Source organism: Tachysurus fulvidraco, chromosome 4, assembly GCF_022655615.1.
Source record: "Tachysurus fulvidraco isolate hzauxx_2018 chromosome 4, HZAU_PFXX_2.0, whole genome shotgun sequence".
Classification (NCBI taxonomy): domain Eukaryota; kingdom Metazoa; phylum Chordata; class Actinopteri; order Siluriformes; family Bagridae; genus Tachysurus; species Tachysurus fulvidraco.
The window spans coordinates 21,205,507-21,341,208 of NC_062521.1; the positions used below are offsets into that span (position 1 = coordinate 21,205,507).

Genomic DNA, 135,702 nt, shown 5'->3' on the forward strand with positions numbered 1-135,702 from the left:
ATACCCCACATGTGCTAGTGTTTTGTTTTTATTTTACTAAGCTGAGGGGCAGTTTTCCCAGGCTTAGTGTCCCAGGCTTTTTTTCCCCCAACATTTAGGATTCTCTGTAACAAGCTTCCTTTGTTCCTGCTTTAAGGGCTCTGGCTCAGAAGGTCATTCTCTGGCTACATCACACACACACTCATTGGGAACCAGATACAGGAATTTCAGTGTATATAAAAAGTAATTATGTTAATATTCTCAATTCACCATTTTTGTGTGAACTATTTAAAAGCAGTGTAAATCTTGATGAAGCAGATTTTATATACAGATCCCTAACGAGCAAGCTGCAGGTGACAAAAGAGGAGAGGGACCAGACATGGTCGTCTTCTGGGAACATTGTTAATGTAAATTCTTACAGTATAGAAGAGGAAATACAGACAGCAGTAAGTGTCAACACTGTTGTGGTTTGTCAACAATGAGAAACCTGCCTGGAGATCTTATGCCAGGAGAACAACCTTTTCCTGAACCTCCAGCAAATTAAAAAACTCGATGGTGGTCCTCAGCACAAAGCCTGAGAGAAACTACCATCCTTTTAAGATCAACAGGACCCCAGTGGAGACAGTGAACAGTTTCAGGTACCTGGGTGTTCACATCATGCTGGACCTGTTGTGGTCCTGTCACATTAACGTAAAATATTTGTAATGTCCGCAACACTTTTTAAACTCCTATCTTTATTAATTAATTAAAAAGCAACGTTTCGACCCTGTTGGGTGGAAAGACCCAACAGGGTCGAAACTTTGCTTTTTAATTAATTAATAAAGATGGGAGTTTAAAAAGTGTTGCGGACATTACACATTTTTTACTTTAACACTTTCTTTTGTCCTGCACCTGCCAGAAGGTGGGATGTGCACACAATTACTGATTTAACAGACCTGTCACATTAACACCATGGTGAGAAGACTTTAAACTTCCCTGCTAAGATGCATTTATACCTACAAAACTTATGGGAAGCATAATATGGGAACAGGACCAAGCAGGATAGGCGAGTTCACACCATCCACACTGGGTTTAATGCATTGTATTTGATCTATAGCAAGTAATACTGGACCAAGACCAGGAAGATTGTAGCCATCTGAACAATGGACTGCAGAAGCACTTCTACTCCTTGAATCCCAACACAGAGGGAATGAGGAAATTCGAACCTGGACTTCTTCTGGACTCACCTACTCAGCAGACACCACTGCTACTGGACTTTTTTGCACTCCATATATTGCACACACTGCACACGCCTGCACTTTACTCTCAATCATCCTTCTGTTCTACCTCTGATATAAACATTGTTATAATTTCCAATATACTTTCTTCCCTTTTCCACCGCTACCTTTAATTCTTGATTAAGCTTATACTTGGTTAAGCTTATGATTGTACCAGCTCCCTTTTGAGTCTGGTTCCTCTCAAGGTTTCTTCCTCTTCAGTCTAAGGGAGTTTTTCCTTTCCTCAGTCGCCCCAGTCACCTCACGATTGCTCATAGGGAATAAATACATATATAAATATAAGTCTAATAAAATTTTTGAAATTTTGTATAATGTAGAGCTGCTTCGATCCAATGTCCATTGTTAAAAGCGATATACAAATAAAATTTAATTAAATTTAGTTCTATATTTTTTATTATTTACTAAAATTTTATTTTTAGATATTTTTTTATATTAGATATTTATGACTCTCAGTTGCCAAAGCATTTTACTACTTACTGTACTGTGTATGGTCCTGTATGTGAAAAATAAAGGTTGAATTGGAAGGTGTTGAAAGGATGGTACAGTATGAGCTGTCCTGGGATGATCACATGGTTATGCTCCTGGTTATGATACAGCAGCAGTTATTAAGAACACATCTATTCCATACAAGAGATAATCTACTGAAGGAACAGTAAGACTTGGTCAGGAACATTAAATCTGTGTATGTACATTTTTGTACTTGTTTTTAATTGTAATAGATTTTGTAAAAAATCAGAACGTATTGTAAAAAATTATACATTTTTGTTTGAACATTGTCAGTAGTTCATACTCATATTCCTTAATACGCTTTTAAAATAAATCAATGGGCTACTGATCAGAAGGTCATGGGTTTGAACCCCATGTCCACCAAGCTGCCACTGCTGGTCCCCTGAGCAAGGCCCTTAACGCTCAGTTGTAAGTCACTCTGGATAAGAGTGTCTGCTAAATGTAATGTAAAGTTTTTTATTTACCTCATATTATTTCAGGTGTTAATAGAATTTAAATTATTTGATGTCAACGTTTCTCTTGCAAGAGCCTTAACCTATAAAGAGTAAACAATTAGCATTACATTATAGCAATCGAAACACAATACAAACCTCCTCTCAGAAACATACCAGTCATGTGACCAGCTCTTACTATAATTAGCCAAGGCTTCTGAATACACCGAAGTGACAGTCTTGTGTACTTTAGCATGTTCCCGCTAATTAATGTTTGATCCTGTTTGTCAGTTAGTAAGAGAATAACAATTATTTCATGCTTTTATCAACTGAGGAATAAAAGTAAAGAACGTTAAATCTTTAGCTCTCGCTTTAGTGATCCTTCACCAAGTCTCTGGTTCATATTAGTTGAGTGTCTTTAATATCTCAGTTGTTTTTCTCTGCTTCGCCACAATCTTACAGTAAGTGCTGTGAGCTGAGGTACTTGATCTGTCCCATACTGTAGCTTCCTGATATTCAGTACTTGAAGATGACTGAGATTTAATTGGTCCTAATGAGTCATAATTTATTCTGAAGGAAAAAAAAAATGTTAACAACAGAAGATAGAAGATAATAATATGAAGATACATAAGAACATGTTTTGTTGGACCTTTTGCTAGTTATTTATTTATTATTTTTATCCTTTTTTTGTATTTGTGATAGAAATACAGAGAGATATTTCTTATACATTTTGAGTGATCTAGATTTCAGTTCTTTCTGTTTGCACTAGGTTGCACGTTACACGTTATATAGCTAGGACGTAAGTCTTTAGCTATGTGTTGTTTCATGTTGCTTTGTGTCATTTTTTTGTAGCACAATAGTTCTGGAGAAACCTTTCATATCAATGTGTACAGCTATATATGGTTGAAATGACAATAAAAGCTGCTTGGCTTGAGTTGACTTGAAATCTTCAGTACACAGAAATGTGTCAAGATTCTGCTCTATGGTAATCATGTATGTGATATAGAAACATTGGATAGAGATTAGTTTGCAAATCACTGGCATAATTCTTTTAAGTCTTGGAGGTTAAAAGTGGTTTATAATAGTATTTTTTTAAGAAATAATCATTGTTGTAAAGTGTGTTTGCTGCAGTTCATAAGACAGTTTTGTACATTTAAAAGACACTGAAAACACTGCAGGGTGTGGACAACACTCCAGATACTTCTGAGAAGCCTTTTATGAGAGTCACCTGACTCTTCCATGGCAGATTTATCTCTCTTCAATTCGTCTCATGGTTGAGATTTTCATAGTGCTTCTCATTACTGAAGGATGACATTTTCTGTATGTCACATAGGTGCATTATGGAGGTAAATTTTCTCATGTCTATATTAGATGCCTGTAAGGACCTCTGAGGTCTAAATCCATGCGGCTGATGCGCACATCCATGCAGGAGCCAGTATCAGCTTACATTCTGCCATTGTCCTGACAAATGCAGCGTTCTATATATAGCCATTGGCATTTGTCCAGTTTGTTTGAACAGGGCGTGGTAGAGGCTGAGAGACACAGACGCTCGATGCTTCATCGATGCCCAATCTGCAGAGTCAGAGTGGAAATAGCAGAGACTAATGCAATAGGATTAAAAGGGTAGTAAAATGTCAAAATGTGCAAACATACATTTAATAGAAATAACCACAGAATAATCCTCCAATCATTTAATAGGTATATAATCAAAAGCAGCAATGTCATAAATGCCAGGCTTGAATCTCAACAGAATGTATACATCATACTGTAGATGTAGCCTCATATACAAGTCATTTACATATATCCACATTTAATTTCTCTATGTAAACGTATACAACCAATAAAGAAATGTTTTAAAATAACGGTCTTTAGATTTAGCTGCTACTGGTCTATTTATAGCTCAGCGCATCCTCTTTTCCTCGGTTGTGCTCTTCATCATGCTCTTCATAGAGTTCATCTAATTACAGCAGTGTAGAACAAAAATCTTTACAAAAAAAAATTTTTTTGTATTATTTCTTGCAATTATGTCTTACAAAGTGCTTTTGTTTTATTCAATGTAAACGGTTCAGAGCTCTAGATTAGTCTGGGGGAAATTTCCAGTTTAGGCCATCCTTTTAAGGTTTTTATTTGACTTATCCTCATGCTTGCAGTGATGAAGTTATAATTTAAACCTTTGAAAATTCTTAAGAATGAAAATAAACTTTATTTATAGAGAACTTTTCATACACATGGGAGCACAAAGTGATGTAAAATCAAGTAGAAAAAATGTTCTTTCAGCCGCTCCCTGTTCAGGGTCACCACAGTGTAGGAAATATGGAGAAGAAAAACATGGAGAAAAATGTTCAGTAATACAGTAATAATTTATTATACAAGATGTAAAGGTGAAATAATATAAATAATTACATTTTAAAATGATAACCAATTGAAATAGAATTTTAAAGAAAATATTTCATTCATTTTCTACCGCTTATCCGAACTTCTAGGGTCACTATCTCCTGGATGGAGTACCAACCCATCGCAGGGCACGCACACACACACACACACACACTCTCATTCCCTCACGCAATCACACACTACGGACAATTTTCCAGAGATGCCAATCAACCTACCATGCATGTCTTTGGACCGGGGGAGGAAACCGGAGTACCCGGAGGAAACCCCCGAGGCACGGGGAGAACATGCAAACTCCCACACCCACGGCGAAGGCGGGAATCGAACCCCCAACCCTGGAGATGTGAGGCGAACATGCTAACCACTAAGCCGCCATGCCCCCCTAAAGAAAATATTGAAAATAATAAAATTAAATGATAAATTGAAATAAAAACATTTAAAACTACGTTATTTTTCTGCTTCTTAAAGCATTTATATATTTTAGGATCATATCAATATGTTCAGTTCTGGTCAATCTGTTAAAGGACCCAGTAATGGGATTCACAACAGAAAGAACAAAAACTCGACTTAATATTAAATGGTGAAAGGCAAAATTAATTTACTGTTTATTTTTTATACTTGTGAATGACTATTGCATGGCTGTTGTTCATTACAAGCATCTGCTGGAACAATATATTTGATTCTTTTCTAATTAGTTTTGTTTTAATTGCTCTTTCACCCACTTTTTTGCCTCCTTTTTGCTCCCTCGCTTTCCCTTGCCATCACTCCCCCCTCCCTCCCTCTCTCTCTCTCTCTCTCTCTCTCTCTCTCTCTCTCTCTCTCTCTCTCTCTCTCTCTCTCTCTCTCTCTCTGGCTCTCTCTCTCCACTCCACTCCACTCCACTCCACTGCCCTCCTTGTTAAGGGTGTCTCAATCTGTCTGAGCTCTCAGTGCCAAGCCTTCTTTCAAAAGAGACACTCTCTTACACAATCTTCCAGGACCAAACAAGCAGTTCAACACACACACACACAGCGTCAGTGAGCAGCTATAAGACACTGTCCACGGCAGCTGACGGTCACTCACAGATTTCCACAGCTATCAGGATGGACGCTCTGAAGAAGGGATTTTCCATTGCCAAGGAGGGAGTGGTAGCAGCAGCAGAGAAGACCAAAGCAGGGGTGGAGGAGGCCGCTGCCAAAACCATGGAGGGGGTCATGTACGTCGGTACGTCCAGAATAAAGTTGCTTTTGTCTTTTCTTTTTTTTTTTTGTATAGCAGTTATAGATTTAAAGCTGAAATGTCTAGGTTTAACATTTATTACAAAGCATTTTAGGTTGTATCATGATGTGGTCAGTTTTCTAACATTTCTATCAAGCGAATTCAATATTAAAGCAGTCAGTTTGCATTATCAATAGTACTCGGTACAACTTGCATGCCAAAGTATGAATCTGTGATATCAGGAGGCCAGTTTTTTATACAGAATAAACAGATGATGAGAACTGAAAAGCTCAGTTCAAACCTCTTCATTTGTGTAAACATTATCAAGCTCTAGTGCTCTATAAATCGGGAGGTTTTTCAGATGCAGTCCTTGATGTCGTTATTAAAGCTGATGTGCGTCATGATGTGAGCAGAGCTGTAAAGCCTGTGGATTTACCAGCATCTCCCACCTGCCTGTCACACTGATCACCTGCTCATCTATCAAACCTAGTAATCAGCACCCCCTACTCACACACACACACACACACACACACACACACACACACACACACACACACACACACACACACGGAATTAAAAAGCCCTGCTGTGGTCCCTGAGTCATGTTCAGTGCGCTGGCTCTGTACTTTCACTGACCGCAGTGGGTGGGAACCAGAGGGAGATGCGATCAATTCATGCCGGATTGATCAGGGTGCAGCAAATTAATGGATTTGCAAAGTCCAGAAGCTTCGACTGAGCACGTACTATACTTAGGACAGAAATCTAATTTTTTAAGCAGCATTATAAAATATTTTAAATAAGTTTAACACATACATAATTGTGGTTATAAACTATTACAGTGTGACTTTTATGTAATTCATGTAATAGTATAGATAAAAATACTTAATATTGACTTCTAAGGGCTGTGTTCTTGATCTAAAACAATTAAAACATAATATACAAAGCATCCTAAAGCTGGAAAGACTCCAGTGTTTTATATTTGACATTAGGATGCTTCATGTATCATTTTCAAAGCATTTAGTTCATTAATAAATGAGCAGAAATGAGAAATCACCCACTTCCACTTCAATGGCATACAAAAGTCAGAATAGTTGTAAAAGTTTATAACCACAGTTTTGCATTTTACAGTATATGTTTTTGTTGCCATGGATACAGCCCCTACTTTTTTTTCTATCTGTAGTAACTTATTCTTAGGTCATGAATTTGATATTAAAATATGAATCAAATTGTTCCCATCATATTTTAATGAACTTAACTTATTTTATCCACTATATGACCGGCGTTTGGCGTTTACTGTATCCCGTCAGCTCTTGCACACGTTCTTCGGTTCCTTTTGCTGTTCAGTGCAGAAAAGTATTTCTTTAGAAGAATAATCAGAAATGGTCTATACAGATCCCTTTTCATGGAGATTATTTTCAAGAGAGAACGGTAACAGGACACTGACAGTGTTGCCTGCTTCGAGTATGCTCTTTGAGATTTGTGTAGGCTGTCTGCTTGTGTGCATGTGGTTTCTCAGACTAAAGACAAAGCTGTGTGAGGAGAGGGGAAAAAAGATAGATTGGGTGAAAGGAGCGGTGGTGGAGTGAGTGCATTAGGCCTTTTGAGGTAAAAGCTTTAGATACTGGTTGCATCTGGGTTCAGACAACTCTGAACATATAGTACATGCATACTGTATGCAATATAATTTCATAGAGGAAATGCATTTCAAATTCATGTTTGATTACAAAATAGATTTTAAACACTAGATTATTATAGGATACATATTCTATATAACACCAAATCATGTATTTTGGCCATTTGATTTTGAATACATACAAAATATAGATTTACATTTGGGGTGTATTTTGTTATCCACAGGGCCATTTACTGCTACACACACACACACCCACAGACACACACACAAGCAGGATATTACCCATAGATCATCCTGAACTACATTACACATAGAATTATTCACACAAATTGTTTATTATATTATACACAAGCCCTGTCACTAACAGAGAAGTAGCCAGGAGAGAGCAAGGGAGCTAAATAATCTGTGATCTCTAGAGAGGATAGATGTCTCTCCATTATAGTGACACTAGCCAATTCTGTCTGACTGTGAGATCAGGCATGAGGAAGGGGGCAGATAGCGCTTTCCTCCGAGGGTGTTACAGTGCCGTGTGATGCAGCATGAGCAGCAGTTTGTTTAGCTTAAAGCAGGTGGTTGTTTTCACTCTGTTAGAGGACCCACATGTTAGGCTTCACTCTCTGTAGATTGTAGGATGCTAGGAAAGGGCTACATGGATGGAGGGAAGTAGCGGGTGAGCAAATTAGAAGTAAAAAATTGGGGTCAATGGAAAAAAAAGAAGCCATGCCTCACTAGACAATTTAATGTTCTTTTTTCTTAATTACATTATATAATAGTGGAGTTTTGTCTAAATAAATAAGACTGCACCAGAAAATGAACGAAAGTCTGTCAAGAATGAATGGCTCTGAGCCTTCTGTGATCTGTGGACAAACTGCACAATTTATGCATGTTACCTTTCCCACTCACCCTGTTATGCCATCTGATATCGTGCCAGTCATTTTCAAATGTCTCTTTCTAGTGATCACTGCAGTATTCTTATAAAGACTTATAAAGCCCGGGCCTTTGTGTTTGTCCCCTAGCGATAGTCAGGACAGTGCTGGAATGTGCATGTCTTGGTGCTAAATCAGTCCGTTGTGCTGGAGAACAAGAACAAAGCGTTATTTGACATGTGTGTTTGCGTGAGTGTGTTTGTAATTTTCGTGATATGGGGAAGAATGTGGCCTGCATTGCCCTGGGATTTCAGTTTCAGAAGAAGAAATGGAGGGCATTTCACAGGCTTGCATGCGTGTTGTCTTGAATTAGACGTTATCAGGGGACATGTTCAGATTTCATCTTGCATGTTGGGTGAAATGGAGGAAGTGTGTAATTGATATTTACTTTGCTTTTATAGGCTAGGCAGAACTTCCACACTTTAATGAGAACGGAGGCTTCAGTGAGCTTTAGAAAAGTCCAGAAAGAACAACCCCTGCATTGCATTACTTACTGTACTGTATATAATAAAAACCAGGGCTTCACTTCATATTATAAACAGTACACTGGAGTGGCATCTGGACATGTACAAGGAAAATTAGCTGCATTGATTTTTTTTACTTTAAGTAATGTGAATTTGCAAATTTTGTATTTAATATTCATTCGTCTGTTCTCCTTTCAGGTACGAAGACAAAGGAAGGTGTGGTTTCTGGCGTGAACACAGGTTAGATGGACATAAATTTACGGCATTTAGCAGATACTTTTATTCAGAGAGATGTACATTTACCTCATTTATACAGCTGAACAATTAATAGTTAAGGGCCTTGCTCAAGGACCCAGGAGTGGCAGCTTGGTGGCCCTGGGATTTGAACTCACAACCTTCCAAGCAGCGGTCCAAATCCTTAAATATTGTGCAACCACTCCCCACTCCCCACATAAAAACACACACTCCATCACTTACTTTAACTCGTTTTACCCAATATTTTTTCTCTGAATTTCTTAGTCATGTTACATTCCACATTGGTGTGTATTTTGACTTTGGCTAGAAATTTATTTTTAGAAATTTCAAGTATTTCTGTTTTTAACTAGTCTAACGGAGGCAAGATATTCATTGAAAGGTTAGTTAGTATTAAAAAAAAAAGGTTAGTTTATTCACCAATGTTTATAGCTTCAAAGTAAATGGTGATATTAAACCCATTTCCTTCCCTGAGATAAGTATCTTAATTTAAAGTTGTTATCTTCAACCACTAAAAGTCTGTGTAAGTTTAAAGTATCTCAACAGACGTAAAAACACTGGACGCCACCAGGTCCTGACTCATTTTATATCAGACTTGCAGCCAGATAATAATTCTTTTGTTTGTACTGGTTAGCAAAGACTCATACATCGATTTCTATTCTGCCGGCGTAATGGGATAAAATTCCTGTTCAGCACAAATCTATTTGACCTAAGTATCTATTTATTTATCTGTACGAGCAGCACTGACACTAGTGTTAGCTACAACGGATATAATAGTTTATATTATATGATATTATTAGTCTATTCCTTCTAGTCTATTATAATTTCTCTAGAAATCATTTACACTGGGAAGAAAGGAAACATTTGTTTAGCAGTTTTGGAGATTTCCAGTCCCTAGTGTCAGTTCTTTGTAAGAGTCGGAGGTAAAAGTAGAAAATATCCAGGGTTGGATATGTTTAGGGATTCTCTGGAACAGGACAATCTACATTTTTGCCTCGTAAGATGGAAAAAAACAAAGCGATGCTAGTAGGGAAATATATATATATTTTTGCTGATAGAGCATAAGTTATGATAGAAACAAACTTGCCTGATAATATATGAACTATAAATGAATAAGTTGTAATAAAGTTCAGGAATGTACTGTTATTATATTATATTATATTATATTATATTATATTATATTATATTATATTATATTATATTATATTATATTATAGGAAAATAACTTTTGGGTGGTAATGGCATTATAATGTACTATTGTTGATTATTTTTAAGCTTTACTTCTCATAGTTATTGTATGTTAACGATTCATTAATAATGAATTTTAAATTTGACTTCATTGATTCTTATCTGATTTATTGTACTTCATACTAACTGTGATGTGATTAACAGTGTTCGGTGGAATGATAGAAATAATATGATTTGATACTCAAAACTTTAGAAATATATTTTCGAATTAAAACAGACAAATGTGTATAATTACTAAAAGGTATTAGATTCTCACATTATATATATATATATATATATATATATATATATATATATATATATATATATATATATATATATATATATATATATATATAAACTAAGGTTAAAGTTTTATTTGTTATGTTTTAATTTAAAATAGCTCACTGAGAAATTTAATTGATACCAGGAATATATATATATTTGTTGCGTTCAGAAAACCAAAGTTTAATAAAATTATATATACATATTTTGGTGTTTCTTCTATTCAAATAGAGAAATTCCACTTTTCTGAGCAATACTGTAAAGGAAGTAAAATATTTAGATTATTTCTTATTATGAATTGCTTGATGTGTGTGATTTTTTATGATTTGGTTTTATTCACACTTCCTGTAAAACTCTTGGAACGTTATGAACTTTTAGATGAAAGTATATTAATCGGATTATTATTGATAGCACGAGTAGTAACATTGTGAGTGAAGGTATTGTCTCATGTTTACAGTTGCTCAGAAGACGACTGATCAGGCGAATCTCGTGGGCGAAGCCGCGGTAGCTGGAGCCAATGAGGTGTCAGGCAAGGCAGTAGAAGGTCTGGAGACTGTAGTGGCTTCTACTGGACTGGTCAACCCGGTAAACACACCTAGAATAAGATTTGTGTAAAACTTCTCACTGTAATAATTCAGCAAGTTTGTTGTATTTTCTTTTGTAAGGACTTCTTTTGTTAATAATGTTCTTATATTTATTTGTTTCCCTTCTGTGTGGCTGTGGCCAGGATGAACAGCTGATCACAGAGGTGCTCACATGGGCTCAGACAATCAGCATGATCTCATGTTCCTGCTCCTAAGCTTTCAACATGAAACCATTTCATACCCTCAACAGTAGATATTTCAAGAATTTAAAGGATGTCTAAGCTTTAGATGAGGATGATAGATTTATTTAGTAAAATTAGATGATGAAACTCATGAAGCACAAAATCATTTCCTCTCCTGCCTCTGAAGCCAGACAGTCAGACACACAGGAACAAAGCTGACCCCTGGCAGAATAACGAGACAGACATTCAGTCAATGATGAAACTGCATTTCAGTGTCCATCTGGCTTTCTGGTATGTCCAGTTTGGTAGCTTAGCTCTGGTTTAAATAAAAAGTAAACACTAAGGTCTTTGGGGCATTAATGCCATAGCAAAGTTTAGAACATTCTGGATTTGTTTTGACAACCAGGAGTTATTTTGTATAATGTAGCTGTCTAATAAGATGCTTTCATAAAAATGACTTTATACCAGACAGGTCCCAGAAGGGTGGACATTTTTTGATTGAGAAATATAGCTCATATACGTAAATATGCAGATCGTTAACCCAACACAAAGCCACACTCCTGTTTATCCAGTGTGACAAGACTATAAAATCATTCCAGAATGTAATGAGGACATTCTTTAGTACTATAACGATGCCTAGTTCCTAAAAGAATGTCAACGGCACCAGGTTTTGCACACCAGTGACCAGTTTGCAGTCATTCCCAAAAGGGATTTCATCATAAAAATATATTTAAGAAAGAGAAACAGAAAGAGATTAAAATTATTCCATTGATTGAATTATATTGTAGACTAACTCTGTTTTTCTTATAGCGATTATTTGATTTTCACCATTGCTATTTTCTTCCACAGATTGTTCCATTGTAATCATGCATGGGTTTTGATATAGAATTGTTTTTGCATTTCTCCTTACTTCTAAACTCATATATTAATTTATATCACTCATTTCATCTAACCAGGACATGCTCTCAAACACAGCAGACATCAACGTTGATGGTTTTATTTTATAGCACAGCCAGGTGTGTGTGTGTGTGTGTGTGTGTGTGTGAGAGAGAGAGAGAGAGAGAGAGAGAGAGAGAGAGAGAGAGAGAGAGAGAGAGAGAGAGAGAGAGAGAGAGAGAGAGAGTAATATTAGTTAAAATGATTAAACTCTCGGGGGTACGGTGGCTTAGTGGTTAGCACGTTTGCCTCACACCTCCAGGGTCGGGGGTTCGATTCCCACCTCCACCTTGTGTGTGTGGAGTTTACATGTTCTCCCCGCGCCTCGGGGGTTTCCTCCGGGTACTCCGGTTTCCTCCTCCGGTCCAAAGACATGCATGGTAGGTTGATTGGCATCTCTGGAAAATTGTCCGTAGTGTGAGTGAATGAGAGTGTGTGTGTGCCCTGTGATGGGTTGGCACTCCGTCCAGGGTGTATCCTGCCTCGATGCCCGATGACGCCTGAGATAGGCACAGGCTCCCCGTGACCCGAGAAGTTCGGATAAGCGGTAGAAAATTGATGGATGGATGGATGGATTAAACTCTCTAAGCAAATAACTGTAGAACAGTTCTCAAGATCAGATAATATATCTAATCCCTTGTTCTCCATCTCTTTTTCAGGCTGAACCATCCCAAACTGAAGAAGCAGCAGCTCCTGCTTCAGATGCAGGACAGTAGGTAAGCAAGTGGGACAGAGGAGGAAACATGCTGGTGAAAGTGAGAGGGTGAATCTGTTGGAAGTCTACATAGGAGAAGAACCTGTCCATCATATACTACATGTCACAGCTGTAGACTCTACAGTTTTTATCAAACTCTGTTTCAGCTCATTACATGCTTGCTGGACTAGAGAGACATACTGTAGGATTGCAGCCATGCACTGATTCCAGCGTGAAAGAATTCCTAGTGAAGTCTTTCTACATATAATACAAGTTATATGATTTATTTATGAGACTTTATATTCCAGAACTTTCTCGAAAGTTCTCGAATCTGGTCCATTTAGTGTTTCTTTAACGTACATAACAGCATAACGTTCCAACAGTGTGGTTTGCAGAGTAAATCACAGGTTTATACTCATATGCTCACATAATAAGACGTCGTTTCTATCGTAACATGACGTGCTGCAAATTTTCGTCTCATTAACTGCAAAAGCGATACAAAAGCTGGTGAGAAAATGACTAAGTAAATTGTCAGTATAGTAATAAAGCACACAGGATGCACAGCTATAAGAAAGTGAAGAAAGAGAGTGTTAATGTATCATACCGCACTACTAGGGTTAAACTGTAATGCCTTATCAAGACCTTACACTGCTTCTGACGTTGTCTGATTTTTGCTGATGTTCTCATTTCCTTGCTGAAAGTATTTCCTTGTTTGTTTTGCAGAGTTGTTATCTCTAATCCAGTGGCTTCTTGACATGGTCTGTTGGGTGTTCAAGAGGATAATAAGAGGAGAGTTCATGTTAACTGCAGTCAGTTCCCAACTGTTACTTGTGTTTTGATCCTTCCAACAGCAAAGCTTTTTAGTGTGACTTGAAAAGCACTTCCCAAATATTGATAGCATTGATCTATAAATGGCTGGAGTTGGGATGAAATACTGGTAGTATTACTGTATAATACCTGAATGCCTTTCATCTGATGAAAATCAAGACACAAATCTCCCTCAAGAGCTATTTAGTATTTCAGTCATTTGTACACTCCACTTAGTGTCTCCTCCCAGTTCCATTAGTCACTTAGAAGATGGTTTCTAGAAACTAAAAACTCCAAATCAATTCGGTCGACTCCACCTGCCTTTATCATTTGTCTCTCTTTGTCTTTCATGAAGGTGTGTTCTTGGACTTCGTGTAAAACAACTACGTGTTATTGTCCTCCGTCACTAAGCACACACAGATCTACACTGTTCTCTGTCCTCAATCGGCCTCATCAATACCTGCTTATGCACAGGGTTCTATCACATACACACACACATATAAATATAATCTAGAAATATATATATATATATATATATATATATATATATATATATATATATATATATATATATATATATATATTTATACAGCACACACTTCGCTCTTGAGTCAGCTTGCACACCCAGTGTTATAAACTTGCTGTACTTTGCTGTATCATCTTAAAGGCTTCCTGAACCCACGTGTCTTACTAAACCTATGTACTAGTGCCTAATACCTCAGAGCAGTCAAGCTTTCGGTTTTCAGAAAGGAAGTTCTAAACATCTCTGCCTTCTTTGGAATGTAAAACAAATGTCCTCACAGATTGAAGAGAGTTTCTGAATTGAAACAAGACTGGATGAATATAATAAGAGAAAGCTCAAGCTCGGTTCACTGTCTGAGAACAAGTAACGCTAGTGAGCTGAGGATACAACAATCACAACTGTCTTCAAGTACTAATCTGCCTGCTCTGGCAACCCTTTCTTAATTATCCTAGCACTTGTTCTGTAAAGCTGCTTTGTGACACTGTACATTGTTAAAAGTGTTACACAAATAAGTCGAAATTGAAATATTAAAAATGGAAACATTCTTCAGAAGCTATGCATGTTGCCTTAAACACAACTTACTGACTATAGCTATGGTGCACTATCCGCAAATTATTTTCCAGTCTATTTTTTTTCCTTTTCTAAACAAAAATAGCCCCTGAAATAAATGTTTGGTTAAAAACTAAAATGCCTACTAGTATTGTATTTTATTTTAAACAATAAAGCTTATCAAACATATATCATCAAGATTTTATATACAGTAATACATTTAAAACCTACATAAACCCTTTATGACAACTGATAAATATAATGCTGTGCAAAATATAAAGTCCTTATTTAAAGATTTGGTTACATCTAATATTTATCAATGTTAGATAACATTACAAGATTGCAAAGTTATTTAAAGAGACAAAACATTTCAAGCATGAAATAATCATAGTAAGATTATTTAGTAAGGCCATAAGTATGAATTCCAAAAAAAAAAAAAAAAAAAAAAAAAAAAAAAAAATAAACCATTTCAAGCTTAAAATTAGTTCCAAATACCAAGAAATATTTTCTTAATAATTATGTAGTTGATACAGCACAATATCATAGTGATATTAGATCAGGATTATGTTTAAGATATTTTACACTTGATATTGAAATTTTTTGTGATGTATCAATATAATATTTACATTTACAGCATTTTTTAGACAGCCTTATAAAGAGCAACTTACATTTATTTCATTTATACATCTGACCAGTTTAGGGATAAAGGCTTTGTTTGAAGAGCTTAGCAGGGGCAATTTGTAAGCAGTGGGATTTGAGTTCATGATCTTCTGATCAGTAATCCACTGTCTTAATCATTACCACTTCCTGAGAGAAATATTGTTATGACACGTTCCAGCCTGATTTACATTAAACTAGCAAACGGTCTTAAAGTTAATTGTACCAATAAACAAAACATACTCTGAATTCAAACAGCAATTTACTTTGTGGCTGTTCTTTAAAATTTATTTAAAAAAATTGTGTTTTAGTTTACTATTTCTATTAATTTTATAAGGACTTATGAAAGTGAAATGGTTGTGTAGGGCTTGAAACGTCACATCATCATCATGTGACTCTGACATACCAGACACACTAACCTACAAACAAGCGTACATCAGCATGGAAACCTAACATCAACACAAATCTGATTCAAGATTGAACAAAGCAGCTCTAAAGCAGGATTTAGATTTGATTCCTGCCTGCTTGGAGTTCCCTCTGGATTTCGTCTTCCGCTCCAAAGACATGGTTTGTCTGTAGAGGCTACATGCTCCACATGGCACTGTGCAGGATAAGCAGTACAGAAGATGTACGGATGGATCGATGGATCCCTTTAAATAAAATGCTCCCAAATGGCATTTCTATGAATCTACAGACACATAAACCACATTTTCATTTAGACTGTAACAGAAATTGGCCTGGCCTGTAAAAATCAATAAATAGATGTTCTCTCCAAAACAATAAAGGGACAGGTCTCATGCTTACACCCAAACCAACTGTCGTCACTTCTCGTTCTCAACATGATGTGAAGGCATGATGTGAATGTACTGTACAGAGATCTAGAGCAGATCGACGCCCTGCCCTGAGGACACCTTTCAACTTTCATTGTCACCATCGTAATCATCATCACAACAAACACATCGTAATGCACAGGACCACGTGAGATGATAGGATCTTTTTTTTAACATACATGTATACAATTTAGTTACTCAGCAAGAGAAGCTCAGTATAATCACAGATAAGAATAATAGAGGAAAATATATTTGCTGAAAAGCTTCTCTATGAGATTTATTAAGGATTTTTATTCATGTTTCAGTCAGATATGTTTCTACTTATATTCCAGTATAATGTCTCATATCACATTTTTCTGAGATATAATGATGCAAAACAGAGAGGAAGTTCATGCTTAAAATCAACTGGATTTAAAGTTGACAAGACAACACTATGCCACCTTGGAACCTGTTAACTGATGTGTGTATGTGTGTATGTATATGTGATATGTATAAGTGTACATTATACTACTGAAAGAGGGCACTACCATTAGGTAATGCTGTTGCCATGAAAGGGTGTACTTGGTCTGCGACAATGTTTAGGCATGTGGTATGTGTCCAAAATAACATCCACGTGAATCCCAGGATCCAAGATTTCACTGCAGAACAGCTCTGCCCACAGCCTCATTGTGCCACTGCTCATATACAGCGGAGTGCACTGACTCCTTTCTATCATAACCAGCATTAACTTTTTCTGCAAGTTCTTCTACACTAGCTTTTCTGTGTGATCGGACCAGACATGAAAGCCTTCGTTCATCATGCGCATGAGTGACACATGTCCCTGATGCCACTTTGTTTATCTCCTTATGCTAGCAGGTACTAACCAGTGGATATTGGGAACACCTCGTAAGATCTGCTGTTAAGTAACACTCCACCCCAGTCACCTAGACCTTGTTTGCCCCTTTTTAATTAATCCGGATCAAATTTTCACTTGCCCATTATGCCTGCTTCTAACACATCAACTTCAAGAACTGATTGTTCAGCTTAACTAAACTGTAAAAAGATAATGTCACCTGTCAGTGGTATTAATCTTATGACTAGTTTTGCTGTTGATCTGCACAGTTTATTTAAATCAATATGATGTATGAATAAAATGGAAAAATAGGTAGTCAGAAGTATTTAGAGCACTCAATGAAACTCAATAAATCAATTAATTAATGAATAATTTTTCAACATTAAAATAATAGTTCAAATATAGCCCCATGTGGACTATCAACTACTGTGGCTTATGTGGAATAGGATTACTGTGCATAATACCACATGGAGACCATGGTGATCACTTTAAACTGCTGTTGCCCTGCTCAGGTCTCCATCATTCTTCTCTCAAGATTTCTTCGTTGTCATCTCAGAGAGTTTTTCCTTGACACAATTGCCTCTGGCTTGCTCATTAAGGATACAAATATTTCTGAGAAGCTGAATATTCTGTTAAAATGTCAACTGTTAAGAGCATTATACAAGTAAAATTGAATTGACTTTTTGCCAACCAGTTTACGTCTAGCTATCATAATGCTATCGAATCATGAACTGTAATTTCTAGTAATCTTGCCTTACATTTAAAGAAATATAACTTATTATTTATTTGGACAAGACTACAGAAACACATCTCTATTGAAACTATGAGATATGAGATTTATGGAGAGTCTAGCAGACGTCTTTATTTCATCTCCATTTGATCTTTTTGCTGTTTAGGAGAAACCGTGAACATCATAGAGGATCCTTTTGAATTTTCGTGTGGGTTAGCCCCTAGGATTCTTGGTGTGGAAGTGCTTTTGGATAGGAAAATATTGTAAGTGATCAGACTTGTTTGAAGCAGCAGATGATCTGAATCTATCTTTAGGCAGTCCACAGCAAAGAGGATTGCCTTAGTCACAGTTTAGTCTGACTGAATCTGCTTTGTAAAACCATTTGAATGTGAATAGGAGAATCTTAACATTCCAGCTGAGTGAGAAATTCTCCACCCAGAATGAGCACATGCAGCCAAACCCATATCCACCAAAACAAAAACATACCTGTAGACTAGCAACGACCTGGACAAGCAAAAATCAATTTGCATTGAATTCCTCCAGCATGAACAAATTGTTGTTTTTAATGTTTTCATTAAATTCAATTTAAAATCAACCCTTTTTAAGTCTAATTGCCCTTGAGTGTCCTCGAGATTCTAATACAGTAATGTGTCATATTACCTGCTCACCTGTCTCCCTCTGTCACACTAAAGCCTCCAATTACAATTAAACTTATTTAAAAATGAACTAATGTTAGCTAGCCAGTACACTTGGCCACTGATTTCATTTGGATCAATGTTAGGCTAGTGCTAGTGAACTGTGCTATTTTTGTAGTAAGATACTTTGCTAGTGCTAGTGTGCTAGTTTTGTAATAAGAAACTTTGCTAGTGCTAGTGAACTGTGCTAGTTTTGTAGTAAGATACTTTGCTAGTGCTAGTGAACTGTGCTAGTTTTGTAGTAAGATACTTTGCTAGTGCTAGTGAACTGTGCTAGTTTTGTAGTAAGATACTTTGCTAGTGCTAGTGAACTGTGCTAGTTTTGTAGTAAGATACTTTGCTAGTGCTAGTGAACTGTGCTAGTTTTGTAGTAAGATACTTTGCTAGTGCTAGTGAACTGTGCTAGTTTTGTAGTAAGATACTTTGCTAGTGCTAGTGAACTGTGCTAGTTTTGTAGTAAGATACTTTGCTAGTGCTAGTGAACTGTGCTAGTTTTGTAGTAAGATACTTTGCTAGTGCTAGTGAACTGTGCTAGTTTTGTAGTAAGATTTTTTTTCCACCAACATACAAAACTCTCATTAGGGAAGAGGATATACATGTGTATATACAATACAAATGTTGTCACTGTACAAGAAGGATTTCTTGATAAAACAATAAAGAATAATAAAAACAAAAACAAAAAGGGGGAGACGCTTTCCCCCTTTTTGTTTTTGTTTTGTTTTTATTATTCTTTATTGTTTTATCAAGAAATCCTTCTTGTATGCAAGTCAAAAAAGGCTAAAGAAAGTAAAAAACAAATATTTAGAACAGTACATAAGGAGAGACTCATCAAAATAGTAGTTTCCTAGATATGTCACTATACATTTTTCAGAGTTTTGTAGTAAGATACTTTACTAGTGCTAGTGAACTTGGCTAGTAGATTTAATGTAAGAGTTTGCTAGTGAACTTTGCTAGTGTTATAGTAGTATACTATTTTTAAACTGTCAAAACATTAATCTCCTCTCTAGCTGTGTCCTCGTCGTTTGATAGATCAGTTTACAGGTGTAAAGACTTTATGGAGTAAAGAGTCTCACGGCAGATCGTGACATAATCACGAAATGTTATCTTGTGTTCGTAGACGCGAATTTCCCGTTTTTTCGTGTCACTCAGTCAGCACGGACTTTCGATCTAATGTATTTCAATAGGAAGCATCTTTCGTGTCTGCACCATGTTTTTCTTTCTGCCACTCGGAAGCATTTTTGCTCATATGTTGTTCATTTTTAACCTTTAAGCACTACATTACATACTCAACATTTAACCAGAAGATTTTATCCTTGTTTTTATTGCTTTGTGCTACTTTTACTGTGTTGAAGACATCAGCTAAAAACTACCTGATGACCCACCGCCGATTCTCTTTTAATGATCTCCTCATCTTTCTTTCAACACATAGACACGAAAGTGTGCTTGATCATTCAACAATACGATGTCATGACCATCCGTTTTATTTGATTCTCCTTCTATTGTGAGATTTGTTGTGGTTATTAATTAAATGAAAATAAAAATTAAATGAAATTAATTAGTGGAGGCCCGCATTACCCGTGAGCCTCATCGGAGACAGCTGCTATGGAGACGGAGCCAGCCCGCTTTGTGATTGGTTGATTTCTGCAGGCCGCGAATTCTCCTTCATTGCGCTCAAACCACTTCCCAGGTAAGCCACGAGACTTGGATGTAATAAGCAAATTTGTTTAAATGTTATAATTGATGCTTTTCTTTGCTATTAGACTCACATGGGTTACATGTTTGAGCAACGAATAAAAGGCCGACCAACGATTTCCATATTAACAGTAAAAAAAGAAGAGAAAAAAAACCGAGGCGTCTTTTGTGCAGTCATACAGAAAATGGGAAAAACGTGAATTTTATTGATATATTAAGTAATTTAAGGAAAATTTGTCACATTTTAAACCTTTTTTCAACATATCTAGCCCTGCAGATCCTGTCAAACTTCACCATCACCCTATAGAATCACCTGATTTCCAAAAACCAAAGGGATATTTAAGAGCCAAGATCTATCTATCTATCTATCTATCTATCTATCTATCTATCTATCTATCTATCTATCTATCTATCTATCGATCGATCTATCGATCTATCGATCTATCTATCACAACCTCTCTGTCCATCTATATTTCTATCCATCTCTTCAATCTCTATCTGTTATCTATCTCAATTTCTCAATCGTTCCTCTCTTTCTGTCTTTGTCTACTTGTCTGTCTTATCTGTCTCTGTCTGTCAGTCTGTCTGTCTGTATCTGTCTGTGTTGCAATGGCCACCAGATATGTCTTTGACCGACAAAATCCCCATTACCAAGAGGGGAGACGCATGATTGTTGAAATAGAACTTGACCGCCTTACAGCTGAATGCAAGGTCAGAGTTTTTATATACCTCAATCATGTTACAGTATACTTGAACATACAGATGGGGGGCAAATTGAAGTAAAAACATAATGAATGTGGAAGGATGAGTGTATTAGATTTCAGACAGGTATATTGCATGATGAGTTAAGCCATTAACATCCTATCATACTCTCTGGCATATGTAAATTAGGGAATATATTTTGGAAGAATGGAGCTCCATCCCCTGAGTTAGAGACTTTTATGCCAAGGCTCATTCAAGCCATTAACACCTTGCTAACACACTATGTTGTGTTTTCTTTTCCCTAGTTAAATTTCTTTTGGTTCCAGTACATTTAACATTTCAGTCTTACAAGAAATATTCACTCCAACACACAGAGAGCAGCTTTGGAGAGGAAACATGCAGGCTCTATAGAAGAACCTCCACGGACCTCTAAAAGGGTCTTTAGAGGTGTAGGTCGTGGCAAGCCAAGGGGAAGACGAGGAGGGCGACGCAAAGCCTCAGCTACAGGTTATATGTGAATTATTTGACGTTTGTTGGAATTTACTATGTAAATATTGGACCACTGTGATTGATTGTTGAGAATGTAAAATACTCCAATATCCAAAAAGACATTAAAAAGTTCTTAAACCTTTTTGTGGCACTATTATAGTATATAGACTTGGTTATAGACATTACCAAGTACTTAACAGAAATATGTCTGATTTCAAAAATTGTTCAGTATATACAGTAGGTTGAAAAAAAAAGAACATGAATGTAGTTATAGCCTAACCTGTTGTTATTCTTCTGTGTTTTACAGTCACATACCCTCCAGTTGAGTGTTCCCTGTCATCCAGTGTGGAGGTTCCCTCAGAAATACTAAATCCTCAAGAGGAATTTGGTAAATAACAGTGATGAATTTACGTTTAAATCTAAAATTAAAATTTTAGAAAGATGCTTCCTATTGAAACACGGTACATTGGATCGAAAGTCATGCTGAGTGACACAAAAAAAAAACACGAATCAACACAAACACGAATCAACGAATCAATAGACTATGTCACGAACTGCCGTGAGACTGGGTAGCATATTACCTGCTCACCTGGCCTCCCTCTGTCACACTAAAGCCTCCAATTACAAACTATGATGTTAAACTGATGTAAGGTCGCTTCCTAATAAACCTACAATCAAATTTAAACTTATTTAAAAATGAACTAGTGTTAGCTAGCCAGTAAACCTGGCCACTGATTTCATTTGGCTCAATGTTAGCTTGCTTGTTGTGGCCCCTATGAACTGGTTTTAATGTTGCTAATGAGCTTGATTTTTACTGTAATGTAGTTTGCTAGTGCTAGTGAACCCGGCTAGTAGCTTTAATGTAAGATAGTTTGCTAGTGCTAGTGAACTTTGCTAGTGTTATAGTAAGATACTTTGCTAGTGCTAGTTAACTATGCTAGTTTTATTGTAAGATACTTTGCTAGTGCTGGTGAACTTGGCTAGTAGATTTAATGTAAGATAGTTTGCTAGTGAACTTTGCTAGTGTTATAGTAAGATACTTTGCTAGTGAACTTTGCTAATGTGGTAAGATACTATTTTTAAACTGTTAAAACATTAAATAATCTCCTCTCTAGCTGTGTCCTCCTCGTTCAGTAGATCAGTTTACAGGTGTAAAGACTTTATGGGGTAAAAGAAGTCCTCATGTCCACCAATGTTTTAGAAAGTTCAGAATCAGAGTGACCGATTTGTTTCACTCAAGTCTTCAATCTTGTATTTAAACAAAGCATGTAAAATGTTTTGTGGGTGAGACAGCAGGAAACCAGTGAAACCAGTCCAGCCAGATCAGGTATTCCGTCCTGTTTCCATTCCACACTCAGCAAACCAGCCAATGGCCTTCAGTTTCAGGGTGTAGAGTGTAAAAGAATGTAAGCGCACCCCTTCATAAGCATCCACCTTCACGTGATATCTCACACACACTGATACACACACTGGGAAACACAAGCATTCTGCTGTGAGGACTTCATTACTTGTAACATGTCTCTAAATAGCTTTGTTGATGTTGCAGTTGATAAAGCAGGTGAGTGGATTTTTTAATACTGTCTCTTGTTGAAACCACGACCACATTGCTGTTCTTTTTCTAATTACAGCCATACTCTGGCAGTTTTTGCTTTTCTAAACCTTCACTAATGAAGCCAGTATACTGTAAACTCATCAGATTTCACCAGCATTTCTTCTTCTTTCTGTTCAGTTTCATTACTCTGACTTGTAATTTAATAATTTAATAATCATGAGATTTGTATTCCCACCCCAGCAAAAGCTGCCAAAGTAAAGGTGAAGTCCATGCTGGGTGGAGGTGGAGCAAACACTAACCAACCAAGCAAGTCAGGAGGCATGGGGGGCATAGGAGGCCTTTTTCCCTCGGCAGGAGCTTCAGGTAACGATGGCAAAGAGAAGAAAGGAGGGCTGTTTGGAGGCCTTCTCTCAACACCACAGGGCGAGACAAACCCGGGAGCAGCAGGAGGTGTACCAGGAGGTGTACCAGGAGGTGTACCAGGAGGTGTACCAGGAGGTGCAGAAAGTAAGCTATCTTGATTCCTTTCAATTAAAAATATATACATTATTTTGAATCAGCAGCACAGACTACAGTCTAGACTATGCAGAGTTAAATATTTACTTACTGTGTGAAGTAAATATATAGGGGAAACAGTCTAGATAAGTGCTTATGATGAGCTACACAATAATAATGTATTTAAACATAATATTTTGCTTTCTAGCCAAGGATTTCAACTCAGCTGTGGATGAGCTTGCTGATTTCTAAGATGAAGGTCTTCAGAGATGCTGCAATTATTAAATATCTGCTTTTCTTCTGATCGGAGCTGGACAGAACAAACGCAACAGGAAATGCTTAATGTCTGTAAAGGCACGGCAAATGAAGAAGTGAGAATTCAGCCTATTACAATTATTATATCTATTAACAACTGTACACTAGCTCTACATGTTCACATGTGATTCAGTGTTTGGCGGAATTATATAAATAATGTGTTCTTATACATATTTTCCAAATTAAAATGGGCAAATATGTATGATTACAAAAATGTATAAGATGCACATTAGATATATGCAAAGCTTTGTTTGGTAAAATTGTAAATTTGTTGTATTTATATATTTTTGTTTTAAGTTTTAGCCTTCTGTTGCAAAGCCCCTCTCAGAGCAATTTTCATAAACCTACTTTTTTCTATTTGAATGTGTAAGTTCTACATGGTTGTACACTACGTTGTACTCATTTGAATAAAGAAAGCTATTAATGGATGAGTGACAGTTCAATGCTGTATGCAATTCATTTCACTTTTATTTGCATTGCGCTTTTAACAATGGACATTTTACGCAAAGCAGCTTTACAGGAATATAAAAATTCAGAAAATCTAAATTTATATTTATCATTAATGAGCAAGCCAGATGAAACTGTGGTGAGAAACTCCCTGAGATGAAACGAAGAACCTTTGAGAGGAACCCGGATTCAAAGGGAACACGTCCTCATCTGTGTGACATGGATTAAAGATTGTAATTAAATAATTTAGCTTCTTTAACTGTACACTGTAAGTGTGGTTGTGAGCTTTTGAGTCTATAATGAGAAACACGCTTGGTTCTAGATGATTGGCTTTTAATAACACAGTGTGTTATTGTGTACACATTATTGTGTATTATGTAATAATACAGTGTATATATTTAGGCTTAACAGACTGTATATAAGTAACAAGATGAAGACTTTTCTGGCTATTCTATCCAAGACTGTAGTGTGATTGTATAGTGAACATTGTGTAATGAAATGGCTGTGTTTCAGTCTTTTTACTCCAACAAAAGTTACTGGAACAAAATAATCCAAAACTACGACACCACCGTCTATACATTTTATTATATTTTATCTAAACGAAGCTTTAAAAACTCCTCCCAAAAAGATTCAAAGTCACTTTGTGTCATATTCAATGCTCATATTTTTAAGAAAATAAACCATTTGTTCCCAAACACAATCCCTTACCTTTATACATACTATACTATAAAGGTACAGTATACATTCTGCATGTTTACCATTAAGACACGAATCATACCTTTCACCATGGAAGCATTTGGCGTAAAGTAACAGTTGAATATTAGGCAAAAAAAAAGGAGCACCATATATATTTTTTAATAATAAAAGCCTAAACCAAGTGCAATAACAGATAAATACACATCTGTGCGATTTGATAATATATAAAAGCCTGAGATCATTTTCCGTGCATTGCCTTCATTATTGACCTTTGCAAGCCATTGGTAGGTTTAAAGAGAAAATTTCCCTTAAAAAAATTGCTGTACAATGTGCAATATTAAGGCTGGACGGATTTTTGCATATGACGTGTTGAAGAGCTGGAGTTAAAACTTCCCTGAAAAGAACACAGCGGTGATTAAGAGAAAATGTGCATTATACAGTATAAATAACATCCTCTTTGGCATTTTTCGGGCAAGATATTACTCTCAGAGTAGACATACATGACTAGGTGTTGAAAGAATAACAGAGCTTTTGTGCTATGGAGTGAATAAAAGCTGTGAGGGAAGGAAACTTAAAGCCATAGGATACATATGGCATATTGATACAAACATTTTATATACGAATGTTAAATGTAAACTGAAAAATATTGGATGGGGAAAAGGCAGTGAAGATGCAGAGTGTCTGTAGAGATGGACGGACAGACATGCAGACAGATCCGGTTGGGTGTTTAAGTGAAAGTGAGGCCAGCCTCATGGTACACTTTAAAGACTTTCTCGATGGCGTTGACGTAGGCCGCGGTCCGCAGGTCCAGCCCCAGGTTGTACTTGTTGGCTGTGCGCATAATTTGCTGGAAAGAAAGAACAAAATAGAATATTACAGATTCATATTTTAAAAAAGTGGAAAAAAAAAACATTAAAAACATCTCAGGCTTTTACAGCAGGCCATGTGCCTGTTTATGCACTCCAGATGAATTTACAAGCCATAAATTGTCCTGCCAACTGTAATTGAATTGAGTGCTTTGAAAAATATCAAGTCTGTTTTTCCACTGGAGGGCAAACAATAGCTGTAAAGTCTGAAACATTCAGTTCAGTTCTGTTCTGTTTGTATAACACTTAACAATGGTCACAAAATACAGGACGTTTTTTCACTGATATACAGAAAATTTTAAATGTATCCCTAATGTGCAAGCCACTGGTGATGGCAAGAGAAAAACTCTAAAATGAGAAAGAAACCTCAAATTCGACCTTTTATTCCTCACATATACAACCATATAGAGTACTGCATGCAGTGAAATGCCTTTTTTCAAGTCAAAAAATAGAGTAAACACAAATAATAAGCACACTGCTGCATTTTGTACTGTGTATGATTGTGTACGTTATTGTCCTTCATCTGCTCCCTGTTCAGATTTCGCCAAAGCAGATCATCCGATCCACATTTTTGATTATTTTAATTATTCTTTCCTTCCTGACTCAACTCTCCCAGTTTATCTGGACTTGGGCCTGCACTGAGAGATAAACCGCCAGCGGCTGGGTTATGTTCAATTTGATTTATTTGTATAGGGCTTTTAACAATTGACGTTGTCTCAAAGCAACTTTACAGAAGTATAGAAACAGAAAAAAAACTAAATAAATTTAAAGTTTAAAATGAAGTCACTATACATTTCCAATATCCCTAATGAGCAAGCCAGAGGTGATGGTGGTGAGGAAAAACTCCCTGAGATGATATGAGGAAGAATCCTTTAGAGGAACCAGACTCTGAAGAGAACCTCATCCTCATTTGGATGACACCGGACTGAAAATAATGCAAATGTAAATTTCTACAACAATTTATAACGGTGCAAACGAGAGTTCCTTAGGAACTAATGGGTCAGCGCAAACTCTGAGTTCACCACAGACACAACACTAATTCCAAAATCCCAAAAATGAATTTTAGGGTTTTATAGCAATGGGGATGAATACTTATGCAACCGATTTCCGAGAACTTACTGCATTGAGCCCATTTCAGCAGCACTTTTGATGTGTTATTGGTCTACTAAACAGATTCAGTATCCGCTTTACAATTGTTCTCATCAGAAACTGTGCTATTCCAAACATTTACTCCTCTTTTGTTTCAAACCTTTTCGTTCCAAACTGAATTTGGAATGGAATGAACATGTTTTAAAACCAGGTACACAGACAGGAGTGAATATCGTTCGAAAGTCAAATGTTAGCATACAGAATGCAGAATTAATAATGTACTAACCCTGGCAGAGCGCTCCATGGTGTAGGCCAGTCCAGAGTGCACGATGTCCTTCTCAGACGCTCCCTGCAACCAGACAACAGTGATGGAAAAACCATTAAAAGTCTAAAAATCTAAATAATCAGGTTTGATTGAGAAGATCACAGGCTTTTATTATAAAGACATGTAGAATAATCCTCAATGTGTATGCAGGCTTATTCCTACAAATGCTTTTATGTCACTGGGTATTTAATATTCATATAGATATAAACTATACATATAAACATTTTTTTCCTACTGAGTCGCAGGGAACCTGAAGCCTATCGCAGGAGACTGGAGGCACAAGGCAGTGGACACCCTGGAAAGGATGCCAGTCTATTACATGCTCACATTCACACACTACTACACAATCATGTCTTTGGACTGGGGAGAAAAGTGGACACACACAGTGTAGAGGTGGGAAACAAATCCCCAACACTGGACGTGTGAGGCCAAGGAGAACTATGTTTTTTCTTTTCCTACATACCCAATTTCAAACTCAATTTCATACTCATACATATTTATTACATATTTATTAATTCAATTAAAAATCTTTTGTATTGCACTTTTAACAATGGACGTTGTCATTACAGAACATAAGAAACATAATATAAAAATTCATTTTAGACATACAGTATATAAACATGTTTGTATTTATCCCCAATGACCAAGCCTGAGGTGACTAATGATGCTAATGATTAGCATTCAGTCACCTCAATCATTATTAATAATCATTCAAGCAATCTGGCATGATCTAAAGTCCCTGATGAGGAATAACTGTCCCTATACACAATATTAGCTGTGTTTGGTTTATATACACTGAGAAACTCTTAGGTGTTTTTGTAGTGTTGTGTCCAACTGTTGAGAAATGTCGGATTTAAATCAAACCCCAAGCAACATTGCAAGAAAATGTCATGCTTAAAGATGCTCATTGGTCAGTGAAAAGTTTAGTTTTTAATATAGTTCTCTAATATAGTTATCTATGGTTAATTTTCCTTTGTGTAAAGTATTAGCATGTTCCTACCAAATATTAGGTGTAATTCTTACTAATTTTGACGACTCAGTGATCTTGGCTCATACTGTTTACTTGTTTATGCACTGCATAAGCAGACCACATGTACTGTAGGCTCAGTGAAGTCTTTGAAAACTTTTATTAAGGACAGTTTTTTTTATTTAAATATAGGTTTCTTCCCGTACACTTCTAAGAAAGGTAAAGTTTTCAAAAATGATCAATTTAAAAAAAAAAATCAAGACATCTGCATGTTTGATAGTGGAAATAATGACTTTGACGACTTAGCAGGATAGAATTTCTTGAATATAGTGAAAATGATCTAGTATTTCCTATTAAAAGTAACTCAGAACCAAACCGGAGATCATTTCTACCCATTTTTTAGACATATCTTACTATTTTTTAAGCTTTAAAATTAAAGCTATTTGCAGATTCCAAAATTTCCTAATAAGAATCAAAACTGTCCATCAACACTTTACAAACAGTAAAATATGCCTAGAAATAGTCTTAATAATCTCAGATTTGGTTTACTGTAATCTTACAATAAAAAACAATAGATACGTTTGACCTGAATCAGTGTATTATCACTTGGAAAGATGTATTTTTTGCAGTAAACACCCAAAACAGTAAAACTCTCAATGTTGAGCTGGTTTGGATTCCAGCCTATAAAGTTGTTGAACTCTGCATGTTGTGTGTTAGAGCAGGTTATAATTTTCCTGTATCAGACACTGACTGGATACTGAACACTTTAATGTGTAACTATGTGCATATTCACAGAAGAGAGTGTGTTTGTATACTCACAGAAATCCTGGCCTGAAATTCAGAGGTTGGGACCACAGGGATTGCGCCACCATGCTTTCCAAACTTCCTCTCCAGACTCTCCTGCACAGACACTGCGGAAGAGGAACGTGTTCAAACATCACTGCGGTTCATTCGCCGACTCAGACCCGGGAACAAACATAAATAAACGACTAGTTTAATAAACCTTTCAATGGGACATTTTTAAGCTTAATTACAAATACAAATCAGATTTATGTTACTGTCCTGATAAACTCAATGAGAAGAGAGTGAACAAATGTGTTTATAGCTTTCATAATGTGTTTATAGCTTTTCATAAAATTCCAGGAACCTGTTGGCACATGTGTTGTAAGAGGAATAAAACATTTGGATTTGCGCTGTTATCGAAACAAAAGAATTCAACCTTACTAACATATTTGCATCAGGCCACTTTTTCCCCTATCACATTGTTTATTATTATTTATCTATAGCTACATGACCAGATGTGTTTTATTCCTTACACAACATTCTAGTAACAATTACGGTAAGAATGAGATTCAAAGAGGGTTTTTTTCTACATATTAAGGAGAGTGGCTGAGTGATCAGCTCAAAAACACTTAGCAATTTCCCAGAGCCTGATATTTGAAAGATAAAAAACAGACTGAGCTTTTAAAACTCAACAGCTTGCTCCCAGCACCATCCGTAAGAGCACTTCAGGCTGTCTGGAGCAGGTAAACGACTGTACTGGGAACAAACTGCGGAAACTTTCTATTATATTGCAACCCAGAAGTAAAGCAAGCTCCTATCTGTCTACACTTCCTGGAAGAGCACTGGCATTTGACCACTGCTAAATTGAAGAAAAGTCCGCCGGCTCATCTAAAAATTTAGGACAGAGCTTTAATGCAAGTTTATGTTTCTTTGTAGGTAATGCACTGTGGGCTTGTGTGCACATCGTAGACTACAACAAATATTCATCCGTTTTCTGTACAGCTTATTCTACACCGGGAGCCTGGAGCTCATCTCTGGGTACTTGGGTGTCAAGGTAGGTGACACCGTGGATGGGGAGCTAACCCATCACAGGGTGGGCGGGCCCTCACTCACGCACGCACGCACGCACGCTCTCACTCACGCACCCACTCAATCACTCACTCATGTACTCATTCACGCACTCCCTCACTCACGCACGCACGCCCGCATGCACTCGCTGACGCTTGCACACACAAATGCACTTACAGGGCGGAGTCAGTAGTCGAACCAAGCCATAAGGCCTACTAACAAATATTTCAGTGGTGCATTAGGATTAAGGATTACAAATGATCCTTATTCTATAAGAAGGAGTAACAAATATCAAACAGTGCTGCACTTACTGAGGAGATGGTAGTTGGAGTCTCGCTCATATTTGAAGGTCAGTCTGCCGTAGCTGACATGGTTCAGATTCTTCAGCCACTCGAAGTAAGAAACGGTCACACCACCAGCGTTCAGGTACATGTCCTATTCAAAAAAACAACGATAGCTGACCAGAACTGAACTGTACCGAACACACACACACACACACACACACACACACACACACACACACACACACACACACACACACACAAACACACACACACCTGTGTGAACTGCACTGATCTGTACCTAACTCAAAAACACACTCAAACACTCATTCTATATACATCCATGTTTCCATTCTGGTTTTGCACATTCTGTCTAGAACCCTTTTGTTCAGAGTCCTATATTTTTGAACATTGTACTGTATAATATACAATATGCACACTGGTCAGTGCTATTTTCGTGTATTTGTTCCTGTAGTGTTTATCATTGTCTGTTTGCTCTGTCTTTTGTCTCGCACTGTTTGCACACGATACACTTTATGTGTCTAGGACAACTTACTTAAAGTAATTAGCTCCGTGTTATTCTGTGTAGCACCAGGATCCTTGAGAAACTTTGTTTTATTTCACTATGTACTGCGTCAGCTATATATGGTCGAAATGACAATAAAAGCTTCTTGACTTTCCTGCTAACTGATGTGAGCACAAAACTAATAGGTTTCTTTTACTCTCCTACAAATTTAGCTTGCTCACGTGCAAATCTGTTCTTCCTAAAATCCTGAAATTCATCCTGCTTATCATTAAACCTTCTCTCAGACGTTCTGTGAATAAAAGAAAAGAAAAAATCCCAAGTGTTTAACTGATGAAAATTCAGTAAATGGAATCAGAATCGTTTGTGTTGAATAAACTATGGTACTTTCAACTGGGAAGGAAATGAATAAAGTGACTCTAAACTAAATAATCACATAGATGGATGTCCAGCCCTGCTCCTGAGATTTGGGTATATCTACACACTATAAACACTCTATATATACACTCCTAAATACTTAATCCAGTAAACGTACAGTAGATGTCCATGAGCAGCAGATGCTCCAGGAGCAATGTTGGGCAAAATGCAATCAAAACAGAATGAATCCATTTTACTTTCTTATAATATAAACACTGGTTATTAATTGAAGAACTTACAGGAATCACCATAATATTCCTTTCAAGGAATATCTTATCGGCTTCAGGGGTGGTGGGGCCGTTGGCTCCCTCAGCAACGATCTAGAACAACGACGACAACAGCGGCCACTTTATTTCTCTACATTACACTATTCATACAGTTCAAAACACTGTCTTGAATTAATTGTAAGGCTACAAACACTTAAATACTGTCTACTGGCAAAAATGGGAATATAAATCTATCTATCCTGGAAAAAAATAACTATTTGTTGGCAAATTAAGAATTTGTTCCCACGACTTATTAACACGTGAGCAAATAAATTATTAATTTCTATTCCAATGTTTTACTAAACCATGCTGGCAATTTCATAAATTTCATACTATGCAGCGATAAAAGACATCTCTATGGACAGGGACAATTGGCCTGAGTTTTATTTTGAGTTGGGAATTAGTTATACAGGTTTATATACAGAAGTTTTGCATTGTAGGGAATCTTTTGAAGAAAGATTTGTAAAATGTGACCAAATATTAATAGGTTGTGGGAATTAACTCTTAATCTGTAAAAAAATTTTTTTACATTTAAAGCATTGGTTAGATGCTTTATATTCAATATAATGAAATAATAATTTAATGGGCCGATTTTATATTTATTCCCTTTATAGAACTGAGCAGTTGTGAGTGTTGTCCTCTGACCTTAGCCTTGACCTTTCTGGCGTTCATCTTGGTAAGTTGCTTCTCACTAGCAGCAGGAATCAAAATGTCACATTCAGCCTCCAAGATGCTGCCTTCGTAGGGAGAAGCCTTGGGAAAGCCGACAATGGTACCATTTGCCTGAAGACCGACAGGAAATACATTCACATTAGTAAGAGTGTACAGTAACGCTCATACTGCGGAACTTATACTGGACATCTGTACAGTAGAGGACTGGGTGATGTGCTGTACCTGCAGGAAGTAACAGCCTCTGGAATCATGCCATATTGATTATTTGTATTTCAATACAGAATACTGTAACTCCTTACTGCACAAGTCCATGCCCTCAACAAATTGATGAAAATGATTCAGTTCAGACTCACCAGCTTGTAGTCTTCCAGCTCCTTGGGGTCGATGCCGGCAGGGTTCCAGATGCTTCCGTCCCACTCCCCTACTCCTACACACTTCGCCCCAAAGCGGTGCATGTAGCGCATGGAGTGCAGGCCCACATTACCAAAGCCCTAAAGCAGAAACACAATCAGTACGATCATGACAGACAGAGAGATCGTTTTGACACCGAACCAGTCTGAATTTGAGTGTGTTTGTTCCTGGCCGTGTTCCGGTCCTGTTTCAGACTCACTTAAGTCTACTGAACCCCAGTTTATTTGTGTTCATCTGAAGTTATCACAAAAATTATGGTGATTAATGTTGTTTCCTTCATGTGTGTTTGGTATTTAATTATTTATTTATTATCTTGGTGCTCGGAGGTTTCCTCGGGGTACTCCGGTTTCCTCCCCCGGTCCAAAGACATGCATGGTAGGTTGATTGGCATCTCTGGAAAAATTGTCCGTAGTGTGTGCACTCCGTCCTGTGTGTATCCTGCCTCGATGCCCGATGATACCTGAGATAGGCACAGGCTCTCCATGACCCGAGAAGTTCGGATAAGCAGTAGAAAATGAATGAATATCTTAGTGCTATTATGTGCAATATGGCACCTCAGCTCTTGTGTGTCCCACAAAGTTTCCCTGAGCATCTTGCTATACATGTGTGTGGAACACAAGTATGTGCTGTACAAAAATGAGATAAAATGTAAGTCGCTCTGGATAAGCGCATCTGTCAAGTGCTGTAAATGTAAAATAACGATGTTGTCAGCAGCTACTTTACAACCCGAGTATGAGTTGTGTTCAAAATCTTGAGTACCACGATGCACTTCTAAGTCTATATGACAGCTTACACATTACCAATTTTTCATGTGAACTCTACTCTGTTCTAAACTAAACTGCCAGTGTGAAATCCACCTTAACTAAATGGTTCTTTTGCATGCCATGCAGCCTCAAACCTGAATAACGAAGGTCTTGTCTTTAACGCCTGGAGTCAAACCAATCTGACTCATGAAGGCAGCTTCGTTGGCGAAGTTCTCGATACCGTGGAAAACTCCTCGTCCGGTGGCTGAGATGCGCCCATGGATGCCGCCCTGGCTAATGGGCTTCCCTGTCACACATGCATGGGCGTTGATGTCCTGAATAATAAAAAAAAAGATGAAAAGAACAGTGACAGAAAAGGCAGAATACAAAGCTTTGCTGTGCTGGTAAGACATTTGCAAAACACATGGAACAGTAAATCAGATAAGAGTCCAAAGAGAGTCAGAGTCAAATGAGAGTCACTATTCCTTTTTATTACTTTTTATGTAGTTTTGGGTTCGATACTTATCACACCATTCTTCCTGTGCAATGTGACATGGCCAACAGCAAATACAGACAGACTTAACCCCCAGAGATGAATCCTTTCATCTCATCTCCTCTCTCTCACTCACTCTCTTATCAACCTGCCTCCTGAGTCTTCATTCCCTATCCATCCTACAGGGTGTTAGAATGCATAAACACCCATTACAGATTCTCACTGCTGTCTCATAAAAACAGCCCCTGGTGAACAAGGAATGATTTATCTTATGTCGTGGACACTCAGTATTGCTAAGCTGCCGAGCCATGATGAAGATGGTCGGATTTGACTTTGACATATTTACATGATGCTACAGAATGGTTTTCTTTTTGGGAATTGCTGCACTGCAGAAGTTAAAAAAATTCATTTAATAACGCAGTACATTTATCGATACTTTGATAGTAGAGGTTAGAAAGTGGAATAAGTATATACAGAGTTTTATCATAACCACCGGGTGCTTGTGAGGAAAAGAGCTAGTCCCTAGAACATTGGCATGCGCATGTTCTTCCAATTCTAGACAAAAGATGATGTTTACAGAACATATAGAGAGGTAATAGCAAATGCATACAGTATGCTTGTAAACATCGGACGCTGATGAGCATGTGAAGGGATGTGGATAGGATAGTGATTAAGATGTTGGACTATGATCGGAAGGTCGTGAGTTCAAATACCAGGTCCACCAAGCTGCAGGGCCCCTGGGCAAAGCCATTAATCTCCTGAGCATATCCCCTGAGCAAAGCCATTATACAACTGAGCAATTAATTAATTGCTCAGTTGTATAAAAAAAAAGGAATTGAAAAAAAAAGGCAGGTCTCTCTAGATAAGAGTGTCTTCCAAATGCACTAAAGTGCTTGGCGTTTACAGTAAAACCCTGTATATTCTTCAGTTCCTACCCTGACATACATGACTACAATGTTTTAAGGTGCCTTTGCTGACTGCTACAGTAAAGCAAACCGTGTTTTAATCGCTTCCTAATTACCAATAATCTCCTTCACTCACAAAGGTGCTGTTTTAGCCATTCTTTGGTGACATCCCAAGTAAATATGGCAGCATATGGAAAATAAACTTAAGTCATACTTACACTAGAGATTTTTATTTAATGCTAATAAACTCAAAAGATTTGCCAAAAAGCAAGTTAGACAAGTGAGTCGAGAGGAGTGTGTTTTGGAGTAGGTGGGTCAGATCATATCAGAGCATTTCAACTGTCAATCATTCGTGATTCATACACTGTTTGGCTCATTGCCTTTTTTTTTAGGAGATAAAGGACACTGCTCTTTTGGGGAACATGTTCCTTCATGCCTAAAGGAAACAACTAGTGCATTTTTGTTCATCCACTTTCTACAGCAATCCTATTTCCAAAATACTCTCTAAAACCATCTCTAAAATTTAAAAACAGACTGACTACACTTGGAATTCAAGGTTTCCACACAGTCTAGCCAAAAAGTGTGGGAGAAAAAGAAGTGTAGTTTTTCCTGTACTTTCTCCACAACAATAATATGAGAATGAAAGAGCTCAGGGCGCAAAAATGTTTGGCTACTGATAAGAAGGTCATGAGTTCGAATCCCAGAGCCACCAAGCTGCCACTGCAGTAGAAAAAGGTTCACATTGGACACGGTGGACAAAATAAATAAGTGTAAGTGAAGGAACATTTATCGTTTATACACTCATGATAACCCGTGACTCTTGGCGTATAGGCAGCTGATATGAGACGTGTTATCGGCAAACTGAACAGAATAAACCTCTTTCCTTATCTTACAATATATTTAGCAGGACTGTTTACTCACATGGTGACCCATGGTGTTGGCGTACGTGTCAGCAATCCAAGACATTTCCCTCTCACCGGTGCTCATGTCAGGAGCAGGAACATCAATACCTGGCCCTGAGACATAAACAGAACAGGTTCTATTCAAAACTGGCACCAAAGCTTGATGTTTAAGCTGGTAAGGGTCAGGAAACACCTGAGATGTCTGTGCTGCACATACTCCCAACTCAAACAGCTCAAGACAAGAAGTGAGCCTAATGTACAGTCTTATAAATAAAATAAACACCATACAAGTTTATTTCCCTTTATACCCAACTGGCTATAAAGAGAAGAGCACAAATATGACAGGACCTATTACTAGAAACCTGACATGGAAATATGTGTGGTCAAATAAAATAAATAAATGCAACTTATTAGCCTAGAAGTAATGACTGATTTTATATGTATTTTCAGAGGGGGTTAGTAGAAAGTTTTGGCTTTTTGCCTACAGAATGTGCTCATATAGAGGTTTCCATCTGCACTGTATGAATTTAACATTTAATTTGCACTGCTGTTTCTGCTGTTGCCCTGGATGCATGCATGACACACACTCTGCTACCCCTAATGTCCGCTTCAGTCTAGGAATAAGGAAAGATTGTTTATAGTTCAAACCTAATGAAAAGATTTGGACCTTAGAATCTTCTCTTTTTCACAAGCTGTAGTTGCAGTTATGAAGCTAAAGTATGGAGTTATTTTAAGACCATCCTTCTGACTGTTGAGGTAATGGAGAAACAAATGAGACATGGCCATAGCCCAATGTGGGCGAGTCCAGAGGGAGAGAGCGAGAGACTGAGACTGAGAGGGAGGGAGAATAGAGGGAGAAATCAAGAAACACAGAGAGTGATACAGAGAGAGGGAGAGAAAAATTGAAAGACTAAGTGAGAGAGAAAAGAAGAGGAACCCATGGAGAGAGAGAGAGAGAGAGAGAGAGAGAGAGAGAGAGAATAGAGGGAGAAAGCAAGAAACACAGAGAGTGATACAGAGAAAGGGAGAGAGAGATGAGTCTAAGAGGAAGGGAGAAAGAGAAAGACAGAGCATCAGAGAGAGAAAAAAAATTGAAAGACTAAGTGAGAGAGAAAAGAAGAGGAACCCATGGAGAGAGAGAGAGACAGAGAGAGAGAGAGACAGAAAAATTCTCATGATCAAATCCTCACCAATAAATCCTTTCTTAGCCAGCTCAATGGTGAAACGTCTTGTAATTTTCTCCAGCTCATTGTCCTGTAAAGAAAAAATGATGTGTTCATCAGTAAGTTAAAATAATGAATTCATTAAAAAAATAATTAAAAGCAATAAAAACAAAAACATAGCTTTGACGTATTATATTATTTGAAGCTTTGAAGTATTATAAATTCAGTTAGGGTGTCAGCCTCAGTATTATTGCACAGCACTCATTCATTCTCGAGCTGATTGAGCTGAAGCTGCTGATTCATTTTCTATAACAGCAGATCTGAGAACAGTGCCAGACACAAGACTAATCACAGGTCCATACAATATGGTCGCTTTAATACACCAATGTTTCTATAGTAAGAATTTACATAGGGACTTGTACAAAAGATGATAATAAGCATAATGATAAAATGTGTGCTGTTATCTAGGAAAAACGTGTAATCAACAATATGATGAAGATTTCTGCTGAGAGATGAATGGCTAAAGTCTCCAGTGTCAGCACGTTGTAACGGTCAGGTCCATTTCACCACTCGTGAGTCTTTAGAGAAGAGTAGAGTTTGGAATTTCTTGTTTCACTTTAAATGTAAACCCTGCATTTCTCTCTTAACCTGAAGAGAATAAAAAAAGACTAAATATTTTACTTTGAAGCAAGTTTAATCTGCTTATGTCACGTAACACCACCCGCATTTATTTCCCATAACACCACAGCTCATTGTGTTCCAGCCATATCAGCAAAAACAAAGTTGAGCTTTGAGGAAATGAGCTTTGCTTTAAACAAGTGACAAGGAACAAAAAACAAGGCCATAAAATATTTCAACACATTCCAAGGCAAGAAGACCTCCAAACACTAGTTATAAAAGTAAACAGTGTCAATTACATGTCTACATGCTGGTAAATAAACGCCGAACAAACTGACAAAAGACTTGAACTTGCACTATTTGTTAAATAAAACCTGCATACTAGATCATCATTAACAATCATTTTATGAGGATTTTTATATATTTCTCATATCAAGTCAAGTCAAGAAGCTTTAATAGTCATTTCAGACATATATAGCTGACACGGTACGTAGTGAAATGAGACAAGGTTTCACAGGTCCACGGCGCTACATAGAACAAAGCTACATAGAACAAAGCTACATAAAGTGCATCCGTGTAACCTGGTGCAAGACAGTAAGAGACAAAAGACAGTGCAAACATACAATATAAAACACTACAAGACAATAACACAAAAGACAGTACACATAAGCAGCACCGACCAGAGTACATACACACATGTGCAAAAATACTGGAACGAACACTTATTATAATAGCAAGGTATTGTAATGAATTGTGCAAAACAACAATTGACTGAAATGCGCAAGACGGCATGTCCGAATCTTATCTTATCATATCTAATAACAACTATTTTTAAATACTTAAAAAATTATTGATTTAATAGTATTTGATAAATATTGTTTATTCGTTTTTTTTCCCCGACCCAGAAATGAACTCCGTCTCCATTTGGAAATTTATGCCTTTCATCTTAAAAGGCATTATACAAGACTTGTATTTTCCACTTTGAGAAAAGAAAAGGAAAAAAAGCAGGCAGCAAGAGGCTCTAAAATTACAAACAGCTCCTTTAACCGTTGATGGATGAATTAGTATTATAACCACTTACGGAATAATTCTTGGTATTGATCTTCACCCCAGCTTTCGCTCCACCAAAAGGTACATCTGTGGACAGGATAGTTTATTAGAATTAGTTATATTTCCTGATCGGTTTTATACAGATATACAGAAAAAAAAAAGACGAACACTCACCGACGACAGCGCATTTGTACGTCATCAACGAAGCTAAAGCTTTAACTTCATCGACGCACACATCTGTGCTATAACGGATGCCTGCGAGCAAATGCAAAATCAGATGGAAAAACTGTGAAAGTGTGTCTTGTTAGCACGTTACATACTTTTTCTCTAAATAAAGGACTTAAAAAAGCAACGTGTGCAAATATCCATTGACTGAAAATACATCAGCATACTTGCATTACAGTATGTACAAATCTACATACTATATCTTTCTAGTGATGTTTTAACTTCTTAAGACTTTGTATTATTTGTAGTAGTGTGAGAGGTTTTTGATGGAGAAGTACCAACAGACTCAAAAATACTTGCTTTATTTACCAGCAAGACATAAACCAGCGAGCTCATTTTTAAACAAGCAAAAAAGAAACGCTCATCCTGGAAAGAAAGGGCGATGTCTTGTAATTCCAGTGCAATCCTTACACGCTACCCCTGCGGTTAAATTATTAGTCATACAGAACAATGAGACTGACTTTTCAACTAACGTCAAAACACAATTCTGCTTCATATACAGATCTTTTGGCATAAGCAGATCACTAAAACAACCAAAAAGAAAAAAAAGGGGTTAAAAAGTATTTTAGGCATTTTGTTCTTAAAAAAAAGAAGAAAAAACCCGTTTTAAAAAGAACTACAGAGAATGTGGGATAATGTTTGGCAAGGCCGGCAGAGAACCAGTCGAGGTGATGACTCACTCCCTCCGTCCTTCAGAAAGAGAAAAATATCAGGGAAGGTCTAAACTCGGGTGTGGCTCAAAGAAAAATAAACTTCCCTTCAGCTAAAAATGTGTTGTTTTTTTACTGTCCTGAAATACAGACTGTACGTTTGTGCTTTCGTTTTATTTTTACGATCTTTGTTGCTGATTAATAAGTTAGAAAAACATGGAATTACATACAGTAATAATGTGACTGACAATTAATAATTCATGCTCATCATTTCACAGCAGTAATTAAAGCCTGGCTGAAGTTAACTGGTGAGAAAAAAGGCACAGATTTGAGATTATGTCACAACCAGACAAAGCAGACAGCAGACAACATACAAATGCCCATCAGCAACTAAACAGGAACTCATCAATACCATCAACACTGCTTTAATTACATGGCAGATGGTCAGCATTTTCTGTTCTCCTGCTTCTGCCCTGGCATTTTTGCTGAATCTCTGCTTTATCTTTTGCTGTAAGAGCAATCACTGGCATTAACATTATAAACATCATCACTAAAAATGAGACATTTTTCCTCCTTATAAGTCAGTAAGGCTAAAAAAAAAAAACAGTAAAAAAAAAATCAGACTTTGATGTTCTGCAAATCTGACGTGTTGTGCTGGTTCATGTGACCATTAATGGTAAGTTTAATGGAGCCTTTGTCCCGAAATGTAACCACGTGGAAATACTGCACAGTGTATTTTTCAGCAGCATAACATGTTTTTGCTTAGCAGGAAAAAACAGTGCAGGTCAGACATAATGTGAAACTGAATGTCATTCTGAACACAGCCACATCTCCATTTTTAAAAGGGTGTGCAAACATATGGCACCAAGTTATTGTAACTCGATTCATTTCTCATGTCCCCTAAAAATGTTTCCAATGATTTTCACCTGATTTTTAAACATGGCCATTTAAAACTGATAATGGAAAAGGTGTTTATGCAGGTATATATATATATATATATATATATAAGGCAGGAAGTGTCATCTAGGCCTAGCCACTAAACAGATATATCACAATGCAAATGAGGCAGAATTCCTGAAGGACCAGTTTACAACTTCGCACCCTTTTCTGTGAGACTTTTTTCCAAGTCAAAACTACACAATGCTGCATATTAAAGAATAAAGTCTCTGAGAAATCTGTTCTGAAGATGAGCGTAAAAAAAATTCAATTCCTCTGCCAAGACAAAGGACAAAGCCACATGAAAAATAATTGTAAAAGAATAATAATCCTGCTGTGAAGCCTAAAGATGTCCTCTAACCTGTCCGCTGTCAAAGAGCGTCATCATTATGTATAATGATTTATATCAGAATCAGAAAGATCTTAATTGCCATGTGTTTTCACATACGAGGAATTTGTTTTAGTACAGAAGCTCCACAGTGTAACAGAATGACATTGACAAGACACGAACACATATGTTACAATCATAATCAATTCTGATCTTTTACTGATTCTATGGTAACTTAGTGCAGCAGGTGAAGTCACTGCATGAATTAATCTCACCAGATGTCACATAGAGCTGAATTTGCTATGTGCCACCTAAACCTTATGTCATGTACAAATGTTCATAATGAAACTTTCTCTGATGGTGTTCTCACACCCAACATCCTGTTTTTCTGAATAAGCTTTGTACTAGGACCCTGTAATTTATGTCAAGATGCATATCAATATCTTATCAGAAAAAGACAGACTGATTTTTCTTATGGATGCAAACTCAGACGGACCGATGTAAAAATGGGATAGAGTTGCGTAAGCAATAAAGGAGGGCATCATTTGCTTCTTTGCAAATTAAGTTCTAAGGAAATCAGATAAATCTGCATGAATGGTGACAGTATATGGAATATCCTTGGAAAAAAAAGACTAATAATCATTTTTAAACATTAATGAATTATCTTGCAAAATATCCACACTTTGTGTAGGGCTTCAACTAACTTCTGCGTTATCATCCTTTTTAAATTTCTGTCCATTTTAGTACAATCTCATTCATTTTTCAGAAAAGGCCTACAGCACACTCTGCAATTCAGATTCAAATCATAAATCCCAATAAAGATCAATTTAAAAATCCCACTTGTGACATTTGCACAAGAATAGTCTTTAAAATGTAAAACTTTTTACTGCTATATTTCACTTTTATTCTTAGAATAAAACGTTAAAGCAAGAAACTGACACTTTTAAGTCCACTGTACAACATTAAACTGTATAAGGTTAAACTGTATAACGTTAAACTTTACAACGTTAAACTTTACAACGGCAAACTGTGTAACGGCAAACTGTGTAACGGCAAACTGTGTAACGTTAAACTGTATAACGTTAAACTGTATAACTGTGTAAAATTAAACTGTGTAATGTTAAACTGTATGAGGTTAAACTGTGTAATGTTAAACTGTATAATGTTAAACTGTACAACATAAACTGTATAACGTTAAAATTTACAACGTCAAACTGTGTAACGTTAAACTGTGTAACGTTAAACTGTATAACGTTAAACTGTATAACGTTAAACTGTATAACTGTGTAAAATTAAACTGTGTAATGTTAAACTGTATAAGGTTAAACTGTGTGACGTTAAACTGTATAACGTTAAACTGTATAACTGTATAACGTTAAACTGTATAACTGTGTAACATTAAACTGAATAAGGTTAAACTGTATAACTGTGTAACATTAAACTGTGTAACGTTAAACTGTGCAACGTTAAACTGTGCAACGTTAAACTGTGCAACGTTAAACTGTATAATTGTGTAACATTAAACTGTATAACATTAAATTGTGTAACGTTAAACTGTGTAACGTTAAACTGTATAATTGTGTAACATTAAACTGTATAACATTAAACTGTGTAACGTTAAACTGTATAATTGTGTAACATTAAACTGTGTAACGTTAAACTGTGTAACGTTAAACTATATAATTGTGTAACATTAAACTGTATAACATTAAAATGTGTAACGTTAAACTGTGTAACTTTAAACTGTATAATTGTGTAACATTAAACTGTGTAACGTTAAACTGTGTAACGTTAAACTGAATAATTACGTAACATTAAACTGTATAATTGTGTAACATTAAACTGTATAACTTAGCATAAACTGTGTAACGTTAAACTGTGTAACGTTTAACTGTGTAACGTTAAACTGTGTAACGTTAAACTGTGTAACGTTAAACTGTGTAACGTTCCTACACATTGTACATATCATATTGGTTAACTAAAAGAAGCCTTATTTATATTTTTAATACTTTTCTTTTTCACCCCATCCCTTTATCTCCTGCACTTATTTTGACATCTGTTCCATTTCCTAATGTTGCATTGTTTAAAAAAACCAAAACAATTAAATAAATAAAAAACCGTGAGACAGAAAGCGAGTAACTTTATCTTTAGTTAGTCTCAGCGCATAAAACACACCATTCAGATGCGTTTTCTTCACAAGCAACCTGACTTTTACCGGGACTCTCAGTCCAGAGCCTGAACATTAACGTTAGCTAACATGCTAATCCTGTTAGCCACCTAGCCAGCTAACTTCTCCGCCTTGCATTGTGTTAGTTAGTTAGTTAGTTAATTAGCCGACATGGAGCACTGATAGCCGGGTATTTACCTCCTTTACAGGGTGTCCTGTGCTGGCTATGCTGGGCTCGGTAGCCCTCGATCATCTCCCACTCGCCGTTGTCTCGCTTTAGAGGGAAATTCACGGCCAGGACGTGGTTACAAGGCTTTATGATTTTCAAGATCCCTCGGACTCGATGCCTCTTCTGCTCGGGTGTCTCTCTGGTCTTCAGGTCTTCCACGAGTTTGTCCTCGACGATAGCAGCACCGCGGTCGAAAAAACCCTCCACCATGCGGAAAAAGTTTGGGTCGTCTTCATCTTTGCCCACGGCTTCGCTGTAGCGCCGCAGCCGCATGACAGACGCCGAGGCCGGCAGAGAGGCATCGCCGAGTCCCGAGGCCAGAGCGCTGCCTCCAGTCCGGGTAAGGAGCTCTCCCAGGTACCGGTACATGATCACACTGGAACAGGGACGTTATTAAGGTTAAAATGGACTAAGTTGAGTCTCGGTGTGTTACAGAGCAGAGTGTTCAGTCCTGCTGCAGTCTCTGTGCTCAACACTGAACTGACAAACGTCTCGGTAATTTGGTTAAAAAGCAAAGCGAGCTGAATCCCCACCTCACACTGGGAGGTGCTGCCTAGGATTCCCTGTAAACATGTCTACAAATCTACTGAGCACAAAGTAAAGACATTTTAGTCACATGAATCAGAAAGAATCAGACTTAAAAGAATCAGAATCAGAATCAGAAAGAACTTTATTGCCAGGTATGTTTTAACATACGAGGAATTTGTTTTACTGACAGAAGCTCCACAGTGTAACAGAATGACATATACAATATAGACAAATTTGTATGTACAAGTGTGAAATGTGCAATGGAAATATAAATAGTATGTGTTTTAAGTAAATAATGTTTTAGTATCGTGTTGTGTGTTCCGTGTATGTTAAGTATTCATCAGATGGATTGCCTGAGGGAAGAAACTTCCTGTATCTGGTCATTCTGGTGCTCAGGGCCCTGTAGCGTCGACCAGATGGCAACAGTTCAAAGAGTGAGTGTGCTGGATGTGAGAGGTCCAGAGTGATTGTCTTTGCCCTTTTGCTCACATTGGAGAAGTAGAGATCTTGGAGAGCGGGGAGTGTTGTGCCAATGGTTCGCTCAGCAGTCCGGACTACCCTCTGTAGTCTCCTGAGGTCGGATTGGGTAGCTGAGATGAACCAAACAGTAATTGAGGTGCGGAGGATGGATTCGATGATGGCAGTGTAGAACTGTTTCAGCAGATCCTGTGACAGGTTGGTAAGACTGCACCAGACAGCCAGCCGTTCAACCTCCAGTCTGTAGGCAGATTCGTCACCGTTCTGGATGCTACTTCAGGAGTTTGACAGAGGGGTCATTAGAGGTGCAGTCATTTGTGTACAGGAAGAAGAGCATTGGGCAGAGCACACAACCCTGAGGGGCGCCAGTGCTGATGGTGTGGGTGCTGGATTTGAGTTTTCCCAGTCGCACTAGCTTCTGCCTGTCAACACTTTAATTCATTTTGGTGGCCTTACTGAGGACCGGAGATACAGTCGCTCTGGCAACAGGCCACGCCCCTGTGTCTAATACTACTACTACTACTACTACTACTACTACTACTACTACTACTACTACTAATAATAATAATAATAATAATAAATTATGTGATGATAATAATAATAATAATAATAATAACAACGAATAATACAATAATAATAATAATAATATTAATATTAATAATAGTGATTGACATAATGTCAATAATACAATACAGCTAAACAAATTCAACAAAAGCTGGAATAAGTGCCAGATACACTGCTTGGTTAACACATAACAAGGTATATACGTATAGTATATACTCTCTCTCTCTCTGTCTCTCTCACTCTCTCTATCTCTCTCTCGCTCACTCTGTCTCACTCAAGTGAACTTTTTGTGACTTTAAATAATATCAATATAAAATAATACAATACTGATGAATCCTTTCGGCCCTCTAGAATACACTGGTTTAAGCGCAAAACAAGTCACTAGCACTACTTCACCCACTCCACATAATAACAAAGAGATTAAATAATGTGCTGTTATTTAACAAGACAAAATAGACTGGTTCGTCTGAACTGACTATTCTGTGAGGAGACTCTCTTTTTTGGAAGGTGTCTCCAGTGTCAGTGAAAGTTTAAGGACTGAGGACATTACATTTTCTGTTTTTTTTTTTGTTTTGTTTTTTTTAAATACAGGAAAGACTGTTCACGGTTTCCTTAATGTAACTAAGGTTTGGCATAGTTTTTACTCTTCACTATTTTGTCCCGTATGCCCACATGTCGTTCAGGCAGTGAGTATCTATCAAACACATCTCCAAGAGGCCAGAGATGGCTACATATCTTTTTTTGAAGCTCATGTGTTTGAGTTGTGTGCTCTACATTAAAAATGCAACCACTGAAGTCAATTACATTCAGGTCAATGTCCTTAATGTGTGCAAGAAACATATGGAATGAGTCTCAACATCTCATTAGCATTCACAGCATTTATTATCATTAAAAGCATAACCACACACACAAAAGAAAGCTACACACCCAGGTTCCTGCTTAGAACATTTACAGAACATACCTGTATGAGTGAAATTATCTAAAATTAGTTATACTAAAAGACAAAAAAAATGAAATGGAGGAAAGTTCTGGAAAGGGAAATATACAACTATAGAGGATTGATCCGACGAGTACAGCAGGGTTTGTTAGTGCCAGATCTGAGAGCACCGTAAACAGTGTCCATTTCCAGGCCATCTGGACAGTTAATAACATCATACATTCTATTTGATGTGATTTTGAAGTGATCTTAATCATTGTCCAATATGTAACTCTTTCATCCCTCTTTCATATTTTTATTTATATTTTTTCTTCTTTTTTTTTTTACATTTGTTTGTAAGGACATGTTTACTTAAATGCTATGGTCTTCAACAACTTCACTTCCTAAGATCTCATGTGAGAGCCTAAGAAACATGTGTTTATCTGTCAGGCTAACTGGGCCTGCATACACTCACTCCTCCCTCTTCAACCCTCAAGCAATAAATCGTACATGTGCTCAAAATAATGCCGTTCTGCTCTGTCATTGGCTCAAATGCGGCCAACACCTACTGCCTGGTAGGTCACATTATGGGAAGTAACACATTAAATCACTTATCACTCAATGGAAACAACACACAACATGTTAGCAGCTGTGGTGTTTTAGAATAGCTTTCTCAGATGGAAATGATTTGTTGTTATAAAGCTATAGGCCAATTCCTCACTCCTTGGCCTGTTTTGAAAGCATGTGAATGAATAACAATAGATTAAAAAGATATTTTTTGGATATTATAAACATCATAAATTAACACAGAACCAACAATCAACAACAAACCAATTTCAGATTGGGTGGATAATGCAACAAAAGTTTTTAACAGCATATGTGCTGGGAAAACGTCATCTGTTAAAGGGTTTTACTGACACTGTAGCAGATCATTGTAGATAAATAATCAACTAATTATTTACATCCCTTTCATAGTACAAATACAATGACCAATCGTTACTGTGTATAATAGAATTCATCTTTACAATCACCGTTATAATTTTTCTACACTTTTAAGCAGAAATCTACACTTTTTTTAAATTCATAACCATAGTAAGTGTCTGAGAATAGATTTTAATTTTAGAAGCCCAAGAAGCAATCCTCAGCTTAATTTCTGTCTGGAAACAAACAGTTCATTAGGTTATTTGGTTTGTCAGGAGCTTTTTAAAGATATGTTTTTTTTCCACCATAGGACTATACTACTGCTATTCTCAAGAGAAAGATGTCAAAGAAAACAAGTATGGCAGATAAACTAAAGGTTCATGTCTTTTTGGGAGCACCCAATCCTCAATCACTGTCTGAAAAGGCCATGGATAAAAGTACTAATCAGTGGAGGACTTCAGAGTTTAGCTGGATTCAAGGAAAGCTAATGCCCAGGAAGGATGTCACTGAGGGCCATATACATAGTCAAGTTGCTCTTGAGGCAATTAATAGCCCGAATCCAGTTACTGTTCAGGAGAAGCATAGCTTCACAGTTTCTCAAGAGGGAAATGGGACACTGTCTGAAGATGACATTACACCCTCGATTAGTCAGTCCTGTCTGGGTAAACATGCACCTGAGGAGGATGACATGAGCCCCAGACTGGTTACTGAATATCTAGACAGCTGCTTCCCCTGCCAACAAGCTGAACCAAGATTTGACTCTGAACCATGTCCTGCCATATCTGCGAAGACAGAATATCTAACCACCTGGACCAAGACACAAGGGTTGCTCCTGAAACCTGGAGTGGTTAGGGAGCAGGGCTCTTGCTCATTCGGCACACTTGGATCTCCCCAAACACTACCAAAACACACTCCCTCAGTCTCCTTGGGCTCTCCAGAGCTCTACAGCCCAGCGGTCAGTCCAGGAGATCAAGGCTTTGGAGGAACCCTGCAAGGGTCAGCAGAGCTTTATGAGAGTCTGAGCCAAAGGCTGCAGGAAGGAGGTGTGATTTTGTTTCGTACTCCTGAAGGCCTACTGTGCTCTCAGGCCAGTGCAGTGGAGCAGGAGGACAATGTATTCCAGTTTGGCGCTCTGAACAAATCTGTGGAAACCTCACCTACTCCCAGCACCTCAAAACAGCCTAAGCTCTCATCAGCTACAGCTTGGAGGCAGCAGACAACTGGACAAGAAAACACACTCCGACATCATGGTCCAACCACACTGCTCTCGAGGTGCATCAGTCATGGAGCGAGTTACTCCATCTTGGTTGCTGTGGTGCATCCATGCCACGTGAAAGAGATCAGGGTGAAGTCTGGAGCATCAGCCGGATCCAGTGTTCCGCTGGCTACGTTGATCGTCACTGACCAGTCAGGAGTAGAGATGAAGGTGGTGCTGTGGAGGGCAGCAGCATTCTGGGCACTGACTGTCTATCCAGGAGACATATTGCTCATCACAGGTGAGGTGTATCTAACAATTTAAGAAAAATCTTTTCAGACCATAAGTCTGACGTTTTCTCACAATCACTATAAAATGCTAAGAGATGCTAAAAGATACATTTTAGAAAGAAGTAAATCATCAGCTGAAAAGAAAACGTGAATTAAATAAGACTATATGATTAACGACTTCATATGCCTTTAAGTATTTAAATCTATTTTTTTTGTTGCACATTTTCCTTTAAACTCACAAAGCAATTAAACATAGTTTTGATCTTAGCGGTTGGAGTTGATTGTGTGGAAGTCTTTGAGTCTTTAGATTCAGTTGCAATGAACCTAATATTTAAACTTTGTGGTATTATAGTTCTTTTACTTAATACATTAAACATTACATATAAGATAATTATAATTGACTACAGCTGAGTTGTAGTTTCAAGCCAATTTACATATATAATGTGTGTATCTATATATACAGTACGATAGTGTGGACATTCTTAGTGCAGCTTTAATGCCTTTAAAAAAGCAGGAGGTGGTGCTATTAAGCATTACTGCATGTTAACTACACACATTTTAATTTTTTCATGAGATTTTCAAGATATTGCCGTTTGGTTCAGAGAGGCTGAATAAGCTGTCATCATTACTATTATTGTTGTCGTTGTTTTCCTTTCAGAGTCAAAGTTAATGTTGGCTTGGTTCTAAGTGAGTTTAAGTGTTCATTATATGACGTGTTATGAAATAACCCCACTGTTTTCTCATCTGATGAGGAAAGAGTTCAGGTTTAACCTGCTAAGTTTGCAGTAATGTAAAGCTGTGGTTTTCTCTACTACCACTTAGCAGGGTGTATTTCATTGACAGGTGTGACCGTGCACGTGGATAAATGGCGAGGAGAAACTGTACTACAGTCATCTTATATGAGCCAACTACTGAACCTGGGCCAGATCACGCTAGGACATAATCCAGAAGGTAGCAATGTTTTTCTGAAAAACAACAATAAACAACAACAACAAAAAAATACATAAAAAAAATAAACAGTGTTCCACAATAATTTGGACTACAACCAATCTCTCTCATCATCACCACGGTTCTCAATAAATTACATTAAATTGCACCAAATTGATAAAATCTCATGTGCCTGTCCTATTTCTGAACACTTCAGCTCCACACAATGTAAACATCCAGACGCTTAGAGCTCTGTGTACTCATCTCTATGAGAAGCGCCCTCTGCTGGTGTCTCTGCCTCCTCGCACCACGCCGAACCTGAAGTCGATCCCCTTCATCCGCCTCGGATCTCTGCGACCTGACACCCTCGTTCATGCGTTGCTAAGAGTCAAACACACCAGGATGATTTCAGGTAACTCCCTCACTTCACATGCACAGACGTACAGGATTAATTATAAGACTAATTGTACTGTACTTTCCAGCTCTCATAATTATGTTGATCTTGCAGTTTTCACTCTGAAAATTTACTTCTGGTTTGTAGGCTTTTTAGGCACAAATACTGTCCAGTTAAAGACCAGGGAAATTTTTTCTATTTTTCAACTGTCCAGTTTCGACAAGACCTCCCATGAAAGCCTCAGGTTCTTGTTCTTGGCTGAATGGAGTGCAGCCCAGTCTGGATCTCAGCTATTGTAGTTCATCCAACTAAAGGTTTAATGTTTTCTGCATGCTGAGATGCTTTTCTGCTCATTAGATCTGAAGAGAGTGATTATTTGAGTTACTATATCCTTCATAGGAGCTTGAAAGACCTGGCTGTTTTCGTCTGACCTCTCTGTTCAACAAGATGTTTTCTCTCATTCATCACAGGGGACGTGGTAGCTTAGTGGTTAAGGTGCTGGACTACTGATTGGAAGGTTTTAAGTTCAAATCCCAGGTCCACTGAGCTGCCGTTGCTGGGCCCTTGATCAATTGTTCAGTTGTATAAAATGAAAGTTGGAGAAGGGAGTCTGCCAAATGCCATAAATGTATATGCTATCTGTATTGACTGTTGTCTGTGAAAATCCCAGGAGATTCCCAACAGTTTCTGAAAAACGTAAATCAGCCATTCTGGTCACAACAATAGCATGATTTAAATAGTCACAGAGATCACAATTATGCATTCTGATGTATGATGTAAACATTAACTGAAGATATTGACTTGAATCCCGACTTGAATCGACTTTGCCAAATGTTATACTGGATCAACGATAAACCCCTTCATTGAAATGATGGCATGATTGTTAGAGAAATGATTCCTTTAGAATTTGTAAGACTCACTCATATACTGAAGCTTTCCATCAGGTATGGAGTCAATATTCTGTATGTTTATGTTGTATATGTTTAAAATGTTGATAAAAAGATGCAAAAAAAAATTTTTGTTTATCTAACATTCTATCTTCTTCTTCTACTTTAGGCTTTTCCCGTTAGGGGTCCATACAGCGAATCATCTGTTTCCAACTAACTCTATCCTCGCCATCTACTCTCTCACCAGTTAGCTTCATGTCATCACCACACATCCATATACTGTATCTCCTCTTTGGAAATCCTCTTGACCTCTTACCTGGCAGCTCCATCTCCAACATCCTTCTACCAATATAAGCATTTATCTCCTCTCTACATGTCCAAAGCATTTCAATCTAGTCTCTCTGTCCTTGTCCCCAAAACAGCCAACCTGAGCTGTCCCACTGATGTGCTCGTTCCTAATCCTGTCCATCTTCGTCACTCCTAAAGACTCCTAACCTCAACATCCTCATCTCTTCTACCTCCATCTCTGCCTCATGTCTTTTCCTCACTGCTACAGTCTCTAACCCATACAGCAGAGGTGCTCTCACTACTGTCTTGTACACCTTGCCTTTGATGCCTGCTGACACACAACACTCCAGACACTTTTCTCCACCCACTCCAACCCGCCTGCACTCGCATCTTCAGCTTTACTTGTAATTAAACTTGTACTTGTAAGTTTTTTCAGAATTTCAATGCTCTTTCACCGCTATTTGAGTACTAATAGCTGGAATTTCAAAACATTAACATCAGTGCTACATTGCTAATATATAACTAAATATTTTTTTTAATCGTGTGTGTTTGTGTGTGTGTGTGTGTTTGTGTGTGTGTGTTTGCTGCTGTAGACTGGCGCAGTGAAGCTGAGGGCGTGTCCCGGAAAGGCAGCGTGCCCAAAGCTGTGCTAACAGTAGAACAGGGAGACGGCAGACAAGGAGCCGTTGTTCTATGGGGAACTGCTCTCACCTGGCTACAGCACATACACACCAACAAGGGTAAAGCACGTGGTTGGGAATCTCCAGTGACATCATGATGTAGTTACTGTACATATTTATTTATAAAGAGCCTTTAAGTGATTTTAAACTCTCTTTGCAGTAAGAATAGTTTACTTTTAGCGCACTGTCTGGTTTTGAGCAGATTGACCAATTCATTTATTTATTATAAACATTCTTTATCATTCTATTAATCCACATTTTAATGAAGAACTTTAAGCTGCCCAATGTCACTTGATTTAGAAAAATGCCTTTAAATAAATGCCATGTAATTATTGCATAATTGTTTTTGTTGTCTTTGGGGTTTTTTTGTTGTTGTTTTTCATTCTTTTGATTTCATTGTTATATACCAGAGGCCTCTTCTCAGAAATGGTATAACATGTAAAAAAAAAAACAAAACGTTTCAGCTACTTGTTAGTCAGACTGTAACTAAATGTCAGACGTCTTGAAACGAAATGACAGATTGATGTAGTAGTTAGTATTCAGTGACGGGAACATATCTAGTAAATGTATAGGGATGTGGACAACTGTGTGTGTTTATTCTTGTTTGAAGGTGAGATTTATTTGCATATAGAGACAACTAAGAAATGTGAACATTTTAAATGAAATATCAGGAAAAGAAATTGCACTGTTATTTACTGTTGGTCGTAAAATCTAAAAGTTACAAAACAGATATTGTCTTCTTAAGAAAAGTTGAAGTTTATGCGATTTAATTGTATAGTGTATAGTGATTTTGCTTAAAAGAAATTGCAAGTAATCTGATACAGATTTCTGATTTTCTCTCAAGCATACGTAGTTGGTACTATTTGTTTATTAAAACTATTTACCTAAGCATATCATGATGTTATGTGCATCAGTGTGAAACTATAAACCATTCAGTTTACTTAATTAGTTTTTTCCCCTAATTCATTTTCCAACATTGTATTATTGCCTACTGTTTTTTTCCCTCTCTAAAAGGTCAGTATGCGGTGGATGGTTAACACAATAAATATCCTCATGTCTTTTTAATTTCATTTTTTCCTCCTGTTGCTTTTCTTGCTTTTCTTGCTTTATCATAAACATTTACAGCATTCACACACTTACCTAAAATGTTTCATTGCTTTTTTCAGATGCAGTTTGGGAAGTGCGGTTGCTGTTGGTGAAACAGGATGGGACTTCAGGCCTTCTAGAGCTTCACTCCACACCATGGAGCTCATTCCAAGCTCTGCTCCCAAGTAACCCACGATACAAAGAATTCTGCAGCACAGTCACATCGCACTGTGGCAGCAGCACCAGCTTTGAGATTGACCTGCCCACACTCCTATCTCAGAAATACACAGGTGAAAGGTGTCTTCAAAGAACACATATCAAAAAAGCATTCTCGAATGATTACTGATCGCTTTGAGATCCTTATCCATTAGGCGACGTAGAGCTGAGAGTTCAAATCATAGTATTCCAGTTCCACAGCAGTCCTTCCCAGGATGCAGTGCTGCTCATGGATGGAGAGACGCCTCTGGAAAGGATCCTGGACATTTTGTCTGGTGATATCACTTTCACCGGATGTGGCCTGTGCTGTGCCGAGTTAGACACAGACGAGAACGGCATCTACAGGCCGTGCTACCCGTGCCTGCCTCATACGGGAGTACGGCGTTATTACAGGTAACACCCTCAAACTCACTGGCAGCATTTAGCTCATGTATGGTGCTGGGAGGTAAACGCTGCCAGGCTTGTGAATACACACACGTACAGTACACAAAAACAAAAAAAGATCGCAACAATCTGATCCGGCATTTTAGACACAGAACCTATAGGTTTACATTCTCTGTATACCTCAGTATGTGTTTTTTCATATATTCTATTCCTCAGCAGGTTTAGTTTCTGTTGCACTTTATATCAAATCAGGTAATTCAGAAAGACACATCACACTGATTTACAATTTAACCTTGTTTACTTAAGTACACAAAAAAGTTCACAAGATGGAAAATAACATTGTTTCATGGTATTTTGGTCAAAAAAAATATATGCCTTTTTAAACTAGCAGCCATCTGAATAATTGGCAAATATTTAGGCTGCTTTCTAATGAGAATAATGACATTTTTTAGATTTCGCAAGAGCAGTGAAATCGGGTGTACAGTATGTGTTGTCAGTGCAATACGAATACAGCGGGGCAGGTGCTGGGCTGCAAGGGATGTGTGATTACTTGTTTTAATGTTATTTATTTAGGAGAATGATGAACATTCGTGGGGGGCACGGTGGCTTAGTGGTTAGCACGTTCGCCTCACACCTCCAGGGTTGGGGGTTCGAGTTCCGCCTCCGCTTTGTGTGTGTGGAGTTTGCATGTTCTCCCCGTGCCTCGGGGGTTTTCTCCGGGTACTCCGGTTTCCACCCCCAGTCCAAAGACATATGAATGAATGAGCATTCGTGTTGAATGGAACAGACGCTTGTCACTTGATAACCGTAGGGTCCGCTGTCCAACTGAACTGAATTTATTCTAGAGATGTCGGTTTCACACTAGACTACTTGAAGGGCCGGAACAAATTACCTTGCAGGCCAAGTAAAAAGCCCGGTTATATATTATTGCCTTTTAGTATATACAAATATATAATATTGACTATTGGTCAATAACTTATTTATACCTACACATCAATTTACAGTAACTGACTTATTTATTACTATTTTTTTGTATTTCAATTCTTAAAATTGTAGCTTACAGCAAATCAGATCAGGTTTTTTTTTACTACTTTTTTAAAGTGGTGGTAATAATAGTGTAAAACAACTGTACTCTTAAATACTAAAACCATATTTCTTTATATTTCTTTTTCCATCCTCATTACCCAATGCCGTCAGAGTTAAAATAACAGCCACCTTGTGTTTCCAGGCCTGTAGTTCTGACTGTGAGAGAGGGACAGAGTCAGGTCTGTGTCCATGTTCCACCTACACTTGTGCAGAAGATCCTGCTTAACACTCCACCAGACAAGCTGAACAAGACTGTAGGTGAGACCTGAAAAATCCTCCTCTTTTTTTTTTCCTCTTCATCATCCTACAGCATGTCTTCCATATTCACACCAGTCATCGATTATTATAAGTGTTTCTCAATTCTCTTTTATCCCAAAGCTCCTGAGTCAGAGGAGAGATTTATTCAGGTTGTGGCTAAGAGGATCCACTCCATCCTGTCCACTCCAAGGTCCAGGTTTCATCTCACCATTCACAGCCATTTTGACTGTGATGAAAACAGCATTCCTATTATCCAGAATTTCTTACTCTTAGATTTTATATCACATGAAGCTTGAAGCAATGAACTGTGTGCAGTTATACTTACTGACTTGCCTTATGTAAATTTCCTTTCAACTCAAACATGGAATAATTGTAATATGTAAAGACAATATGGATCTAAATTATTTTTGGTGTCTATGTAAGTATAAACTGTAAAAAGCAAAAATTAACAAATTAATCTGCACATATTTTATACATTGTTGATCGATTGTAAGCAATAAATTAGTTCTGCATTTGCACTGTTTGAAGAAATTCTTTAAGTCTCTCAAACACTCGAAACTCCAAATAGGAGTCCTACATTTCTGTAATATCCATCCATCCATCCATCCATCCATTTTCTACCGTTTATCCGGGGCCGGGTCGCAGGGGCAGCAGTCTAAGCAGTGATGCCCAGACTTCCCTCTCCCCAGACACTTTCTCCAGCTCTTCCAGGGGAATACCGAGGCGTTCCCAGGCCAGCCGAGAGACATAGTCCCTCCAGCGTGTCCTAGGTCTTCCCCGGGGCCTCCTCCCGGTTGGACATGCCTGAAACACCTCCCCAGGGAGGCGTCCAGGAGGCATCCGGAACAGATGCCCGAGCCACCTCAGTTGACCCCTCTCGATGTGGAGGAGCAGCGGCTCTACTCTGAGCTCCTCCCGAGTGACTGAGCTCCTCACCCTATTTCTAAGGGAGCTCCCAGCCACCCTGCAGAGGAAACTCATTTCGGCCGCCTGTATCCGGAATCTTGTCCTTTCAGTCATGACCCAAAGCTCATGACCATAGGTGAGGGTAGGAACGTAGATCGACTGGTAAATAGAGAGCTTCTCCTTGTGGCTCAGCTCTTTCTTCACCACAACAGACCGGTATATCGACTGCATCACTGCAGAATATACACCAATCCGCCTGTCAATCGACAGGCGGTTTCTGTAATATCTGGATTTTCATATTACTGTGTCAGAAAGGTGCAGTTTTTCATTGTTAGTACCATTTCAACACACAATGAAGCACTTAAACACTAGATTTGGACATTAGATCAGAGTGCATTTAAAAAAAAAATCTACATTCTACATGTATAAAATGTATAGTGTGTGTAAACCACATAGGATTTAATACACAGGTTAAATTTCACATAAAAGAAAAATCATGTTAACCCATAGCACTGTTGTGTTCTCAAATCTGATTGGTTGGAAGATTTCCTAAAACAGCAGATCTGACAGTAGTGCTGGCTGAAATTCACAACACCGGTAAATATTATTGTGCTTATTGTAATAGGTTACTGTTTCTATAGTAATAACCCACTCACATGGACTTGCGTGGTAAACAGCCTGTATAACCAGGTATAAAGCACATAATTATTGATAAAGTGGACATTTTTTCTCTACTGAGACCTTTATTACAGTCATAGGTAAATAAGTTTCTTTGATTTCCAGGAAATACACAAGAATGGCTTCAGAACAGATTTATTTGCATTTTCTCAGAACCTGAGAAGAGAAGTGACATTTTTTGTCTTGCTAAATGAAAGAGAGAATCAGTTTATAGCTGCTAATTGTAAGTGTTAATGAGAACTAGCATTTTGTGGATTTCTGACATTAAATTTAATTTAATAAATGGATAAAAAGTAAGCGGGATCACTTTGAGACATTAAGTTTTTTAATTTAAGGTAAATTATCAACCATTGTATGTGTAATGGAAATATTTATTAATAATTATTATTTATTAGTAGTAGTTCATTATCTTTTTAAATCAATGTGTGTATATATATATATATATATATATATATATATATATATATATATATATATATATATATATATACCCTTCTGGCAGGTGCTACAGAGCTTTGTTTACCAAAACTGCCAGACACAGGAACAATGTTTTCTCCAAGAAATCACGCTGATTAAGAACTCACAATAATTATATTCCCTGCTTCATATCTATAAGTTATGCATTATCAGAAATGGCAGTCATCACATCGTCCGTATACGTTACACACACACATAATTGATCAGTCATAAATTCTGTGTGTGTGCATATATATGTATGTATGTGTGTGTGTGTGTATGTATGTGTATATACGTGTATATATATATATATATATATATATATATATATATATATATATATATATATATATATATATGTACTGTACTGTACTGTCTATATTGTATCACATCGTCTGCATTGTATAGTATGTGTTTTTTCTTGTCGTGTATAGTATATAGTGTTATTTATGTCTGTACTTTGGAGAGTCACAAACAGCTGGAACCAAATTTCTTGTGTGTCAACACACTTGGCCAATTAACCTGATTCTGATTCTGATTTCTGAAATTGAAATCTGAATCTCTGGTTTAGGTAAAGATGTCTATAAAAACTAAGTATAAAAAGGATTGAGGCCCTTCCTCTCTGAAATATCTTGAAGACAGAAGTACAATAAATTGCAAACCCTTTACTCTTGCCTGTGCCTACCAGTATAGTATTTTCTCATCTTAAATTATTAGTCATCTGTCTATTTCGTAGAATAAAAAATATTCCTGCTTTTAAGGTTTCGTTGTATGGTTGGTGGTCTGTATTCATTCATTTTCTACCGCTTTATCCGAACTTCTCGGGTCACGGGGAGCCTGTGCCTATCTCAGGCGTCATCGGGCATCAAGGCAGGATAGACCCTGGACGGAGTGCCAACCCATCACAGGGCACACACACTCACACACTATGGACAATTTTCCAGAGATGCCAATTAACCTACCATGCATGTCTTTGGACTGGGGGAGGAAACCGGAGTACCCGGAGGAAACCCCCGAGGCACGGGGAGAACATGCAAACTCCGCACACACAAGGCGGAGGCGGGAATCGAACCCCGACCCTGGAGGTGTGAGGCGAACGTGCTACCCACTAAGCCACCGTGCCCCTTGTGGTCTGTATTGAGTTCTTGATATTAAAATGAATATAGTGGGAGACAATTGGGTAGAAAGTTGTCCAAAATCTTTTTGTACACTCAGTAAAAAAAGTATGTGTTAATCTGACAGTATGGACATGTGGCCTAAATCAACATTTATAAATGTTGCCTCTAGTAATTATTACCTTGCTGAGCAAATAAATTTCCCCCGACACTGCATACAGAAAATAAGAAGTCTTGCTCAAATTGCACTAAAATTTCCATTTTACACACAAAAAAAAATATAAATTAAAAAATTATTGATGGTCAATAATAGAGTCAAGATACTTTGAACATTACCAGAGAGGTATAGTACAGCACCATTTATAATGTGTCATTAACACATGTGGTAGGTATCTTCCTTTAACCTAAGATAATTTCCTTAGTTTTGCTTCTATATACTATGTATTTGTCATCAACTATAAAAAGAAACAATTTCCTCTTTGTATACAAGACCTTTAACATCCTTTTATGGTCAATGAAACGTTATTGAATATATTAATGATGGTGTTATAATGGATGATATTACAGCCAACAGCACACAATTTTGAGGCACTAGAGTTTTACATTACAACCTCATGTTGTAATGTGCATGTTTCAGATAAATGTAAAACATTAACGCATCAATAAAACATTACGCTATTCAAGTCTGAAATATGATCATTAAAATATGTAAAATAAATAAATAAAATAAAAAATTCTCTTTGTGTTCATTTTGTTAACCCATTAAACATCTAATGATTTTTCACAAGTCATCCATTGTCCATCATAGGTTATGAAAAATGTACATCTTAGTGTCCTATGACATTTACACAAGCCTGTTAAACATTTTGTCCCCTATAAAATATTTGGAAGAATCCTCATGTCACAATTTCAACAGGATGTTGCATCACCTGACTTCACTTGAGGTAATGTAAAAGAAAGGCATTTGTTTCTTTCTTTTTTAAAACTAATCCTAAAGTACATGATTAACTAAAAAATAAAAATTTAAAGTAAATCATCAGAATGTCCTAAATGTCATATAAACAGAAAACATGCAGTCATGCATACAGTACTAAAAATGTATATACTATACTATATAACCCAAACTCTGGCTCACATATACTATATAATTTGCATTTACACATACACTAATAATAACCCAAACTCTGGGTAACATATACTGCACTAACCCAAATGCTGGGTCACATATACTATATAACCCAAACTCAGTCTCACATATACTATATAACCCAAACTCTGTCTCACATATACTATATAACCCAAACTCTGGGTAACATATACTATATAACCCAAACTCTGTCTCACTATATAACCCAAACTCTGTCTCACATATACTATATAACCCAAACTCTGGCTCACATATACTATATAACCCAAACTCTGTCTCACATATACTATATAACCCAAACTCTGGCTCACATATACTATATAACCCAAACTCTGGGTAACATATACTATATAACCCAAACTCTGTCTCACTATATAACCCAAACTCTGTCTCACATATACTATATAACCCAAACTCTGTCTCACATATACTATATAACCCAAACTCTGTCTCACATATACTATATAACCCAAACTCTGTCTCACATATACTATATAACCCAAACTCTGTCTCACATATACTATATAACCCAAACTCTGTCTCACATATACTATATAACCCAAACTCTGTCTCACATATACTATATAACCCAAACTCTGTCTCACATATACTATATAACCCAAACTCTGTCTCACATATACTATATAACCCAAACTCTGTCTCACATATACTATATAACCCAAACTCTGTCTCACATATACTATATAACCCAAACTCTGTCTCACATATACTATATAACCCAAACTCTGTCTCACATATACTATATAACCCAAACTCTGGCTCACATATACTATATAACCCAAACTCTGGGTAACATATACTATATAACCCAAACTCTGGGTAACATATACTATATAACCCAAACTCTGGGTAACATATACTATATAACCCAAACTCTGGGTAACATATACTATATAACCCAAACTCTGGGTAACATATACTATATAACCCAAACTCTGGGTAACAAAATGATTGTAACCCCCCAATTCCCCCCCCCCCCCCCCCCAAAAAAAAAAAAAAAAAAACACTTTTTCTTTTTATTTCCATCAATGCAAATTGAAAAGGATATATAACTTCCTGTATACGTTATTATAAATACTTTTTTGTTTGATTTACAGTCACTGACACTCTTACGACACTCTTAACGTACTTGACACAAGAGCGGAAGTTTGGGAACATATGCAAATAAGGCTGTATGTAAGCGCCAATCGTATAGTTGCTCGGAGGTCACGTGGTTTAGGAATTCCCCCATCAGAGTCCGGGGCTTTCCAAGTTCGAGTATATGGTTGCTACAAGCTATAGAGTTCATTCACATTAAGACTGAGTCCATAACCAGCTCAGACTGTAAGGATGACAGAATGATACTTTCTTCAGCATAACAGAGATTTCTAACTTTATTTGTTTTATTTTTTTCCCCTTCAAAAATAAAGATAGCAGCAACTAATCTGTGATCTGATACAGGTGAGTGTCCCTGTGCCTATAATAAACTATTGTTTTGGTTTATATATGAACTCTTATTAAGTGCAATACTTATTGTGTAGAGAAAAACTGCACTGATACCTGGACTAATGGTCCATTTGAAATAATCTTGTGTAAAATTGGCACACTGATGCATATTAACATGCTTTTATAATTCTATTAGCATTAATAATTAATTAATGAACTGGGTAACAATTAATTGATTAATTAGTTACTTAAGTGATGATGCATGGATTAAAAATTAATGCTAAATAATACTCAGTAATTCCTACTGCTTGTATTGTATACTGCCATACATAGAAAACACTGTGTCTGAACTTGTCCACTTATTCTTCGTACCCTAGTACAGATAGGATTTGTGACCGAGCCAACTGTATGCATACCTATATATTTACCTGATGCTGATTCTGTGGAAAACAGTGTCTGTCAGTGAACATACGTCATTTAACATACGTTTTAAACCTTATACGTTTTGTGCAAAACTTATTCGTTTTGTGCATAAAAAGAAGAGCATAATGTTATTAGACAGTTCAAGCCAAGCTGCACTGGTAGGTGTGGGGCAGCTGGAAATTCCCTGACAATGTCTGTGAACTTCTTGGACTTAACCACCAGGTCCTTTTTGACTTATTTGTGGGGAAGAGGGGGAATAACATCCACAGGAAGCAATAAGTGTGTAAAACATTTTTGTGTGAATTTCCCTCAGCTCATTTGTGGATTTGCACGGCGGTTCTCAGCATGGCCGGAGCTCTGAGGTACAGACCATTTTTAATGACTTTAATCAGATTTAAACTTTTATACTGTTACACATCATTTGAATGGTAACAGATATACAGACGGGTCCAAACGTCTGAGAGCACAAGTAAAAAAGTGTTTATTATGCATTCTTTTTTACGTTCATGCATTATTCATTACAATTGATACAATCAGCAACAACTAGAGGAAAAAGTATAGTCTCAGATCTATTGGTGTGAATTTTAGGCTTCTGTAGTTTTTCACTATGTTTTCCTTTTACTCGAATGGCAGTGTGCTTTTTGACCTGGCATATACTTGTGTAGTACAATCTGATGATCCATCTTAGGTCAAGTCCATTGAAGTGTTGTCTAAAAAAATGTTCACACTTAAATGGAAGGGAAAATCTAGTCTAGTTAATATGGTCAATATCGCAGATTTGCATACCTTTTCAGTAGTGCAATTCTCGCTATAATAATGATAATAATTTAATGGAGAAAAATATTCTAAGGTCAAAGATATTTAAATTGTAGTCTCAGACCTTTTGACACCACGAGAAACAGCAAATGGCGTCAGTTAGAAATTTGGAGTCAGTTTGGTCATTTTGACAAACATGCATGTTGCAACAGTCTGGCAGGAGTCCTACAAACAGTGACCAGCGATTGTGTAGATTGTTCTAGAAATCTTGTCTCTTTCATAATGAAAGTGTATATTATCGACAGAAAGAGTGTAGGCAGTTGCATAAACAAGCATATGTGTGTACATTGTGTATTTATGTGTTTAATAAATTATATTATAGACATAGTGCAACAGTGTTGTATGTAGATGTTTTGCATGTTAATCTAAACAGGTTTCTTTGGATTTATACATAACCAAGGAGTAAATAACTAAGAAACATGGCTTGAAGTGTGTACAAATATCCCTAGTATTTTCATCAAAATGCTAGTCTGCAAGCATTTTCCCATCATAACCATTATACCCATTATCCCTGGGTATAAGTAGATTTTTGCACCATCATAACTGCACATGATTAATTCAGTGATTAGAAACTTCTGGTCTTCCAGCTCACCTGTTTTCTGTGCAAATGGGTCATACTGATACTTAATTCCCAGAATCCTCTCTGTTGTGGTTATTGATATCGGATGGTGCAGCTTGCATAAGTACAACTTCCTGTGGCAAAAAAAGCTAGAAAATTACATGTTTATACAGCAGGTATTGTAAGATAGATGTCCATCTAAAGGGTTACTTTTGAATGGCTGTTAACATAATGAGTTTTTTTTTTTAGTTTTTTTGCACACAGACAATCATCTTGTACGCTGAACTAGAACCTACTCAGTTTTAGTTTTTAAAAGTGTATCTAATCCTTTATTTAAGGTTTAGTTTAAACATAGCTTCTTTGTAAATATATGACATGAAATCTTATGTTACAAGACACCATTTAGTTATGAAGAATGTTTAAAACAACACGCAGTTTGGGGATTTGGGTCTGCACACAACTGAAGAGAAAAGATTTGGGGGCAATTCCCTTGTAAAGACTAGAGAGTCTGTACTCAAATAATATGAATTGGAAGGTGACTAATTCTGCAACACTAATTCTTTGAATGAGAGATGTTCATTTAAATATGTACCACCTCATTGGATTTTTTTTTCTCTTCCTGTTAAAAGAGTCATTATCACCATGTTTTGCTTCACCAATTTAGGTTGAACTAAAAGCCCCAATAGGGAAATTTAGGGAAATAAAGTTTTGTGATTTTTGGGAATGTAAAAGTCACTGGGGTACATAAAATATTTCTAGATCAGTGTGATAATTTCCACACAAACAAATGTTCCAAAACCACCCAAATGTCCAAAAATGTTAAATCATAAAATACTGTAGAGATTTCTAATCCACCCTCAATGTACACTGTATGTGAATTTGGATTATTCATCAGGTTTGGACAAAGACAACCCTTATGTTCTGTAGGCATCTTCTAATTTCGATTTCTTTCTGGCAGGTAAACACTCGGTAGTAGGGTTTGACATATACTGTATAACAAACAAGGACAGGGCCCCAGACACATTTCTATAAGCTTTTTTTCTGATTTGACAGAAAAATCTAGGTGTTTTGGGTTTTCTCTATTTGATTTTTATTTACAGCACTCATTATCACATTTTTCATTTAACCTGGCAAAATGGACTGTATTTGATCTCATTTCCCATACAGATTCATAGTGTGTGAATACTTCACTACTTTTAATAAGATTTTATTTTTACCCAAGCAGGACAGAACAGAAATTTCAAGCAATGATGTTTATAATTATTAACAAACACATTGGCAAATCAGCCTAGATTTTGTACAAATTTCACTGTATTAGTCACACAAAAGCAGCCCAGTTTTAAAAATTCTTGATGTGGAAACACCAAGCTGACCAAGCTGTGCTTCAACCGTGTGTATATGAGTCTCAGCTTCTGACATCAGAGGCAGCACTGAGCTGGTATTCTTGGGGCTTTCCTCTATGTTTATTCACTGCCATACTTCCTGGAAGTAACGCATGCACACAAGGGTGGGAGGGTGAAGAGTGTGTGTGAGAGAGCGAGAGAGAGAGAGAGAGAGAGAGAGAAGCTGAGAGACAGACTCAGGGAGAAAAACACAACTGCATACGCATTTCTGCCTATTAGAAAGTGAAACTAACCTCATCCTAGGCCTTGCTAAACTAGACGACCTGCTACATTAAATGGGGAAGGCCTTAATCTCAGGTTTTGTTAGATAGATTGGGTTAGTCAGATGGGGAAAGGCAGGAGGGAATTTAGAGGAACAGTCAGAGCAGTGTGTAAAAAAACTCGAGCAGTCTTCTCTGAATCACAGGCATGACTGATCAAGGTTCTTTCTGAGCTCTAGGGAGATTTTGTACTCTAAATCTATATCCTGGTTAACACTCGACTCTGCTTCTCTTACATTACAGCATGGACGAAAGTCAGTACGGAATAAAAATGTTTGACAGCAACGAGGTAAGGCTTTTTATTTTGCCACTCACTTTTACTGTGTGCTTGTACTGTTTTACCAAAGGCTAGTGCTACTCCGAATATGGCTGGCTGAACGCAGCATGACTGTCTAGATTTCAGATCTAAACTGTCTGAGCCAATTTCTTGCTTTAAAATGTCCAGATAAGCAACTAATCGGACAGAATGGTGATTAAAGATGCATTTTAATGCTTAAATACTAGTGATTCGATCATGGCTATAAATAAGACATGAATAATTGAGTTAGTGAATAAATAGTGATGTTGAACTTAAGCATAAAAATTATAGTTCTCTGTCCAGATGAAACCTAAACAAATCCCCACCTTCTATTGCTTACTGTACATGAGGTAACTGAACCGCAAATCATCACAACATCCCACACCAGCTAAGAGACGTTTGTGATCGTATGAGTTGGAGGCTTACATCATTATCAAGCACTGAACACGCTTTAGCCTGAGTAGCATTGGCCTATGGTTCGCTCCATATTTCTATTCTAAACACTTCATGTTTTTAAAACCAAGTCTGTAATTTTCACAGTTTGTGATGGACGTCTCCTATCACCAGTTAATGCCCACGTTTGAGATAAAAAATGAACCCTTTGTTCCAGAAACAGGTGAGTAAACCGGCACAGAACATTTTGAGGCACATGTTGTATGCACGTGTATTTGAAGATTCTGTAAATGACCAGAAATGATCACTCAGTGGTGTTGACACAGTTGTTCTTTGTTTCAGTTAATGGACCTTACTTGCAGATAATTGAGGAGCCTAAACAAGTAAGCAGACATTCCTTAAAATGAATAAAGAGCTTTAGCTGTGTAATGAAGTTATTATTGCAGAAGGATAATGTGATTGAAGGCAACATGGCTCAAGACATTTAGATAGATAGATAGATAGATAGATAGATAGATAGATAGATAGATAGATAGATAGATAGATAGATAGATAGATAGATAGATAGATAGAAACACACATACACACACTCATACACACATACATACACACATACAGTACATACACACACATACACACACACATACACACATACATACACACATACACATACACACTTACATACACACACATACACACATACATACACACACATACACACATACATACACACATACATATACACATGCACACACATACACACATACATACACACACATGCACACACACATACATACACACATACATACATACACACATACATACACACATACATACACACACACACACACATACATACACACATACACACACATGCACACATACATACATACATACATACATACAAACATACATACACACATACACATACACACACATACACACATACACACATACATACACACACATACATACACACATACACACACGCATACACACACATACACACATACATACACACATACATACATACACACACACATACATACACACATACATACATACATACATACATACATACATACTTTTTTGATCCTGGAAGAAATTCAAGCATCTAGTAGCAACATACAGAGAAATAAGATTATCACAAACACAGTAATAACACTAACAGTGATTTAAAAAAGAATGTATATAATATAAACATATTTAAAAACAAAAATGATAATTTAAAAAATTAGTCTAGTAAAAATTGTATTACTTTTTTTAATCAAACAATATATTCAATATTTACTGTACAAACATTTAAATAATAGTGCTTATATTATCTGAAGATAGTATCTCACGCATGGATTTTTTTCATAATGAATTTGAAAATGTGTTCATTTATTTCTAGAAAATGAATAAGTGTAAGACAGTAAACCATGTGGCATAATGTGTCTTACATTATGTGTCTTGTGATTATATGGCAATGTTCAAGGGAAATTCCCATGATTTCTTATTTTGACTTCTTAGGATCATCTTTAATCATAAAGTGCAGCTTGACTCTTCTTGTAACACTGTGTGTGTGTGTGTGTGTGTGCGTGTGTGTACGTGTGCGTGTGTACGTGCTTGTGTGTGTGCGTGTGTGTTTGCTTGTGTGTACGTGTACAGAGAGGCTTCCGGTTTCGTTACGAGTGTGAGGGTCCATCTCATGGGGGTTTACCAGGTGCTTCCAGTGAGAGGAACAGGAGGACGTATCCCACTGTTAAGGTGACAAACTCTACACAAACACACACGTATGAGACGTTTCGCTAATATCCTGTTATTTCAGTAGAATAAAATTATATGCAAATGATTGACTGACAACAATATTACTGGTAATACTAATAATAATCGATGCATTGTATTGTTTAATCAGTTGTGTAACTACGTGGGTCATGCTCGGGTCGAGGTGCAGCTCGTCACACACACCGATCCCCCTCGTGTCCATGCACACAGCCTCGTTGGAAAGCAGTGTAATGAGAACGGAACCTGCAGCATAGATGTGGGTCCCAGCGACCTCACGGCACAGTAAGTGTGCACTTAGGAGGAAAACTCTTTTGATGTCCAGATTCATTGTTTAAATCAGAAAAAAATGTCCATTTAATCAAAATGTTTTGATTAGATTTTTGCTGTATTCTTTTTTTCAGGTTCAGCAATTTGGGTATACTTCATGTCACTAAAAGAGGAGTGGTAGAAGTTCTGACAAGGAGACTAAAGAAAGAGAAAAAGAGAGCGAAGCAACCTGGTTACCATTTTAGCGGTAAGATACAGCTCTTTACAAGCAGGGCGAGATCACACAGCTGTGGACTTGACTCATATTCTTCCTCTTTCTTTGCTCTGTCTTACTCTGTCACTCTCTTAAATAGCATAGCAAAAATCTAGTAGTATTTCTGTGTCATTTATTTGTACTGCAAAATATCAGTTGCAAAATGTGAGGAATGCTATTGAGCGATTATTTCTAATGCTAACAAACAGTGAGCAAGTCAGGATGGTCAGGAAAACAAAATCAGAACAATAAATGGATATTTTTCCCTTCAGATGTACTGTACATTTATGAGAACGTATGTATGAAAAGTCCCAAGGAGTACATTTATAAACCTCCTGGTTTTTGTAATTAAAGCCAGGCTCACACTGTGAGATATTTCATAATCCTTCACAATTGTTGCTTGTCAGACTGTACGAACATAATCCCCATGTCACACTGTAGGATCTCAGATGACATCATGTCAGACCGTACGGCAGTAAAGACGCGTGAAATTCGGATGTACACAAGACAATCTTTTCCAGGGTTTTACTGCATCGATTTGTGACACTTTCAGACCCCCGTTCACTCGCTAAAATGGCAGGTAGCAGCGAACGAAAACAACCCGAAGAAGCCTTCTGACACTGCCAGAACTTCATCAGGGGAAAAAACTGCCATTAATCGGCTGTCTGTGTCCATCTCAAACCTGCGGGCAAAGACTGGATTTTAGTCACCCAAAGATTGGATTGTAGAAGTTTTAGATTCTAGGATTTTCAAAATTTGTCTCAGATGACCAAATCATGGCCAAAATCGCATTGTGTGAGCCAAGCTTAATACATGTAGTTTTCATGCCTTTTATCACCTTTCACGTCTTTACATATTGAAAGCATGAAGAACTCTAAGGGTTTGTGTTGTTATTTTATGTATCTGAACCTTCCTGATTCATAGGAAGATTTTTGAGATTAGAAATCAAAGTGAAATCTCTTTATTTTCAATGGTACAGATGCAGAAGAGCAGGCTATTGGCCGAGAAGCCAAAGAGCTGGGCAAGAACATGGACCTAAACATAGTGAGATTAAAGTTCACTGCTTACCTTAAGGACAGCCACGGTGGATTCACCAGAGCGTTGAAACCGGTCGTCTCCAACCCCATCTACGACAGCAGTAGGTTTTTGTCTTTTCAACATACTCTTAGTTGTTGTCAGATGGTGTCGGTGTTTAAAGACTCAACTTCTTTCCAGAATCTCCCAACGCATCCAATCTCAAGATCTCACGCATGGATAAAACTTGTGGCTCGGTGATTGGAGGGGATGAGATCTTCCTGCTGTGCGACAAAGTTCAGAAAGGTACAAGCACTTTTTCTGTAGACTGGTGCATAATGACATCATTTCTGTAAAAGGCTGATTGTGACACATGTGTTCCTGCTTCTAGATGATATTGAGATTCGTTTCTACGAGGAGGAGGAGGAGGGGGGCTGGGAAGCGTTCGGAGATTTCTCTCCGACTGATGTACACAAACAGGTGCGTTAATGAAAGGATTATTGTTTATCTTGTAGTTCGGAAAGGATCTTGATTGCACATACTCATCATTTAGTGTTCATTTGTGATTAAGATGGATTTTTAGGTGGTTTTTTTTTAAACATCCTGGTGGAAAGTACAGTGTTATTTATCCAGCAGCTGAACTTTATCACTTACACGGTGCGCCTCCGCCCTCTTCCAGTATGCCATAGTCTTTAGGACGCCACCCTATCACAAAGAGATCTCACGACCCGTCACTGTCTTTCTGCAACTCAAGAGGAAGAAGGGTGGAGACTGCAGCGAGCCCAAACAGTTTACTTACTTCCCACAATATCAAGGTCAGTCTAAAAATCTGCTAAACCCATCCATTTTGTCCAACCTGCCTCACGCAGACTGTTTGATTGAGATTAAGAATATTCACGTCGTGATATTGTGTTCTCAGATAAAGAGGAGGTTATGCGGAAAAAGATGAAGAATCTTCCTCAGCAGTATGACAACTGGCGGGGGCCGCAGGGTGGAGCAGGGGGTCTGGGCAGAGGAGCTGGGGGCTTCGGCGGTCCTGGAGGTGGTGGTGGAGGAGGAGGAGGAATATACGGAGGTACTGTATGGCCTCATTATATAGATCTCATTATATTATGATATCAACTTTAAAAAAAAAAAATTTTGTCTTTCAACTAATGCTGACTTAGGACATTTAAAAAAGAAAAATCTCTACTGTTAGAAACTGACTACTTTTACAAACACAGAATAATTACAGTTCTCAATAATCACATAATCACCAGGTGACTTTTTAGCTTTCGACATAACAGACTTAAAGAAACTGATATAAATTCCTTAGCTCATCTTTTCCTATGTTACTCAGTAAAAGAGGCAGTAATTTTCTGTCAGTAACTAAAGCGAGAGTGTGTAGACAAAAGCAGACATCTTTTCATTTTCCCTTTCTGGTAAATGGAAGAGTTTTTATTTTAATTGAGGATATGTATTTTTAACAGCTTACGATGCAAAAAAAGAGTGACAGAAACAGATTATTTGAGTAAATGAGGATGTAGCGAACGTTTCATACGCTCAAAATATGACAAGACGAGCCGTACTGTAACGGCTTAGATGACTGAAGCGCAAAGAAAAGTTGAACATTGAAACATACCTATTTCATTTCAGCAGGATTTCCGTTTAGTCCTTTGGATTCGATCACCCATTATGGTGGCAGCTGTACTGGATTTGCAGGAGGCACACTAATGACAGAATCTGCTCTACAGCCAGAAAAGGCCCAGGAACGCCAACAGCAACAACAACAGCATGAGACACCCACCAGCTTAACAGCAAAGCAGCAGCTCTTTCAGATCGGTGAGCATCGGATCAGTAGCTCTAATCTTTGTTACCTAGTGAAAAATTCCCTCCTGTGAACAAAGTTTTAAAGCTTTAAGGCTGCGTTTGCTCTAACCGACATCACTTCACGCTGTGTTTTTCAGCCTCGGCTCTACAGAAACAGTCCACTGCAGCGGCCACACACAGTGCTAAGGCTCTGCTGAACTACTGCAGCACAGGGGATGTACGCTACCTCTTGGCCATGCAGAGACAACTCTGTGGAGTGCAGGACGAGAACGGAGACACGTGAGTCTATTTAGTCTCTTTTTTTTTTTTGTACATACTGGTGGTTTCCTGAAAATTCTTTGAATCATTTAGTCATTAAAAAGTGTTTTTTTTTAGCTCATAATATTTTAAATATTTAATCTTCTGTATGCGTATGTTTTTCTTCTTTTTTTTTAATGTAATGCGCACATGATTATCAGATAAACCCTCAACAGTTTCTAAAGTTTCCATGTTGTGGTGTTTTCCAGGCCCTTACATTTGGCCATTATCCACCAGCAGCCCGCAGTGGCCAACAAGCTTATTCAGACCATCATAAACACTCCACAATTCAAATTCATCAACAAGTTCAACCACCTCAGCCAGGTAATTACCACAACACTCTTAGCTTCTCAGTACACTTTTCTGGCAACAAGCTTCAGAATGACGAAGAGGACGATCCGATTGTTTCTCCGTATTTCTTTGTGCTGTATATGTAACCTTTAAATGACCTTGAATGAAAGTTCACAGAGATAAGATAGCAACGTATTTGTCCACCGTCTACATGCTAAATATTGCCTCTGTCTGTGAAAGTAGACGGAGGAAGTGTTTTATATCATTAGACAGCATAAAGAGGAATTCGGGGGGGAAAATGAGACAAACTCACACACACCCGACGTAAACTGATATAAAAACAGCTCACAAATAAAATACAGAATGTCTTGATTTGTAATGGAATGCATGAAACATCTGCCTTGAGCATTCTCTACACACTCAAATCACTCCTCAAACAATTTAATGCTAAAATTTTACTAAAGCTTAGAGTGACATTATAGCATATTCAATTCATAACTCATTGTGACTTCCTCCCATCCAGACCCCGCTGCATTTGGCTGTGATCACTCAGCAGCCTAAGTTGGTGGAGATCTTGTTAAAAGTAGGTGCCGACCCTGCCTTACTGGACAGGGACGGACGGACGGCGTTACATCTGGCCGCTCATTCCGGAGACGAAACCATTCTCAGAGCGCTTCTTAGCATGCTAGGAGAGCACCATTCTCACCTGCTGAACACTGCTGACTTCTCAGGTAAGGATCCAGCATTTCATTCAGGATTACTCCAATATGAGGTCCATGACTTCAGCCATTGGGGAAAAAGTAAAGAGGCCATTTTTTATAAAGGTGCAAAACAAAGCTTGAGGAGAAACTGAGTTTTCTTATGAAGTCATGTACCACAGGGTTACGTTCCTCTTTGTAAACTAGAATATTAATAGTTCACAAATATTACATATTTTTGGAGTTGCAGATGCGCTCCATTGCCGAGAGGTGATAACTAGATGTACCATTACTGTATATTTCACATTATAGATCTATGTGATCATGATTTTCTTCTCATTAGCATCTCATGTAGCTATACTTGGCTTTCTAATGCTGCACAGTGCCACTTTTATCTCTTGGCTGAATTTCTGGCCTTTTTCTTGCACACTCAGGTTTATACCCACTGCATCTGGCTGTCAGAAAAGGAGGCGAGCGTTGCCTGCGTGTGCTGGTGGAGGCTGGTGCCAAGATCAACATGCCTGAACAGAAGAGCGGTTGCACAGCACTACATCTGGCTGTTAAAGAGAATCTTTTCAAAGTTTCCTGCATTCTCATCACTGAGGTATTTGTGCAATTAGAACCTTCTAACCAGGGGCGGTTCTAGGGTTTCATCTTTAGGGGATTTAGCCTTCAGTGAGAATTTAAAACAAGAAGAGCTTTATATTATATATTATATGACTACATAGTAAGCCAAAGTTATGGTATTGTTTAAAATGGCAAAAGTGGACACCAAAATTTTATGCATGATGTAATGATGCCAGTCTTGACACGGCACACGGTATGTGTGCATTCTCTACGAACAGTGTGTCCAATGAATGCAGTCATTAATAAAAAAAATATTCACAAGGCAAAGACCAGTAAAAACATTATAACCGTCTTTGCGGCTTTCTCGCCGATTAACTGATGTGCACATGCCTGTGCTTCTCCGTTCAAATAAAGCAGACAGATGATGACGCACTTTTGAAAGACTATAATGCACGCGCGTAAAAGCAAAGTAAAAAAAATTCGCTCTTGGATCAAACTGATAAATAATTTTCTTTCCCATCGACGACATGTCCTGCATTTTAACGTCATTTTTATTTTTTATTTTTGAAATTTTGAAATTATCCTTCTAGTTTTAGGGTGGCTGAGATCACAGACAGGGGGGCTGAATCCACCCTAAAAAAGGGCTAGAACCGCCCCTGCTTGTAACGATGAAGAATCATAAGTGGTGCTAAAGTCATGTCATAAGTAGTCATAAGTAGTCTAACAGTCTAAACATAACAGTCTGATGTCACCTTATTGTCTGGACACTGCCAGTTCAAACCTGGGTGATATCAGTGTGAAATTAGCTTGGAGTATAGCCTAACTTTCTGATATTACATGAACAGCAGTGTTGTGGAAGCACACTTAGACCTCACACTTCCAGATTGCTAGCTGTAAAAAACAAACAAACAAAAAACCTAGTAGCAACAATCAGCAAAGCTCTTGGTAGTTATTTATGATAGGAGAAAGTTAGCTAGCAGTTGGAATTGGCCAATGGAAAACTTGGTAAATATCCCAGAATATATGATGCAAGTTATATCATGAGCATAGATCAGGTTTATTATGAAGTGATTTGTCAGGATTCATGACTCTCTGAATTTCTTGCAGCTGAAAGCTGACATTAACGCATGTACCTTTGGAGGAAACACTCCACTGCACTTGGCTGCCAGTCTTGGCTCTCCACCCCTTTGCTCCATGCTCGTAGCAGCAGGTAAACTAAAACATATTCATCCCAGACTTTATTCACTGGCGAATCAAAGAGAGGTTAGTTTGCATAGGTTGTCTAATAATGAACTCTTCTCTCTTCAGGTGCAGATAAACAACTGGAGAATGATGAGCCACTCTTCTGTAGCTCCTCGTCTTCTGATGAGGAAGACCAGGATGTGAGGAGAGACAGCGTAGAAGGGCTAGATGAACAGGTCTTAGAAATGCACATACAAGATATGTCGATATCATCAGAGAGAAGGCGAATCAACCCACGCAAGAGACCAGCAGTCGGACATACTCCTTTTGACCTGGCCAACTGTCAGAAGGTGAGATATGCAGAGTGCAGAGTTACTGTGACTGTGTAATCCAGCGTTGTCAAATACTCACACCGCTCTCTTATACAGGTTCGAGATCTGTTGGATAGTCCCAAGCCGAGTCACATTTTACCCAAAAAGACAAAAAAGAGCACTGAAGATGGTAAGTGTTGTTCCAGCTTTCTGTATCAAGCCTTCTTAATAACAGGCATTCTAAAATATCAAACTATATTAACTGAACCGTTGTGCAGTGAACCAACCTCTGGACACCGAAACCGTCAGTAAGCTGTGTGGAATCCTCAACAAATGCGAAGTGTCATGGAAAGAGCTGGCAGAGAAGCTAGGAATGCTTACATTGGCAAAACTGTTCCAAGACAGCCCGTCACCCTGCCAGACGCTTCTAGAAAACTACCAGGTGAGACACAGTTTGTAACACGTCAGTCGAGAGGTGATGTTTCAGAGAGGAAAACATTTCATACTTTTTTCTACAGTTTAACACTTAACACTATTAGGTGATGTTGGTTTGCGTGTATATGTTACTTACTCTGCCCTATATGTGTGTGACAACAGTTAAGCAATGGTCCGTTAGAGGGGCTGGTGGATGCACTGCAGAGTCTCGGGCTGACGGACGGGGCCCAATTTCTGAGAAACAGGCAGCTCAGTGAGGACAAGCAAAGCACAGGTATGACACTTTCTTACCATCAACAATCAGACTAGGATATTAGATCATGTTAAACAACCAAACCAGACATTTTTTCTTACTTCTTTATGATAATTTATAGCTGCTGCAGGCCTTACACTGCATGTTCCCTCTTCTCCTAGATACAAAGGTGGACAGTGGCTTTGTCAGTCAGGAGGTGGACACTCCAGGTGTGGCAAATGACTGAGCAGCGCAGTTCCATGAAACAAACTGATTTTGTTTGATGCTTTATCATCAACCTGATGGAAACTTGTCCTCAGCTTGTCACTGTGAGAAACTGACAACCTGGATTTACACACAGATCTCTCAGTATTGAGAGAGACTCAGAAGAGGTATGACTGGTGCTCAACTCGCCGTCTGTAACATATTCGCAGTTTGTGGAAGTTATAAAAATGAAGATACTTAGATATTACCCATCTTCAGTATCACGGATGTAATATTTGCAGTTACCCTGGTATCCTAGATTGCAATTACGATCTTCTTTCTTCTTTCTATGAGTTCGTCTATATGTGTGTCAGATTCACAAGCATTTTTCTGTTTGCCGAAGCTTTGATTTTAGTTCATTACTAATACTGTGTATTTATATGAGATATGTTTTTCAGCTATATACCTGTGCAATAGAGCCATGCTTGATTTGTGTTTTTTGAAACATGGCACATCTAAGTGTTTGCTTTCATTCCTTCATTGAAATAAATATATTTAAAAAATCTTTACCTGTAGTCTGTTGTTCCTGTTGTCACTGACTCCCTCCGACTGTCGAAAAACATACAGGTTGCCAGATTGGTTATGCTAAATGAGGTGGACTGGCATCCCATCTGGGGTTAATTCTCTCTCCTATTGCCCCTGGAAAGGCTCTTTATCCTCAACAACCCTGAGCTACTGAAGGCAAATAATTGTTTACTCTTATTTGGGATGTCAGTCTTTAAATCATGACCTTTTTTACCATTTAGGGGGACGTGGAAGTTTAGTGGTTAAGGCGTTAGACTACAGGTCGGAAGGTCATGAGTTTGAATCCCAGGTCCACCATGCTGCCAAGTTTGGGCCTCTGTGCAAGGCCCTTAAATCTCAATTTTATAAAACGGGATAAGAAATGTAAGTTGCTCTGTATAAGGGCATCTAGCAAATGCAGTATAACCAAATGTGTTTCTTTATTGCCATGGGTCTGATATAAAATGAGTCAGTACACTATTCGCTTTTAGAATCTTTTCTCTCTGTTGGGATAAAATAGACCGAATTTGTCTGTATATATTGCCCCTAAAAGCAAAAAACTACAGCACGCTCGGTGTCTACCTCTGTGACCACTTGACACTGTGCAGTGTGACATAGCAAAAACAATTCAAAGCTGAACCTCGACACGTCAAAGCAGGGGCAAATTCCATTTTTTGTTCTCTAACCCTAACTCGAAGTTAAAACTTAAAAACTTAATATTTGGAAATTTCAAATATAATACTACGGGTATATATATATATATATATATATATATATATATATATATATATATATATATATATATATATATATATATATATATATACACACACACACACATATGCCTCCAAAACATCCAAACAATAGAGCATAACGGTTTTATTATTGAGCATCTGAAACATAATACAGTATGTAAAATTACAAGCAAACACTGAACTAACATAAAAAGTTACAGTATTAAAACGTACAGTAGACCACTGTGGTGCCACTGAGCTGCTCAGTGCTCACTGTAAAAACACTGGAAAACTTGTCAAAGTCAAAACATTTCATCTTAAACACATACTCAGCAAGACATGAATTATAAATCTCCACAATATATAAATAGATCTCACGTCATTCATTAAAGCCTGAACAAACATTACCCAAAGTGCATTGGGGCATCGTGAATTAAGTGCTATAGATCGTGATTTAGGTCTTAAGTCAGTCTTAATACAGACAGGTGACAAATGAAAGGAAAAACTTTAGTGTGTCGGGCCACAATGACCTGCCTAAACAGCTTCAGTGTAACCTGGCACACATTCTGTTTACTGGAGAGATGATCATCATGTTTCTAAACGATATTACAGATGTAATAACACGTCGTTCCAGATTATTACATAGGAGTTCCTCTGGGTTGAGATCTGCTAAGCGTGAAGGTCATAGTAAACAATTTACAACCTTTTCATCCTCAACATACCATTCAGTGTGCTCCTGTGCCCTGCGGATATGTCAAGACCACTCCATAAGGATAGAGAGGAATGATTCATCAGAGAATAAAAGTAAAATATATAATGAATTGAACTCACTTTTTTGCCTGCAGCCGATATGTGTAAGCGACCTTGCATGCAAAATGCCTAGGGTCTTAGAAAGTTAACATTTTGGACTAATGATTGGAAGTTTAATTCGCAGGACCTTCGAATTACAAACTGAATTGATCCAGATTCACTGTTATTTTCCTTTAACTTGTCAGCAGTCTGTATGCTTGTTTTCAGATTGTAGCTCTAACAGTCATTATAGCTCTTTGTGACCTACCTGGTAACATTTTTTTGTTTTGTTTTGTTTTACAATATATCGGATTCTTTAGTTCCTGCTATGAAGAAAATACATGATTAAGAAACACTTCACAGACATTCAATCACATAAGTGTCTGCCTCAATACGTGTGCTATTATTCCTTTAAGCTCGACATAAATAATTGTTTTCCAATACAGCTGAGGTAATACAGGTTATCTGTCCTCCACTGCCCCCTTGTTGCAGCAAAAAAGTGGCATCACTGCGGTATTTGAAAACAGGAGCCTGAGAAAAAATGTCTTTGCCACACAATAAGGTCATCAGTAGAAACACGTTCCTTTTTTTTTCCTGTCTAATCTGTGTTTATCAGACATCCACATTCACAGTCAGTATACATAATGCATACACAATCCTCACAAACACTAATTGCTGGTGTTACCTGTATGTCTACACAACACTCCTATCTTAAATCCTGGGGTTCTCAAACATTTCTTTAACTGTGAATAAAATATGTGAAGCCTCTTAGGACAGATTTATTTTACATACATAATCCAGCATAATATATTTGGGCTATTTATTTATGGTGATTATTTTTTAATTTCTTTCGACAGCAGAAGGATTTATTACATCTCGATTTTTTTATTTTTTATTTATTTTTTAAAATAATGATAACCTGTTTGTTTTTAAGTTTATGAGGTTCCACAAAACAAAACAAAACAAAACAAAACAAAACAAAACAAAACAAAACAAAACAAAACAAAACAAAACAAAACAAAACAAAACAAAACAAAACAAAACAAAACAAAACAAAACAAAAGACAATTTAGACCCCCATGCTATACGTTACGGACCCCTGGGATTCCCAGACCCCATTTCGAGAATGGCTCAAAATGAATAATTTTTGTTGTAGTGTGCTTTCAGGTAAAAAAAACAAACAAACAAACAAAAAAAAAACCAATACACACACACACAAACAAAAAACATACAAAACATACACTGGGAATGCAAAGAAAGAACTGTCTTTACATCACAAGCATGCTCAAAAGATGATTTCCAAAAATCTATACATGTACATTATCCTATGTAAAAATATGTTCAAGCAAGAAAAAGAAAAAAAGTAAATTAGTAAATAAGGTAGTGAAGATACTCTGATTTTCGTCTCCAAACAACGGTTAGAAAAAGAATCTCCATTGCGGTGAACACTCTTGTATGTTGTCTGAGCAAAAAAAAAATAAAAAATCGGACAAAAAGATGCACAAAAACGTTTTAAGTAGTCTATGCCTTTTATACACCATACAGGTTAAGCTAAGAGAAGTATAAAGCCAGGCTATAATGGTAATAAAGATAAAGGGAGGATGGCTATACTGTATTCACACTCCTCTGCCTTCCGTAGGCCTGTTTTACATTCACTGGCCACAACAACATGCTTTCATGAGGAAGTGAGGTGACTACTCATCCCCAGCTTTAAGCTGCACCTTTGATCACATCCTCCAGCACTGCTCGAGCCGAGTGCACGCCGTGTGCGGCCACTGCAGTGTAGTGAACAAACTGCCATTATTTTTCCTCATATCGATGCTCTATACTCAGGCCTTCAGTCTGGATCAGGAGCACCATAAAGCATCTATCAAGCGCCCTGGATAGTGGACTCACTGTTTCACGGCTGGCTTGTGTCTCTGGCCCTCACTTTGGCTGCTCTTCTTACTTCTGGAGCTGCAGCTGCTGGCGCTGGCGTGGCTGGTGTCGTGTGCCAGCGTAGGGCTGGAGCTGGTGCGCTGCAGAGTGCCATCGGTAAACAAACGAGCCTCGAACGCTGTCAGATCCGACTCACCCATGCGAATCTTTGCTCTGAGTAACATGGCGTACGTCCCGTAGCGGGTTTTCTAAAAGATGAACGGACAGCTGTGATGAGAATTTAAACGATTTGAGATCTTCTTCATGAACTTAAACAACTAAAACTCACATAAGGCTTAAAGAATTAGACAAACATGACATGTGTGTCAAATGTAGATCATCTCACCTGGATACTTTAAGCTGAGGAACTGCTGCTCTAGTTCTAAAGTTCTAAAGACTCATCCCAGGACTCTTATTGAAAACTTGTTCATACTGAACATCATTCCAACACACTGTACGGTCTACTGTTTCTACACCTGTACTGTATACTGTAATGATTTAGAATCCCACTGTTTGGCATCACCCAGAAGCAGAAGATGATGAGTTAAAGGAAAATTAAATCCCCTTCAGCAGGACGCCTCACCTCAAACTCCAAGTACTCCTCCCTCTGCTTGGCCTCTTCTTGCTCCTTCCCTTTGGGCTTCCTCTCCTGTGGAAAAGTGCGCAGCTCCAGCAGCTCAGTGGACACGATCCTGAAGCGCATTTCATGAGATTTTGCCTGCTCCTCCTAAACAGAAAGTTACCAGAGAATAAGGGAAAATAACAGGTATACTTGCACACCCTAAAATTTCAATTTTCAAGGGCAACGACTAATATTAGCTCAATCAGCCTAAACACTCAACTATACACTGAAATCAGTGTAAAACAGACAGATTGATGATAATGTGTTTAATAAACTGTTCTATAATCTGATCAGTGGGTGGTGATTTATTTTCTTTTCACAGCAGCTTTAACAAACGTGCCGGCTGCCAGACACAGATTTTGATTAATTCCTTTTGTTTTTATAGTCAAAAAGTACCAATAAAACAGTGTAAATGTACTAACGATGTAGTAACAAGCAAGCTGTCAATGTGCTGAATTTATATATATGTATATATATATAAAATGTACATAAAAATAATAACATTTAATTGTTTTAATAGTTATGTTTTCTGTGAGTAGAGATTTATTTCGCAGAGATTTAGAGATTTAAGTCTCTAGTGTCTGTGCTCTAGTCATGAGTAAAACAGAGACATCTTCAAGGACACAAGACTTTGCAGAAAACCTGGTAAAATTAATGCTGCAACAAAAGAAAAGCTTGTATTAAATAAGTGATATCAAGAATTAGCTACAAGAGAATAAACTGTCTGGGGAGTCAATACTAAATCAAATATTACTAGTGTTAATTAATAACTAATTCATTAACTAGTATTACTAGAGTGCTAACTCTAGTTAACTCTGTTTTATTATACTCCTATAAAAGGATGCCACATCTTTTTTATTCTTTACATACAAAATCTACTACTGTGAAATATTTGTGTATATCCTATAAAGAGGCAACTGTAATCTTAATGTACATACATTTAGAAAGTAATTAAAAAATAGTATCAGCGTATCCAGCTGATCATTTGAAGCAGAATCATTTGCTGTGGAACACAAAGTCTTCTTGCTGTTTCTATTTTGCTGAGAATGGTAACATTTGATAAATAGAACACAAAGAAGGCTGAATGAAACATTAAAAGACGTTAACAGATTTGAGGAAACTATATACAATATACCTGGGACAGTTTGGTGGTGGAGCCTGGTAGAAGAGGTCGGCTAAACTTCTTCTGTGAGCCGATGGCGGCTGGAAAGGGAGGGGCGGAGAACATGGCAGCTACCGTGTTGATGCGCGTGATCCAGGACTGCATCTGCTCCGCATTGCTGAGAGAGAAAAGAGAGCAGCTCACAAGGAATGAAGAAAAGATAAGGACTACACTGACTCCAGGGAGTGATGATAGATAGGTTTGGTTGTATTGTACTGCTTTATTTTAAGCGTTATAATAAATATGAACTGACATGAATGTAGCACAGCAGAATTTACATGTAAACGTGGTAAAGCACATAACACGTTCGATTCGAGATTGGTTTATTTGTACACGCTGCCCTTGAACCAGGCTGGATTTACTGAGAGCTGGACATGTTTTAATCAGTGATTTTTGGAGATCTGTGTTCAAAGTGTACTGGGGTGTGATCCAGCATATTCAGAATAGCTATTGTTTCTCAGGGTCATTTGCGCATAAAATGCATAACACACAGAAATAATAAGTGTTAATTACAGTGTGAAGGCTGGTAATGAGACCAAACATTTGGGAAACAAACAAGCAGGAATGATTTAGACCTACTGTACGAGTGCTAATTTTGCAAATGTGCATGACTTTTTGTTTTGATGAAGTGCAATTATGTATCTAGAAAAGTTCAGAAGAACTTGTTCTGTATAAATCACACCATCACTGACACCCTTTCCATTAATGGACCCAGAGTAATGGTGTGAATCAGGGCGTGAGCTGGGGCAGACCTATAAATATGGACATTTCAGAATGCTGCACTACAAACAGCTACGGAGTATTAAACACCAAAAATGAAGCAATTCTGTTAGCCGGGAACATAAAACTATACAAGTGTATATTTCTGAGTGTGCATGACTACGTTTCAGTAGATTTATCTAGGCCAGACTCTCAGGCTGGAGAGAATCCGTTCCCCTGAGAGCCACATGACAGAACATCCATCTGGGTGGAGCTCTGTGACAAGGCAACTATGAGCTCTGCATTTAATCAACACCTAAAAGTCAGGGCACTGAGTGTGTACATATCTGTGTGTGTGTGTGTGTGTGTGTGTGTGTGTGTGTGTGTGTGTGTGTGTGTGTGTGTGTGTGTGTGTGTGTGTGTGTGTGTGTGTGTGTGTGTGTGTGTGTGTGTCACTTGGGATGCCAGCAATAAGCTAACAATGTCTTTCCCAAAAACACGAATACTCTTTATTTTCACAGTTCGCCATGTTACAGAGAAGCTGCAAAGCCCTCAATCCTGAAGACTCTTCTGTGTCAGTAATTTTATATCCAAAGTACTGACACTGCAGACTTCCATAAATGCTTACAGAACCTTTCACTATCAATAATTATACACATTTTTTCCCGATTTATTTACACGGATATGATCGATCGCATAGTCGAACGTTAATATAAACATCTGATTTGCCTCGAGGCTGCTATTATTGTCAGAGCTGCTGTTATAGAAAATGAATCAATACTTTCTGGTTGACCAGAATTAAGAATTCAACTGCTCTGCGGTAGGAATAACTTCAATATTCACTATGCACCATGGTTTTCGATACAACCGATCTAATGGAGAAATCGATCAGCATTTTACCTTCAGGATATTTTACGGTATGTGTTCTGAAGCAATACAGGTTTCATCAGTTTGGCACTCATATTTGTGTTTAAAAGAACAACTAAACAGCTTAATAAAACAAACAAACAAACAAACAAACAAATAAAATAAAATAAAATAAAATAAAATAAAATAAAATAAAATAAAATAAAATAAAATAAAATAATAACATTAATTTCTGCACATATGGTGGAAGGCTTACGGGGCCTGGAAGAGGAAGACCCTCCAGTCAGCAGTGCGCAGGTAAAACACATTTGGTCTCTTGCTGTAGTCTGCTGCCTTCATCGCTAGAGAGTGGTGGATGGACACAGCGTTCTTCAGGTCCTCATCACACAGTTGCTTAGGAGTGCCATAGTCACTCTGAAAACCAATCAGAGAAAAGGGATGTGAACTTTAGAACATCAACAACAGCAGAATACATTTCTGTATGGTTTCAGTGTCGATGCTTGGATATAAAAAAATACATAAACCTTGGCATGGCATTCTATTACTATAACTATTTAATCCCATTAATCAAATACCTTTTGCAAATAAAGGACCAGTCCTTTCAGGATGGCATAAAATGTCTTCCATCCTCTCTTACCTCGAGGCGCTGTGAAAATAAATTGGTATAGTTAAAAGAGAAAATGCATAAAATTATATTAATATATAACCACCTGCATTAATAAATAATCATAACTAGGGTGAGGTGATTATACTACTTCATACAAGGAAATAAAACATTCATTTTCCACAATATTATTAGGTCAGTGGTGCATGCATAGGAGGGAAGCCAGAGGAGGGAAACGTACTCCTCTTGCCATCGGGGTCGGCGTGAACCTTGCGAACGAGGAAGCCTTTCTTGTAGACCTGAGCATTGGACTGCTGAGCCAGAGACACTAGAGGAGTCCCACCGCTAGTAATCCTCCTCAGAGTGTGGGACGCAGAGTCTGTCCTGCTGTCGGCCAACTCCGAAACAGACTTACGCACTTCCTCTTCATCACTATGTACAGTATAAACAAACACACACACAAACACAGAAGGAATGTGATGAGGCTTTTATTACTCCGCACACAATGGACTGGACCAGGTCTCTTTTTTTTTCACACTTCAATTAGAGTTTTAGAAAAAGTAATCGTCCAGCAAATTTCAATGATCAAATGCATGTGAATATTGGGAGCTTATAAGACTCAGGGTGAAATAAAAGTACAAAAATTGTGGGGCAATTCCTTTAAGGCACTGCATAATCAAATGACCCTCAGATGGCAACATCTTTATTTATTGAGAATCAAAGTCTGCTGAATTGTTGGTCTGTTCAGACATAATTCATTTCAGTTCTCACATCTAAAATCAGATTCAAAACAAAATCTGCGCAACACATTTACTACACCAGCAATAATCTGCTTTCATTCAGGTGGAGCTGTGGGCCGTCGGTTTAACACAGCAATTAAAAAACGATTTTTTTCAAGAGCACACTCAGCATGTGGGCAGTGCCGTAGTGCAGTGTCGCGTCGCTCAAGCTCAAGTCTGCTCAAATCTCTCAGGGCCACACAGGCACCCAGGCATAAGCAAGACTAAGGTTTAGAATATTAAAAATACATAACCCTGGATTTATATATATATAGGGTTTTTTTTGTTTGTTTTTTTAAATTTTGTGACCATTAAGATGCCCATACTCCCACACTACAACACAACCACAACAATATTAATGTTAACTCCCACATAGCATACAAAAACATGGCATAAATCTGTACATCGTTGTCTTTACATGTATGCCATTCAGACATGAATTATCCAAAAATGCTAACACAAGTTCTCTGAAAACTGTAAGACTCTTAGTCACAGCATCACACCAAGCCAGAAATGTCATTCTGACCAACCAGATAACAACAGGTCCTAATCAAATGCTCTTAATTCATTATGTACCATGTTGCACAATTGTGTACCATTTAGTACCATGAAGAATGAAGAGATAGATAGATAGATAGATAGATAGATAGATAGATAGATAGATAGATAGATAGATAGATAGATAGATAGATAGATAGATAGATAGATAGATAGATAGATAGATAGATAGATAGATAGATGGACTGTGACAGTGGCACAAGCCACACAAAACCACTTCTCGCCCCTTTGATACAGTGATGCTAAAGAGAAAGCACTGATCCAGCACCAAAAGGTGCACAAGGTGCACCAAAAACATGGACCACTCAGGATCCCTCCCCAAATCTGTACCCCCCAGGAGAAGATTACTTCAGCATAGGGAAGGTAACAGGGAGGCTAAATATTTAAAATATATCAACAAATATTAACACATTTTAAATCTGTCAGGTTGCAGATGCCTCTGCGGGCACAAAAATCCAGACCCAAATGCAGGGATGGAAGACAAACAGGGGTTTTATTAAAAATATAACAAATCCAACAGATACAGGAAAACACTAGGGGAAAAATAAAGCAACTAATAAACACAACAAGATAAAAACAAACAAACAAACAAACAAACAAACAAACAAACAAACAAAAACCTGGAGAACACCAGGTAAAAAGATGAGGCCTCAACCATTAACACATACAAGATTACAGGTATAAATAGGGGAGGTAATCAATAATAAGGACACGTGTGCAGATGGGAAAACGTGATAGGGTTCTGGCGAGGCAAATACACGCGAGGACACAAAACAAACAAAAGCACATGGCACAAGACAAAAATAAACTCTGCCAGAACAGATCCTGCCCAAGCCATAATGACAGGATCTGTTTATACAGAGTGACCGCCACACATTCCCGTGTGTGTGTTGTTAATATAAAATGACACTGAGTAAATCATTATAAACCCTACAGTCAGATCTACTCTCAGACTTGTGCTGTTATAGAAAATTCATCAACATCTTCTGAGCATTTGTTATTGTCCTTTTACTGTGGAAAAAGTGCATTTTTCCTATGCACACTAAACAGTAGCATGCCATTCCTGGTTTTGTTAAACGAATAAAACATCCATGTTGGTGGTCAAGTCCAATGTCATTTGCTTCCACCCGGTCAGCTCAACAACCTAAAGGATGCCTGAGGTCTGTACCTTTAAATATCCCTCCCTCTCTCTTTGCCTCCTAAATGGTAATGCTCTCATCTGTTGCTTAGTAACCATTAGACTCCCTGCCAGGATCTGAGCGAGCGAGTACAAGAGAAGCAGAGTTAGAGAGAGAGAGAGGGATGAAAGGAGTGCAGCTGAATGAAAGAGAATAGAAGAAGAGGCGCAGCCAACTCACTCCTTCCTCGTTCACACAACACACTAACAACAGCGCTAAAGCCCTCGAGGAGTCAAACGGCCCAGCATGCTTGCCCTCTTGCTCTGCGTGAGTGTGTAGCGGTGCAGTTACAAATGTACATTAGGCAGAGAGAGATTTCAACCTGTAATTACATGGTGGCAGCTAGGGAGCTGTAGCCATGGCAACAGAGTTCAGAAAGCCAAAGTCTAAATCAGGGGCCATTGTATCACGTGGCTTTGCCCAGCTTAGAAACACATCAGCTCACCGCAGCATGCACACCTCGACCTGGCGGGGCAATGCCTCACCACCTTCAACACAGCCTTTCATGGTATAATCAGTGTGAGAGCTTCATTACTGCACCTCTCTGAGCATGAATATTTAGGACAGGGTCTAGAGAAGCATGTGCTTATGTATGCTTATGATCTTATGTATGCCTGAGAAGAAATTGCCTCTGGAGAATAAAATGAATGAAACAGGAAAATAAAGAACTTACATTGTCCACTGCAGCTTCTCATTCCTGATGGAGTTATAGAGTGCCTGTGAAGGACAGAAAAAGAAACTTTCTAAAAAAAACTTTAACAGGTCAACACAGAGAGAAATGGTCATATGTAAGATGGGCAATGTTGCTGAGAAGAAATAAGAATAGCAGACAATACTGTAATATTGTATAACCAGACATTTAAAAATATACAAACTGAAAAATATTAAAAAGTCATTTTAAGGGAAGCATGGAGTCTCAGCAGGAAGCACTGCCACCTCACGGCTTCAGCCCCAGTTTGATCCTGAACATCTATGATATGTATAGAGTTTTAAATTTTCTACCTGTGAATTTCCTCTGGCTTGATTGGTTTTCCTCTCACCTCCCAAACCATGGAAGTCTGCAGGACTGCCAAATCTAACTAACCTGTAAGTGTGAATGTGTGTGAATGTGTGTATGAATGTGTGTGCACGGTGCCCTGCAATATACTGGCATAACATTCAAGGTGCTTTCCCACATCACTGTTGCTGGAGTAAATACCACCCAGTAGAGGCGTTTTTAAAAGTGGCACTAAAAACATATTGTAGTATTATTCACACATCCATTAGGCCTGAGTAATTAGTTCTTAGCATGCAGACATACCTTCTCCTTCTTCTTTCGTGTTTGAGGGTGGTTTTGTCCATCCTGCACTTTGCCCAGCAAATCAGGAAAGGCAAGGGGTCTAAGAGAGCGTGATCGTGGTGCTTTGGTGTAACGTAACGGCTCCATGACGCTAAAGTCCCGGCCACACCGCACTGAGCACAGAGAGCGCGAGCGCAGCCGGCCGGCAGAGTGAATACTGTTCACACCAATCATTCTGAAACCTGAACCTGAGATTCTTGACCGTCCGTTAGAGCTCACAGATCTTCTAAACACTAAAGTCAAGAAACAGCTTTTGCAAGTGAAACTACAGAATGGGAAATTCCTTTTTCAGCTTGGCTCGCTTAGAAATCTGACCTGAGAAGGTCTCAGATCCTCTCTGGATTCTCTAGCTTTTTGATTAGGAATTCAGTTTTATTAATTATACATAAAGACTGAACCATGAGACCAAACCTGAGAGTTCCATCCCAAGCCAAACTTTCTTTTCTTTTCTGATCAAAAGCAGCAAGAAATTCAGCACAAAGAAAGAAGTGGTGGAGCCAAGATTCTGGTGAGTTTTTTGGTTTTTTTTTTTACTCATGTGAATTGTCATAGTGATGCCATGTACAATCACGGCTGACAACGCACAAAGCTGCCATACTTGCAGCTTTGATACAACGTAAGCTGACAGAGAACTGCCATGGCACAACAAACGAGAAAAGCAAGCACATCTCCAAGTTAAAGAAAACAACAACAAATAAGTGAGACTTTAACTCCTTTCTCTACTCACAGCGGCATCCCAGAACTCGCTGTGACGTCACAGTCACTCTCCCAATGGGACAGGGAAAGAGACATCAAAAGAGAGATGGCAAGGCATAGAAAGAGGACAGGCACTGCGGGAAATAATGTAGGCACAAAGCAATGATTTGGTTGCTTTATAGTGGCATTGCAGGTTCCTTTATATTACAATCTTTCTGCCTTTTCCCCCATAGTGCTCCTGAAGTCTGCAGTTGTTTCCTTCTCTACGCACCATATTTCCTTCCTTTATCCAAGTTCGCTCAGCTTTTCTTGCAATCTTTTTATCGCCTCTTCTCTCATGAACACTGGAGCTTGATGTTGTGTGCATAGAAAGAACTAGAACATGCTTCACATTCCAGTCTTTTTTCTTCTTGTATCCTCTGCTTTCCTCTCCTTCCAGCCTCTTACCTCCTCTGTGCTGCAGATACAAAGCGAACTGAACTGCACTGAGAAGGAGATCTGATGTGGGAGGAGTGCTCACCCTCCCTTTCCAATTCTCTCTCTCTCCCAGCATCTTCTTCTCTCTGCCTGCACAACGAATCACAAATCTGAGATCTGCTCTGCTCCCTCCTTCTGGCGAATGTCAATCAGACCCAGAGTCGTGGCTTCCACAAAACGATGCATCATACAACAGCAGCACCACAACTTACCTGTTGCTTTTCCCCATGCATAAAATTACTTTGCATCAAATTTAATTGAATGAATCAAACATTCACAGCAGGTTGAAAGAAGCTGCTCCTGTGCTGTATGTGCATGTTCGATGATACAACACAGGAGCAGGTTCATGATGTAATTAGGACAGTGGGTCCACAGCACTGACATAAATAGAAATACTAGCGTAAATGTGGATGCATATATTTCCTTCACTCTGCTAATCAATCTCTCACTTGTCTGGTCAATCTCTCTTCATCTCCCCACTTTTATCTTTTCTCTCTCTGATAGCTCAGGGACACTGGGTACAGTTCAGGCTCTATGAATCATGCCTTAGACAACTGTGACCTGTTTTCTGTGTTCCCCATAACCCAGCTGGCAGACGGCATGTTGCCCTCCTCACCACCACATGAGCACCAGTTCAGAGTACAATCCAGAGAGAGTCACTAAGTTGCACTGCCAAGCCCCAAGTTACTACTTCACTAATCACAAATGCTTTATCCTGATCCAGGGATACCAGTCCATTGTAGGACACACAAACACACTATCAAACCCTTTTACCGTAAAACATATTTATATTATATTTATAATGACTTTAGAAAAGCATAAATACACACACACTTATGTAAAGGCAGGTGTAAAGAAATGCTGTAAAGTAAGAATGCTTACAAAAATATATATTTTAATTGTTTATTTTTTGTTTAATTTACAAATTGCAAAGTGAGCAGACAGAAGAAGAAAAATCTAATTCACATCACTATTTGGTTTGACTTCCCTTCAAACCAGCATCTTGCATGACTTTCTACACCTGCAAAATCTCAGGGATTTTCAAGGATTAAATTCAAGTGTATAATTAAGCAATCATATCAAGCAGGTGCTAATAATAATACATTTCATATGTAGGCTGAAACACAGTCAGTAACAGTGTGTAGGAAGCTTAAGACTGGGTGAGGAACAGCCAGACTGTGCTACTAAGGTGAGGTTGTGGAAGTCAGTTTCATGTCACAGATCATATACACCATGGCAAGACTGAGCACAGCAACAAGACCCAATGTAGTCGTACTGCATCAGTAAAGTCTCTCCCAGGCAAAGATTTCAAAGCAGATTGGGGTTTCAAGATGTGCTGTTGAAGCTAGTTTGAAGAAGAACAAAGACACAGGTGATGTTGAGGACCTTGGGTTATGGTTAGGGTTAAGATTATGGAATGGACGTAAGGTAAGGACGTAGTGATCAGCCAAAGAAACTTAATGTAGCAGATGAAAGTCACATCATGCTTTCTTCTCTTCGACATCAGAACATGTCCAGCAGTGCCATCAGCAAATAACAGTTGGAAACCAGTAAGACCCAGGTACACACATCTACTAGAGAAGTCTGGCCAACAATGGTCTTCATGGAAGAATAAGAATCTAAGACGTTAAAACAAGGCTAAGTGACACAACTATGCATAAAAACATAGGAACTGGGGTTTCAGAAAATGGCAAGAGGTGCTTTGGTCTTGAAATATTTGGCTGTAGCAGGAGGCAGGGTGTTGCTGAAAGACTGGAGAGCGGTGGACAGAATGAAAATGGCAGAGCGATGCCTCAATAAACACTGAATACTCGTGTAATGTACTTGCAATAGGCACCGGGTTTCTTCCAATTAGTCACTATAAGATTCTTAAGTTATTTGCAGAAAATAAAAACAAAAAAACTATAGAACTATAAGTAATCAACGAGCAGAATACTCACTGTAAGTGATATTTTGAGCTCACACATGTATTTTATTCATTTATTTATTTCTAAAATGCAGTTCTAATAAAAATTATTTTGAAGAACTTTTGTGTGGAATTATTTGATCATGTTAATTTCATATCATTGTTTTTAATGGTGTCAATAATTCATTAAAATATATTATGTAATATTAAACTATAGTAAATACAATGAGGCCAAAATGATTAAAGGCTTGGTGTAAAGATCTCTGAAATCCAAACCTGTGAAAAAATACAAATATAAACATCTCAGCTCTCTATTAGTAACATATTGAACTGAGTCTTTATGTTAATGGAATGCATTTAAACACCAGAGCAGTGGTGAGAAAGGCTGCTTAGCTGTCAGTGTGGGCAGTGTGATAATGTGGTACAGCTCTCCACTCATATTTGCATATCCTCCACAACCTCCATCCAGGAGACACATAAAAATTACACTTTACACTCAATAAGGTATGTCAGGAAAGCAATTTGTAGTTTGGAAGAGGTGATAAAAAGCGGGAGGCAAAGACAGAAGGAGATAGTGATGGAGATGGAGACAGCGAGATATGCAATGGTTTTATGGCAACACCATGACAAAAGGTTCATCTCAGCAGGAGGCAGCCAAATTCCCATCTGCTACACTTCTCTGTCCTCCAATCCTTCCTCTTTTCACTGAGACACTCTCTGAAACAGAAGCCTCACAGTTCCTGAGCTACACACTGAGCTACACACCAACGCAAAGCTTCACCTGTTGCCTCATAAACATCTCAACACATCTCTTGCCTACACTCTATATTCGTATCCATTCTGGGAATTAGGAGTTATATGAATGGGTGAGACTAAGAGAGAAGAAGAGATCCTACTGTTTTTATTATAAATCTTCAAATCAGTATAAATCAATCAGAGCTTTGTGTATAATGTAGTGCCTGATACTGATTTGCTGCTGACATCATCTTAGTAAGTGAGCAATCTTCTACAGGACTGGTTGCCAAGTTACATGCAACATACATCAGTGTGGTGATGGCCATGTGCTTTAAGACACATCATGGGACAAACAGTGGCAGATTTATATGTGTGTGTGTGTGTGTGTGTGTATATATATATATATATATATATATATATATATATATATATATATAGAGAGAGAGAGAGAGAGAGAGAGAGAGAAACAGGGATAAACAGAAAGACAGAGAAAGTGAGGCACACAGAGAGCACGGGAGATGAAGAAGCGAGGTGTCAAGCTGAGTGGCAGAATGTTCCAGAGAGCACTCAGTACACAGTGCATCAGTGTCAGTGCCATAGGCAGGTCATGTACACACACCATGTACACAGAGGAGAGCAAATATGAGACAAGCACGAAAGGACAGAAGACAAAATAGCACATGTGGTGTAAACATATATAGAAAAACATGAGCATAAAGTGTATAATGGTACTATGTAAAGTGCACCAGAAAGCATTTTCTATGTTTAAAGTGGAACGGTGAGATGGGAAAGTTGTGCCCTATTTGAAGCAGATTAATTTTGCAGAGAAAGATGGAATAATGTAGTTATTACCAGCATATTGCTTGATTTTATTCCTATAATCTACCTTGTTTATTTTTCACAGATGCCACAGTCCTGTGCCTGGAAAGGACCATCAGAAACAACCTCAGTCAAAATCAGAATCAGTTCAATACCTGGCTAAAAGTGTCCTCAAACTGCTGCCACAAATTTGAAAGCAAAGAATGGAACCTGCTCCAGACGACTCCTTGTGTCCAAAGTGAGAGCCACACGGTCATGGTTTGTTATGTTTGTAGTGGAACGACTCGAGCGGTCTGAACAGAGCCCTGACTTCAACCCTAGTGAACACCTTTGGGATAAACCGAAAGACTTGTCTGATATCAGTGCCTTGCCTTGCTAATGCTTTTATGGCTGAATGAACACAAATCCCATAGCCACAAATCTACTTGAAGTCATTCCCAGAAAAGTGGAGCTTATTATAAGAGCAAAGGGGGAACCGAATCTATAATAGGATGTTCAATAAACACATGTGGGTTTGTCCATATACGTCTGGCTATTAGTGTATAATCAAATGTTGTATAAGTTTACTGTACATTATAGCTATCAGGAAAGATGTTTTGCAGCACTTTTTATTCTCTAAGCCATACCAAGAAGCATTCGTTTCTAATATCTCCTGTCAAAACCAAACAGAAACTAAATTTTCAGAACACAGAAAAATAAAATATACTGTAGAAGAACTTCAGAGAAGTGTTACTACTTGGTAAATTATTGAGCACAGGTAAAACCATGTGCATGGTCTGGCCTACTAATGATCAAACACAGCAAATGCTTGAAATAAACATCAAGTAAACAGTAATTAAATATGGAATAAACATCAATAAACAGTTTCAATTTAAAGACATGAGGTGTGGGATATCTGTTACTGTAAGTGTGACAACCATGCACACATAATAAGGTCACTCCCATGTCTGTGATTTATACAGAGATTGATCTGATGATGAACATTACAGACATCCTATGGCAATATTACTTAACAGACATATGTCAAGACAAAAGAGGGGGCGGAAGTTGTTGGTGTTTCAGAGGGTTGGTAACGTGTGGGAGACAGAAATAAAGAGAGCTGTTTGGTGTATGCTGTTTGGTGTGTGCATGTGTGTGTGTGTGTGTGTGTGTGTATGTGGCAGGAGCCCCACTGTGATTTAAAAACCCGGCATGACCAGAGTGGTTCAGGTGCGGTCATGACGTGCCTATTCTTTTTGTTCACTGATCTCGGTAATCCTGCTGGAGTGATAAAAATAGACTGCCTTTTTCACAAGCACACTTGAACACAGGAGGTTCAATGCCACCGACTCAAACAAATCCTCTACAGTGCAGATTGCAGAGCTCAACATATCACACTCTTATTGTGTATTTATAATTAGGCTGTCCTTGAAAAAGGTAGGAATCACCACACAGAACAATTGCATCACCCACTTATCAGCAAAAATGGTCTTTCAAGCATCACGTTCAAACCGTTACCAGACTGTCATCGTTATACAGTAGTTCTGTGGACGCTACAGTCAAAACAATCTGTCCCTATTTGTTTTTTTTTAATTAAAAATCAAATGTGCTTTATAATAATATTATTATTGTGCGACTCGCTTACTTTATCAGGATGTTATTTACCTCATGCTCTGTATTTTCATGTTTCAATGAAGTGTATGGAAAAAAAAGAGCGCCATTAAGGTGTGAGGTTCCCAAGTTACACCACTGCATCTTCAAAATGCCTGCATCAAATCACTGACCACCGCTGCAAACCGAGCAAATCATTATCTTCCCTGTAGCAGATTGCATCTTAAACAGCCACCCACACTGGCTTTCCTACACACACATGCTATCAGATTAATCACACCCTCAGCTTCTTTATCATCACCTTCCTGTTGCTAGGTTCAACTATTATTATACAGCACTGTGTTTTACATATTGCATATTCCATGTGAACACACAGTGAATGCAGCACGTCATTCCCTGATGATCATTCCTTACGTTATTATGCCAAGAGAAGGACGGTTTTAAGATTTTTATTTGCAGTGCATTTTATTTTAACAGTACGTATTGTCGCAAAGCAGCTTGAAAGGAATCTGCCTAAAGATTGTGATTCCTAATGAGCAAGCCATTGGAAATGACCTTAAAAATTACCTTTAAAAATGGATGCAAGGAAAACTGTCTCGAAAGGAAACCCATCCTTCTGTGAGTGTCGTAGGATAGAGGGATTCGAAATCATTACTGTATATAGGAGTATACTGTTTATAGCAGCTCTTGTGTTCAAGTCTTTGGTAATAAGGTGAGATAACCCATCGAAGAAGGTCTGGGAAGTACAGATCTTTAGGGTTTTTCTGTTGGACCATCCATAACAGCAGAAAATTCATCACAAGTGCAGTATCCTCAAGCAGAGCTCGTGTCTCCCGGTTGCATGACAGATAAAAGCCTGGAAGGACTGAGGCTCACATGTATCTCCTCTGAATCACATTAAAAGATGAATTCTGTTGCACTGCCCATTTAGGTCACGATAAAAAAAATGACTATAACAGTCAACTTCTGAAACATGCCAGTAAGTGCACTGCCGTGTATTTCCTTCACATCCTCATTCAGTGGTTTTAAGATACATAGATTCAGGAAGCAAAAAGATCCTGACCAGATTAAAGCAGTTGCTGAGAATGAGTTTTAAACGAGTTTAACAGTTGAGGAAAAAAGCTGTGAGTTCTCTAACATACTGTATCTATATTACTACAGATATATAAACGGACTGAACTACAATATATTTTTAAGGAAACTGAATTTTTCTTCAGCCATCTTAGCATCATCGTCACAAAACGACATCTAATCAAATAAATTAATACAGTTGGATCTTTGAATTTCTAGGTTTCTGGATTTAAAGTTTCTGGGTAACTTTACAGAGAAATGTAGAACCAACACGAAGATAATTATAAAGAAACAAACACACAGACACACAAACACACACAGACACATACACACAGACTCGCAGACACGCGCAGACACACACACATCCACACAGACACACACAGACACACACAGACACGCACACACACACGCACAGACACACAGACCTAAACACACACACACACACACACACACACACACAGCGACACGCACACAGACAGACACACAGACAGACACACAGACACACACAGACACACAGACCAACACACACACAGACACACACCGGCAGAAACACACACAACATGCAACACACACAAAGACACACACAGACAGACACACACACACACACCCAAACACCCACACAGACAAGAACACACAGAGTCCCACATACACATACACCACACCCAGAGACACACAGATGCACACATACTGTAGACACACACACACACACACACACACACACAGACATGCACGGACACATGCAGACACACACACAGACAGACACACACAGACAAACACACAGACACATACACACAGACCCACAGACACGCACAGACACACACACACACATAGACACGCACACACACACGCACACACACACACATTGACACGCACACACATGCACAGACACACAGACCTAAACACACACACACACACAGCGACACGCGCACAGACAGACACACAGACACGCACAGACACACAGACCAACACACACAGACACTCCGGCAGAAACACACACACAACATGCAACACACACAAAGACACACACAGACAGACACGCACACACACCCCCAAAAACCCACACAGACACCCAGAGTCCCACATACACACACAACACACCCAGACACACACACAGATACACACACAGACAGACATGCACAGACACATGCAGACACAGACACACACACTGACAGACAAAGGGACAGACCCACACACACAGACAGACACACACAGACACACAGACACACAGACACACACACACACACACACACACACACACACACTGGCTGATTATAAGATCTAGGAGTGGTATGTGACAGACGGAGATGTCATGGTTTTCTCCCCTCTCATTTATTTTTATTACAAAATTCACAGTTTATTGTGCGTAAAAATCATGCAAATCAAAATATTTCTGTGTTGTGATATCACAGCTTATGTAACAGCCAGGTCTTGCAAATTCATAAACAGAGAATGGGAACACATACAGCTGTCTATGTAGGAGTGTGAAAAGTGAAGTCTCTTGTGTGTGTGTGTGTGTGTGTGTGTGTGTGTGTGTGTGTGTGTGTGTGTGTGTGTGTGTGTGTGTGTGTGTGTGTGTGTGTGTGTGTATTGACAAATGACCCACCTTGAGCAGGTCTTTGTGGAAATTCTGCCCATCATTTAACCCCTCCAGGTTACTTATGAACTCTGCACATGACATCCTCTTCCCCACATTCTAAGAAAGACAGACAGGGAGACAGGAGACAGTGTGACACATTTATAATGTCTGGATCACACCTCTCTGCCTGCTGAGAGAAAAAGACCTTATCACAAATTCAGTTATTGCTCCTACTCACATGACCATGCAGGTCTGTGTTCAGCAGCATCAGAGCGCAGGTCAGAGTGTGGACACTGTCTGCAACACAAAAACACAGCGTGAGCAACAGAGCTATCTGCTGGCACAATGACGCTGTTACAGGTTTCCCTGCCAGTGAGCTTTTATCCCCACAGTGCACGTGTGATTTACCTTCCTTTGGTATAGTGCTGGGGTTGCACTTGAGGTATCTTCTGGAGAAATGACACAATACTCGCTCCCTCTCTTGCGTCTCTCCAATAAGAGCAAACTCTCTCAGAAAAACTCTGAAGAACACAGACTCATCATCATATAAACAAATCGATGTAAATGACTAAATTGTTTGAAATAGTTTTAAATAACGTTTTAAATCAGATTTAATACTAAATTGAAAAAGGGTGCGACTCAATCAGCTCACTAGTTCAGTAGTCAGGGCAATGATCAAAGAGTCTGCTATTTTAAGGGCTGCAGTAGAACGTTCGCTCCCTAAAAACAATCCTACGATGCACAGTTAAAAAAAACAGGGAGCATCAATGCTCACTATGTTCTATTTCTGGAAATGGCGTCATATTTTCTGAAGCCACTCAGCTCAGAAAAAATGGTGGATAAACTAAAAAAAAAAAAAAAGGAAAAAGCAAATTTGACATAATTTCACACAAAACTCCAAAAATGGGCCAGACAAAATTATTGCCAATACTTTTCTGTGAGAAATACTTAATTTTCTGGAAAGATTTCAGGGGTGCAAACACTTTTGGCCATGACTGTAGTTGATAAAAACAGTGATAAAAAAAAATAAAAATAAAATAAAAATAAAAATCATCCCGATATTATGCATTTCTTCCTCACTCTCTACCAGTGTTCTTGAGATATGTATGCTGATAGCTTACCAAAGCTTGGACTTGACTAAAGCAGGTGCTGAAGATGAATCAACAAATTTATCTTCTATTACATTCATCTTTCTATTAACTATTACAGACTGCTGTAATACTTATTGTATCAGACGATCAGACGACCAGGCAGTCAGGTAATCAGGTGATCAGCTTTCTAAATAGCCTCTACTCCATTGAATTATCCTATTTCCACTGTCACTGTGTCACTTTTATTGGCAAATAGATACCTCAAAAAACTTTAGTGATGAAATATTATGTCTATTTTGTTTTTAATAAGTTTCTAAAAAATAAGAAAAAAATCTAATGCATTCTACATATCTATGAGTCATAAATGCAGATTTTTTTTAATGTTTCACAATAAATAAAAGTGCATGTACATGCTCTTACCTCAGAGCCTGATCCACATTCATGCCTGAGAAGTTAAAATAACTCAAGTACTCCTCTGCCACCATCTTACTGAAATCATTACTACAGGCAAACAGAGGAAAACAAGAAGGATTACTTATAAAGGCTTGTGGATTTGCATTTGGGAATAAATCCAATTTGGCATTTAACAATCATGTTCAGATGTTCATGAAACAAAAGATGTAGAATCCACATACAAAACAATTGTTTTTTAGAAAAATGAGAAAGGAAGGAAGGAAGGAAGGAAGGAAGGAAGGAAGGAAGGAAGGAAGGAAGGAAGGAAGGAAGGAAGGAAAGGGACTCTCACTTTTTGCTCAGGTGCCTTGCAATATCAGACCTCCTGAAACCGTCCAGGTTGTAGAGACGTTTGGCCAACAGTTTGGCAGCCTGCAATTCAGCCTTACCATCAATTGGAATGTTGCAGCTTCCCACTGCCAATCGCTGTGCCACCTCATGGTCAGGCTGTAATACAAGTCCTGAAGCTCGTTCCCTGGGGATGAAAAGAAAACCGCTGTAACAGTAAGCCAAAGCAACATCATCTGTTTTAAAGAAAAAATTGTTTTTCTCTGTAAGTGAGATTTGTAAGAAGGTTTTGGAAGAGCTGATAAAACAACACCAGAGATAAGCCTCATACACACAGACATACATGAACACACACAATCTGGGAATGAAACTGCTGGATAGTACAGGCTTATTTCATCACGGGGTGTTTTTTCTTTGGAGCTGTTTACAGTAATCATTCTCTGTTTGGAATCTAAACTCACCCACAAGGACACTCTCCTGTCTGTCAGACTGCTAACATACTGGTAATAATTCTTAATTAGCAACCATTTTAATAGACCTCTATGGAGTCTCAAATAGGGCGTATTCCCACCTTGCACCTAGTGTCCCCAGGATAGTCTCCTGGGTCTATGACTAACTGAATGAAGTTCAGTCATCAAATAATTGATTAATAAAAACGAATAATACAACCTATAGATAACCCACAGCTCACTGCTATAAAACGGAGCTGAAGAGATCAGATAATGGATATTTTTCGATAATGTGTGGACACAAAACACTATATTTACATCAGTTAAGTTTCTCAAGATACATTTACATTTTCGGCAGATGCCCTTATCCAGAGCGACTCACATTATTTCATATTTATACAACTGAGCAATTGAGGGTTAAGGGCCTTGCTTAGGGGCCCTACAGTGGCATCTTAGTGGACCTGGGATCAAACTCACAACATTCTGATTAGTAGCCCAAGACTTTAACCACTAGGCTACCACATGCCCCACTAGGCTGACATGCCCCACTAGGCTACCACATGCCCCACTAGGCTATCACATGCCCCACTAGGCTACCACATGTACCACTAGGCTACCACATGTACCACTAGGCTACCACATGCCGCAAGATCTAATGCTCGGCTAAGAAGTAATTAAATTTTGCTTTTTTTAATAGTGTTTTTTTAATGAATGAAACACAGAGAAACCAACCGTATTGGATTTACCATTAATTCCATTACTTTCAGTGAACTCCAAAAGGCTCGCACTCACACCAAATTATTAACCTAAGGCCATATAAGTATAAGTATAATGTTCCATGACATATCGAGTCATGGGCTCAATTCATGGACATCATTTTGGCTCCATGGCTGCATACCTAGGAATAACTTATTACGACATTATCAGCATGTGCCTAAGCAGCTCCATAACGAACAGATTTGTATAGAAAAGTTCTAATATGTTTAACTTGAATGCAAATTTGAATACAAAACACATGAACAACATATTCCTGTTGCAATGGATCCATTATGAAATCGATACAGATAAAGACAATAGATATAATGTGAACAAGCAAAACTTGGGACTCCTTACCTTAAAAACACCATCTCACCTATGTGTACTAAATTAAATATGCCGATATGTCGTTGCTGCTTCTTAAATTACACTACCCTTAGCCTTCAAGGCACAAGTGGAACTAAATACTTATGATCTGCTATTGGCCTACTTCTAACAGGATATTCAGCAGAAAAACAGAAGGAGGAGTCTCTGAGAAAGGGCAGAAAGGGAGGCAGTATGTTTATTCTTAAAACAATCGGTATGTTGTCCTCTTTCCAAAGCAGACTGAAGATACACAAAACTATTTCAAACAAATCTCTCTCTCTCTCTCTCTCTCTTCCCTCTCTCATAGTTCACAGCTAGGGTGTGTAGGCCGCTCTAAATAATAATGAAACACTCCTTTCACTCAACTGGAATATCTGGACCTACCCAGCTGATAATACCAGTTTTCACAGTCGTCATTTTATATAAATGATTCATGCCATATTGCTAAAAATACCCAGATCTTGTAAATTTGCATTCTTTAACCGGTCTAAGAGGATTGTTTTACACTTAACAATAGCATTATTAGTATGGCAGTGGTGCAGCTGGTTTCCCTAAGAAAGCAGGCGGTCTAAATTTCCTTTCTCATTAAGAAAAGTCTTCTCTTCAAACACATTCCTGAGTCACCCAGGAGCTCCTTAAACACCCACACTAACTATGGCCAGACTCCAAGAAGGGATGTACTGGTCTACAATGAAGTTAATTAAAAAATGTATGAGGCATCATTTGCTCAGGAATTAGTACATGTTGCTAATTTAAACTGGATATTGGGGTTAAACCCAACCTTTGTTTAAAAAAAAAAATAAAATTTAAAAGTAACGTTTTGCTTTTTGCCATCCACATAACCTCATATGCTGGTAACAGATCAGAGGCTTAAAACCAACATTGTTAACTTGGATGGAGTTATAAGGAAAAACACACATAAGAAGTCAAAGCTGGGGCTGATGTGCTGCAGGTTCACAAAGCCTAGAGGTAACAGACATGTCAGGTGATTGCGGTCTGTGAAATGCCTCCGTATGCCTAAGTTAAACTTAATACAGAAGTGAATTTGAAATAATTTTGTCATTGACTTCTATCCCAAATGCCTTTGGAAGAGATAATAAGGTAAGAGTAATGATAAAGAAAAATAAACTGAGTAAGCAAACATCATCCAATCAATGTACAATTACACAAAGAGACAAACTACAGAACCACAGTTTTTTTATGTGTGCCTTGTTTTGAATGAAACATCTGGCTAATAGCAAGAGCCATAAAAGTGTTATGTCTAACAGTTATGAGACTCCATAGGGAACAATTCTCTACCATAATCATTTTATTTTTTAGTTAAAAACATTAAATTAAACACTAAAATCATTCTCTTTTGAAGCACCAGTAAAAAACTGACAAGGCCCCATTGAAAAGCCTGTACTTTTCAATGACAACATAAATAGGAAATTGTAAATAATATACAATTCCATGGTTTAATACTGTAAGTACTAACATATAGAATCCTGTAGTGTTTCAGCAGTTCCAGACTGGGGATTAAGTAAACTGGAAATGAGAAGATGGACAGCTTAGGACAAATCAGAGTGGTTAGTGTCATGAGAAATGGACTTGTTTAAGTTGACTCAATTGACTAATGTGCATGTATGATTTGGACACACTTCCGCTTTTTACTTTAAAAGACTCCTGCACATTTTTAATAAAGAGTTGTGCATTTTTCAGTAAAATGCCCGACAATTTGTGTTGTGAAATGCTGGACGATTTCTCGGCAACAAACGCCACATGGTGTCAGAAGCAAAAACTGTAGTCGGAGACGGAATTTCGGCTGTGAGTTGTGAGTACTGAAGTGTGCATCGCAATGGCAACGTTCACACCACCTGAGCAGTTCAACTTTTAAAAGATCAAAGTGTTGTATCACGTATGTATGGACGTATCACGTTGCATCGCTACTTACAGAGGAGGATAAAGTTGTTCAGGAAAATGCCCTGATTTATTCGATGGGGAGAGGCCGAGCACATATTCATGTCATTTATATTTGATAAGAAGGGACACAACAACAAATACTTTGTAGTGATAGCCATATTTGACAGACATTTCATCCCGAAAGTTTCATTCGAGAGTTCAGCTTCACAGGCAGAAGTGTGGAAGCATTCCTCAGGCGGCTGTACGAGCTAGCTCAAAACCGTCATTTTAGAGCGCAGGAAGAAGGACAGATGCGTGATCGCATAGTGATTGGAATTTGTGTTAAACAACTGTCACAAAAACTTCAAATGAAAAGTGACTTAACATTGCGCACTGCAATTGAAATGGCCAGAAAATACAATTTCCAACGCATCACTTCATGTCCCAATTTCCCTAACCGCATTGCCAAAAGACTGCTAAATGGATCTTGAAGCAGGATGACCCTCACCAGGCACTTCTAAGTTACATAGAAGACAGACCACGACTCTAACAAACATCATATACACCTAATAACATCTTTGACTGCCTCTTCATCTTACACAGAACCTCTACTCACCGATAAACATCTGGCAAAGGAGCATACATGTAGTGATCCTCCAAGGCCCCGCCTCCCCAGCAGAGCATATAGCGAGCCATAGCATTAAAACCTTGTCTCCTGACATTCAGCTTAAGCTCCTAATTAAATACTTAACCAGCACAGAGCTCAGATTCCCTCATCCTTTCTTTGGCTTGTGATACATGCATAAGCACTAATCTTACAGTTTATTCCTGAGCATCATTTATAACAGTTCATCTCAAATTTCCATCGCCTTTTTCTCCTCCTGTGTGGCTTTCTTGGTTGTTGAGCTGGTGTCTGGTCTCGTCATGAGTTCCCGAGTTCCTGTCCTTCTGACTGGAACAAATGATGCCCATCTGTTCTCTCTAACCTGCTTCTCTATCTACCTGTCTATCAGGGTGTCTCTGTTCTTCTCTCATTCCTAGGTTGCTTTCTGTTTTTCAGCTTGCTTGTGTTTGTTCCTCTGCCTGTGTACCTCTCATCAGCTGGGCTATTTTCTGCTGCTGGATGTGATATGTGTTTCCTTTTACTACGCAACAACTCAACCCCTTTCCCTCCTTCTCTTCCTTTCTTTGTTACTGCCTCATGTCCCTCCCTCTCTCATTAAACTTCTTTAGCAACCTTTGTCTCTGCAGAATCTGACCTGAATATGAGGAGTACTTACAACTGGGAGCAGAAACATGTTGGTCAGAATAGATGTTTGCCCAGTGAAAGTAACCTAAATGAAAAGAAATGAGAGCTTCAGAAGGTTTGTCCAATGCCCTCGCTATTTAAAACCCTGAAATCACATGACCCTGGAAGCTAATCTTCCAATATCCCTGGAGACCAAGTGGGCTTGGCTGAGTTCCAGGTCTCACTGGACACCGGACAGAAAAAGGACCTCTATGGAGGAGCCAGGTGTCAAAGCAGATGGGGTCAGATTTATTTTTTTCTTGCCAATCCATAAACTGTGGGTTGACATATAACAAAAAAAAAAAGCCTCAAATTTAGCAATCCCAGAAAACCTCCATCTCCCTCAGGATATAACCTACACTGGCTGATCTGTACTCAACTCTTCCATGAACAGGAAGAAGACTGTCTGTGAATCTGAAGACCTAAAACTGAAATTCTCATGGAAACTTTTCTATGTCGCATGGAGTATATAGCCAGGCCACTTCTGATGTACTGTTAGGGCCTTACTACTGATCACAGGAACCTACATTTATTTTACTATAGTTTAAATATATAACACCTGATACACTGGATTTGATAAGGATAATTATTACAGGTCACACAAAATGTAATTTTTATAAACACTGCACAATAACATCATTTAAAAATAGCATAATTTATAGAGCGCTTCAAGTTAATTCCTTTAGTAGCAACCTTTTTATAGCCACTTCCTGCTAATCAAAATATCCTGATGCAATATAGAGACGTTATACTATATACTGCGATATATGTTTTTACTTCCATCTGCTGGCCAACTCAGGCAAAAGCACAACTGCAATATTATTAGATTTATAGTATTTGGCAGGCAACTTTATCCAGAGCAACTTACATTATCTCATTCTTTATACACCTGAGCAATTGAGGGTTAAGGGCCTTGCTCAGGGGCCCAACAGTGGCAGTTTGGTGGACCTTGGATCGAACTCACAACCTTCTGATTGGTAGCCCAACACAACTAGCTCATGCCCAGTCTAGTAGCCTGTCGGTTGTCACAAATCAAGACACACTCTAAATGTCATCATAACCAGAGGTCTGAAGTAATAAAGTACAATTTATCTGTTGCTGTTATTTTTTTGTAAGTATCTGTACTTGACATTTTCTTTTCTGATAATACTTTTGAGAAGTTTTCAATACCTTCTACTCATTTTAAATTTTACAGCACTGTTTCATGTATAAACAGATGTTAAACCAAAGATATGACAGATATGACAGCAAAAGAGAGACCTAACACCTAATACACTTAAATTCTGTAAAGGCATCGCACAATGCGATCTAGTGTTGTCCTGGCCACTCACATGCTCTTACATACATGAAAGTAAAGATCTCCTGCTTACATGACTTTTTTGTTTCGCATTCTATGAAACCTCTTTCTTACACCGTCTTAGCTAGATGCCTCGTCAACTTTTCTGGCAAGGTTTCTAAAGTAATTTGTGCTTCTCTGATCGATATCTGTATTAGTACAGTATCTATTCAGAATAGGTTTTAATCCACCTAATGCATAATGCATAATGTTATGTCCCAAGTAGAAGTACTATACTTCTTAAGATTATAAACCACAAATAGTATAATAATGTCAATGTTTTCATGTATAAGAAATTCTGGTATTAAGCCTGCTATTTTAGTCAAGGAAATGACCTTTGAGAACTTGCATTATCAGTGAAAATAAGCAAATTACAGAAGCCATATGTTCAAGCAATTGTCCTTTTGAAACACTGGTATAACTTGACAATAAGACAAGGCATCACTCCTGCACATAATTGACACCAATGCTAAATTATTTAGCATGCTTAGTAAACTGCACTCCAGTTTCTTACTGACCTTTGCGTCATCGCTATGTTACACTCAGATGAAATGTGTTTCTCAATAGGGACACTGTCTGTTAACTCGCTCTTCATTTCCGACATGCTCTGGTCTGCTCCCGACAATGCCTCAGAAGTGCTAGAGGTCAAAAAGTTAGGAGTTTCACATTGTCTCAAGGGAGCAAAGCTCAAATCTATGATTTGCTTGGCACTCTCACAGATCTGACTCTGTATCTCGGGGGTCAATGTCGGGAGGTCAAAGGTAAAGATAGGTGGGCCACTTGAGGCCATGTCTACGCTATCCAGGCTGCTGTAAGAAGTTCCTTTGGCCCGATGAGATTCCATAATGCTCTCAAAGTGGCGGCTGAAAGAGTCAAGGCCATCTGTGGAGATTCTGGAAGGACTTTCCACAGTTATGGGAGACTTCAGGTCAGTATGGCTGTCCAACAGGATGTTCTGCGAACTACAAAAGGAAATGACAACAGAAAAGGTTTAGAAAAGGACTTGCAATAATAATACCAGTTAGATTTACTTCTAGCAGAGTTAACATTAAATTGATATTTCAGATTTTTTTTTTATTTCTCCTAATCTCACCTTTCAAGCAAATGGCTGAACACTTCTTCTCCTTCCTGCACAGCTTGATGCCTCTTCTTATCACAGTGCATCCTCACACTGGCCCAGCTCACCATTTCTTCATCATGCAACTGTTCTTCTTCCTCACTTGTCTGTGAACAAAACGATCGTTCAAAAGTACTGCCACTGCTGGTGGCAGATGTAGCAAGTACGCTACGGTTGCTGCTGAATGCTGAGTCCATTTCCTCTTGCTCAGCTAGTATAACTTCGTCAATGTCCGTCTCTCTGTAACAACGCAGGGGTACTGCATCCAGGTCGGTTTCAGAGTATTTGATAGTGCACCTAATGATGCCAGCCTTAGAGGATGAGCTCAGTGCTGAAGAAAAAGGTTGGTTGACTGGTTCCATATCCACCTGTTGAACATCATGCCTGAAAGTATTCTGGACCTGAGATATTGGTCTGTCACTGGAATGAGGTGCTGTGAAATCACGAGAAGACTCATTGGAGTCACCACTGCAAGGACCAATAGAGGAGACTGGAACTGGATTAAAAATACAAATACATTATCTTGTAACATAATTCCTACTGGTAATCTTTAGAAATATTAGCAATTACCTTATACAATTAGATATTAAGATACATGATTCTCGGTTTTTCTCACCTGTTGTATGGTGGTCTTCAAAAGGCTTCCCAAATAGGAATTCCCATTTAGCACGAGCAGTCTTTTGACAGTGCAAAGAAGGACCACGCAATGATGATCCACTGTTCAACTACAACATACAACTAAATAAATCAGTACTGCCATCAAGTTGATTCACATAGATAAAAAAATCCATTATAATATATAGATATATTGTCACACAACTAGGTACAATAATACTGATATCTTACTTGTATGTCTCTGGTCCCTGTGCCACTGCTTCTTTGGCTGGAAGTCACTGGGGAACTGGAGTCTCTCTCAGGCTGAATGACCTCCACAAGACTGCCTGTAACTCCACTGGAACTTTGGGAAAGGGCACTACTCTGCTCCCCATATGTCAGGACTTCACCTATCTCTTTTGGTGCTGCCGCCATAAAGTGCGTATCATCACAGCTCAGGACAGTTGAGTCATTTCTGCTCTCTTTGTCTATAACCAAGGGCATGACTAATAACTCTTCAGCTTCAGATGAGCTCTCCTTATTGGACTTCCCCCTAACTCTTGAGAAATGTGGTTCTCTCCAGTGATTTTGAGAGGTTGATTTGACTGGTATGTTAGTGTTAGATTGCGTGCAGTGTCTCATCATATCTGGACTGTCTCTAAGACCACAGCCATACTCTCCATTATAGTTTCTGTCTTCTTGTCTGGGTATGTTATGGTTTCCAGTACATTGGAGCAGTTGGTGTTGATATGAAACAGGACTGTTTTTCTCTGGAATTACTCTTATCTCCTGTGGTTCTTGGATTGCAGATGTAGGTAATACACCCACTTTGTGCAAACTAGCACAACATGCAGGGGATCTGCTTCCTTTGTAGGAGAAATGTGGGGAAGCCCACCCTGAAGGGTACATTGTCTGAGCAGGCTCCTTTTCGCAGTGTTTCTCATGTGCAAAGAGATTGGTCTCTGAGGAGGTTCTTGTGAAAATCTCTTCTGTAGACTGATGCCCCGACCTGGTACTGTCTGACTTTACAGTCTCTGATATTGATGGGGTAGGGGAATATGTCATCCTGTTTTCCAAAAGTTTGAACATCTTAGTGGGTTCTTCTACTAAAATAGGAGGCATTTCAACACTTGTCATTGGCAAGATACTCTTCTCAGTGCTCAGTTTGCTGCCACTGGAAAGTGGCTGGTTTGATGATGAAGTTAAGCTAAAATGAACCTTGTTGATTTCTGGAGGACTTTGACTTGATTTTTGACCTACTGTCTGGTTGTGTGGTGGTTGAGTGATGTTTTTTTCCAGTGTTTGATGTTGAATAGATGTGGGCCTGCTGGATGGCAAAATTACGCTATGTCTATACTCTTGCCTCAGAGTCTCATCACTCTTCCACTGGCTTGGAGATTGACCATTGATAGAGCATGACATGGTGTAGGGCTGTCTAGCATCACTAGAGAGCTTGTGAGCTGCCAGGCTACTTGGAATACCATGCAGAAGCCTGTGGTGATAAAGATCTGTTAGATGTGCATTAACAGGCAAAGTTCTAGCAGTACGTGGCACCACAGGAGATCCAGACCATGAGTGACAGCGGGGCTGTTCTCTGTGCAGAGTACTATAACTTCTATCAGGATGGTTGGCAGTTGCCAGCTGGCATCTGAGCTGTGGGGATCCAAACTCTTCCAAAGCATGATGGGTAGCATTTCTTGCAATTGAGTTTAACGTAGTATGCTGGAGACTGGAGCAATTCTTTGGATTGATCACTGAGCCTGTTAAGGTACTTTTTGAGTTGGAGTTACAACGCATTTCCTGCCTGTTGTACCCTGCTGGACTGGTGAAATTTTCACTGAAGTGAAAGTTATTGGTTTGATCATTAAAAGCTTTCCTGAATGGGTTATCTGGCTCATTTTGGCATAATATGCTATTATGACCACCCACAGACCTGATATTAGCTTTCTCAATATAGCTGTATGTAACAACTGATCGTTTTCCTTCATCCACTTGTCCATAGGACCTTCGAGCACCACTAGGTGTAGGTGGGGCAGTAGAATGTCCATAAATTCTAGAGTCCCTCACAGTTAATGGCTCGTTCTCAGTAGAGCAAGTTCGTGTCAGATTGCCTGCACCTCCTTTAAGCTTTGGTTGAAGGGCAGAGAGTAATTGATATACCTCTTCATATGGCAAGTTCTGTCCATGTTGAGAGGAGGTCTGTTCTCCTTGGCCTGGATGGTTCTGTAAGCTGACTGGATGTCTGGATTTAGATTTTCTGGTGAAAAGGCCATGTGTGCAGTTGCCCACTTTATGTAGATCTCCCGGTGGAGGCACTAAACCATGTGGAGTATTCAGGGATCCATGCTGAGGTTGGGGGAAAACATCAGGCCCATGTATCACTAGGGAGTGAGTCCCTTCCATATTTTTCAACTCTTTCCCCTCTTCATCAGCCACAGATCTTACCTCCACATACAAGTGGAGAACTTTCCCTGAGTTTGCCATTATCCCTACCTGAAAACCTTACAGAAGACTTCTATCCTGTAACTACGACATCATTTACACATGGCAACATTGCTGCTTTGAAGTGGGGTAAGTACCCTTAACAATTCAGGTACTAGGAAATCATCACCAATTCACCTTCCAAAGGATTTGTCTGAGGAAAAGCAATGCACACAGTTAAAATATGAACCGCAACAAGCTTTTTCACATTATTTGTTTTCATCTTATTTGCTCTAAACATCAGTGTAATTGGTTCACATAATTCTATCTGAAAATCCAGAGAAATTTCAGTATGTGCCTGTATGATTACAAAGATCCCCAACTCTTAAAATAATAAATAAAGACCTTACCCCATATTAAAGTGTCAGAACCTTTAGAAAAGGGTTTGACATGTTCTTACTACTGTAGGTTAGACTGAAAAGTTACAAAAATATTGTTTCTTTAATCTTGTTTCTAAACCATGAAGTAAAAATTGGCTTACCTTATACTGTTCTCAGTTCACATAACCAGACTTTATACTTTTAGATTATAATTAGAAAATCTGACATAAATTCATTAACACTATTGCAAGAAATTATTTCTTTGTCTTGTGTGTCAAGCACTAAGTACTAAGTATTGTGTACTAAGCTACTCCAGTAGGGCTTTGGCTTGATTGTATTCTTATCACATGACCCAGTGAACTGGTATGATAAAATATTTTGATTGCAATGCACGTCTGTGAGTAATTCTGTATAAGGACATGGGTTAAGTGCTGTAAATGTTCCAGGAAACATACAGTAACTTATGGCTAGGGTGGTGACCATTTGTACCATTTACTGGAGAAAATGAAGAGCCTGGTGAGAATTAGGTACACACTCTCACCTCCTTTGTTCATTGTTGAAATTAATTTATTCTATGGTTATGGAAATAAAATAGAAATGAAAAGTTGTGACAATTAACCATAAAACAAAATTAACAAACTTAAAACATAAAAATGGCTATAACAGCTGGGACAGAACTGCACCTAAGTACAACGATACAGTCAGATTTGTAATATCCCACTTAAACATGTTATTATCTAAATCCACTGGAAGGTAGACTACATACACTGATAATCAGTTTCTGTACTTATTACTTAGTCATTGAGCTCTACATTTATACTGGTTTAAGCAGTGCTACTTGAATGTCTATTGAGTTACTATAAATCTAATCTACTAACATTAAACAAACCTAGGATTCAGGGTCTGGGGGTATCTGTCATGATTTTTGCAGAACCATTTCACATGTTCTGATACATTTAACATCAGCCCTTGTGGGAATAGAGGGAAGGAAAGTATGTCAAATTTAGCAGTGCACCACACACACCTATCCCAATCTATTTCACAATTTCTTTCAACATCAATAACTTTGGGAGCATTATATTTTATAAGGTAATCCAAACATCTCAAACATTAATTTACAGCACTCCCAAACATCCATGATTTCTTTAACTGAAATGCCAAGGACAAATTTATTGAATATTGCAAGATAGGACATAATGCCAAAAATAACTGTACTTCATCTTGATTACAAGACTGTACAGCTCTCTATCCTGTGTGTTTGATTTCAATCTGCTGAAACCGATTGCTGAATCACTGGGATCGAATCCACCCCGTTGCTATACTATAGAAAAATGCCAACACTCTTCATATTGCCAACTGGGCATTGTGCCCTTTAAAGTTGTAGTTGCTATTCTACCCACTCAGCATGCACCAAGGTAACACCCTTAATTAAGTCACTGGATCAGATTTCTCACTGAAAAGAGTCTCACTAAAAAATAATACAGTACAATAATGCGTTCCTTGCATTATTATTGATCATAATATCTGTAAAGTACAGTGTGGCATTCTGTAGGTCTACAATCAATAAGTTTATTACTTAATACTAATAATAATTAGTAATGATACCACACACAATTACTGTAAAAACCTTTCCTGATGCATATACTGTCCTCTAAAATTAATTTGAGATTTGAACTAACTAAGCAGCTATGGGGAATGGAAACACTAAAAATATAATGTTATTAGGGCAAAAGTTTAGATTTGCCCTAGTTTTAGATTCAAATCTCACTCACTTTCATCAATTTATTATCAGCAAGCAACGATTTCATTTCAAAGCAACAGACTGCTTAATCACTAAACATACCTCATCAAACTGACCAAACAGAAAATAGACCTTATCTCTGATCATATTCAGAAAAAGTGAGCTTCTCCTTCTCTGTAAACACATGCACTCCTTACACACGATTAAGCAGGACATTACCTACTTTTGCTAATAGGATTCCCCCACCCCCTCTCATCCATTCTGTTGAGGCTCTTACAGTACGTCATGCAACTTTACCTTATGGCTATTCTCTGCTCCTGTGTCTCTATTAGCAGTGGAAAAAAAAAACAACTTCAAGAAATTCCAGTATTCACACAGGGAGTGTGTCTGTGGTGTATGGCATCTTCCTCTCAAGAAACAAGACTTGTAAGCTTTCCATACCGGATTAATGCAGCTTAGTTGGTAATACTCCTCTTCCTCCTCCTCCTCCCCTGCAACCTGTCTTACATCCAGCACTCCTCCTTCCACATCTCGCCCGTCGCTCCGGTCTTTAAGACCCACCCATGGTGCAATAAGTAAGCCAATCGGTAGAGGAGTATTAAGTCTGTGAGTGGTATTAAGCATCACATTTATACGCAGTAGAATAACAGATGGCAAAAAGTTCACTGTCTCAGAGAGGGGAAACAGACAAGAAAGACCCTATCATTAGAAAGAGTTAAAGTGGAAAGAGTGAAAGAGGCGACATGAGAAACATGATAGTCCACATAGAAAGGTGAATCTCATGCAGGTGAGGTCATGCTTCACTTGGGCACTTAGCAAGTACTTATGTAATCTCAAACCCTACTTTTAGTCATGGCAATACTGACTATGCATATCAAATACTTTATAAATATACACAAACTGGGGGATACTTTCTGTGTGGAATTTGGTATAGTCTCTTAGCATTCATGTAGTTGTCCTCCAGGTTCTTCGATTTCCTTTCACCTCATGACACTTGACTGACACATGACAGTATATAAACTGGTTAAGCTTAAATGTCCTAGATGTAAGTGTACTGTTATGGACTAGCATCCCATCGGGGTGTATTTACTGTATATGCTCAGGATAAATGTTGGTTTGTGAGATCACTTGCATTGTTTTTATCTTTTATTCTGATATACTGTAAGTGTGAAATGAAGGAGAAACAAAACAAAACCCTACAAACAAACAGAACAAAGCTTTGTCAGAGACTTACCACACTTTAAACCCTTCTAAATACTGTATAAATGTGCATGTGAGTTCCATTCACAAAATTGATTAGCTGCATTTCTGAAGCGAATCCCAGCATCTCGATCAATATGACAAACAGAATTGCGCACTGCACTACGGCCAACAGCTCAATTAATTCGGTGTGAGGCCACAGTGGAGCGAACAGCATCTTGAGTACTCTGTAAAAATGGTTTTTAAAAGCTAAATAATGTATTATTTCTATTGAAATCTACTGTTGAAACAATTATAGTCAGATGTCGGGTTGACGGCCTTTTTCTCTCTATCGTTGAAGCTGTTTGTAAAAGACTGCAGAAGGACTACACTGTTTAATAGTCAGCACACTGGCGTTCTGCCTGACACCTTTAATAAATAATCTCCCTGGCTTCCATAAAATGGGCTCATACTTAACAATGGTCAGTGAGGTTTTTAGGCCTGCTGATGTTCTGCATCAATAAACAATCTACTAGGGATAAAAAATGTGATTAAAAAATCTATTATGCATTGAAATACAAAATGTCTACTGAACTGCATTTGTTGATAGGACCTCAGGGAGCAATGTTCCACAATCACTTCTACCGGTTCCCCAGCTTCTTCCTGATCTAATGGATAGCTGACTCTAAATGAATCCTGGTGTGTGTGTGTGTGTGTGTGTGTGTGTGTGTGATGCAAAAATAGACTTGTGTCCCATGCGTATCATGCACCATGACCCTGAACAAGATAAAGCATTAAATGGAAATGAATGAAAAATAAAACACATGATAATTTACTTTAACTGACATCAGAGGTTTCATTAGACATATATACATTAAGGTAATTTAAGACTTAATATAAAATTATTAATACCTTCCTGTGTGCATGCATGCATGCAAAGTTTTATATAAGAAATACAAATGAAATTATAAATGAGGGTCCAGTAACAGAAATATCCAGATCTTTAGATCTAGCACATTATAAACTGCCCCATACTGTAACCAAACCTCTGCCTGTCTGCACAAATGACCCAAGGCTAAACGAGAAAAACATCAACTCTCGCGATATTGCACATATTTCTGTGTTGCCATATTGTAGAAAAAGAAATATAAATAAACGGTTAATCTTATCGTTCGTGTGTTACGGTCTGAACTACCTGTACTATTACAGTTTGTTTGTAATACGAAAAAAAGGATAAAATAATTCAGTACCTGCTGTTAATGAAAAGGAAATTTCGCCTCTCGAGGGATCACTTAGTCACATGTATTCCTTACTAATGCTTAGATAAGGGGAATTACATGGATGAGTCTGGCAACCCTGTCTATCTTCTATGGTTGCTAACTGGCTGTTCACTACCTGTAGAGACAGGACAGGCTTCAGACTGTGGATAAATATACCAGGTAATGATGAATATATCTTAACAGTTTTATATATATATATCTATATATAAATAAATGCATTCATTTGTTATATTAAACAAGTTGAGATACGCGGAAACACCACATGAGCCAGTGTGAGTGTTATTTAATGGCAGTATTTGGTGTCCAGTTCGGTCCAGTTTGCTAAGCTAACCTAAATTAGCTTAATGCTAGTTTGCTAGCTTGCTAACAACTTCCTGGGCGCTGAGAAATATAGTGTTTGTACGTTTTATGATAACATTATCATACAACTTTATCTGAGTGCATTTTAAACTAAACGGGTAAACAGTAAGGTTAAGTTGTATTTGAAAGGCTTTACTTTGAAGGGAACTGTTTAAAGGGGAAAGTTTCATGTCTGTTAGTATGACATTAGGAGGTGGAGTTAAAGTAGTCAGGGAAAGTGTGCAGTGAATAACATACTGTTAGTGATGTTAATGTACCATTTAATGCTTGGTGTCATGTAGAGCAACATAAGATTTTGGACCTCCACTGAGATGAGGCTGAACCTGTGAGGATCCTGAGGCATCTAGAGATGTTCCAGCTCCAGTCAGACTCTATACTAAATAGGAGGTGTGAACTCCATGTGGTCTGTGAGGACAACAATCTCCTCATCAATACATTTGTCAGACTGTAAATTTATAATCACACCCTCCAGTATCACCCACATGAGGATGAGGTTCCTTCCTTTACCATCTAAGGGAGTTTTTCCTCCCCACAGTCACCAGAGTCACATCAGACTCGATCATTTGGGGATAAATACAAACACATTTAAATATATCAAATATTAATCTTGAATTTATGTATTCTATTATTATTTTATAATAACCTTTTGTTCTATGTTTATGTTCTGTAAAGCTGCAGAAGCTATCATATAAAATGAGTTCATATTAAAAACATACTGCTAATTTTGCACTTCCTGTTTTTAATGTGAGGGTGTGAATGAGGTAAGGTAATAAAGCTGCAGTGTGATATTTAAAGTGTGTTCATTATGATGAGATGCACTGCAGCAGTCGGTCAGTGTTTGTTTAGCGATACAGAATCCTTAAAGGTATAAACTCGATTTTAACTATGGATGATGTGTTTGTTTATTTCTGTACATTTCAGTAGCTGCCTTCAGGTCAGGTATTAATATGTCTCACAGCGATGAAGGATACGTGGTGCGCATCCGAGGCTTACCCTGGTCATGTACCAAGGAAGAAGTGGCCTCGTTTTTTTCTGGTAAACTCTGTTGTAATTGTGTGAGAGTGTGACTTATCAAAGCTCTTATCGAAAAACTGGAAACCGTTAAGACCAAACTGTTCTGATTGTCTTATTTCCTGTCTTGTAGACTGTGATATTGTAGGGAAAGTGAATGGTGTGTGTTTCACCTTCTCCAAGGAGGGAAGGCCCAGCGGAGAGGCGTTCATCGAGCTAAAAACAGCAGAGGACTTTAAAAAAGCCCTCTCAAAAGATCGAAAATATATGGGCCATCGATATATTGAAGGTAATAGACACATCATTTCAAGTGTATAGTCGTGAAGCTTTTATTGTCATTTCAACCATATATAGCTGACACAGTACGTAGTGAATCGAGACAACGTCTCTCCAGGACCCTGGTGCTACATTGTCTTTTGTCTTGCATTGTTTGCACCAGGTTGCACAGATGCACTTTATGTATCTAGGAGTAACTTACTAAGTCCTTAGCCCTGTCTTTGTTTTATGTAGCACCACAATCCTGGAGAAAAGTCGTCTCATTTCACTGTGTGAAAAAAAGCTATATATGGTTGAAATGACAATAAAAGCTTCTTCACTTGACTACACAGAACAAAGACAGAGCTAAGGATTTAAGTAAGTTAGTCCTAGCCACATAAAGTGCATCTTTGCAACCTGGTGCAAACAGTGCAATGCGGTATTTAAACTGGACTCTTGTTTTGGATGATATTGAAGTACATGTACACAGTAATAAAAAAAAAATCAGATTTAATCAGTGTTTCCATGCAGTAAATTGTTCAGATAATTACTGTTAGCTGTTTTTTAGTGGAATTATAAAAAAAAAAAAGTCATTATCATAGCAATGTTTATCTAATATTTGGAATTGAAATATGGGAAAATTCAACAGCATGGTGGTGTGTTGTCCTGATGTGTCTCATTTCCCTAATATCACAGCAGTTTAACAGGGTTTATGTAATAATTAATGCTACACAAATTCCTGTTTTATAACAGTTATGAACAGTCATCCTCACCAGCTTCTCCTATTTTTTTGCGGGATATTGTTGTTAAAAATGTTACTTTTTTTTTTTAATCAGCCAATCACCTGGCTGTTTTTTTTGCGGGCACTATTGTCAGAACCGCAGTTATAAAAATATCTAAAATAATCAACACCACCTGCTCAGTCATGTTGGAGAATATAGCAGGAATGGGTTATCAAATCGATTAAAAATCCTTCCTCTATAAGCAAACACTCTTCAACCACTATATAATGTCTTACGCTCATTTAAGACTAATTAATATGCACTAATTTATTATAGGCTTGCTTGAGGGTGGTCTCTCTGTGTCTCTATCTCTCTCTTTTTTCCGTTTTTAACCTGCTGACTGGTTAAAGGGAAGAGGTAGCTCAGAAGTTATGGTATTAGACTACTGATCAGAAGGCTGTTGACTCAAATCTCAGGACCACCATCTGCTACTGTTGGGCCCCTGAGCAAGGCCCCTAACTCTATACTACTCTGTTCTATAAAATGAGTTAAATGTAAGTCCCTCTGGAGAAGGGCTGGCATAAGTTGTTTACATGACCACTTGAATAATGTGCTAACTTTCCAAATCAGACTACAAGTGGACTATGAGTGTTAATGCAGATACTGAGTGTATCACATTTTGCAGTGTTCAAGTCAAATCGCAGTGAGATGGACTGGGTGCTGAAACGCTGCGGCCCAACGGATTACGACAGCAGCAGCGGCTGCATGCTGAGGCTCAGAGGACTGCCTTTCGGATGCAGTAAGGAGGAGATAGTTCAGTTCTTTTCAGGTATGCTTTCTAATCTAAACAAGTTCTGGTTTTTAACTTCTGTGTTTTGTTTTTTGAGATTACTGTCGTCTTTAAGTAATTACTCATTACTTCATAAAAATAAAAAATAAAAAATGTAACATGAGACTCCTGCATAGTAAAGATCAACATGTATACTTTACTTGCCCAATGTTGATCTTCAATTTGTGACTAACATAGTCTCACTTATTAACCTACCATGAGTCGAATACACTTGACTGTTTAATTTGTACAGAACTGTTAGTTTTGTTTGTTTAGGAATAGTTGTGTGATTTTAGGATTGTTTTTATTTATATGGGATGATTTAAGGGACTAAGTTTGGGGGGGACTTTCTTTTCTACACATGAGAATGTTGCTATTTAACATGTCCCCCTCTGTGGGGTTATTTGTCCTTGGGTTAAAGGGTTGAAAATCGTGCCAAATGGGATTACATTGCCGATGGACTACCAGGGGAGGAGCACAGGGGAAGCCTTCGTGCAGTTTGCCTCAAAGGAGATAGCAGAAAAAGCTCTGGGGAAACACAAGGAAAGAATAGGGCACAGGTGGGGCTGGCAAGACTGGGCTGGGTGATTAATGCTATCTGTAATGTGGGATTGGGGGTCATGCATCTTTATATTTTAGAAAAAAATTGTTATTATAATGTTAAACTTGGCATGTTTCTCACATATTGTAACATGGGTGGAAATAATCTTAAGGAGTAAACTATATGCTTAGCATTATCTTGTGTGGGGGGTTTAGGATTTAGATGTTTAAAGCTGTATGGGCTGTTCATAGTAAAGTATTGGAGTGAGAGTAGCATTAGGCCCTTTGTCCCTGCCTCTGATCTGTAAACATCCACTCATTTTTGTTTGCTGAGGTAATTTAATAAATCATGGGTTTTTGGGACATTGCCCACCCACCAAGCTCTCTTCATGTCTGTAAAACAAGTGCAACTTTTTTTTTGTGTTGCTAATACTCTGCATTTCAAAAACTCAGGTACATAGAGATATTCAAAAGTAGCCGAAATGAAATCCGTGCATACTACGAGGTCCCCCGGCGGATGATGGGGCAAAGACCCAGCCCATATGACAGACCGGTTATGGGCCGTGGGGGCTTCTTTGGTCCTGGTCCTGGACGAGGAGGTGCTGTTCTGGACCAGATGCGCAGTGGAAGTAGTTACAGTGGTGGTATGTATTCAGTCAAAACTGGGCTAAAAAAGTGAAAGGATTGAGCTGAGATATGAACAGAGATGTGAAACCTCGGTCTGTAATATCACGACAAATCCTTCCTCTATAAGCAAACTCTCTTCAGCCAAAATATAAATCAATATTATAAATAAATATAATGCTCACATCTGAATTATACATGTGCTAAATTGTTATAGGCTTGTTTGTGGGTGGTCTGTCTCTCTCTCTTTTTTTTAAACTCAAACATGGATTATCCTCCTGATTATTAGCTTAGACGACTCAATTATATCAAAAGATGTTTGGTCAAAAGTTGAATGCAGACAACGGCGCATAATTCTCACATTGCCCTGCTTTAAAATACAAAAAAAAAAAAAATCAGTTCACACTGAAATCAGTGTTAAGATGGTCCTTGTGCTTTTCTCTCTATCCTGACTTACACAATGCTATTTATTTGATTTAAAAGTGATGGTTTTCTTTGATAGTCAAGTTGATTTTAAATTAAGTCAAGTTATTGCTGGGTTGATATTAAATGAAATAGCATGACTTGTAATACACTTGTATTTTCTTTCTTTCTTTCATTATTATCACAGAGCTACTAGTAATGCTAAGGTCACAATACGTTTAAATATTGATGAGTTTGTCGTAGAGATAAATAGATGAGATATATATGTAGAGAGAGATTTTACATATAAACTCCATATCAAAGCTCTGAAATGTAACTTCGGTCTGTTCCACAGGTTACAGTGGATTTGACAATTATAATGGTTTTAACAACTACTGCTTTGGTAATGGAATATTTGAAGAGCGTGCAAGGGGAGACCGAGGAGGAAGAGGAGGAATGGGAGGTCATGGCTATGGTGGAGGGGACACAGGCTCTGGCTTTCACAGTGGACACTTCGTCCACATGAGAGGCCTTCCGTTCCGTGCAACAGAGTCAGACGTAGCCAATGTAAGACACAGCACAACGGCATTTTTCGCTTTAAGAACCTTCCTGATCATTAGCTTGATGGTTACAAAAATTCTCTCTTGTTCCAGTTCTTTGCACCACTGCATCCAATCCGTGTGCATATTGACGTCGGACCCAACGGCAAATCCACAGGAGAGGCAGATGTAGAATTTGCCACTCACGAAGATGCCGTGTCAGCCATGTCAAAGGATAAGAATCATATGCGTATGTGCTTTGCTCTTTATCATATCCATATTACAGTATCAAAGATGGTGCATTTCGTTGCTTATTGTTTTCTTTGTTGTGCCCCAACAGAACACCGTTACATCGAGCTTTTCTTAAATTCAACCTCCAGTGGAGCATCCGAAATGGGTGGGTGTCACTTTTTCACTGCTTAAATGCATTGGCAAAAATTATTATGCATGTAATTATTTCCTTTGTTCTAAAAATATATATATGGATAACCAGGTCGTGGAGGTGGCAGTTACTATGGCAACTCTGCAGGCATGGGCTCTCGAAGCGGGCCAAGGGGCATGTACTGAAGACATAGTTTTACAAGAAAAAATATTTTCAACTGGAAGTCAGAAGGTTTTTCTTTTTGTATAGAGGCGTCTTTGCATATTCATAGAAAATTGATCTGAATATTTTCCAGACAGAGTGGAGTTTAAAGTATAAATGAAGTATATAAAAAAAGTAAATATATAGGTTGAACAGCTACTGTACATTTTGCTAAAAAGTTTTATATCTGATTCTTCTGAGTTTTATTAGTGTTGCTTTATTATGAGTTGTGTCTGTAGCTCTGCAATCTCAAACGACACTGTGATGGGCTGCCGTCTTTATGATCCGTAAGCCTTTTCCCCTCAGCAATGAACATTCTTTAACCGTTAACCTTTTTCTTAGTTAATTATGTTAACTGCAGAGTGAAGCATTGTTCACATTGCATTTAAAACTTCCAAAGTTAAATATTTTGTTAGTTTCAAAATAAACATTTGTTTTATTTTGTTTTCATTGCAAACCATGTGAAACCGAGTGAAAGTTTTAAGATTACGCTATTTAGACACGTCAGGAACCTTTCACTTCTAATCTGATGTATGCTGTAAAGAAATATTTCAGTCTTTTACACCTATATTGCAAATGTCTGAAATTAAAGAATGTTTATATTACAATGATGAATCATGATCAGTGAGTGGATTTTATACATTCAGCAGCTCATATACAGGACATTTCTTACAAATTGCTACCGTCAGTTCATGTAGCTTTTTTAAAGTTAGTTCTAGTCTGAGGCTTAAAGCGGGGACTTTTTAGAGACTATTTTTAGATCGATATTCTGGGTGTTTATGCAGATAGTTATGGATCCTGCACTGTAGCTGTCACTTTAAAATGAAGTCAGTAAATACTTTACTGTAAACACTTCCATTAACACCGAAACTATTATATCTGAACATATTCTGAATGAAATCTGTGCTATAAACTTGGAAATACAGCTAAACATCTTGAAGTTTGCCTTCATGCGTTAAACACTAATCCTAAAGGAAGTGTCTAATTTAAGCAAGTATAAAAAATAAGAGTAAAGAGCACAGAAACTCGATTTGGTTTAGTGATTTAAAGAAACGTACACAGGTCCGTACACTGCAATATTCAAAACTTATTGTCATTTTAACAACTGTTTCCATAACAGTTTACACTCATTAAGACGAACCGTAATAAACATCGGAGGCAAGCAGTTAGATCTGCAGTTTAGGAAAAGTCTTGGCATCTAAGTACAGCCTGTAATGTACTATAGTGTAGAACAATACTTTGTTCAGGACGTCGTGATTGATTGCTATGTCATGGATCCGTCCCGATCGAACTCGAGCAGCATTGAAAACATTAGTGCCTTATTAAAAAGTTTTGCCTATTTGAGAGGCATGGTGCTTCTCAGACAGGCACACATTCATTTTAATACAAAATAAAGTTTGATAAAACCCCCTCCGTATTTTCATTATACAGCTTTTCATGTTTTAACACCGTACAAAAGAATGTACTGTTCGCCCTGCGTTCCTCACAACAGAGACTGGAATGTTGTTCACTTGTTTGGAGAATTAGTGTACACTTTAGTGCTGCTCAGTTGTAGTGCTGAAGGCAGTGGAATATTTAAAAAAAAAACAAAAAAAAAACAAGGGCTTGAACCAGTATGTTCACCGTACCCACGTCCTTCACTGGGCACTTAACGTGAAACAGCTACCTCACTTCCACGCTGTCCACGGGGAGAACTGCTGCATGAAATGTAAACTTCAAACACTGGGAAACAGCCATTTTGGTCACTTGTGTTGTAGCTTGACACACTGCAGGAAATCACGGCACGTTTAAAGCCAAAGCTGGCCGCTTGGGCAGCACACGCTGATGTGTATCTTATGTGGCGTTGGAGGAGCAGCGCTGGAGCAGCAGAGCATGGCACGTATCACACACTCGCACAGGCTTCGGGGAAGCGGGGAGGGGTAACTCGTTATCTGAGCAAGCATTGCAGAAGATTTCTCCACAGTTCCTACAGTGATGCTGTGAAAAGAATGAAGAGCAATGAGGAGAATCTGCACTGAAGACGTTCTTTAACTCATGGGCAAACATGTCCGAGATATTTTCCATGTGAAAACTGACACTGCATGTCATTAAATTCTTCAAAACAAATTAACAGACTCAAAATCGTTTCACATCTCTATACTTTAAAAATAAATTTTGTTAAGCCATGTTTATAACCGTTTTTATATGCGATTAAAGCATTTCTCATTCCGACACGTTTTTGGGTGTAATGAGACAGTAAAGAGCAGATGAGTTTGGATTTATGGCTCTGACCTTTCTTCTGGAGATGGAGAACTCTTTGTCGCAAAGTTTGCAGTGTGTGGCATCTTTGTCCTTAAGCCATACCTGCCCACCCTAAAATTACACCCAGTGTACAGGTTAGTCAATCTGCATTAGTTACAGCTATAATCAGTAAAGCATCGATCCCATTTTCAAACATTTCTGATATCAGAGCTCCAGGCACCGATAATGCAAAATTTATTTGTACCTAATGAAGGCCTATTAGCCTACAATTAGCCTACTAGGGCTGGGCGATAAAACGATAACGATATGTATCGCGATAGACACGTGATTGATATCAATAAAAAATGTGTTCGATAATTTTTATTCTTGCATTGACAAGGGCACTCACTCTCTGGTAACCTAGCAACGTAAGGAGCGACACGCTAGCAGCCAATCATGTAACAGTTTGGTTGCGCCATATAGTTGTCTCGTGCTGGTCTGCTGGATCCCTCTTCAGTAACTGGCGACTGATACACAGAAAATGAGCCGCAGCGAGCGAGAAAATTGTAAATAAAAGAGGAAAAGTCAACTCGCCAGTATGGCAGTTTTTTGGATATTATAAGTCTGACCGTAGTCACACCAATGTCGTCTGCAAATTATGCAAGACCGTTTCTCTATGTTTATATTTAACACTTTGCACTATTTTATTACACTTTATTAAGCATTTCCTTCATTTTGCACCTTAAATGTTAAGATATAATTGTTGTGTTCATTGTGACTTTAGACTTATGTTTACATTGTAATTATTACGCAAGTTTTCCTGGTTGTTGACATTTCTGTCTTAATAACTGAGGGGACTATGATCAGAGGAAGGTTAAGTTTAAAATAAAAATGTTTAAATGTAATATATTTTTCTCCTGGTCCTTATTTTAAATGGGTCATAAAAAATATCAATAATTATCGATATCGACCGATATGAAACAGTTTTCAGCCATATCGCCCAGCCCTACCTACTGTGCATGTCGTTTTTCACGCGGAGGAAGTACGTATAGAGAACATGAAATGTGGCAGTGGATCGTGGGAGTCTAGCGTTTCAGACTGAGATCAGTTTCGGTTTCTATTCTCTGTCTGGAATCAGTGCATTACTAGTTCTGTTAACTTGTTAAAGCTTCACAATCAATCACAACAATGTTTGATGAAGCACAAACCTGAAGCGCTTTATTAGCCTCCTTTATGTCCTCAATTTTCAGTTTTGATCTAACATGAAAGACAACAAGTACAATATGATCAGTGATTGTTTTTCTGTTGAGAACATGACCAAGTCAACAATAAATCCAGTTGTAAATACTGTGATGGTGTGAACTCACTCGCTGAGCTTGCAGCCCAGCTCTTCTAGTGCTTTTTCTTGTTCCTCACAGATCCCCTTCAGCTGCGTGTTTTCATCCTGCAATCTGTGAAACTCCTAAAACAGCACAGCAAGTTACTCTCCATTCCTATCGGCATGAGACGTGATTTCGTTACTGTTCATGAGTGCTTACTACATGTGTAAAAACTCTGCTTCTGTTATAATTGTGGGTATGATGTTGACATGTTTTGCTACACTTTTGTAAAAGTAAAAAAAAAAAAAAGTATGCAGGTTCTTCTGACTGTAATGAAATATTTGGATTCTAATGGGAGTGGTCTCTCTCTATGACTCCGCCCACAGCTACAGGCAGTGAGAGCTCACTGAAGGGTTCGGTGAGGATAAAGATGATGGAAATCGTTTGCGACGGCCTACACAGCTCCCAGATCTTAACCCAGTTAGGGTAGAGTTTGGAGTTATGACAATGGTGTTAGAATAATAGTGTTTTTTCCTCCAGTACAGATCCAGAGAATGTCTTTTCTTTGTTTCTATCACTTTGTGTGTGTGTGTGTGTGTGTGTGTGTGTGTGTGTGTGTGTGTGTGTGTAAAATAACAGCTGAGAACAAAAGTTAAACTTAACTAAATGAGCATGTGCTTTTTTCTCTACTTCTATTACAAGCATTAGTTTTTTTTTACCTTCTTGAGCACATTAATATTCTGAGCTTCAGCCCTCAGTTGGATGATGGTCTCTTGCTCTCTTTCCAGGTCGTTCTGTAGAGTTTGTCGCCATTCCCTCTCGATTTTCAAATCTGTTTCCAGCTGCAACCTTCAGACACCAGGAACATTTCAAATGAAAGTTCAGGATTTCTAGTATTTTAAATGTTTAGTAGTAAATCAACTCAACAGACAGATTTCATCATGTCAGTTACCCTGAACTGTAAGTGCTGGTGTAGATTAATATGATGTGAAACACACACACACACAAGTTGCACAAAGAAGGGAGCAGCTTTAATAAATGTAAAACACACTACTTACATCTGCTTCTCTCTCTGAGTGATCTGCTTTTGGAGGCTGTCTGCTTTGTTGGCAAAGTCCTGCTTGAACCTGCGCACTCCGTCCTCGGTGCTGAGTCGCTCCCTCTCCGCTTCCTGCAATCTGGTGTAATTCAAACCAACTGGGTAAAACTGAGGCTCCGATCACAAGGGTAAAGGGGGTGGGAATGGGATGGAACAAATAAGGAAAAGAAAAAAAAGAGGGCTAAAACTCAACAGGCAAACTACCTCATGAAAGATCTCCAACAAATAGAGCAAAAAGCCGGATGAAAGGGGGAAAAAGAGCTGAACTGAAATCCGAAAAGAGGTGAATTTAAACGTAAAAAAAAAAGTATCGGGTTTGTTTTGCGCTAAAAAAAATGCATCATAAATAATTCAATAAATAAAGACTATTTTAAAATGTCAAATTTATTGATAAGCTGAATAAAAGACAAGATTCATCATAGTGTCGCCTTAAAACCGTACATTAGTACACTTGCCGTGTTACAGTGCCACAAGAATGAACTCGGATTAAATCATTAATTAAATCAAGTGGGAAAAAATATCCATTGAACCAAACCTTAAAAAAAGAAAAGAAGATGCCACTATAGGGAAGTAAAACCTGTTACTTTCACAATATGTATACTGCCAAACATGTTCTGTTACAGGAAAAGGGTCAAACTGTCCTAAATTCAGAAAGAAATATCTTTAACAAGTTTGTACTGATGCTCCGTATCTGTACTGGCACATTTTACAAACGACATGGCAAGAGTCCGGGTCTGGCTGAGCAGATCTTTATCACTACGTTGTGTAACATTATTTAGTTTTTAATCATTATAAACAAAACAAAAAAGGAGGGAGGGGGGCGCAGAAAATGACAATGTTAAAATAGGGTAGTGGATGAAGAGAAAGAAAACCAAAAGAAAAGAGAAGAACAAAAAGGGAAAGAGGATGTAAACATCAGTGAATTTCCATGTCATCCAAAGCTCTGAAAAAGTCGTTCAGCAATGCATTCGTTTAAATAAGCACAACCAAGATGGTGGTAAATTAATGAGGAAAAGGGAAAGATGGTGTGTGTGTGTGTGTGAGGGAGAGAGAGAGCGATAGAGAGAGAAAGAGAGAGAGAGAGAGAGAGAGAGAGAGAGAGAGAGAGAGAGCTGACAGACTCAGCTCTGCTCTGACAGCATCATGCCACACAACACAAGAAAAACAAAACAAAACAAAACAACACACTAACGAATGAGTGGCACGATGGAAGAAAGGACATCAGTACGAATATGAAAAGCACAAACATGCAGAAATAACGTGCATGCCAGTCTGGCGGAGAGGAAACGCTGGAGCCTCTTTAATCAGGTGCAGTCACACTTCTATCTGTTTGACAGTGTGTGTGTGCGTAAGCAGAGTAAAAGTATTACTGTTGTACTGTTGTACTGTCACACTGGTAATTGTAGCACGCAGCTGAACCCCACAAGAACGTTTGCGGTGCTTTAATCTGATGTTAAATAAATAGTGTTAAACAGACTGCATCTCAGATTCAAGTCCTATTCCTCACAGACCCGTCACACACAGTTCGTGTAGTGAAATGCTTTTTTTTTTTTTTTACGACTGTCCTTCGTATAAAAATAACCGATAGAACAAAGAGATCAAAAAGGTATAAAGGGATAAAAATAAAACACAAGTGAATACAATATAAAGAAGAAATAAATATCAAAAAATATAATAGAAAATCTAGATGTTCCACTAGAACACCCACCTCACACCACCACCAGATAAACATAGCGTGCTGTGTAGATGTATTATAGTTTAGATGCTAAAATTCATCTTTAGAGTAGATTTAAACATGATTTGTTTTGCTAAAACTAAAACGGTGACTGTGTGGAACTTTGAAGATTTAGAAGATTGTATGGGGATGTGGTAGCTGGGCTACTGATCGGAAGGTCATGGGTTCGAACCCCAGGTCCACCAAGCTGCCACTGCTGGGCCCCTGAGCAAGGCCCTTTACACTCAGTTGCTCAGTTGTGAGTCACTCTGGATAAGGGTGTCTGTTAAATGCCGTAAATGTAAATGTATGGTAAAACTCCTCGTTCTTACATTAACCTATGAACTGTCACTTTAATACAGCACGAGACGTGCAGCAAAAATAGACTCGGCGTTCTAACCTGCTAGCATAAGCACTAAAAAAAAAAAATAATAAAAATAAAAGAAATGCACTGCTTCGGCTCTGTTTACGCGTCGTGTGAAGCCGGCCTTACGCTGAGATTACTCAAGGATGTGTTTATCCCGTCGAGAAGCTGTTTTTTTGCTTCTGGTTTAATTAAATCAATTTTCATTTTTTCCCCTGATGTTCTTAGATTGTGCATAATTTACACATGCACAATTAGAACCTTTTTTGTTGGTAAATCAGGTTAAGAACAATAATTTGCTTTATTTGCCAGCAATAATTAGTAGCAGACAGTTTCCTTCTGCTAAATCATAGCCGTCTGCACCACTGGAATAGGACGCGGCATTACGCCAGACAGAAGGTCTGATATTAAACGTCACTCACCTTTGCTCTAGCTGTTTCATCGTAGCTGTTATCTGATTGGTTTTCTCCTCCAATCGTGCGATCATGTCGTTTTTCTGCTTCATGCCGTCGTCGGACGTCTGGTGACGGATACGGTAAAGGATTCTTTTTAAAAAATAGACGTGTATATACGTTTGACTGTTAGCGGTGAAAACGGTTTACATCTCTACCTGCATTTTCTGGTACATTTCCACATTGATGGCTTTAACCTCGTCTAGTTGTTGCCGAAGGCCAATCAAAGTGTCCTGCTTCTCATGGATGTCCTTCTCTAAGAGCTTCATGGCCAGTTCCATTTCCTGCTTCATGCTAACCTGCACCACCAGCTCGTTCTCCACATCCTACAACACAGCCGGGTCACTCGTTATATTAAAATCAAGCTGAAACTAAAACTATTATAAAAATATTAGGATTTATATGCAAGCTGTTCGGGGAGAATGTTTTCCTTTAAGTACACATTAAATCGATAGTTTATATGTAAATCATTAAAGAACAAAATGGCACCCGAGTGTTCAATGTCACTGCATTTACAGCATTTAGCAGACGCCCTTATCCAGCGCGACTTACATTTTTATCTCATTTTTATGCAACTGAGCAATTGAGGATTAAGGGCCTTGCTCAGGGGCCAATCAGTGGCAGCCTGGTGGACGTAGGAATCAAACTCACAACCCTCCGATTGGTAGTCCAACACCTAAACCACTAGTCTGCCACATCCCTGTACACATCACTATTCCCACATCACTATATCCTGATTATAAAAACATACTAAAAAAAACAACCAAACAAAATAAAACATTTGAAAAGAGACCTGCCGGAGCTGACACTCCTCTTTAAGCTGCCTCCGTGCCTCGTTGTACATTTCATCCAGGCCCTGCCTGGACTGTTTATAGGTGTCCAGCTCACAGCTTACGTCCCCCTGAGTAACCTGAGCAAGAACAGAGCAACATCGTCATAGTCATGAATATCACACACAACCGTCAAGCTACTTATTAAGCTTCACCCCAATTTTCTCCCAATTTTGTTTATTTGCCAATTCCCACCTCTTAGCAAACTACAATATCGTGAATACAGTTTAAACAATATAGTATACAGTAGTATTTCTTATAAAAAGGAACCAAGGTAATTATGCCTATTTCTGATCACATTGTACTATTTTTAAGCTTTCCTGTTCTATTGAAAGATTCTTTTGATAATTTTAAAGATTCATTTCACTTAAAAAAGAATAAAATATGCCTATAAATAAGTTCTAATAATCCTCCTAGAATTGGAATCTTAGAATAAATATTTGTAGATAAATTTGACAAAATTCGAGATATTCAACATCGCTATCATTTTTTGTTGTTGCTGTAAACACACAAGAAAACACATAAAACCCAAAAGGATGAGCTGCTTTGGTTTAGTCTCCATGTAATATGTACCGAGCAGGAATAGTGAAGCCTAATTTGTTCCTCCTCTGAGACGTGTAGAGACGCCACATCTTTTCAAAATGATGCATCAGTGTGTAATGTAACACTTCTGCCTGTATGAGCTCACAGATACACATGAGGGCCTCATACAACATCCCCTCTATCCAGACACCTCATACAGCCTGCACTGTTCTCATGGCCAGAGATAGACAGGTAGATGGATAGATAAGATGGATGGATGGATAGATGGATGGATAGATAGATGGATGCATAAACAGACAGACAGACAGACAGACAGACAGACAGACAGACAGACAGACAGACAGACAGACAGACAGACAGACAGACAGATAGATAGATAGATAGATAGATAGATAGATAGATAGATAGATAGATAGATACACAGACACGGATATATAGACAGACAGACAGACAGACTTGCAGGCAGGCAGACAGATGCATAAATAGATAGACAGACAGAAAGACTGATACACAGACACTAATAAACAGACAAACAGACAGACAGGCAGGCAGACAGATGCATAAACAGATAGACAGAAAGACAGATACACAGACACGAATAAACAGACAAACAGACAGAGACAGACAGACAGACAGACAGACAGACAGACAGACAGACAGACAGACAGACAGACAGATAGATAGATAGATAGATAGACAGATAGATAGATAGATAGATAGATAGATAGATAGATAAATACACAGACACGGATAGATAGATAGATAGATAGATAGATAGATAGATAGATAGATAGATAGATAGATAGATAGATAGATAGATAGATAGATAGATAGATAGATAGACAGACAGACAGACAGACAGACAGGCAGGCAGGCAGGCAGGCAGGCAGGCAGGCAGATGCATAAATAGATAGACAGAAAGACAGATACACAGACACGAATAAACAGACAAACAGACAGAGACGGACAGACGGACAGACAGACAGATACCTCGAGACGTCGCTGAGCCTTCATGATAATTAAGGAATTCTCGTTCCTTAGTTGATGGTTCTCCTCCTGTAGTTTGATGATGTTGTTTTTGGCTATTGCCAACTACAGGAGAAAAACAGAAGCCCTGAGATCATAGCAGGCTTCATGACACAGAATTACTCCACATGGTTCCTGTAAACATTCGTACCTCCTCGATGAGTTTGGAATTGGATTTCTCTAACGAGTCCACACGCCCCTGCAGACCCTGAACAGTAGAACTAAGGTGGGGAAATGATTTGTTTTAGCTTTAATAGATATTAAAATGAATACTGTATCATCATACAGGCTGGTCTCACAGAACAATAACTGCTTACTTGAGCTGCCTGTTTAGTTCTTCCACGTAGTTCTTCTGGTCCAATATTGCAGCGATTTGCCCATTTCTTTCGAATGAATGATAAAATACACTGTTGTTTGATTTTTTTTATGAAGACTGGACATAAACAAAATCTAGACAGATCATTAGAGCTGCACAACTAATGACATTTTAAAATCTAATGAAACTATCTGGCTAACATTAGATCATACTGCTGCACAAGTCTGTATGTTTAGTTATATTCGTTTGTTTACATTTATTGCAATGGGGAGTCATTTGTATTCAATATAATTGCCTTTATGTGGAATATTTAAAAAGGATACACTCAATAGAACCAAGTTCATTTTAATTTAGTAACTTCAACATTGAATCTATATTTGAATACAATCTTATTGACTTAATTGCTTATAATGCTCAATAATTCGAATTAAAAAAAAAAATCTTCATTACAATATTATAGTAAATAATATTAAGACCAAAAACCATCATTATTTTGCAGCTCCATGTCATAATAATAATAATAATAATAATAATAATAATAATAATAATAATACATTTAATTTATACATACATTTATACATACATACAATAATCTATACATTTCAATAGATTTCTGGAAGAATGGAATGTTTCCTTACCTTTCTTCACTTCTGTAGTCATCAATATCATTTTTTAAATACATGGAGAAGTCAATCACCCCAACCTGAAGATTTAAAACTTAATATAAGTTTAACATGTAAAAAATGTTATGTAAAATATACAAGATCTTCTTTACAGAAGTAAATATACAGTACATACTGTATGTTCTATAAATGTATCAACAATCGGTGGCCAAAAAGGTCTACAGGACATGGAGCTAAACGGCTTCAATATTTTCCTCTTTCTATAAATGTTCCTCACAATTGATTTCATTTTAAGAGCACTTTATTAGCATAAAGTAAATGAACACGATAAACATGGTTTTAAGGAAACCCAACCAAACTAATCCAAAGAATCTCAGCACTATACATAAAACGTACATATATCAGATGTCTAATAATATGGCCCTCAATAAAAGAAAATAGATCCAGGAGAATTTCCCGTACTTGGGTGTCCAGGTCCTCGCCCTTCACACACAGGTTGGCATCGATGACGTTGAGTCCCACCAGGAGACCGACGATGACGGCTCCCTCCTCCTCCACCATGACTGCCGAGCTTTCATAGAAATCACTACGCAACACAAAACAGAGCCAACAATGTGCTTATGACACTGACTCATGAGTCAACGCAGCTTTAAGAGAGCAGGAGCGGCAGCTTGATGACATTCCTTAGCAGGAAACTGGATTAAACTGGAGTACTTCTGTCGTCTCTGCTATTCTGCTCATATGTGATACCGAATGAGGAAAACAAGGAGTTGAATTCACTGCTTCTCGTGTGCAGTCCTTATTAACCAGCTTATAAACATGCTTAATAATGAATCAGAGGACTTATTTAATAAGTATTAAGCAAGACTAGATTAACATCAGATTTAAATCTAAAATTTGTTACCTCAGTATGTCTTTCCTGGTGATGAGTACACGTAGGTAGTCCGCTAATCTCTTCTGCATCAGTGCCAGTCGCAGCCAAGCCCTCGCTCGGCCCAGTGGAGTCCTGACAAAAGTGCATGCACACTTTGTGAGTGGAAAACGAGCCCTTGTGTACACAATCCAGTCACCTCAAACACTGTGTGCTAACAAGCTAAGGACATTCGGTAGTAATCAGCAGTAAAAGTGAAATGTTGGTACAATGTTAAATATTAGTAATAATTTAAATGACTGGAATCACAGCCAGCATTCATATCTGACGTTTCCATGTCCCATGTTTTGCAGTGACACACAGGTGTCACACAACAAACAGAGCTCCAGTATGAAATAGTGCAAATATATTTACATTCATCTGATATCCTTGACAGACTGCCCTCCGTCCTTTACAACACACACCACCCTCTGCACAGAATGTTCACCAGGCAGAGGAGTGTGTTTAGTGGCCGACTGATAAAACTTAGGAAATCATTTGTCCCCCTGGCCAACATCTCTCAGGTACGGCAGGGTGGAAACATACAAACTGAGGAGTGACTCAGAGTCTTAGTTATTAAAAAAAAACAGAAAAAAACAAAAACAAAAAAAAAACAATTGAACCTCATTTGCACATGTTTTATTGTGTTGTTATAATCTTATTTCTCTGTATGTTGCTACTACTGGATATCTATCTGTCTGTCTGTCTGTCTGTCTGTCTGTCTGTCTGTCTGTCTGTCTGTCCGTCCATTCGTCTATTTGTCCATCTATCAATCCATCCATCTATCAATCCATCTGTGCATCCATCTATCTACCTACTGACCTACCTGTCTACCTATCTATCTATCCATCCATCCGTCCGCCCATCAGTCTGTCCATCCATCCATCTATGAGTCCATCCATCCATCCATCCATCCATCCATCCATCTACCTACCTACCTATCTATCTAGTTTAGTACAGAAACGTCCTTTCTGCACCATGTATCTGTTTATTACTGGGTCTATTTAAAAAAAAATCCTTTTTTGTCAATTTGCACATTTAGAGTGCATAATCTTAATGAATCCTATTATTTAAGGGATTAATATTGGTTTTCTATTTTATTTCCTTTAATATTTTACACAGTAAACACACATCAGTGTTTAGCTTGGATCATTAGCTTGTTGAAGTCTCCAGCAGGGCAGAACAGACTCACGTCAACATGTTTATGTAAACACACAGCACAGACCACAGCAAAAGCTTTCCATACCTCTAACCTGATTAAGCTCTAAAAGCAACAGACATAAAGAAAACGAGGCAGACAACAGTAGCAAAGACAATGCAGACCATCCAGTGATAAAACTACAATAAGATGACTTATCTGGTATATATATATATATATATATATATGCATGATTTAGACGTGTCAAAGCTGTGCACGGTTAACCAGCGAGACGTCTTTCAGACATCTTTGGCTTTGGTTACAATAACTAGATTTAAAGAGGAACAAAAGGGAAGCAGCCAGTTGTAGTCAACACCAATGGTCTTCCTATAAATCTACCAAATACCAAGAAATCTTCCTATAAATCACTGGACTTTATTTTACCACCCCAAAGTTAATTATTTTCCTGGTTTATTCCTCTTAGACCTCAGCAACCTGCCTGTTTTCTTATTTAAGTATTAATGACAGCATGTATGTTGTGGAACATCTCTGAAACAAGTTAGTTCCTGTTAACAAATCTACAGGTCACATACAGTACAATGGTTGATACAAAAAGCTGTTCTGTCTGTTCCTCTGTTATGTTACAGACAAACCGCACAATCCACCGTCCTGAACACTTTCCCCTGTTGGAAAGCCTAAAGTTCAAGCCACGTATCTGACTGTTACTAAGCACAAAACCTGCCTTTATAGCAACACTTACACACTTTATTGCTAATCCACTCTGTGTAAGCTGTTACTCTAATAATAATGTACTAAAATGAGCACTTTAATATTATACACCGGTGATTTTGCCTTGAATTACGATCGTGGCTTCTGTTCAAATTTATTCACACCTTCTGCCCAAGAATTCAACAGCGCTGTGGTATAAAAACACTTACATTGTGACATTGACTGACTATTTTACTGTGAATCATTCTCTAGATTGTGTGTCCAAAATTTACACAATGACAGAAAACGGTGAATTAAAACTGTTCGTTAGTCTCATACAAAACAAGTGGTTTAAAAGAATGATGTGGTTTTTTATACTTGCAAGTTTCATGTCTGACAGGGAAACTGAACTGACACCTACACTTCCCCTTTTACATTAATCTGTCTATAAAGTGCGGTCCTGTACACAGGAAAAGGGCTGGTCCACAGATGGCTATGGGTTTCAGTTGCTAGCTCTTTCGATCTAAAATAAACGTACAGAGAACACGAGAACAGGACTTTGATAAGATCTCTTTATGGATCTATAAAAACAAACATCTACTTAATATTTTGACCTTAAATCTAAGGAATGCTATTTACATGCTGAAACCTGCCTGGAGAGAATAACAACACCAAACATTTTCTCTAATTGTCCAACAATGGATACTTGTAGCGGGATCCTGGCCATTCCTCCGTACACCGTATTTTCAATATTCTTTACATTCTCAGTTTTATAAATCCTGTTGGATTCTGCCGGCTCTTGATTTGGTCCAAATATAGAGATAACTTTCAACTCTATAAAACCTAATACGCGGACCACGTGTTCCACCGTGGCGACCACCTAACAAAGAACACCACCCCACCTGCTCCTTTGACCATATAATATACAGTTACAGTAAATAATTGTTTATAAACGCACTCTTTAGTGTCACCTAGATGATGATGGACTCCGGTTCCTGTCTAGGGTTTTCTTTCTCAGGTCGTCTCATGGAGTGTTTCCTTGCCACAATCACCTTTGGCTTGCTCATTTTAGATGTAAAAAATGTCAATATTTTTGTAAAGCTGCTTTGTGATGATGTCCATTGTTAAAACTGCTATACAAATAAAACTGTACTGAATTAACTCTATATAACAGACAACGACTGAATTAAATTAAAGCTACAGTGTTGATGGAAATAAACTCTTTATTTTGCACTAGAAGTCTACTAGTGTGTTTGTGTGCATACTTGAGGCCGGGTAAGTCTCGAACACTGGCTGCAATCTCCCCTGCCTCTGGGCAGAGCTTCTCCACCATCTCCAGAGGTCCCCACAGAGACTTATTGTATCCAAGAAACGTCTTCTTCACTGAAGCAGAGAAACTATTTTTACTGCACAGAACTACATTTTTAATAGCAGAAGCACAAGCAAGTCACAAGCTTGACCCAACAAAGGCATCTTTTGTGAGTCAGTCCGAACCCAAGGATATTAGTGCCATTTCCAGCAATGACAAAATGGTACCTATTCTCTGATATGATTTTTCCAATGTTAATGATAAATGCATATCTTACATGACTGACAATATGTGATTTGTGAAAAGTGGATGAGAAACATGAACTCAATCATACATTTTATTATACTGACTGTTGTACCTTTAAGCCCGTGTTTCAGACAGTGCTCCATGACCACAAAGAACTGCTGCAGTGGGGGATAATCAGAGTCCAGCGTTCGACCAAAGCTCAGAGCCGACTCGATCAGACCTTTAATGCTGAGCTTGGCCATGTTGAGCAAGTTGGCCCTCTCCATAGCCATAGGATCCCGGAAGGCTAGAAAACAGCGGAGACAAAAAAAGAATTGTATTTGGATGTAGTTTAATATTAACTGTTGAGTGACTGAGTCATGAAGAGTTATTATAGATGTTCAGGAAATGCACTAGTAGAAAGTAGAATACTACATACATCTGACATGCGGCCAATCATTAGCCAATTCAGCTGACTTAGTTAACAGGCAAACTTAATCTTTAACTTTTAAGTAGCTCTCTCTGTGTGTGTGTGTGTGTGTGTGTGTGTGTGTGTGTCTGTTTTCACTGGTGTGTGAAGCTGTAGTGAAATAATGCCTTTTGCTATGCTCTATACAGACAAGGGAAGTAACAATATTGGTTGAGTATTATAAAATATAAATATATGAAAACATCATTTAGATATTAGTGTAACTAATAAACTAATTGTACTGATTGTACATATTATCTAAAATATCTGCTGTTATGAATGCTTCCAAACCTTTTTCTGTACTCTGCGAACAGCTTTAACTGGATGTCCTCTCAATATCATTTACTGCACCACCCACACATTCATGCTAACATTTCTGTTACAACTTTGCCAGATGTCATAACCTGCCTTCTTCAGATAAGATCAGATCAGAGGATCAATGAGTCATGGCAAGTTTTCTCTTGGCTCATTTATTAATTCATTGTTTACCCTTTCTAACAAAACAAATTCTAACAAAGTTTAAAATCGTTCAAATTAAATAAACAAATTAAATAAAAATAGCTTTTTGTGCTCAGACCATGCAAGACGTAAACGAGATGTAAACATTTTCATTTAAACTAAAGTCCAATAGATTAGAGGTTCTCACTGCGGGGTCCACAAGTCACCACCATAACAAGACTCTCTATGAAGACAGATTTATATATTTTATACACATTTAGTGGTTGTAATTTGACCTGAACGGATTTACACATCAACATCAAAACAATTTTTGGGGCTCAGTGGTTAAGGTGTTGGACTTCTGACCAGAAGGTTATGAGTTCAAATCCCTGGTCCACCAAGCTGCCACTGCTGGGCCCCTGATCAAGGCCCTTAACCCTCAATTGCTCCGTTGTATAAATGGAAATAAAAATGTAAGTCACTCTGGATATAAGGGCTAAATGTCTACTAAATGACAAATGTAAATTTGGCCTAAAAATAACATTATTTTACATTTACGCCATTTAGCAGACACCTTTATCCAGAGTAACTTACATTTTTATTTCATTTTATACAACTGAGCAATTCAGGGTTAAGGGCCTTGCTCAGAGGCCCAGCAGTGGCAGCTTGGTGGATTTGGGAAACGAACCCATGACCTTCCGGTCAGTAGACCAACACCTTAACCACTAGGCTACCACATCCCCTTTATTAACAAACATCTGTCAGATCTAACAGAGATCTGTTAGAGAATAGTTTAGTATAATTAACCCGAATAAGATTATCCTGGTGGGTTAAAATAGTACCATTTATTATATTTTTTTTAGTTATTGTGGTCTTTAAAAGGTTTAAAAACAGCAAATGAAGAATCAACAGCTACAGATGTGTCCAAGCTCTGTGATTGGACACAATCTGTACCACGTGGTCATGATACATCCTGACTATTCCTCATCTCAAGGCCAAATCCCATCCACAATCCCTAAACGCCTTTATTTACACTAAGAGCTCTAGACGTCCAAACACAAACACGTCAGCACTTTAAACCCTTTTCTTTGTAAACTAAGAACTGACCGATGACGCTGAAGCTGTTTGTGAGCCATTTGGACGTGTTGTCAATAATCAGCACCGTTAATATTAACAGCTCCTTATAAATAAACACAGACTGGACTGTATGACCAGAGCTTTTGTCTGCTTCCCTATAGCTTTTAGCTCGTCCCTAAGTGAAATTTACTTACCCTTGACGCTCCATTCCTCCGAGAAAGGACACACTTTAGGCTCGGACACTTTGGGCAGGACGTGAATTCCGCTTGAAAGCGTTTCTGAGGCTTTACGAGCTAACGCGAATATGGGCGCCTGCCATCTCAGGTCTGTTCTGCTGCTGCTGCTGCTGCTGCTGTTAGCATTAACGCTGCTCGCTGCTTTCTCACCACCGCTTTTACTCTCCTCCTGCAGACGGAGAACACCAAAAACCTGCGATTTGTCTTTCCCAGAATCCGCCTCCGACAAGGTGAGATCCTGCTCTGCAGGTGCGGCCATCGCTCTGCCCGGGAAAGCGCCTGTCACACGGCCGGGAGGAGCGCCGTCTTCGCCGCGGGGGACATTTAAAACGACGCGGAGAGACAAGACACGACGACCCGCGTGATATAGAACACAACACACCTCAAACTACGGCGTCCTACTCAAGGGAGACCGAGTGTGTGGGTAGAAAAGGGGCAGAATGAAGCGCTACATGGCAGATTTTGTTTACAGACAGAAAAGAGAGAGAGAGAGCGAGAGAGAGACTCTGCGCTGCTGAATGACGTCATCCTTTAGAGATTACAGCAGGATCTGCTTCCCTCTGCTGTTGGGATCAAAATAAGTTTATACCTTCACCTTACTACAGTATATACACTTTTATTTGTCCCACAATGGGGAAATCTCTCAATGTTCAAAATACAGTCTGATAAATGATGAAATGATGCACAAAAATGTTCAGTGGTTTAAAACCCCAGGATCTGAATGAGTCTAAAATGAAAGATTCAAAAATGGACTGGTGTTTATTGTATGGTCTGGTGTTTATTGTATGGTCTGGTCTTTATCAGCTATCAGGTCTCAGAGTTTATGATGACCCATTAGTTCCTCAAGAGCTCTCGGTTGCATTACAACCGATACAATACAATTTTGCAATACAAAAACCATCACATGGTCCACAAATCAACATGGACTGCACACAAACTCATTCCATCTGAACGTGTCTGGTGTTGGCATTTTTTTCAATTCGATTTTATTCGATTTATTTATTTCCATAACAGCTTTACAGAAGTATGGAAACAGGAGAGAGAAAAATAAATAAATATAATAATAATAATAATAATAATAAGAAGAAGAAGAAGAAGAAGAAGAAATAGAAATAAATAAATAAGTGAATATATAAAAATAAATAAGTGAATATATACAATTAAAGTTTACAATTAATTTAAAAATATTAATTTAAAATACTGTATATTTATCCCTATACCTAACAAGCAAGCTGGAGGCAATGGCAGCAAAAAAAAACTCCCTGAGAGGATATGAGCTAGAAACCTTGAGAGGGACCAGGCCCAGAAGGGAACCCATCCTCATTTGGGTGACACTGGACAGTAAGTAATGTACATGTAAATAATGTCCTTTCTACGACAGTTTATAATAGTGCAACTGAGCGATCTTGAGGAACTAATGGTCATCGTTAACACTGAGTTCAACGCAGACCTGATTGCTGATAAAGACCAGACCATACAATAAAGACCAGAACATTTTTGAATCTTTAATTTTAGACTCATTCAGATCCTGGGGCTTTAAACCACTTACATTTTTTGTGCATCATTTCATCATTTATCAGACTGTATATTTATAGTGTCACCCACATGAGGATGAGGTTCCCTTCTGGGCCTGGTCCCTCTCAAGGTTTGTTCCTTTACCGTTTAAAGAAGGTTTTTCCTGCCCACAGTCACCTGAGTCACCTGACTTGCTCATTGGGGATAAATACAAGCACATTTAAATAGATCTAATATTAATCTTGTATATTGTATTATATTAATCTTTATATTATTCTTTATAATAACCTTTTGTTCTATGTTAACGTTCTGTAAACCTGCTTTGAGACAATGTCAATTGTTAAAAGCGCCATTTAAATTGAAAATTTGAATTAAAAGTGTAAATCTTCCTGATGCGCTTAATTTAATTATTTACAATAATATCATGAATATTTACTAGCATCCTAGAGCTTTTTTTAATCAATATTTAATTCAAACAACCACTTAAACAGGCTAAGTATATTTAATTCCGTGTTGTATGGTACATTATATTTACTATAGTATATTTATACTGGGTTGGATTCACTAAATTAACTAATCCCATGGCTGTGTGTCACAGACCTCAATTTGAGACCACTGATGTAGGTG

The 135,702-nt window shown here is 38.2% G+C and overlaps 8 protein-coding genes across 16 annotated transcripts in view; 5 read left to right on the top strand and 3 right to left on the bottom strand.

Annotated features, from left to right (window-relative positions):
- The first annotated feature begins 5,478 nt into the window (after nt 1–5,478).
- On the top strand, nt 5,479–14,847 carry sncga (synuclein, gamma a). The gene is made up of 5 exons (XM_027174824.2): nt 5,479–5,788; nt 9,004–9,045; nt 11,027–11,154; nt 12,931–12,987; nt 13,689–14,847. The coding sequence occupies exons 1-4, from the start codon at nt 5,668–5,670 to the stop codon at nt 12,985–12,987; spliced, it is 348 nt and encodes a 115-aa protein (XP_027030625.1). The 5' UTR covers nt 5,479–5,667; the 3' UTR covers nt 13,689–14,847.
- Nucleotides 14,848–22,870: 8,023 nt separating this feature from the next.
- On the top strand, nt 22,871–24,261 carry zgc:193505 (uncharacterized protein LOC559113 homolog). The gene is made up of 3 exons (XM_027174850.2): nt 22,871–23,029; nt 23,264–23,530; nt 23,727–24,261. Exons 1-3 carry the CDS (start codon nt 22,987–22,989, stop codon nt 23,768–23,770), a joined length of 354 nt encoding a protein of 117 aa, XP_027030651.2. The 5' UTR covers nt 22,871–22,986; the 3' UTR covers nt 23,771–24,261.
- Nucleotides 24,262–24,846: 585 nt separating this feature from the next.
- glud1a (glutamate dehydrogenase 1a) lies at nt 24,847–43,671 on the bottom strand. 2 transcript variants are annotated; one of them, XM_027174848.2, is made up of 14 exons: nt 43,023–43,671; nt 38,693–38,773; nt 38,550–38,605; nt 36,878–36,941; nt 35,707–35,801; nt 33,543–33,722; nt 32,587–32,724; nt 32,207–32,344; nt 31,535–31,615; nt 30,386–30,509; nt 29,043–29,134; nt 27,492–27,551; nt 27,218–27,280; nt 24,847–25,823 (listed from the first exon to the last, which is right to left on the bottom strand). In XM_027174848.2, exons 1-14 carry the CDS (start codon nt 43,420–43,422, stop codon nt 25,704–25,706), a joined length of 1,692 nt encoding a protein of 563 aa, XP_027030649.1. In that variant the 5' UTR covers nt 43,423–43,671; the 3' UTR covers nt 24,847–25,703. The 2 variants fall into 2 exon arrangements, with proteins under 2 accessions (XP_027030649.1, XP_027030650.1); XM_027174849.2 differs by lacking the exon at nt 27,492–27,551 and having other exon boundaries at nt 43,023–43,669.
- Nucleotides 43,672–43,806: 135 nt separating this feature from the next.
- Nucleotides 43,807–54,668, top strand: shld2 (shieldin complex subunit 2). Its single transcript, XM_027174847.2, has 9 exons — nt 43,807–44,256; nt 46,770–47,955; nt 48,788–48,895; nt 49,089–49,283; nt 51,034–51,180; nt 52,287–52,496; nt 52,578–52,815; nt 54,035–54,150; nt 54,271–54,668. Exons 2-9 carry the CDS (start codon nt 46,800–46,802, stop codon nt 54,444–54,446), a joined length of 2,346 nt encoding a protein of 781 aa, XP_027030648.1. The 5' UTR covers nt 43,807–44,256; nt 46,770–46,799; the 3' UTR covers nt 54,447–54,668.
- A 5,082-nt stretch (nt 54,669–59,750) lies between these two features.
- nfkb2 (nuclear factor of kappa light polypeptide gene enhancer in B-cells 2 (p49/p100)) lies at nt 59,751–73,946 on the top strand. Of its 3 annotated transcripts, none has more exons than XM_027175026.2 (24): nt 59,751–59,913; nt 60,635–60,683; nt 63,603–63,648; nt 64,198–64,273; nt 64,393–64,433; nt 65,701–65,799; nt 65,948–66,099; nt 66,219–66,331; nt 67,317–67,475; nt 67,553–67,657; nt 67,743–67,831; nt 68,031–68,166; nt 68,271–68,426; nt 68,987–69,172; nt 69,298–69,439; nt 69,667–69,781; nt 70,272–70,479; nt 70,881–71,050; nt 72,121–72,223; nt 72,322–72,545; nt 72,624–72,696; nt 72,785–72,948; nt 73,104–73,215; nt 73,356–73,946. In XM_027175026.2, the coding sequence occupies exons 2-24, from the start codon at nt 60,667–60,669 to the stop codon at nt 73,418–73,420; spliced, it is 2,751 nt and encodes a 916-aa protein (XP_027030827.1). In that variant the 5' UTR covers nt 59,751–59,913; nt 60,635–60,666; the 3' UTR covers nt 73,421–73,946. The 3 variants fall into 3 exon arrangements, with proteins under 3 accessions (XP_027030827.1, XP_027030828.1, XP_047668817.1); XM_027175027.2 differs by having other exon boundaries at nt 68,990–69,172; XM_047812861.1 differs by lacking the exon at nt 60,635–60,683.
- An 859-nt stretch (nt 73,947–74,805) lies between these two features.
- Nucleotides 74,806–106,387, bottom strand: psda (pleckstrin and Sec7 domain containing a). Its single transcript, XM_027175014.2, has 16 exons — nt 103,931–106,387; nt 103,701–103,809; nt 103,061–103,580; nt 102,486–102,929; nt 95,896–96,078; nt 95,571–95,651; nt 94,468–94,580; nt 94,298–94,356; nt 94,087–94,176; nt 84,524–84,567; nt 81,577–81,767; nt 81,307–81,377; nt 80,988–81,145; nt 79,139–79,283; nt 77,965–78,108; nt 74,806–77,590 (listed from the first exon to the last, which is right to left on the bottom strand). Exons 1-16 carry the CDS (start codon nt 106,160–106,162, stop codon nt 77,357–77,359), a joined length of 4,818 nt encoding a protein of 1,605 aa, XP_027030815.2. The 5' UTR covers nt 106,163–106,387; the 3' UTR covers nt 74,806–77,356.
- Nucleotides 106,388–110,683: 4,296 nt separating this feature from the next.
- Nucleotides 110,684–117,159, top strand: hnrnph3 (heterogeneous nuclear ribonucleoprotein H3 (2H9)). Of its 4 annotated transcripts, none has more exons than XM_027174956.2 (10): nt 110,684–110,838; nt 111,961–112,074; nt 112,184–112,339; nt 113,713–113,856; nt 114,278–114,416; nt 114,850–115,040; nt 115,778–115,989; nt 116,076–116,211; nt 116,302–116,358; nt 116,455–117,159. In XM_027174956.2, exons 1-10 carry the CDS (start codon nt 110,769–110,771, stop codon nt 116,526–116,528), a joined length of 1,293 nt encoding a protein of 430 aa, XP_027030757.1. In that variant the 5' UTR covers nt 110,684–110,768; the 3' UTR covers nt 116,529–117,159. The 4 variants fall into 4 exon arrangements, with proteins under 4 accessions (XP_027030757.1, XP_027030758.1, XP_027030759.1 ...); XM_027174957.2 differs by having other exon boundaries at nt 110,732–110,838; nt 111,964–112,074; XM_027174958.2 differs by lacking the exon at nt 110,684–110,838 and adding an exon at nt 110,915–111,426.
- Nucleotides 117,160–117,574: 415 nt separating this feature from the next.
- Nucleotides 117,575–135,702, bottom strand: part of rufy2 (RUN and FYVE domain containing 2) — a 19,746-nt gene continuing 1,618 nt past the window's right edge. Inside the window, exons 1-18 of one of the 3 annotated variants that reach the window (XM_027174953.2) lie at nt 133,519–134,168; nt 131,474–131,647; nt 131,072–131,189; nt 127,955–128,056; nt 127,513–127,636; nt 127,066–127,130; nt 126,429–126,494; nt 126,263–126,332; nt 126,076–126,177; nt 124,506–124,622; nt 123,871–124,038; nt 123,683–123,780; nt 121,142–121,261; nt 120,803–120,932; nt 120,132–120,226; nt 119,973–120,021; nt 118,816–118,896; nt 117,575–118,521 (exon numbers count right to left, since the gene is read on the bottom strand). In XM_027174953.2, the coding sequence (XP_027030754.1) occupies nt 118,378–118,521; nt 118,816–118,896; nt 119,973–120,021; nt 120,132–120,226; nt 120,803–120,932; nt 121,142–121,261; nt 123,683–123,780; nt 123,871–124,038; nt 124,506–124,622; nt 126,076–126,177; nt 126,263–126,332; nt 126,429–126,494; nt 127,066–127,130; nt 127,513–127,636; nt 127,955–128,056; nt 131,072–131,189; nt 131,474–131,647; nt 133,519–133,819 (2,124 nt within the window). In that variant the 5' untranslated portion in view covers nt 133,820–134,168 and the 3' untranslated portion in view covers nt 117,575–118,377. Of the gene's footprint in view, nt 118,522–118,815; nt 118,897–119,972; nt 120,022–120,131; nt 120,227–120,802; nt 120,933–121,141; nt 121,939–123,682; nt 123,781–123,870; nt 124,039–124,505; nt 124,623–126,075; nt 126,178–126,262; nt 126,333–126,428; nt 126,495–127,065; nt 127,131–127,512; nt 127,637–127,954; nt 128,057–131,071; nt 131,190–131,473; nt 131,648–133,518; nt 134,184–135,702 lie in introns of those variants that run through there. The other 2 variants (XM_027174954.2, XM_027174955.2) reach the window with 2 other exon arrangements.

What these genes read in the sequence shown, in the direction of transcription:
- sncga (XM_027174824.2), top strand. Translation starts at nt 5,668, where the DNA reads ATGGACGCTCTGAAGAAGGGATTTTCCATTGCCAAGGAGGGAGTGGTA. An exon ending in GGAGGGGGTCATGTACGTCG is followed by an intron (nt 5,789 to 9,003) that starts GTACGTCCAGAA and finishes TTCTCCTTTCAG; the next exon opens with GTACGAAGACAAAGGAAGGT. An exon ending in GGTTTCTGGCGTGAACACAG is followed by an intron (nt 9,046 to 11,026) that starts GTTAGATGGACA and finishes TCATGTTTACAG; the next exon opens with TTGCTCAGAAGACGACTGAT.
- zgc:193505 (XM_027174850.2), top strand. Translation starts at nt 22,987, where the DNA reads ATGTCTCTAAATAGCTTTGTTGATGTTGCAGTTGATAAAGCAG. An exon ending in TGTTGCAGTTGATAAAGCAG is followed by an intron (nt 23,030 to 23,263) that starts GTGAGTGGATTT and finishes TTCCCACCCCAG; the next exon opens with CAAAAGCTGCCAAAGTAAAG. An exon ending in TGTACCAGGAGGTGCAGAAA is followed by an intron (nt 23,531 to 23,726) that starts GTAAGCTATCTT and finishes TTTGCTTTCTAG; the next exon opens with CCAAGGATTTCAACTCAGCT.
- glud1a (XM_027174848.2), bottom strand. Translation starts at nt 43,422, where the DNA reads ATGTACCGGTACCTGGGAGAGCTCCTTACCCGGACTGGAGGCAGCGCT. An exon ending in AGCTGGAAGACTACAAGCTG is followed by an intron (nt 32,345 to 32,586) that starts GTGAGTCTGAAC and finishes GTCGGTCTTCAG; the next exon opens with GCAAATGGTACCATTGTCGG. An exon ending in CCAGAAAGGTCAAGGCTAAG is followed by an intron (nt 31,616 to 32,206) that starts GTCAGAGGACAA and finishes TCGTTGTTCTAG; the next exon opens with ATCGTTGCTGAGGGAGCCAA.
- shld2 (XM_027174847.2), top strand. Translation starts at nt 46,800, where the DNA reads ATGTCAAAGAAAACAAGTATGGCAGATAAACTAAAGGTTCATGTCTTT. An exon ending in AGACATATTGCTCATCACAG is followed by an intron (nt 47,956 to 48,787) that starts GTGAGGTGTATC and finishes TTTCATTGACAG; the next exon opens with GTGTGACCGTGCACGTGGAT. An exon ending in CAAGCTGAACAAGACTGTAG is followed by an intron (nt 54,151 to 54,270) that starts GTGAGACCTGAA and finishes TTTATCCCAAAG; the next exon opens with CTCCTGAGTCAGAGGAGAGA.
- nfkb2 (XM_027175026.2), top strand. An exon ending in CGACTGATGTACACAAACAG is followed by an intron (nt 67,832 to 68,030) that starts GTGCGTTAATGA and finishes GCCCTCTTCCAG; the next exon opens with TATGCCATAGTCTTTAGGAC. An exon ending in AGGAGGAGGAATATACGGAG is followed by an intron (nt 68,427 to 68,986) that starts GTACTGTATGGC and finishes ATTTCATTTCAG; the next exon opens with CAGGATTTCCGTTTAGTCCT.
- psda (XM_027175014.2), bottom strand. Translation starts at nt 106,162, where the DNA reads ATGGCAAACTCAGGGAAAGTTCTCCACTTGTATGTGGAGGTAAGATCT. An exon ending in CAGGGACCAGAGACATACAA is followed by an intron (nt 103,810 to 103,930) that starts GTAAGATATCAG and finishes TGTATGTTGTAG; the next exon opens with TTGAACAGTGGATCATCATT. An exon ending in CCACCACCAAACTGTCCCAG is followed by an intron (nt 78,109 to 79,138) that starts GTATATTGTATA and finishes CTTTCTGTTTAG; the next exon opens with GAGGAGCAGGCAAAATCTCA.
- hnrnph3 (XM_027174956.2), top strand. Translation starts at nt 110,769, where the DNA reads ATGGTTGCTAACTGGCTGTTCACTACCTGTAGAGACAGGACAGGCTTC. An exon ending in AGTGGCCTCGTTTTTTTCTG is followed by an intron (nt 112,075 to 112,183) that starts GTAAACTCTGTT and finishes CCTGTCTTGTAG; the next exon opens with ACTGTGATATTGTAGGGAAA. An exon ending in GATAGTTCAGTTCTTTTCAG is followed by an intron (nt 113,857 to 114,277) that starts GTATGCTTTCTA and finishes CTTGGGTTAAAG; the next exon opens with GGTTGAAAATCGTGCCAAAT.